A 143,589-nucleotide genomic window follows, 5' to 3' on the forward strand; every position below is an offset into this window, starting at 1 on the left:
TATTGATAGTCATGTTTAAACCAAAATTCTTATCTAACTAATTGTGGCATTTAATATCATTATTAATTTCTATAGGTCCGCGCGTTCATATTCGAAGAACCGGGTATATCGAAACAAAAAAAAAAAAAACAGGAATCTGATATGTGCCTCTTGGCTATTTTTCTTTCATCTTCTGAAAAAAAAAATAGATGTTCATCATTGTTTTTTCGCACTTGCAATTTGTGGTCACAACCTATAATTTTCAAATGCAAGGCTAGAATCCAACGGCAAAACTTAAAATCAGCAGCACTACGTCTTGAATGATGCTATCAATTAAGCACCATGAATTTTTATTTTAGAGAACACGGTGTCCCCAATCCACAATCCACTCAGAGATTAATTTCTTTTTGTTACTGCCATTAAATCAAAGGAATTTTACACACACAAAATATTTCTCCACTAAATAGACCTTTATTTCACATGCAAACATAATGAATATTAAATTATTACGTCAATCTAATTGGGTTATAAAAATCTGAATATTTTTTATCCATATATAGGAATTAAAAAACATCTATACCAAGAATTTACACTAACTTAAAAACTCTACTCAAGTAAGTTAAACCCTAATACATCAATTTAAATGTTTGAGGATATGCAAATCCTTAATTAATTTATAATTTTGATCACATCTCCTCTTCTACATTTTAACTACAATAAATTTAAGGTTGCATTTTGGGTTATGGAAAATAACTGGCTGTTAATTGACTTTATATAAATGTGCATGATCAAGAACATTGGAAATTTTATATGACTTCAAGAAGATTAATTTTGATTCTCGTTCTTGTTTCTGGGCTTCGGTCTAGCTAGACTGCCGACCAATTAAACACATGAAATTAATAGTAAATCTGAACACGTGAAGAGATTTCTTTAAACACATGAAAGAAGTAACACATTATCTGAAATTACCAAAGATAAAAAAACAAGTAACAATTGTCTGAATACGTGAAGAGAAGAGACTTCTTTAAACCAATAAATTTCCTAAAACATATGCAACCTAAGCTTGCTAATACTTGAGATATTGATTCACTATTATAACTAGCTACTCTCAATATTGCATGTTGTCATTTTCTAATTGGCCAGCAATACGGCTAGCGATAGTGGCTCTTTAATTTGATCATGGTATGTACTCCCAGATTTCTAGTGGTGCAATCAACTCCTGAAGCCTTTGATATACCCTCGTTGGCTCAACACCAACTCTTGATATTTTAACCTGATATAGAAAAGATGTTATCAAAATGAGAATATATAAATTATGTGGTTGTTCATCAACCTACTGGACCTAAAAAATAGCTGAAAACAACTTAAGACTCACCCAAATCCACATACATTAGGAGTCATTTATTGATTAGTACAAAGTAGATATCAGTCTTTTGATTTTGAGAATCATAGATATAGAAATGTCATTGTACCTGAGCATGAACCGTGTAAAAAATCTTATCAGCAACTGTAGAGAAGTTGGCAGTGACAACTTCAGCACCCTCTTCCTCGAGGACACTAATTACTTCATAGAGCATGAAGTTCTTATTTAACCCACTTATCAACATCACTTCAATGCCCGAACCCAAGTCCTTTATCTCAAGTAGAGGCAACTGTGAGCCAATATTGAAAATGCTATTGTTGTTTTGGTTTGAGCTCATCATCATGTTCATGATTTTCTCCTTCTCCCCCTTCAGTTTCTCTATTCTTTCCTTCAGACGCTTTATGTACGTGGTTGCTAGATCAAGCTGATCCTGCTGGGAAAGCATGTCCTGAAATAATATTCATTCATGTAATTTAATTAATTCTAGCTCATTTATATATATTTGTCATGAACTTGGCAATGTGATAATGGATCAATGAACTACGTACCTTGGTGGGTTTGAGGTCATTGGAAGGAATAGTGGAAACAAGCTTGAAGCAGAGAGATTTCATGTGAATCCTGCGGTTCCTTTCGATAGTTTTGCGATCAAGTTTTGGTGAACCACTAGTACTAGTGTTTGGTTTTTTCATCTTTTCAATTTCACAAAGGCAAGTATATGCTATAGAGTGCTTGAGCCACTATGGTTTGGTTGAGGGTGGTGATATATATGGAGTGAGATGAAGATGATTGAAAAACTAAGAGAGACACGTTTATATAGAGACAAGGGAACGGGCCAGGGTGTAGTGTGTATGAGAGTGTGAGCAATACAAATCATTGATAGTGTCGCTGAAAAACGTTGAGTTGCACTGTGCGCCCCACACTATAAAATGACAATAAAGCCCATGATAATTATTGATGGCTACACGGAAACTGGACCCCAAAAGTCGGACAAATAGGGGCACAAACAGTCACGCTGGTCCCAATAATCGCCCTACTTTGGATTTTTTATTCTACATTAAAATTTTAAGATATTTTTATAAGTTTGAGTCATTTAGATAAATTATAAGATTAATTCTTAATGTCAACTTAATTATATTTATTTCTCTCTAATCTTATAGTTTGTGGCAATCAAATTAGGTATCTTTCTTTGAATTTCACATGTGTTATCAATTATATTAAATTGAATAATTTTTACAGACAAAACATCAATTTTACGAAGCCACTAAATTAATTCTGTTGGTAGAGTTCGGATAGATGCATCATACAAAATAATAATAAAAAACCACCAACAAAAAATTATGCACAAAATAAAATTGTTAGTTTACCATTTTTTAATATACAGTAGATTTTGGCTAACATTTTTTAATTTTAAAATAAATAATTTTTTGTTGTTAACAAAAATTAATAATTAAATTTCAACGTTTCATTTAACCATAAGTGTAAAATTCATTTAAACTTATAATATTCAATAATTAATGAAAAATCCTTATTTTAAAAAGTAAAGAAACACGCATAACAATAAGAAACTAAAGTTTAGAAATTAAATTAAAACATTTTGTTTTTATATATATAAGAAATCATATTTTAAGAGTATTGAAAACATTAGGGTTTTAATGTATATTAAGTAGAAGGCTTGATTATTAGTATTTTATAAATATTTTGGGCGTTGCTTTTATATCTATAGATAAGAGATCAAAGTATATCAATATAAATTATATCAACTATTACACATCAATAACTTTATTCTTAATGACAAATTTTATTTTTATTTTTCTATTTTTTGGCATGTTTTATCTCAAACAAATTAGTTTAACTCATTTTATCTCTAACTTTTTTAAAAATTGCAAATTTTACTTTTTGTTGTTGAGCTGACCTGACATGCTAAAATGATTATATTTTTATTTCCAAATTTTAATAAATTTTATTCTCAACTTTTTTTATTTTTATACAAATCTTATCTCCAACTTTTATGCTTATGTCTGCATGTTATATTAGTTCAACACTGAAGGTAAAATTTATAAGGTTTTTTTTTAAAAGTTAGAAATAATATACACAAAATTAATTTATCCAAAGTAAAATTTGCCAAAAACTAAAAAGTTAGATGTAAAAAACAAAATTAAGCTTTAATATTATATATAAAATTATTTTCACTATTACAAATTTAATTTTTTACGATACTTATTCTATAACGGTTTTTTGGAAATCGCTTTAGAAAGTCAGATGGTGATATTTTTGTAATTATTATAATGAAAAATACATTTTACGATACACATTCTAAAACAATTATTAAAAATCACCTTTAAATGTTATATTTAATAAAATTTGCAAACGGCCTTTCCGTCCTCTTTTTGCAGCCGTAAATATGCTGCACACTGAGTAGTTTATATAATCATATAAACTAATTTAAACCTAAAACTACTATTTTTCATCACACTACAATAAATTTATTGTAGTGTTAGACAAAAACTTAAAATCATTGGTTACATTAAAATAATTTTATCAATTAATCTACACCCTAAATGATAAATCAACGAGCCTTTACATATATATCTTCATGTATATTTTTTACCTAGCTAGTATAACACTAATGTTTTGTTTAGTATATAAGAAATTGGGAAAGAGCTCTTTTCTAAAAAAAATCATGCGGAGACAAAAATTAGTTAGTTGTCTGGTAAAGAAGATTTACAAAAAAATAACATTAAAATTTGTGAAATAAATTATAATATTTTTTAATTTATTTTCACTCATTTATCAATCTCTTCATCAAATATCTTTCATTTCTATTTTATTTTTCATTCATCTATGTTATTTTGTTATATCTATATATAATAGTAAATAATACTAATACTAATAATAATTAAAATTAGTTTGTGATTTTAAAGAAAATACAATTTAAATGAATTAGGAATTAGTTTGATCAACCTGCCATGCATTTAAATGAATTAGATCAAGTTAACCTGAAATTTCAGCACTGTTTAGTCAAAGGAAATATTGTTGCACACCAAAACTTTATTTTTACAAATTCTTGCTTGCGATAATATTGGATAACATCATGCTTTATATTCCCTTGCAACAATGTTTCCACCCCTTAGGCTTCATTCTTTTCTAGAGAAGGACCTATATTCCCCATGTCAACCATGAAGCTTACAAATTGTATTGTAAAATATGATGATATATATATATATATATATATATATATATATATATATATATATATATTTTTTTTTTTTTTTCATACTTGACATTTGTCTCATTTATTATGTAAATTGTTATAATATGTAATTAAACGATTTTATAATTGTTGAAAATGATGATTAGATTTTTTTATTAGATTTTTTATTTTCATCAATGTATAATTTGTTGCTTAAAGCTACCAAACAACAAGGAAAAAAAAAGATCACAAAAAATACAATAAAACAACAGTCATAAAAAAAAATTCAAATTTAAGACAGTTATTCTATATTCACCTTAGAATGATAGACAAATTAAGTCGGTTATTAAATGACTGTCTTAATTTGTCAATCATTCTAAGATGATCATTTTTAATAACCATCTTAGATTTACAACTATGAACTGGATAATCTAAGACGGTTATTATTTAACCATCTTAGTATTTTTATCATTCTAAATTGGTTAAAGAGAAAATGATCTTAGAGAGTAGAGTATACTAAGACAGGTTAGGTGCAAAGACCGCTTTCGTAGATCTACCATTCTAAGACAGTGATTCAATGATCGTCTTAGAATAATCATCTTTCTAAGACGGTTCAATAATCGTCGTAGTATATGTGATGTCATTTTAGATATATTTTTTAAAACGATTAAAAATCGACTTAAAAAAGTTCAATCGACCAACTTAGAAAATGTTAATTCTAGTAGTATTTACATCATCAATGTATTATTATAAAATTCTTTTATTGAATTATAAATATATATTATCATAATTATTTGTTTAAAAAGTTAATAGCTTTAAATATATAATCAAATATTTTTTATTCTTATATTTTTTAAAGTATATGTTATGTTAATTTTAATATATACATATATATATATATATATATATTAATGGAGTGTTAAATAATTTTAAATAAATATAATATTTTGTACATATGATGCACATGACAATTTTATATTCAACCATAAATTCTGAGATAATATTATAAAGTATATGTAGTATTTTATTTATTTATCAATGAACCGTTGTATTTGTTGACATTCAATTAAAAAACAGTACTTAAAGGTACTTACAAAACAAGGTTTGTTTTGTCTTAAAAAACAATTGGTAATTGGTACAGCGGTGTTGATCCCTAGCAGTCATTGGTACAGCCGTGTTGATCCTTAGCAGTCATTGGTACAGCCGTGTTGTAACTACCATCAAGGTAAGGGTAATGTCGTAATTAATGATCAGTTGTATGATAGTATCTCAAGGGACAAGGATCGCACGAGTCGTAATAATTGACCCATGACCTCGTCATTTCCTCGAAACTTCAAGAATTAAAACCGTCGCTGTTTCCTATTTTCGATTTCAAACGTAAAAAAACAATACCTTTTTTTTTATCTTAAATATTAATTTTTTTAATTAATTTTATCTCATTTAACATTACTATATCTAAAACACCATTCATTTAGTTGAGATTTTAATTTGAATAACTCATTCTATTTCTAATAACAAGTTCCAATAAAATGTAAGTTAGAATAAAATAGTAATTTTTAATTAAAACTGTTATAGTTAAATATAGTTAATTAACTCTTTAAGTGTTAATCAAATTTTCCCCTTATATTTAATACCAGTATTTGCTAAGAAGCGAGAAAAATATTCTGTCCAAGTCAGTAGGGTCTTAGGGTGGCAAGCGTTGCGTGCCGGGTTGTCATCAGAATAAGAAAGGATAAAAAAATGGAGTACAACACATTTCTTATATTTCATTTGGAATGATTTTTAATTTCAAGTTTTTGAATTTTTAAAAATAAAACTATTTAGAGTTTGTTTTAGTTTTAAGTTTTTCATTTTTAAAACACTATAACTAGTTTTCAGATTTTATTTGTAGTTTCAGATTTAGTTTTTCAGTTTTATAAACTTGTTGTCATGTCTGATAATTTATTTATTTTTAAAATATAAACTAAAGATTTGAGATTGTGATGACTGATGAGAGTGAAAATTTAGTACAAAAATATTTCATTTAAATATGCATGAAATGGTTCATAATTGGTATACAAACAAAATAACTAAAAGCTACGGCAGAGAGTGTAGGAATATTCCTTTTAAACATGACAGGAGTTGGAATTAGAGATGGGAACACACAAGTATCCTTACAAGAGTCTTTACTTTTTTTTCAACATACTAAAATGCTTTTCCTCTGCCCATGGTGTTTGTTTTTTTTTTTTGTTAATTCTTTTTTCATTTATCGATCTGTTGTGCATATTTTTCTACAATTTCGCGGTGTAGCTTTGGAGCAAGTACTAGTAGTTGCCAACATTGACCCCGCAACTCCGATAACTGGGAAAGTTATCGATGTCGATGCCCAATTTGACGTCGCATGCATGCGCAGGTTTTAAAAACTTTCTGCATATCACTATTGATTAGAAGTTTCTAGAACTTGAAGGAGTCAATATTATTATAAGGATGAGAAGAAGGGCAACATATATACCATTGATTAATTTCTTGTAATTAGATTGTGCCAAGATAAGAGACTTAGTCTAAGTGCTTTCAAGTATAAGTATAATCTATTTCATAGATCAAGCATTAGTGTTTATATACAAATACATTGTAATTGATCGATCTAACATCATCGCATAAGTATATTGTATGTGATCCTATCTGTTGCTCCGAAATCTTCGAGCATATATCTCAAACAGTTAAGATTGTTTAATAACTAAGAATTAGGCAACACATGTATATTGAGATGCCTAAGGAGTAAAAAGGGACAATCAACTAGGTCCTTTAAAAACAAAGGCTCATCAAGAAAATACACAGTCTCACAATTTTAAGTACATAAGCATGAATAGACTAATCATAAACTAATCATAGGAAGTAATAATTCAAAGAACCATCAAGAAAGAGGAAATCAAGAAAATACATAATATTCCGTCTCAAGTACATAAACACAAAAAAACTAAATGTTGGAAGTAGTCATCCAAGAAATGAACTAGAGAGACTAGACCAAGAGGGTACAATCGAAGGAGATTGAATTTTATTTAAGTTACCCTCACGAATCAAAGCCTCTTTTTGCTTTCATAGCAAAGCTAATGTTTTAATATTCATATTGATCATAATCTTAATGCCTGATTAGTTATTTCTGAAACTAATTGTAGAGAACAAAAACAATTAAAATAATGATAATAATTACATTCATTTAGATAAATTTTGCTTTAGAGAAAGTTAACTCTGTTAAAATAAAAAATTGCAGTGGATATAGAAGTTTATTTTACATATATCTTATTTATGTTTCAAGCACATTTTCTTTACGCTTCTCGACTTATTTTTTAAAATTTTATATTCAAATGCAAATTAACTTTATGAAAATATTTCTTTAAAGTTAATTTTACCCAATTAATTTTATCAAAATTTAAAATCAACGATATATTTGTGGCTATTTTCATTGGTAGTTCTACATTATTAATGAGTTATAGTTTAAAATTCGAATTCTTCCATTTTACCAAAGCCCTATAGATTTACTCGTACGTAGATATAGGTACTAGACCAACAATAATAATTAAGCTTGTATCAGGGTTTTAAATATCTTGACTGTGCTTGCATTATTGAAATTTCGGGAGCAGCGGTTTAATTTATTAGTGATCAATCTATTTATTTCTACACCGATAATGATTGATGAAAACTAATGCAATAATTGAATTCAGGTCAATTCCCAATTCTTCAAGCAACTAAATAATATACATATATAGTTGAAATTTATGTTATAAGAATGTCACACAAGTGTGGAACACGATCACGCGCTTGTTCGTTGAATTTTATTTTTGCGGCAACCGGAATTAATTATTCTGCATTTCTGCTGTTCCTACTTCCTAGGAGCAGTAGTGATGTTTGTTATGAAAATATTTAGTACTAACCACTTATGTTCGAGGAAACCAAAGCCTTCTTTCATTTATTTAGAGCTTGGAAATGAACATTAATGATATTTTTTTTTTATAAATATTCATAGATCATTGTAGTATTTTCAATAAATATTTAAAGATCTTTCTCATGAAGACTTGATTGTATTAAGTTTTTGTGCAAAGCCAAGTTCTAGGCAGAGGGTTGTTTGATTTATAAGTTGATAGTGCAGAAACTTAAAACTAAGCTATAAAATAAACCAATAAAAACAGAACAACTTCTTTCAGATAATTTACCAAACAGTTTGAAGGTAAAGGAGATATTAATGCAAAATTTGGATAAATGTTGGGTATTTGGGTTTACTAAAAGAGCTCCGAAAGTAATGTTAAGTGTTTTTTTTTACTATTTAATGCTAATCCAAGTTAACATACTCTAACTATAATTTTTTATGAGAAAAAAATCTAAATTACTTGATTCATCTCCTAATTCCTTGGAGAGCTAAATCAAATGATTTGAACAAAAATAAAGGTTAACAAGAAGACTTTAACATCATTATATCTCTAAATATGAGTTAGTTAAAAGTGTCTTTTAATTCTTAATATAAAAATATTTTTCAATCACATTCACACTATAATAGTCATGTACATGGATGATCCATCAAGAAACAAGAAAATTAGAATAAAAGGAGAATAATAACACTGAAATAACATTAAATAAGTAATAAGAATAATTATATCAAATAATTTTAGCATATCAAGTCTTCCACAATGGATAAACTGATTCTCATTATCATGAGAGATATCACAAATGAAAATTACAAGGGAAAATGAGAGGAGAAATGAAGAAAATAGAGAACTAGGATAACAATAATGAAGATAACAACCATCATATAAAACCTTGAGACGATACTCCTCTAATCCCAAGAGAATATTCTTTATATATGAGCCCATAATTTCCATTTTGTTCCTTCTCCATAAAACATTGCTAGTTGGACTAGGCCTACTCGTTCGGCGAGTTCGTAAGAATTTCCAAAAATCTTCAAAGTCAAAGGAATTTGCTCATTGGGCGAGTCAAGTGATTTGACATGGCTTCCCGCTTTCATTCCTTAGCTGCCCAAAGAGAGATCAAATAAGGACAACTTCAATCCCTCTTCTCTATGAACTAAAATTCTACAATAACACACAAAAACTAATGAATTTTTGAAAACTTATTTGCAAGGACTAAAATCTACGAAAGTATTAAATCCTAGTTAAATGAGATCAAAATAAGTAATAAATAAGAAAAAATAATATAATTATTGTGTAAATTAAGTGAAAAAGTTAAGCATACACAACAATTATCAGTAACTAATTTTGTCGTGTATAAATAGCATTATAGAAATCTTATTTTGATTATTTACGTGCATAGCCAATAAAAATTATAGAAACAAATTTATTTGTTGTAGATTCCCAATTTTGTCCCAAAAAACTAAAAAATATAGAAAAAAATAAAGAAAATACATAAAAAAAATATGACAAAAAATGAAGTGTCAAAATTAGGAAAATACAAAAAAAAAACAGAAAAATAGTAAAAAGTTTAAAAATAAAAAAAATAAAAAAGCTTTAAAAAGTCTAGTTGGTATCCGTTGAAATCTGTTTTATTTTGCAAGATGTTGGAAATCAAGACATTTGCATCTTTCCAACTACTGATGGCCAAAACTTCAACATCTTTTTCATGAGAAAAATGATCCTTTTTCCTTTGATTTTTTTTTCCTTTAATGTTTTATGCGAATCATTCTTTACCAGGGGTTTTATTTTCTTTTGATGAGGCAAATGATCCTCTATGAATGATATTGTGTTTCTTTTTTGTTATTATTTTTTTTTAATTTGGGTTTGTCTCATTTGTTTTTGCAAGTGATGTGTTTGATCAAATGCCTGAATGAACTTTGTAAAAGTTCAACATCTTTCTCGTGAGGTAAATGATCCTCTTTCCTTTGATTTTTTTCCTTTAATGTTTTATGCGAATCATTTTTTACTAGTGGTTTTATTTTCTTTTGATGAGGTAAATGATCCTCTATGAATGATATTGTTTTTTTTTTATTTATTTGGGTTGGTCTCATTTGTGGTTTGCAAGTGATGTGTTTGATCAAATGGTTTTATTTCACATTTAGGTTGTTATATTTTTGTCCACATTATGTGTTCATTCATTTAACTAAAGCTACATGGTTTTCTTAGTGTTCATTTCCAGATTTAAAGCAATCAACAAAACTCAAAGGGAAATGAAATTTATGTCTTTTTTTATTTTTTTTATTTTGCAAGTTATGTGCTTGATCAAATGCCTAAAAGAGTGTGTGAGATATTGTATTTGAGTTTAAAGAACCCCCATTACAGAAATTTTAAAGTTGCTCAAATAAGTAGCTTTACCTTAATTTTTTATTATACTGTTTTCTAAAGGATAAGGATCTTATTTGATCAATCTGAACCATAATAAAACCCAGTCAAACACTGTTTTCTAAAGGATAAGGATCTGTATAAGTTTGAGATCTCTCATATTTTGTATTTGCATAACTGATTACATAGAGTGATTTTTATCTCCTAATAGACTTGATGTTCTTTAGGTTACTTTGTTAGTTTGATAGAGATTTTTGGCTTAACTGATTTTTGGTGACACAGTCATTTTGAGGAGGCCAATCAACTAAGAAAGAGATATTAGAACTTTTGTTAATCATCATTTCGTACTGTCAATTTTTTTATAGCATCATATCATATTATAATTCTGGTCATTGTGTTTAATTTCATAGACATTATGGTGTTGCTTATTGCTGTTGAATGCGTCAAACCTCATTTTTTTTTTCATTTGGTTAATGAGTGTAGTGTTGGAACTAAACTGAAACTTATGTTACTATGCACGTTTTGTGATATCTGTCTATTTTTGTTTCATTTCTTCCTTGCCAAAGTAAATGGAGAACAACCTTCTCATCCTGGAGCAGAAAAAAAAAAAACAATCTTCCTCACGGTTCATGTTGTAGACCAGGTAAACAACTATTTTTAAAACAATTTTTTTATAAATCGTTAAATAATTATTTAACATTTGTGGGTTTTTTTAAATATTGTTTTCTTATGGCTGATGAGATTGTACACCCAAACGGAGCATCGTGTGAAAGCAACAAATGCCAAGGATCTAATATTTTTCTGTCTCCTTTTTCTATGTTTTTTTGTTGAATTCTAATGGATTTTGAAAATGTGATTTGTCTCATCGAAGGGCCCTCAACAAAGAGGAGGGGAGAAATTTGCAAAGGAAAGTGGACTTTTGCTCTTGGAAGCTTTTGCTAGGACAACTCTCATTATTTTGTTTGGTTTGTTATGCTAAACATCTTATTTGATAATGGTAGGATTGATGAAGAATTTATGATTGATTAAAACTGGTATTATATTTTCTGCATGTTATATATTCTTTAATAGAAATTTGTATAACAGTTTTCTTAAGAAACCTTATTCTTAAAATGTAGGAAATGCTTTGATATAAATTTGTGTCAGATGAAATGTAAATATTAATTTTTAGCTTGATTGGTTTTATATATAAATGTGTGGGAGGTATACCAATGGAGTTATACCATTGTTGTTGAGAATGAGTTAAATAAATTAAAGAAGGGTCCAAATGGGAGGTATACCAATGTGTGGTAGGTTATGAGTGACTTGGATATTCTAATTGGAGCATATGAAAATGTTGTTTCATGACCAGAGTATGCAGAACTCTGACTAGAAGGGACGAAACAACTAGATATTTAGTTTTTCAAGGACATACCAGCACCTATGAAATATCCAAATTACTAGTTCTCACCGGAGTTAAAAATGAAACCAAAGAGTAAACTAGTTCAAGAAAGAAAAATATGGCAGAAGGTAGAGTCCAAAAGGAGAAAAATATGAAAGAGATAACATTGAAACAGAAGTTAGGCCTATGATGTTATTCTATCTTTAATTACTCTTTATACGGTACAGCACATGCTACGTAATCATTGAGAATCAAATTATAATTTGATTGATTGTTATTTTTTCATAAAAAAATGAGCCAATTATTAATACAAGGTTATATACATTATGCATGACCTTAAAATGAAGAACTTAAACTTAGTTTTTCGTTTGAAAACAGAATATTGATATCGGAGTAAAGAATGAAAATGTTTTATGCTTATCGGTGGTTTCAGTTTGACTGAGATATCAATATAAAAGAAAAGCATGACTTATATAATTGGAATGATTAATAATTAGGAATTTTAAAAATAGTAAAAGTTATGAAAGGATTGAAAATGTAACTTTCATATTTATAATAAAAGTTGCATTATCATCATTTGATATTACCTTACCTATAAGATATGAAAGGATTGAAAAACAAACCAAATTTAAGTTACGTAATAAAGTTTTGTAAATTTATTATTAAAAACTCTTTTAATATGTGATTTTCAAAGTCCTGTTTTTTTAAAAGAAAAAATAGATCTATCTGTCATGGTTATTGGTCAAGTAATAGAGTAATCTTCTAAGTGGTGAGAATGTACATGTCTTACAAAAAAATCAAATTTATTTTACATTTCTGTAATTTGTCCTATTTGTTTTATTCTTCACATTACACTTTTTATGATTCATTTTTTTCTCTTCATTTCTTTCTTTCATGATACTCATTTTAACTCATACTTTTTTTCTTCTATTTCTAGATTTCTTATTATTCTTTTATTATTTATTATTTTCTTAACCAAATGTTTCAATAATAAATTACTATTTTTACCTAGGTAATTTTAAATTTTATCTTTAATTTTTTTAAGTAAATATAAATTTATTGATATAAAATATAACATACGGACATGGACATTTTTTTCATGAAATCAGGAAAATATACACTCAATTTGCAGGATTGAACAATTTACCTGAAAGTATATTAACATTTTAATTATTATTATGAAATTATTTTCAATTTATTATTATTATTATTATTATTATTGGAATGACAGATTCAAGGAATAGGTGGCATGGATGAAGTAATAGGTGGAACTAACAATGAAGATGAAGAAGTGGATGAAAAAGAATTGTAAGGCTTAACAAGAAAATGACTTGATTGCTACTCTTGATTATTTCAAGAGAGTCAAGAGAGAAGCCTAATATTTGTGAAGTTGAATGAGAGTCAGATAGTATTTACACTGTAGGTGCAAGAGAAAATAAATCACTAGAGCAATAAAAGTGACAATCGTAGAATGTTGAAATTTTCTACATTGGAAGTATAATTTCCAGTAACCTTTTGATGTGCGGAAGAAGTTTGTAAATACAAGATCTTCAATAGCATTAGTTGCAGAAAGCAACAACTATGTAAATAACTCTATAAGACATTCCGGTGTGATTGACATTGGCTGAAATTCCTGTCACTTCTGTTATCACATAACAGTTGCTTCTCATTTATCATGGTAACAACAACCATTCATATTTCCACAATATTTGTTGGACTAACAAACCCTGATTTACAACATTAGAACATAATTTTGGTTGAATTTCAGATTAAAAATAACATTATTATTATATCATGTAACTTATTTTTAGTTAATTAGTTTGTTGCGAATTTTAAATTAGTGGTTTTTTTATGTTATTATAATATCATGAAACACATAGAATAACTTTGGGCATATAAAAGTACCTTATCATTGTAAGTCATTTTGTGAAGATTTTCTTTTAAAATTTATGTGAGTTGACTCAACACAATTGAAATTAACTATTTGATGCAACTTCCAACTATTACGCATTTTTTTTCAAGAATATGGAATTTTAATTTAAAAGAATTTAGTAAGTGTTGACTTTTTAAGATTTATATTTACAGTAGATTTGGAATCATTAAATAATGAATTTGTATAAATTTAAATATTATTCACTAAATGATTTTTATATATAATAAATTCAAATATTTCATTTGAAAATTAAGCTTTAATACAAAATTATAAATAAACTTATTTTCTGTTACAGACAAAAATGGTTGTCGAAGATGACCACAATCCTCTCAAGAAGCACCGCAACTGATACTGTCGAAGCTGCCTACGGAAACTACAAGCCTCGCAGCAACCACTGCTTCTCCCATCCAAAAGCCCATCACCTTTGACTCCGAAGATCTCTTTTTTTCATCTATCATTTTTATTTCATCTTTCTTCGGTGCATTTTCCCTTTGTGAAATTGATGTTCATAATGTTCATTTTTTTTAAGAGATACGATCTATGAAGAACATGCAGATTGCAAAGACTTATGAAGATGAAGTTTTTCTTTTCTCTTTTTCTCCGTATAAATTTAAGTATAAAATAGAAAGATTATTTTTTTAAGTCAAGTAACAAAATCTATATTCAAGTTGTGGGAAGAGGTTTTTTCCTAAAGATAGAAATAACATTTACAATATAAAATATAATTTTTTTAAAGCAAGTAATAAAACTTATATTTAATTTTATGGGGAAACGTTTTTACTAAAGATAGAAATTATATATTAAAATATAAAACATAAAGATAATTTTTTTTAAGATAAATAAGAAAATCTATACTTAATTTATGTAGAGGAATTTTTTAATTAAAGATAAAAATTATATATTAAAATATAGAATATAAAGATGATTTTTCAAGAAGACAAGTAAGAAAATATTTACTTAATTTACAAAGAGATTTTTTTATTAAAAATATGAATTAAATTTAAAATATAAAATATGAAGGTGATTTTTTAAAAGCAAATAAGAAAATGTAAACTTAATTTACATGGAGAAACTTTTTTACTAAAAGATAGGAATTATATGTAAAATATAAAATATGAAGATGACTTTTTTAAAGCAAGTAAAAAAATATATACCTAATTTATGGGGAGTAACTTTTTTACTAGATATAAAAATTAAATATAAGATACCAAGTTGATATTTTTTTACTTAATCCTTTCATTCATCATGAGAAAGAGATCACAACTAATCCAGAGTTTGATCACGAGGTAAATAACCTCTGATCAAAAATTATTTTTGTTAAATATCAAACTCGGATATTATCAAAAAGATGATTTCTTTAAAGTAAGTAACAAAATTTATATTTAATTTAAGGGGAGTAACTTTTTTACTAGAAATAAAAATTAAATATAAAATATAAAAATAATTTTTTAAAAGCAAGTAAACAAATTTATACAGGGAGGAAGTTTTTAATAAAGATAAAAGTTATATTTAACATATGAAAAATGTTTTTTTAAAGCAAATAAGAATATCAATACTTAATATATGAAAAGAAACTCTTTTTTACAAAAGATAAAAATTATATATAAAATATAAAATATGAAAATATTTTTTTATAAAAAGTAAGAAATTTTATACTTTGTGGAGAGAAACTTTTTTCATAAAAATAGTAATTAAATATAAAATATGAAAATGATTTTTTTAAAGGAGGTAAAAAATTTTACTTAATTTATGGAGAGAAACTTTTTTAGAATCACATTAATAATTATAATGCATATATATAATTAGACATTTCTTTTCATACTCCTTTCTTATATGCTTTTAGTTAGACATTTCTTTTTCAGTTTAACAAATAGGTTATGTCAAATTTGTATTTTTAATCTCTTGAATATATTTTATTGTATTTTTTTATAAATAAAAATGCATAGGTTAAGAATATGTGCATTATGCATGAACCAAGGGCAAGCAACATACACGTTCAGCTTCACCCACTACCACAGAGTCTGCCATGGAAGACCCGCACCAGAGGTCCCAACACATTCTCACAGTCACGTTGCTTCCTTGTTGCGTACGTGTAGTTTTGTTGCAGTTGTCATTTTCTGTGCAAAATGGAGGTTCTCTCCACCTTGTTCATGGTAACATGCTAGCCTCTAGCTGCAAGACTTCTCGTATCTGATTTCCTTCTTAGTTTCCTGTGGTTAAGTTGTTTATTTTGTTTTATTGTGTTATTTCTTGTTCACGTAAATTTAATATACTGTAACCACTTTGTTCTATCTTTTTCTTTAATCTCACTAATTTGAATCTGTCACTATCTACTTTTGTCACTTACGCCTTACATTTACGAAAATTTGTTTGACATAAAAAATCAAATTCCATAATGTTATAGAATCATGCATGTGTGCTAGTATTTTCTGTCTCAAAATGTTTTTGGAATTAATTAAAAAGAATAAAAAGTAATTAATATATAAAAAATCATAACTTAATAAAGCTTAAGTCGTGATTACTTTGGATGCATTTCTAATTTAATTAGTTACTACAAAAGCTATAAAGGTCTAGTGATAGTTACTTTTGAATGTACTTATAATTTGATTTTGAAAATCATAAAAAAGGATTTAACAGTAATCATCTCGGATATATGATTATCACAAAAGCCCTTTTAAAATTTAAAAGATGAAAAATATAATAAAGATTTTGCAATAGCCACTTTGAATATACTTCTGACTTGATTTATTGCAAAAGTTATTTAAGGTTAATTATAATCACTTTAGACGTACTTTAGACTTAATTATCATGCAAACTTTTAAACTGAAAAATAAAAAAAATAAAAATGATAAAAAATATCAATGCACAAATGTTTTCTACAAAAAAAAATTATGTAATTTTATTTTTTTATTGCACTTGAAAATAAGTACAAGTAGGGGGTCACTCCTATTGAACTGAAAAAAAAATATAAATTGAAAAGATAAGAAATACAAACTAATCCTCTTTTTCATAATAATAAATTTCTCTTGTTAAAAATAACAATAAATAAAACATCCAAAATTTCTCTTTTATATTTTGTTTTGAGGGGTAAAAAATTTGATAAGTTATTCAAATATATACATTTAACTAGAGATAATTGTTGTGTATTCTAATTGTTAGGAGTTTGGCAAGTGTACCAAATGTCTAAGTAAGAAAGTCTCGGAAGTCCGAGTGTCAAATTCTACAGGAATTTTGTATGATATTTATCTTGGATAATTTTTCATACTTTTCAATTTTCAATTTATAAGAGGAAGAAATAATAAAAGAGAGGGGTAGAAGAAAGAGTAGGAAAGAAATAATAATGAATTATAAAAAGCAAAAAAATTAAAAGTAGAATAATTCAAGAGAAAATTCAATGGAATGCAAGTGTTAGGACCTAACATGCCTTATTTGCCTAGGATGTATGATTTTATGATTTTTCTTTATCAATTTAGTTGATTTTATTCTACCCACATCTGTTCATTTACTTGTCCCTAATTCTTCAGTATGACAAGCTTATTTTACTTATTTATCTCCCAAATTCCTTTGAAAAGATTCAACAAATAAAATGCATGAAGTCTAAATTCTAGATGTTTGCATAAATGCATGGACATAAAATTATCATTCTATGTCTAAAAATGACTTTCTTATGAAATCTTCTTTTTGTTTTATTAGGAGTTACTCTCTTTCGAGTATCTAACCCCTAAAACTAATGCATGCATATTTTCTTTAAATCTTATTTAGGAGTTATCTTTTCCAAGAGTTTAACCCCCAAAAGATTATAAAGATGAATAATATAAGATAAAAATAGAAAAGATAATATAATAGAAAAACCTGGAAAAGAATCCTGTTGCATTGATAGATATGAAGTACATCATACATCGCTTTGTCTTTTTAGGCCTGTCAGACCCTAACTAGGGGTCTGGTCACTCATGGCCATGAGGACTGCACAATAAGACGGATGAAAGAAATAAAGGGATAACATGATAAAAGAAAGGAGAAGAAGAGTTCTCAGGCTTTAGATAGTAGTGAGAGTGCTCTTAGGCTAGGTGTGTCGTTTCCCCTTGGCCTGATCTCTATTTATAGTTGCTGAAGTGGGCTTTGGACTTTCGTAGGCTTGCTTAGCGCGACCTTCCTCGCTCAGCGCGTGTAGATCGTGCGCTTAGCGGACACCTCTCGCTTAGCGCGTTCTGTCTCTGTTCCACGCGTGTTGCGCGCTGAGCGCGAGTACCAACTCTCGTGCTTAACGCCTCGTCTAGTGCTTGTGTCTCATGTCTTGCTTAGCGCGAGTTGTGCGCTTAGCGAGACACGGGGCTGTGCCTTGTTGCTGATTCTTCATTTTTTCATTATTTTTTTTTCCAATTTTTGCTTTTAACACCTTCAATTTTTATATCTGCAGTCAAGATTTAACGAAATATCAATTCTTTAACACTTAAGCGCAAATAACTGTTAAATAATTGTTTTTAAAGACAATTTTACTTTATTTTCTATCATAAAAGTACAACTATTTAGCCGTTATCACTAATATCTCCTGAATACGTAATCGACACCTAGACTTAAAATCTGATTTTGAGACTATTTTCTTTTAAAGGTTTTTTCCTAATTTTCCTTGATAAACTATGGTGATCACTTCTTTAATTTTTAATGTATTTTTTATTGTCTTGCCGTGATCGGGTTGTGACATTTATGATGAGAGATATTAAATAAATTTTAATTTGAGAAAAGAATAAAAATATGCCTCAATAACATTAGGAATAATTTAAAAAAATATAATTTTAGACAAATTTAATAATACTAAATAAATAAATAATTATTTTTTATTCACAATGAATTAATTAATTGGGTATTATAAAAAGACAGGAGGAATATATTACTACCATGACTTTTTGTGTGTGTTTATTTTATGTATATAATAATTAATATTTTTATTTATTTATCTGTGGGTTAACTTATGAGTTATATTTTTAACTGTTTTTATAAAAAAATTTGGCATATTAATTAACTAAGGATGATTTGAGTTGAAATCTTCGATCCAATAATAAAATAGGTTCATCTCAATTCAGTCATTTTTTAGTAAGTTGAAAACAGGTTGTTGATCTAGTTTGACATTCTTATTACTAATTTAGATATCAAAGTTTGAGCATGTATTTATCATCTTCAAATGAGTCTGGATTCTCTCCTGTACTTGGGGTCTGGAGAGGAGTTAAATCCGTACTCAACCACAACAAGTAGAGGATAATTTACTAGAGAAATCCCTGAATTAAAATGTGAATATAATATTTTTTTATCAGGTAAACATTAATTATTATTTGTTAGTTTCTTTAACAGAAGAGATTGAATCTCTAATCCTTCCCTACTTTCCTCCTTGGATATAATATTTTTTTGAGGTAGTATCAAACAAAAAAATAATATTTTAAAAACACACGTTAATTAATTATATGCACATCTTGCTTATTAAAAAAAAACTTAATTAATTGTAGCTGGATTGAATATGGGTGCTTGGCTTTTACCCTTGACGTACACATCCTCAGCAACGTGTAAGATCTGATCACATAAAGGTAAGTGTTCCTAATTTTTTTTTTAATGAAAGTTCCTAATTCCTATACTAGCAGTTAAGAGTATTTGAGAATTCAATTCGTACGTAGCAAATATTTCCTTTAAAAAATAATTCATTTGCAAAATTATGAACATAAACTATTAAAGTTTAAATAAATTATATTTATTAATATAATGTGTCAAAATATAAAGCTAAATTCAAATTCAAAATTGTAAACAGATTTAAAACTTAATATATTTTTTTTAAAATATATCTTTAATATAATATGTTAAGATTTAAAATTTGAAGATAAATGGTCTAAATATCTTTTTCTCCACTAAAACGATATTTGGTGTGTCGTAGTTGCAGGATGCAGCTGCAGCCAATAATGTTGCTACTGATAAGGTTGTAAAGCTCTGCCATTGCTGCGAAGAAAATGTTGGCACCAAAAACTCACACGTGCGAGGCTCTTTCTCTTTCTCTGCCACAACCGTCATCTCCTCCTCCGGAGCCCGTGAACATCCTCTTCCGCCGCCGCCAACTCCTCAGCGCCACCGCATCCACCATTTCCTTCAATTTCACTGTCCCTTTCACAACCTCTCTGTCCATGTCAGAGCCGGTAGCCAGTGCCGGCGGCCTCTTCCAAATGCCCCCACCACGCCTCATCAACCGGTAATCCCGTAAAACAAGACATACAGTGATAACAAGCTAACAAGGAATAAAAAAAAAGCATGGGTTGTTAATTATCTTGTTGTTTGCGTGAGAAGGTATTTTCTGGTGAGAGCGGGTGAGTCGGAGTTCGAGAGCATGGGAGTTATCAACACAAACCCAGTGGAGAAGACTTCTGTGGATAGCGGCTTATCTGAAAGAGGGAAGAAACAGTCTATAAAATCAGCTTTTGATTTGAAAGAAATGGGAGCGTGTGACAAGGGCTGTTGGATCTGGTCTGCTATTACTCAGAGAGCTTACCAGACTGCTGAGATTATTGCTTCTGTTAATGGAGTTACCCGTAGGTTTGTTTGTTTGTTTGTTTTGTTTTTTTCCCTATTTAATTTGCCACCATATATAATTGCTATGCACCCCAATTTCCAAAACCTGACCATACTTGTAAATTTCTTTCATTTCAGTTATATAGTCCCAGAATACAGCTTTCTGGATGCCCGTGGATTAGGTGCCTTTGAAGGAAAAAAGTTGGAATATGTTTCAGAAGTAGGATTTCTTTCCCAACTATTTTCTTCAAATAGTACTCCTATAAAATGCTTTTAAGAAATTTTTTTGATGTTTTTTTATAAGATTATTTTTTACTTTTTAGATACATTAATTATTTTTTTCCTATATATCTTTTCTTAATTATTTTCTCTTCAAACATTAATGATGAATTATTTAATGGATAGAGAGATAAGAAAAACATAATTTTAGAACCATAGTATAAATAATTGCCATATTTAATGTGATTAATTACTTTTCTTAAGAGATATGAAATAGTTGAAAGTGTTTTACAATTAGAAATGGAGTACATTGATTTTTTTGTTTAATTTTCATGTGCTTTAAGTTTGTAAAAATCAACATGAGACCATCATGTGTATGTGTTTACGTCTTGATCAGTTTCTATACAACATGTCATATGAAGATTAAGTAAGACATGATTGTCTCGAATCATCTAGTAATTTCTCCAGGTATTATCAAATTATAGTGTATAAAAGGATAAAATTAAAATGAGTCTTATCCTTGATTCCTTTTTTACAAATTTCCTACATGCTTGTTTTGATGAGCTAAAGTGGGATTTGTGCATTGATGTTAAGAACGTATCTGAGTGTGGGGAATTTTCAAATGCTCCAGGTGTATGCATCAGATGGTATATCTCCGAACATCAAGCCTCCTCCCATTAATGACGGAACTCCGAATGAGAGTGTTGCAGATGTTTTTGTTCGTGTGACACAGCTCATGTCAATTCTTGAAACTCAGTATTCGGGTGACACCGTTATTATTGTGTCGCCAGATTCTGACAACTTGACAATCCTTCAGGCAGGTTTGATAGGACTAGACCTTCGAAGGTATGGTTTTAATCAAAAGCTTCAATTAAGGTTTTAATTTTGGTTACTAGTTCAGTAGTTCTGCATCACTTTTTTTGTTGCTTTTTCTTGAATTTCAGGCACAGGGAACTGTCTTTTGCACCTGGTGAAGTTCGCTTTGTTGATCCCAATGACATTCCCGTATATAAGCAGCCTGCATCTGCTATATATAAATGTTCCAAGAACCCACCAAATTGTAACTAACTGTTTTCTTTTGGTTCAAGGTATAACAGGAATATGGATATCGATTAATAATAGTTCAAGTTGTACTGATGTTTAATTATAAATTAAAAAAACTTACTATCTTAATACAAACTAAAGATGATTAGATGGATGTGAGTTCATATATGTAAGTGAAAACCTAAAGATTAATTTGAGTTTTGTAAGAGATGATTTGGGCCTTGGGGTATCCCTGTCCTGTATAATGGATATAGTTATCCCTGACTCTCTTTGTACTTCAATTTTTCCAAGTTGAAGCATACAAAGATGGAAATTTAACCATCAAATCTTGGGGCAAATTAATTAGTTTATCTTGTAGTTAATATGTTTGGGTAAATATTACTTATTCAGCAAACAAATTAAAAACGTTCAAAATACCAAACCCTACATACGTTATAGTGCATGTTTGATTCTCTGTGCAAATTGTTGTCATATGAATTTCGAGACAGATTCAACAGTCTAATGCAAAATGAACGCTGATCTATTGATACATTTACGTTTGGCCTCACCAAAGTCAAGTCAAAAGAAAGGGTTCTTATGTTTGTGAAACAAAAAATGTTGATCAATCTGTACAATGGATGGAGAATATATATGCAGGGAAGATCATTAGTTTGCTCCTGCATGGTGATTAAATGCATAATGGAGAAAGGAGAATTATGCAACTGATAGACTCGGTTCAAAATAAAATTTATGCAACTGATGGATTCAGTTCCAGAGAACGTGACATAGAGGTGGAGAACTCCAAACGAACCTTAATTACTAGCTCAAAAATCCATCCAAAACCAGCACGATAAAGAGCTACTCATCAGTAAAGTCTTATCAGCAGAAAATCCAACGTTACTGCACGAAGAAAGAAACATAACTTCAGAAGAAATCCAGAGAAAAAGTTGAATAGGGAAAGCATGAAGATGGCTGAGCTGTTTCTAAATTGTTGCTGGATTGACCAGAGACAATAAGACTGACTTTTAATTCCCAGAATGACAATATCATCGAGCTAGTAATAACATTAACATATAATTCATTACTTAAATCAAAATAATCAAGATAAAAAATTTCCTCTAAAAACTTTTTTAAAAGACAAATTCCACAAGTAAATCCAGTAGTACAGTCTAATGTGAGGTACAGTTTCAGAAAGGAACAAATGGAAATATATTTCTACACGGCTATTTGAATATTAGAAAGTTGTGAGAAACAAATGTTTTGTTACTTTAATTCAGTGATTTCCTTTAATGCAAGGTCAGTGATTTTATGCGACTATGTGCCTGATTGTGAAGAATAAACACCAAAATGCCAAAGATTGTGAAGAAGAATTAATGCATTGATTGATGGATACATTTATTTTTTTAGACTACTTTAGTTTAAATGAGTCATAATCTTATATACTTTTCTTCTTTAGTCTATGCAAGTTATCTATATATTAATTCGAATGTGGTTTGATATAATTTTGACTAACATTTTATAAACACTTCTATGGGCATATGCAATATATTGACACAAATGCAGGGTTGAACTTTGTACTTCTATATTCGACAATTAAATTTATCTTTGTAATACATAGTTTAAATCATTGGACATTCTTTGTTACGCTTATCATGGTCTTATTCGATTTAAATAAAATTCTCCTTCATTAAAGTATGTGGTCAAGACAAAAAAAAATCATTAGACATTTTTATGTCTTTGTTTATGCATTTATTATATATAGTATTAATTAGTTACATGCTAATCATATATTTGTTCTTATTATGTAACTCTTTGAACACCATTTCTTATATTTTATCCATTAATTTTTAACTAATGGTTATAATTATATCAAGTATTTAATAAAATGTTAATTATTAAGATTGTGATAAATATTAATTTTTTAATTAACAATTATAATTACATTTAGTTTCTAAATGCATCTCTTTTTTTGTTTTTTTCCTAAATATATCTCTTAACCCTATAGTTATCCAAAAACATAATAAAATTTATTAATTATATTAAATAAAAAAGTACCATATACGCTGAAAATAGAAACAACTATTTATGGCAAGAGTTAAGCAATTATTTAAATTACTAATCCAATTTCATTTGTTGTAAGCTTTATTAATAGCAATATTTATTAGAATATCATATACAGTAAATAAATTAAATATTAATCAGTGCTTACCATTTTTGTCAACATGTAACAAAAAAAATCATTTATATCAACTAGTTTATCTCTAAATATAAGTAAAATTACATTAATACTATATCACATTATAACACTAATTATTTTCTTTAAATAGTGTCGATATTAGATACAGCTTACTAAATAACCAGCATATTTTTTTAGCTATATTTGATCTAAATGCGGTGCTTCATGCATTAAAAGGTATTGATCCAAAATGGGTTTTCTACCGCATATGCACTTATGCAGCAAAATTAAAAAGAAAAAAAAATAGAGAATGTGTAAATGAAAAAAAAAATAGGATAGAAAAATGAAGAAAGATTGCAGAAAAATAGGGCAGTTTCAGAAAATCCGTCAAAAAAGTTAGGGTCTGTTTGGAAGTTTGTTTGAAGTTTTCTAAATAGAAATTTCCACTTTTCAAAATAGCAAATATAAAAGGAAGAGAGGAAGAGAGATAGATTGATGACAAGTTTAACTCAACGGGATTCCAAAGTCTGTGTGTTTCGAAAGCAGGTGAATCTAATGCCTAATGAGTTTTCAGATGAAAATTATAACAGAGAATATGTTTGGGTGGCTATAATTCAAGTTGCTGCAGCAGCGTGTGTTCCAAAGCACTCCCAACGCATAAGTAAGGGGAGAGTTTCTTTTGCAGACGTGATTTGAAATTTTTGCATTAGAATACATAATTTTTCTGTTCAAGGTGGTTTTAACGCTAATCTAGATACATTTTTTTTGGAACATATGGTAGGAGAGAAACTTTTTTATATTCGAAAATTACAATTCCTAGTTTTTGATAATTATGAATGTTGAGAATGAATAAAATTTATTTAATTAATTATTTTAATTATTTATCATATTATATATTAAAATTTTTACCTCTCCCTTATAAAATAATTTTCATGAAAAATTGTTTAAAAAATATTTTTCGAACGGAGTATTATGTTTTAAAAATGTATACCAAATGAAAAAGTAAGAAAAAAGAAATATGAATATGAGTCACGGTTAAACTGAAAGAATTCCCTGGTATCTGATAATGCAATGGAGTGGGTGGTCTCATAACCAGAATTAACATAATTGAAATCTAATATAATCGAATCCAAAGGGAAAAAAGTAAAAAATGAAGTGGACAGTGACAGTTTTTAACATTAGAGATGGTGAACGTGAAGTAAATGCGAAGAAGTGCAGTGTGCAACACGCGCACACTCAAACAAACAAATCAGCACAAGTCAATGTGCCGTTGGCGGTGCGGTGATCACATTTTTTACTGTGTCTTCTTCTCTTCACTCACCTCTTTTTTCCCCTTTTCCCCATCTTCATCTTCTTCTTCTTCTGCATTTCTCTCCCATTCCCGCTGCTTAAGGACGATCCTCCTATACGACACCGCTTCTTCTTCCTAGGGTTTCTCTGAATCAATTCCCATGGCCATCAGAGGCGTCGATTTCAAGTGGTTAGTTAGTGCTCTCTCCCTCCCTCTATTGTATGAGCTTGATTTCAAGATCGCCCTGTATTTTTATTTTGTTTTATTCCTCTTTTGATTTAATTTAACTCATTCCTTGCAGGTACGATGGGTTTTTCTTGTCCATGCTCGCCACCAGTGTGTATCCTTTCTCAATCCAGCTTCTGGATTTTCCTAGTTTTGCTTTCATTCTACATTTTCACTTGCCTCGTCATTCCTTCCTTCTTTAGCCACTTTCTAGTTTAATCAGAATCAGTTTTGCGATAAACATTGAAAATAATACAAAAAAGAAATAAGAAATGTGTATGCATGTATTCTTTAACCTCTCTACTTGTAGAGTTATAGTGGCAATTAATTGGAAGCGGTATCATTCTTGTACGTATCCGTTGCATATATGGATTGTGGTGGGGTTTCCTTTCCTTATTTTAATTATTCCTTTTAATATCACTATTTATTTCTATTTTTTCGTATATGATAAGGTTGCCTCGTAAATGATCCCTTTCCTTTTTCTTTCATTTGTGCTCAGGTCGACTACACTACTGTGTTTGTTTTCCGGCTCTTGATGTTTGTTGATAACGGGCTTGCTGCAGGAATGGGATTGTAAGGCCTTTCATCCATATTTTAATATAAATATGACAAATGTTAATCGGTGTCCTTAGGACATTAGTATTAGTTAAGGAATTAAAAAACGAGACTTTTATTGGGATGCGCAAAATTACATTACCCATGACTTTTTTTTTTTTTACGTTCTCATGTGATTTTCACAGTAAATACTTTCTCTTTTTAATCAGTGACCTATAATATTTTGGCTTTCTTCAATTTACATTGGTTGTATGCACTAATTTAATTGAAATTAGAGTACGATGGATAAGGTTTGGTGTTTCACCATTCTTATACGTTTCTTTTAAGTATGTCAAATTGAAGATTAGCCATATCTATGAAGCACGGATACTACTCCTGTTTGAAATGCCACTGTGTCCGTCATGTTTCGGTGCTTCATAGGCCATATCTGAATGTGCAATGAAATGCATTCTGTAACTAAGAAGAATTGCTAGTATTACACTCTATCAAATACACTATTATTGGCTAGAATTTATTAAAACTCATGAAATAATGTTGGTTCACTCCCTAATTAATGAGTGTCCCCCAAAATTTTATGATTTTCAATAAATTTTAGTTAATAATAAAGAATTTGTTGGAAAGTGTATTGTTAGTGCCTCATCTAAAATACTTGTACAAATGTTGATCGTCAACTTAGCGTGTGGATGTCGTTGATGCAATCTCTATAATTCTAGTTCTAGATGCAACTAATGTGCTCATAGCAGTAGCACCGACACTGCTTGTTGGAGGTGTATTCAAGTTTTTGACATGTGTCAGATACCGAGACACCAACACTTGATTGCGTGTGTTGAACATTCCAATCTGGTGTTTTAGTAGAAAATAAATTCAGCTTTGACATGTGGAGGACATGGCTGGTTACAAACTCTAACACCTAGCTGACACTTCCATTTGGCTGGACATGAAAATGGATACGACCTGTTTCAAAATTTTCATTTTTTAAAAAATCGAAAACAAAAGAACAAACATCTTGATTTTGGTAGTAGATGGATGGATGGATTGAAGTTGAAAGATAGTTCAATAGTTCATCATGTTTTATATTCTTTTGTAAAGAAACAAAGTGCTCAAATTGTATAATTATGTCTCTTAGTATTGTTTGCAAGACTCTTTATAGCAGGGAAAATGTAATACTTAACAATTTTATCCTCAATTTAGATTTTTTATGCTCATTTAAGTTTATGTGTGTGTGTATATCATGATTCTTAATTTAGATCTTCTATAAATGATGCCCATATTTACTTTCATATAATTATATATATTTGTGCTGGTGTCTTATATTTTGGATATTGCCAATGTTTACATGTCCATGTTTACATCTGTGCTCCATAGGTTCATGTCGCCATTATTGTATGGATAGCTCTAATTTTAACATGAGAGAAATTTGTTGATCCGACTAATAATTTTGCGGAATCACACAGTGCCTTGAATGGATGGCATGGCTTAAGTTTAGAAGTTAAAATAGCACCATGGAACCTGAGGATAAACAAGTTTATGGAAAGTATTAATGGCCTGTGGTTTATGAAAGGATATTTTCAAGTGTTCTGGAAAATGAAGTTTCCTGGGTTTGTTTTTCCACTTAATTTGTCTTTGGGGGTGGGGGTGAGGGTGGGCATGTATAATATTGCATTCCCAAAGAATTACATTCTCAAGAATACTATGACCAGGAATGTTTTTTCTGAGTACATTTAAAAATACATTGTATTAAATTTTAGTATTCTAAGGAATGTTTTTTAAAATTAAAAAATGATTAAAAGAATGAGTACAAATGTAAGTGATAATTGACTTAGCAAATAACTTCCCATATTCCCATGGGGAATATAACTTCTCCACACCTCACCCTGGGAGTAAAAATGAAGTATAAGAATGTATTGTTACTTTCCCAGGGCATGAACAATTACTGGTAATAAATTTTTAAAACTCATAACAATCATGGAATATTACATTCCCAAGTTCACATTCCAGGAATAAAATTTTAAACGTTGAAACAAACACACCCTTGGCTGTTGAGCATTCAAGTGCAAAATAATTTATGATCATTTGCTTGATGACTGATTTTTTTATTTCATAATATTATGAAACTCATCTAAAATGGTTCTGAATTTTTGTGTTGTATCTAACAAATAAAGTCAAATGATGTTTTAATTCATCAAATCCCTGTACTAATTCAATTGCGCTTTTATGCCCCCTCCCCCTTTGTATGCTTCTAGAGATTTTGGGTGGCAGCAGAGATATGCTCGTTTCTGTGGAAGAGTAGTTGTCTTTTCAATCCTTGTGTTGCTTCTCTATCCATTTCTTTGGGCTTGGACTGTAATTGGTACCCTGTGGTTCAGCAGTGCCAAGAACTGTGTATGTTTTATTCTTGTTTTACCTTCAGTGTACTCTTGTTAACAAGCTTTTGATGCATAATGCAATCAATTACTTGCAGTTGCCTGAAGTGGGTACAAAATGGGGCTTTCTCATCTGGTTACTTTTTAGCTACTGTGGACTCCTTTGCATTGCTTGCATGTCGCTGGGGAAGGTTAGTAGTGCTCTATTGCTACCTGTTATATGTTTTTGAACTATCCTTTCTTCCAATTGAAAAGGTACTAACGAGACTTACTTAGCTATGGTTTGTTTCTGTGTGCAAAATCTTTTTGTTTGGCTTGTCATGTTTTTCTTGTTTCTGAACAACCCATCAACAGGAAATTTCTACAGAATACTATTCTCCTTCGTTGTTTCATATCTAGGTTGGCATTGCTCTCACCGTGGTTTGTTTAACTCTTTGCAGTGGTTGACTCGAAGACAAGCACATTTATTGCGTGCCCAACAGGGTATCCCTGTATCTGAATACGGGGTAAGCTTTACCTTTACTCAACATATGCTACTGTGTTAGTTATGTGTGTTGTGGATACTGCTGTTTGGCATCAAATGAGTGTTTCTAAACAATATTCTGAATCACCTGGAAAAAAATTCGTTGTTTCCCCCTCCTCCACAAGGAAAGGGAGCAAGGGACTGTGTTAAACTTTTCTCATCAATTTGTAGTTGGTACAGTCAGTTATGTGTTAAGTTTGGAATAACGTGTAATCTGACATACTGTTGAAGCTAGCTCATCGTCTGGTGCAATCTTTTCTAATAACTACACTGAGACTGAGAGTATGAGTCCATATTGCTTTGTTCTAATTTTACTCGTCTTGATTTTGTGAACCATGTCATAATTTTCATTTTATGAAGTTACGCTAATCTAGCACTTACAAATTGGAGACTGCCTAGTAAAATGGTAGATTGTTTTGTTTTGTGCTTATTTTCCAGATTATATATTGAATTGTGCTCCCTTTCACTGTATAGCTTTATGGTTGGTTGTTCTGTTAGGGCATGTTTGGATTTCTGTTGGGATGGTTTCAAAAGTATGCTTGAGAGTAAAATCAGCTTGGGTACCCCCTAAAAGCATGTTTGAGAGTAATATTTTACCTGGAAATCGAGTTTTGGAGAAGACTTGGGGATACTTTTGCAAACTCAGTTTACAAACTTAAGTTAAACTCATATTGACTAAAATTTCTCTATTATTTCAAAGATTTGTAAATGCTGGGTTGATTGAAGTCTGATCTGTAATCATATTCTTAGCAATCTAAATGTATATTCATTTATGTTTGATCATCCATACTTTACAATTATTAGATGTTAACAATTGCTCTTTTCTTTTTGTTAGGTTCTGGTTGACATGATCCGAGTTCCCGATTGGGCATTTGAAGCTGCAGGTCAAGAAACAAGGGGCATGGGCCAAGATGCTGCTGCATATCATCCAGGACTTTACCTAACTCCAGCTCAGGTAGTTTTGACCAATGTTTCTAGTCTTGTTGATTTCATATTAGAATTTCTATAAAGTAGCAGATCATGTTATTCTTTGTTATGCAGAGTGAACTTTATTGTCAGTTTGTCACATAGTTAATGGAATATATGGCTTGAATTTGATGAATTAGTCATACCCTCTGTTTTATGTTTTTGACAAGGTGTTGGTTATTATTTTGGCACAGAGAGAAGCAGTTGAAGCTTTAATTCAGGAACTCCCAAAGTTCAGGTTAAAGGCTGTTCCTACTGATTGCAGTGAATGCCCCATCTGCTTAGAAGAGTTCTATGTAGGAAATGAGGTATGCTTTTTCCTAATTAAGGATCTCAAGCAGGTCATGCCATGTGCTACTTACTATCTATTACTGAAAAATGTGCTCCTCATCTGACCTCATGAATTATTGGATCCCTACATTTTTAAGAAAGGTGAGATGCAATGTGTATTGTAAAGGACAACTGAAAAATTAGTTTCACACTTACACTAACGCAGGTCCGTGGCCTGCCTTGTGCTCACAATTTTCATGTCGAATGCATTGATGAGTGGCTTAGGTTGAATGTGAAATGTCCTCGGTGCCGTTGCTCAGTTTTCCCAAACCTTGATCTTAGTGCACTGTCCAATCTCCGTGCTGAGCCTGAAGAATCTTCTGCCAGTGTTGTGACAACAACCAGATATGTGAGAGGCCAACCATCTAGTCAAAGTTACCGGCTAAGATTGCAGGGTCTTCTGCGTCCAGTCGGTGCTGAAATTGCAGGACCAGTTGGTGACATAGATAATGTGTTGGAAAATGCCGAGAATGGCAGCGTATCAATTGTGACTCAAAATGCATCATCTGGAGACCATGCCTCTTCTGTCGAATGTATGCCTGTTACTGTCAGTCATTCCTCTGCACAAAGTTAGGTTACATTGTTTCTGAAGTTCTATTATATTTCTAACCCATTCTAGAGAAGGTGAAGAATGCCTATCCATATCTGGCCCTTGTAAAAACGGTCCACATTCATGTTTGATCCACATAAAGAATTGGGTCAGTTTCTTGTCGGGAGCTTGGAGTTGTCGGACTTGGAAAATGAAAGTATACTATTTTGCTTAACTAACATAGATTAGAGCTGCAAATGTGTAGTTGTCTTTACGTTTAATAGCTTGTAAAGAGAGTTTGAAATTCCAATTATATATTGAATTCTGATTTTGCATTTTTCCGTCCTACTAGGGATAAGATATTTTCACGTTTTTTGACAGCGGGGTGTAGGATTATGGACATCATCAGGGAGAATATACACACAGACAGTGTTGTAGGTACTTTGTAAAAGTTAACAAACTGATTTGTGATTGAATTGAATAAAATTATTTTTATCCTATTAATGTATAATCTATTTTGTTTTATTTTTATTTATTCAATGTGCAATATAATATTGTCTCTTCTATAAGAATTGACATTTTATGATAACTTTATTTTATCAATACATGTAAACATAGACTTACTTATCACCAGTTTCATTTATCTATTAATTATTAATGTATATGATGTGTATAGTTAAATAGTTAGGGGGTGTTTGGTTTGGTTGTTTTCTGTTTTCATTTTCACTGAAAACAGAAAACGATGATGAAAATGTGTTTGGTTGGATTTCTAAAAATATTTTCAGTGAAAATGAAAACAGGAAACAATCAGAAAATGAAAATAATAAATTCTCGTTTAAAATGAAAATAATAAATTCTCGTTTTCAGTGTTTTCAGTTGAGAATCTCATTTCAAGTAAAATGAAATTGTGGTGACAATGAATGTAACTTTAAGCAAATCTAAAAATACAAAAAGACAAGAAGTCAATATATCATAAATTTTCAGTATTTTTATTTCATGAAAACAGAAAATAAGAAGTCAAACCAAACATTTTTTTAGAATTCTAGTCTTTTGAAAATGAAAACAGGTTTCAGAAAATGAAAACAAAAAATAAAAATGCAAACCAAACACACCCTAAGTCAAACACTAGAGAAAGCTCTTGTAAAATTTAAACTTATTTGCAAACTTGATTCTGAAACTTTATAAACAAAGCATAAAGAATTTTTTTTTGGATAAATCATTAATTATATAAAATAAGGTTTTATTATGTAATGTGGTTCTTTGTTATAATAATAATCTGTAATAAAATATATTAAAAATAATAAAAAATCTCAAATTTATAATAATCCGAATATAGTTCATGTATAATGGATGAAGCCAAATGAATGCGTCTTTACCTTAAAACAAAATATTATCCTCAAATATGAATATCTAAGCTCAACAAGCACTAAAATATAAGGCAAGTAATTGCATCCGATATCTTATTATAAAATACTAATCAAGTTAAAATAAATGTAACATAAGAAAATTATGTCGTTAAGTCTCCCCTAACTTCTTTCTTGTGCTTTAAAAACAACATTTATAATGAGATGATAATTCCAGTTAATAAAACAAGTTCTAAAAAGGAGTTCACAAATAATGTTGTTCTTCATCAACACATTAATTCGGAAAATCAATTATGGTATCCATAGTGAATTTGAAATAAGATATGTTTCGATAAAAGTCAATTTAAAACAATCACAATTTATTCCTGTAACATTCTCAATAAATAAAATAAACACCTCAATACAATTAAATAAACATTACAAACACAATTTAGTGATTCTAGAATCACTAGATCAACTCTTTGGTTCGATGTGAATATCAAATTCTTCAAAGTTGTTATGAACTCATATCCATACAATAGCATCTCATTACCTTCTACATCATAGATGAAGGTGTTCAAAATCTCTTTCTCATCCCAGATAAAAATATTTATAATAAATCTCATCTTCATATTCATCCTTGATGGAGGTATCTATCATATAATTCAAAATTATCAATTTATCATATGAACAATGTATCATTCATTGATTCATTTGTTTTCTCAATACCTATATCAAAAAAGCACGAATATAGCTATATCAAAATTGCAAAAAATCTCCTTCACAAATTATATCATGGAAGTTTAGAAAAAAAAATGTTTTACTTATTTCTTGAAGTAATTTACGTTCTTCCCTATTTTCTTTTTCCTCTATGTTGCTTCTACAAATTTTTCCATTCTTTCTTCATTCTCCTCAATTTTTGAGTAGTCCACTAATGCTAAAAGAAACACCCTTATGTGTATGATTCTAAGAAAAGAGTCTGTCTATTCTTATATAAGTGTCATACATAATTAAAAAAAAATTATTTAATCAATTTTTCCTTATCTTTTATCTTTTTATCTTTACTTATTATTATTTAAAATGTAACTGACCACTGCTTCTCTTTCTTTTTATTTTTGTTCTAACTAAACTAATAATTTACATGAAACAATTCACGTTCAGTGGCTTTAAATTGGCTAAAGCCAATTTCTCTTTTTTTTATATTATTATTATTATTATTATCTTTAAACCAATTATCTAATAAATATTATATTAATATCACTAATATTTTCTTTTACTAAAAATATTATAACAACCTAGTATTTTCTTTTGTTGAAAGATATATTTAAACAATCTTTTTAAATAATTATTGGATGATTTTGGGATGTTACATATTGCATAATGTTATGTGTCAACTCCTACTTAACTTTTTTCTTGCTTAATGTATCAATTTTCTATTTTTTAATTTATTAGTTTATATAAATTGTAGAATTACATTGTAAGGCGAATCTTTTAACCAATCAGTATCATAGTTTATGAATATTAAGACAATTGAAAAAAAAAAAAAAAGACAAGAAACTAGTTTAGCAGAGTTTACTAAATTCAGTACCAATGTGGTTTTTTTTTTATATATATAAAAAAAGTACCGTTGACGTTGATTGATTTCTCGCAAAATATTTGTCAGGTTTAATTAAGGCAAAACCTTGTTTTTTATATAATCATCGTTTAGTAAACAACTTAATTAAACATTTCTTCTTCTAAAAAAACAAATTGAACATTTCTTGAACAAGTATTTATCATGTAAGTAATTATTATAATTTAATACAATTTGCTTTACTGATTTGACGATTTATGCTTATTGTCTTACTATATTAAGTCGTTACAGTGTTTGTAGGTATATATAAATCGAGTTGAATTTTATTATCTTACTAAATATTTGGTAAGTAGCATCAATCACAATATTTGATGTATTAATTTATTTGGCTTAAATATTTATAAACTACATTAATAAGTCTATCTAATATCGTGTATAATAAACAATCTAGGAAATCAATTAGTAGCACGTGTTACTTAACTAGCTAACTCTTCAGAATAATAGTTTCTTGTCTTTTTTTATTTATCATACTAATTGATTAATGGCATCTTATATGTTAACACTTTATTTGAAATGAGTAACCCTTCGTCCATACGTACTAAAAGCCCATGGGATACTCTGAGGTAGACAATGAATATTCAGTTGAGAGGTAGGAAAATGAGGAAAAGGTTGAGAGAAATTATGAGATACTCCAAGATTGAATTCCAAGATGGCTTTAGAAATGTAATAAATTTTCTTAAAGATTTTTCCAAGATTGAAAATGAAAATTATGAACATTAATGTTGAAGAGGAAGGGGGATAAGATAATGATTCTATTAAGCAATTAATGCAGGAAGATAGTAATAAAAAGAAGCACCAGTTGAAATCCTAAAGAGTAAATTAATAATCTGGATGAACATGACGAGGTCACTCTAGAAGTACTTAAGGTGTCTCAGATCTTATGGCTTCTTTAGTTGCCCAGGAATTTTGGGATTCTGACTAAGTTTCTTCCAAGGTGAGTTGAGATAAGACAATTTACTCATCATTAAAAATATAATTTTGTATTTAACTATTTATACTGTTTTTTTTTTGTCAGCACTGTGTTTTGTTAAGTCATATACCTAGAACATAGTAAGAATTAGTATGTGCTATATATCTGTTATGGTGATTTTATTAGTGATCAAATCATGTTTACTGAAGTTTCTTGAGTGAATTATACTAACCTCAACTTATACAAACTCCCTGTTTAGTTTCTGAAATTGCTTTCTGCCATACTAAAAATTCATCTTCATACCCCATGCGAAGTCATGTACTATGTAAGTCTTTATCTAATATGAAACCAGAGGAATGCTATGTGGGTTTCCTGAATCATAGGGGAGTTGAGTTTAATTTACTCTTCTAATTTTTTTTATCTCATTTACTTTAGAAAGATTTAAATTTTCAAGAGAATGTGTAAGTTTTATTTATTTTTAGTTATTTTTACCCCTGTATAGTTATGTACTCAACTTTTTATGTCTCAGAATTGTCCAATTTTAATGTCTTTGGTTACCATTGTCTACTACATGTGTACAAAATGATTTTTGTTCCTCCAAAATGAAGGGGCTGGTGCCTGGTAGTATAATCTTGGAGTATGGTCCCAAACACATTCATCTACAAAATTACTCCAAAAATATGAGATAACCGTGCAATCCCCTTGTGCGCGAATTAGCAGTCCAGGTACATTATCTGAGTATTCATCTTTCAGTTGGATTAGCAGTTCAAGAAGGCATTTAGATCCTTGTAATGTTCTTTAGAATAATTTGATCGATGAACTGCTAGAAGAATGAAAACTTATTATCGTTGAAATATAGGACTTTATGTTGGTGCATTTGGCCCTTTTAACATTAAGTAGTTCAGTTAAAGCTAAAATTTGGACATTGGAATGATGTGGACAGTGTCACATTGATGTTTTCGAATTTGTATCAGTGAAGTTAATTGGGGAGCTTATTGTTCCTATTGGCAAAGTGTATTATGAATACCACCTACTTATATTACGTTCATGTATATAAAGAAAGCTCGAGTTTGTTTATTTACTTATCTATTTATTCAAGTAACAATCCATGTGTAACCTGAGTGCATGCTTATTTGCTAATCTTACTCCAAGTCATCATGGAAGAGTTGTTGCCAATCATTCAGTAATGGTAAAACCTCTTATCTGTTGTCCCTTTCTCCCTCTTGATTTTGCACACTTGATATGTCTCAATTAATATCTGTCTCCACATTTAAAAGCACCACATCGGCCACAAAATCAATAAACCTGGTCTTTTATAAGCCTTCTGACAAGCTTGTTGCTGGCTTCAGAGCAGCAAACACCTCCCTCTCCCAACAGTGGAAGGATAACATGCTACTGCAATCACTGACCTCAATGGCCTGATGAGCCTAGTTGTTTGGATCAGCACTTCTTTTGTTCAACTTTTAGATTATTTTTTTTTATCATTCAGAAAGAGAAATCATTTAAATTTGTTTCTAATAGGTTTTGCTATGTGATTGAAAATTTTAATTATAAACTCTCGTTGAGATTTGAATAAATATGTCTCCAGCAGCAATCCACTTATACAACTAAAGGGTTATGGATTTGGTGAAATTGCTTAGGTTGATTTCCTTAATGCCTCTTAAGTCTTATCACATCAGATTTGAAGTTTTTGGATTTGCAACATCCATTAGTAAAAAACGGTTGCAGTTTCTAGTTAAGCATATATTTCCCTTTCATTCACTCAATATCTCCCTTTCTCTTATGATTCATTAAATATGAGACTTTTTAATTACACTTACACAAACACTCTTTTATTTATAGAGGTGATTCTTTTCTATGCAAAGACAGAAAATAATAGTAAAAGTTATATTTTTCTTATGCTCTCTTCTAAGAGGAAAGAATATGATTATGGTATCTTTAGCTAGCAACGTACCTCAAGATAATTTTTGGGAGAAGATGCTTTTTACTTTTCAGGGCCATTGTAGGAAGATTCCTGTATAAACCTATACGTGCTTTTGGTAGAGGGCAAAGAGATAAAAGGTGTTTAGTGAGAAGTAAGACGAGCTTAATTAATCTTATACTGTAGGAGTTTACGTTCCACAGTGGTTTTGTTTAAATGAATGTCATTAAAGGGAGGAACATTGCCAATTGGTTGAAGTGTCTGAAGGAATTTGTGCATTTTCCACACTTGAGATAGCCCACTCATGAAAGAAATGCGATGTTTTATCTCTATTGTAAAAGCTTATAGGTATATTAACGGGACCCACTTGGATTTCCTTCAATTATTTTACTTTTTTAATTAGTATCTTGTTTGGTCTTAGGCTCTTGGCTAACAAAAAATCGTGGTGAGAGAGGGTGAACTGCTTGGTATGCAAATATAAAGCAGTCATAATCATTTCCCCATTATTATCAAGAATTGTTAAACCTCGTTATCGAAAAGTAAATTGAAGGAATACTGAAAAAGAAAGGTGTTATTGAGGTAATGAAACTTTTTTTAACTGAGAAGCACTAATGTCATAATTATTGTGGGGAGAGACTTTATTTTCTCGAAAAATCATTGTCGTATACTCGCATTGTCTCATTAATATAAAAGAGGAGAGAGCGAAAAGAAGAAATAAAGAGAGATGAAACTATTGCCAAAAAGTATAAGTTTAATTTTCCTATATTACCAGAATAAAAAAATTATATTGTCAACAAATAAATTTTTTTATAAATATGTTTATAATCTAGCACCAGACCACAATCATATCATTTTTTAATGTCGATTGTTTGATCGAATGGGAATAGAGTGAAAATAATCAAAATATGGTGGAACTCACTAACTTTTTGCCATTTTAATTCTCATTTTATTATCATTAATCTCTTTATCTTTTCCTATTTTTTACGCTAATCTCTCTTCAAGTTTTATAGAATTATTACATAAATTTTTTCATGCTTTTTCAATATTTACAATAACTCAATAGCCTATTTATAAAAGAATATGATGTAATATTTTGCAAACAAATAAAAAAGGTAATGTCCCCGAAAAGTCTAAAAGTTAGTGTAATTTTGTTAATGGTGAAAATTGTTAATGATTGTGTATCAATTTCCCAAAAATTGATAGTCAATAATTTTATTTATAAATTTCTAAAATTAACGGTGAAATTACATGATTTCGATAAGTGTATAACAATATTTTTAAATATATTCATGTAATGTTATTTGATGTCTTCGAGTAACTCTTTCTCTGTAATCACTTTAACCTATATTTTGATTTTCAAAATCATCTTGTATTTTCCAATCTCACATTTTTTAATGAAGTCATACAAATTCTTAATTTTGATTGAAATTAACTTTTTTGATCATGTGTTAACTTTTCGAATTTTATTTCATACTTTAATCATTTTTTAATGAACTCTTTTGTTTTTCTTGAAATGAGTTTATTAAAATTTAATGTAAGTTTCGTAATTTAAACAACTTTTACATAAAGGTGATAACAAATTTATAAGAAAATATCACTATATTTTAAAACAATAAAAGATGTTAGTATCATAGTAAAAAAAACAAAAATCTTATAATTTCACAATTCACATAACCTCAATAATTAATATAATTTACTCTTCTTATTACTAACAAGTCAATTTCTTTAAATGAAAAAATTACTCTTTTGTTATTTTTATCTACTATATTTGTCTTCTCAATATGGAACGCGGCCTTACTTCCTTACCGAAATAGACAAATGTATCTGAAAAAGGGAAAGAATGATGTTTCATCAGTTAAGTTAAGTAAGCAGCAAGTGCTAAGGTGTACCAATCAAACCTCAAACAATAAATAGTTTCAATTTCAAATTTCCAATAGAGTGGACCGTGTGTGGAGGCTGGTATCTCATACAGAACCCACACTTTATCCTCTCTGCACTCCAAGAATCAAAAACAGTACGATTGTTCCACGTGGCTCGATCACGCCAAACGCCAACCATATTTCTTCGAATCTCACCCACGTGGAACGGTCCCACAGAGAAAACCCGGAAGCCAAAAATCCCTAGTCCCCCATGTTTTCTTTTTCACTTTCTTCCCACTTTCTCACCACCCAAACACTCCTCTTCTTTATTCCCTCTTTCTCCCCCCCCCCCCCCCCCTTTAAATTCCCCCACCACCACCATTTCCAACAACATCGTCGTGCCCTCCATGAACACCTCCGACTCACCCACAAACTTCGACTCGCCCCACTCACCTCTCCGTTCCTCCCCGCTCTCCGATAACGGCGACCCCTTCCACTCGCCGGAAAACTCGCCGCAAAATGACCTCCGCGACAACTCCCGCGCCATCGTCATCGTCGAGACAACATCAACTCAGTTCGCCCAGGCCGCGCCCCCCGCGCCGGAATCCGAGCACCGGAACCCGCCGCCGGAGACCTTCATCACCCGTCCCGTGAGGCCGGATACGAGGTCTCCGGGCGTTGTTGGTCGGACGCGACCGAGGGCGGTGGCGCCGCCCAGGCCGATGGTGCCAAAAAGAGAGGTGATGGCGAAAAAGGTGGCGTTTTGTTTCCGGTTAAGCGAAGTAGTGCTGTGTCTGATTTCGTTTTCGGTTATGGCCGCGGATAAGACCCGTGGTTGGAGCGGTGATTCTTTTGACCGCTACAAGGAATACAGGTTTAAGGTTTTCTCTTCTTTTTCTTTTATAATTGTTTTTATTCCTTAATTGTCTGAAGTTGTTTTCTTTTTTAATACTATTATTTTGTTTTATAACTATGACTAACCTTCATTGGAAAAACATACTGATTACTTTTGGTGAGATTTTCCTTTTTTAACCAGGTTTTTTCCATCGAACTTGTTGGTGTACTATTGTTATTTGAGTCAACGCGTAATCAATTGTCGTTTAATTTCGTTGAAAGCTTATTTTGAATCTAGCGTTTATTTACTTTATTGAAATTGGGAAAATGAGTATATAAGTTGTTGTGTTAAACAATAATGGTAAAGGTCGTTGAAATTGCAGGTATTGTTTATCAGTGAATGTTATTGCATTTGTATACGCAGCGTTTCAAGCGGGTGATCTGGCGTATCAAGTAGTAACGGGGAGACGCATAATCAATCACCACCTGCGTTACCACTTTGATTTCTTCATGGATCAGGCAAGTCACAAAGGACTCGATTTGTTTGAAAAAAAAATTTAATTAAATTTTGGTGACATTAAAATTTGTTGTGGTGAATTGTGATGGGACAGGTTTTGGCGTATCTTTTGATATCGGCTGCATCATCTGCTGCCACAAGGGTTGATGACTGGCAATCGAATTGGGGAAAAGATGAGTTCACAGAGATGGCTAGTGCTTCAATTGCGTTGGCCTTTCTTGCTTTTGTTGCCTTTGCTATTAGCTCCTTATTCTCTGGCTACAACCTCTGCACTCTGTTCTCATAGCAACATTTTAACCTCGTATAAGCTCTTGGTCGGTTGATACATCTACACACTTTTTTCTTACTGCTGTGGAGTAATGCATTCGTGAGTGTTGGTGCCAGTGAATTTTTTTTTTTTACTGTACAGATATAGACATGTATACATACACAATGTCACAATTGCGGGATACTGTTCCCCTTAAATCGGAAGGATGGAGTAGGATTTTTTTTTTTTTGTTCTCCTTAAAATACAATTAAACGATTGTATTTTAATGTTCTTGCGTAAAATTCGTTTATGTTATTCCATAAATGAGGTCGAGATTTAAGGACTCGCCTATTGGTATGTTGTTATCGTTTATGTTATTCCATGAATGAGGTCAAGATTTAAGGACTCGCTAATTGGTAGTATGTTTTTAATTTTTAGGGTTTCAATTTTTATCGGAAAAAGAACTCCAGGTGTTTTCAGATTTTCGAATTTTTGTCTTCCTTTTTGTATAACGATTTTTTGGCGGATGTTTGTTTCTTGTGTGGTTTTTAGTGTTGGGGTGGGCCTTTCCCACCTTCCATTCATTTTTTTTTTTAAAAAGAACTTTATGTGTTCTGTTTGGTTTTGAATTTGGATGGAGAATTTCGGGGATTGAGGGAATTTCAGAGCAAAGGAATTCGTTCGCAACATTCCTTGTTTGGAATAGTATTTATTCTCCTTCCATAATTCTGTTCATTGTTCTCACTCAGTGCTCCCAGTGTAAAAGGTTTTCATAAACATTACCTTAGCAATGGTTGCATCATTCAATTTTATTCCAACTTCAAATTCTGCCCAAACAACACTAATGCCTCTATATTCTATAGAACAATCATCCCCAGGAAACTCATGAATCATGGATATCCCAGAAATCACATTTTCATTACCATTCTCTCAAGTAGAACGCGTGCAGTACTCAAATCCCCTGTGCTTTGAATACAAACTGAGCATTGCTGGGACATACTCGAGTGAAGTAGAAACCCAACACGTGAATAATCGGTAGAGCTGTTTTAATGATGCGTCAATTTCGGACACTCCATTCAAATAAATTGTTAAATTATGTAACTAACTAACTAAATTCACATCTAATCGATGGTATTGTGAGATAGTACATGTGTCATAGTCATGCTCAATTAGTCCTCTTTGTTACAGTCATTAGTTCTCTTTGTTAGTGTCATAAATGAGAGTGTGTTATTCCAGCTTCGGAGATTGGTTTTAGAAATGGTGATGGATCAAATTACTGATGAGGTTGGCTAATTGATCCGCGGCAAAATGAGTGGTTTTTTATAATAATGAGAAAAAAAGTGATGCTGAAAGTGTAAAAAGTCTTACATAGTATGACAATCCATAATGTATGATAGGTTTATTAACTTTTAAATATTTTATACTGAAATATATAGACATTAAACTCTATAATAATATCATCACAATTATATTATAAATCAATTTATAGTATCTAATCTCATTTAATAAAAAATAAAAATCAAATAATATTTAAAAGGTCTTTGAAATAAATTAATACAAAAAATATTGTAGAAACAAGTTAGTAGTAAAATTTAATATAAATTTTTTTATCTAGAATAAAAGTTACCTAAAATTATTTCTATTCAAAATCAAATTTTGACCTAGAATTAATTTATCAATATGAAATCATACATATAAAGATTTACCTAAAATCACAATTTGTATTTCAATGTAATGCAAGTATTTACTTAAGCATAAACACTCCTTTGATTCAGATGCTTCCAAAAAGATTGGAAGGTCCAGCTGGTGCATACAAGACGTAAAGGAGATTGAATTGCTCCCCATATTTTATATAATCAGGCTTTGGGCCCCCAGTTAAAAAGAAAAAACAAGATAAGTTGGATCCTAGTTAAACGAGGGCAAAAAAGAAGAACAATTTTGTATTTTTGGTAAAGTAAAAATTACGTTTGATAAACATTAATATTACTCTTGCTCTGTCATTACTTCCTGTACCTTCATTGTTGATTCTTGCACTTTTTTAGGCTTTCAGAACATTTATTCTGGAATGTAAAATTACAGTCTAGAATAACTTTTCCCAAATGTGAAAAGCAATTTCATTCCGAATGGGCTATTCCAAAATGTAATTTTAAAGCAATTAGGGAGGTACATGAAGTAATTTCCCTCTTGTTCCGAACCAACAACTGCACGTTGTGCTTTCTTTGCCATTACATCTTTTGTCAGAACCGTGGGGGATTTTGCCCTCCGTGAGACTGATCAATCCACATGCCACGAATCGATAAAAAGTATCAAAGAAAATTGAAAAATAAAAGGACAAATGCACTTTAAATATATGAGAAAAAGGGTATGCATCAGTATAAAATCATCATATCGCAAATTATGATAGTTTATTAATTTATATAAAATTATTTTAATAATTACATTGATAATTATTTAGATTGAATAATAGTATTTTACACTATCACACTAACCGTACATCATCCTTAAAACTCTAAATGCATTGCTATAACTAATTAGATATCATTCACTACCCCCTCCCCCTCCCCCCAAAAAAGAAAAAAAGCTATTCTTATTTGATCGCATCATTTCACAAATTTATTTAAAACAATGCGTTTTGGAATTCTTTTCCTTTTATTGTGAATTTGAGATTTTATACTTGTGGATTTTGTCATGTAAGGTGACGACAAAAAAAGTTTGGAATTTATGCTGATACAATTGGTAATTCAGCAATGGAATTTAAATAATAAAAAAAATACACTTTAATATTTGAAATTCAATGTATGTTCTCAGCTTGTACTTAAATAATTCATTAATGTTTAAAATATAATGAGTAAGATTACAACAATAGAAATTATTTTCACACTGATTTAAATAAGTATTGTTGCTTGCCTGCCAAAAAAAAGAAAATTATTGTTGCTCTGAGTAGCCTCTCATGTGCTACATTCTTTTCACTTGGCTTTATTTTCGCCTGTGTATCTAATAAGTATGCATGTATTTTATTTACAAATCAATTTAAATGAGATTTAGGAATGATAAAGTGAGTTGAATCTCTCGGGTCAATCTTAAGTTGTAAAAAATGACCGTAGGAATTAGATGATTCACCCTACCAAACCCGTCAACTCAATGGGTTAAAGGCAAGGTTAGACGAGTTTTTGAAAGCATACATTAATAAACTTACATTTTTATATAATTATGAAAGAATATATATATATATATATATATATATATATATATAATTTCTAAACTAATTAAGAAAACAATATATTGATTAGTGATACAATCGTGGAGTGTAGATGAAATACAAGGCTGAAGTCACTGAACTATAAATGAAACATCATGTCAAAAGCTTAAATTATTACTCTTTTACCCAGTTTGTAAGAGAGGGTTGTATGAATTTAGGAGTTGGAATAGAAGTTGTTATATTAACCTATTGCATAATATTCCTAACGTAGGCAATGCAAATGGACAAACTGATATGATATTCACACAAAAGCTTGGCCATCCGATTCGGATCGATGAATGAAATCCTCTCATGCAAGTACAATATTGGAGCTAAATCTTCCTCGGAATGATTAGTCGTTTATGAATTATAAGATGAGAAAATAAAATTATCAAATGTAAAAAGTTTTACGTAATTATTCAATTGTAAGATTTTATATATATTAAATTTATTAATTTTTAAAATAATTATCTTAAAATAATTTAAATAATAATTTATAATTAAATAATAATATAAAATTATTTTATTCTGTTATAATAATTACACTTAGGGCATCTTGACATATGCTTCAAACTTTCAACTCCTAATTTAATTTTGCTTGAACTTTAACTGCCAGCCATACACGATTCTTAGTACGGCTAAGGGATATATTCTGTACCGCCAAAAGCCCAAACCCCCCTTGAATTATTGATTATTTATTTGCGCCAATTTTGTTTGGACTTTTATGCAAGATTACTGGTTGAGCCGATGATTTATACAACCTTTTTTTACCATACATTTTATCGATACTTTAATTATTTTTATTTTATTTTTTTAGATTTAATGTCATTTTTGATTCATTTTATTTCATAGTTATTTCCCTTTGATACATTAATTTTTAAAAGTTTCATTATAATTCTTTGTATTTTCAAAATATATCATTTTAGTTTTTTTTATATTTTTTCTTTAAAAATGTTAGTATTCTATTAACTTTTAAATTTTAAAATGATTTAGTATCATTTTTAGTTTATTATAATTCACCGTTGTTTTACTTTGTTATGTTATGTTTTAAAAGTTTCATTCTAATACTTTATATTTTTCAAAATGTAATTGTTTTGATCCTATTTTTAATTTTTCGATAGAAACATTAGGGTCGGTCAATGTTTTAAATTTTAAAATGGTTAAGTTAACATAGTGTGGCTAAAAATCATTGTCCCTCCCACGCTTTTGTCTTCATCCTAATCTCTCTACGTGGTCAGAATTGTCGCCTCACCTAACGACAACAATTGTCTCATCATCATTGTCGACAACAACATGTTGACGAAGATGAAGAAGAAGAGCAACAATGTCTAGTTGTGGATGAGATTTGACCTGTCAGACCAGTTTGAATCATCTTTCAATGAAACTCATTGTTTGACTCCTCTTTGATTGTAGTTGTCATGTGGAAAATTTTCTAAACTCATCTTCACTTGGCCCGATTGTAGTTGTCATGTGGAAAATTTTCTACTTGTCAAGCCCAATTGTGCGAACAATGAAGATCTTGCTTGCAGACCTCATAAAGAGTTATATTGTGAATTTCTCATTCAAATCTAAATTAATTTGTCAATTAGAGTCAATTTTTGTCTTTTGCCAAAGACAACTCTTGTTCTGGTTTCCCCTACTTTTGTTTCTAGTAACATAGTTGTATGAAATGTTTTGATTTTTCGGTGAAGAGTATAAGAATTTTCGATGATTTTAGCAAAATTATGTATTGGCAAAGTTCGATTTGTGAGGTGCTACATTTTTTATTTTTCAAATCTAGAAGATATTGGAGGAGATGATGATTTTTTTAGTTGTTTATTTTCTTAAAATATAATAACGATGGTGAATATTTTTAGCCATCATTATCTAAAGTTAATTATTTTAAAACATTTAATGTCAATTTTGTCCATTATGCTTTACATTTATTTTGTTTTGGTACATTAAATTTTAAAAATTTCATTTTAATCCTTTATATTTTTGAAATTTATCATTTTAATTCTTTTGTAAAAATTTAAAATTTAATAGAATACTAATATTTTTAACGAAAAATAAAAAAAAAAACAAAAATAATACATTTCAAAAACATAAAACATCCTAACGAAATCTTTAAAATTTAATGTATTAAAGTAAAATAACTGGAAAATATAAAAAAATAACATTTTGCGTTTATATACCATCATATAACTTTTATATATATATATATATATATACTTTTTTTTAATCTCTCTAGTGTTTACTAGAGTTTGGTGTCCTGTGTCGACTAACAATTTCCTTCCTATTTACTATACTACCTACCTCGCCATGTGATGTCATCTGAATTTGGATAATCTTTATTTGAGTAGAATTTGGTTCTGAAATGATAGAGAAGAAAGAACAAAATCGATGACATCCATTGCTAGATGTCCCCGAGTATCATTCATCTGAAGAAATCAAAATAGACCCCGATAAAGAGTTGTCACCAACAACCCTTTATTGTAAATTTGTAATAATTGTCTTCCTTCAGTCGTGACGGAGAAAAAAATTGTCCTAACCACTAGATTTAGCTTCCATTGGATAATTCAAAGTACAATATCGATATCATTACAGGCTACAAAATTACTACTACTAATTATCATCATGAGCACGTTGGCTTCCATTAGTTAATCCAAATCTTAAGTCAAACTCATCTTAATTAATTTAAAATCCCAAACCAATCACTTAAATGAAATTTCTTGTGAAGAACTGAATATTATTGTCCTCTAAGTAATTTGAGTAGCTCGCACTTCCCGTCCTCCAACCCCCACGTTGAGTCCCAATATTTCTTCAATCAAACCAAATCAGTTACGAAAATTAAAAAAAAAAAATCATATTTGAAATTTGATTACTCATTAACTAGAACTAGAATGATAATATGATATGTTGATAGTAATACAAAATGAAAACAAAGAAAGAAACAAATGGGGCAATATATATGTGCATAATAAAAGGGAATAAAAAAATATATATAGTTGATATAGATATGGATGATTACATTAGATGATATATATAAAGGCAACCCACGAGATAGATGCGAATCCAGCGAAGCCGTGTGAACTGCTATGGTTGCCGGTTCCAAAGGATGCATAAACTATCAAGCTGTAGCCTTCACCAGCCATGCACACATGGACATGGTGGCACCTGTATCACATGATTCGTCAACGTAGGGTCACTTTTGCCCTTCAATTCACCCATTGTTGTTTTAACTTAGAATATTGTGGATAATGCATGAGATACCATTGGAGTGTATTTTTGGATTTATTTCTTTCTTTTTCTCTTCTTTTTTTAAAATCAAATAACTTAACTCATACCACCCATCATATTGTGTTTGTCATGTACATATTAGCTCTTTGCGTCTATATTGTGCATGTTAGCATTTTTTTGGGTAAATTTTGTTGTATAGAACAAAAATGGATTTTATTTATTTAATTTAGATTATGAATGATTTTTTTTTAAAAATTTTTTTAGTCAAAAAGTCCTTTTATTTTTTAAATAATCCAATTTCATCCTTTTATTGATTTTTATTTTGTTAAAACCTTTGAATCTTATTTTTTCTACAAATGAAATTATTTTGAATATTCTTTTTTTGAAACTAACAAAAACTAATAAATTAATTACTAATATTTTTCCATCAAAATTTTCTTCTTCAAATCTGGTAACATCGTTTTTTACAATTTTTCTAAATTTATAAAATTTCTTATTTATAGTTTTTAAAATAGTTTCATCTGAAGTTCATTATAAACCCTTAAATATTTTGTTAAAAAATAAAAATAAAAATTAGGGTTTTTTAATATAAACAAATTGACAGAACACCACGTTTTAATTTTAAAAATAGACACAACTTGAACATAATTAGATAAACCCTGAGGACATTTTAAAGTGTTTGTCCCTTGAGCACTTAAATTAAAGAAGACGATTAGACAACATCTCTTAGTTGTTGCTTTTTCCTCTTAAAACTTAATAGATTTTGGATGAAATTTAATTGCCGAGTAATATAAAATCATTTTAGAAAATAATTTCTAAAATAAAAAAGTGAGAAGAGAATCAAACAGATCTTTGATTAATAAAAAAATGTAAGAAACTAAAATTAGGTACGTAATTCAAATAAAAAAAAACAGAGAGCAATTAAGGCAACAAAATATATTGTTAGGACTATCTATGCAAGGATTCTTCCGAAATCCGAAGCCAATATTTTCAGACAAGGAAAAACTGTTAGTCAAATTTAAGTTTGACAATCCATTGGCAGTGGGTACCCAGTGATCAGCTTCTTAAAAACTAAATGTTGACTATTGAAATGTAGCTGTAGCATACCATTCAGAGTTGCAGCATGAAAAGAGGAGTCTCCCTCAATGTTTCTTGAATGCAAACTAGTTTCTCTCATTGTTTTCTTAAGTAATCTATATGAATTTTTTAGGGCAAGAGAATATTCAACCAGATTATTTTACTATAAATCAATAATAGCTAGTACTATACGTGCTTGTAAGACAAATTAAAATTTTCACATTTTATCTTAAAATTATATATATATACACTGTCAGTCTAAAATATTTTAATAAAGCCATTCAATAAGAATTTTTTTTATTGTCATATTATATTAATAAATGTGGAAATATTCGATAGTGTATTAAAATTATTGGATATTTATGTAAAAATATTTTATAGTCATAGTATATATAAAATTAAAGTCTTGGTCATTACCGTTTCCAATATTTTCAATACTAAATAAAAGTAACTAGTTTTTTTTTTTTTAGAAGAAGAAACTTATCTCATCTCATTCAAAACAAAATCAGAAATACAAGATGAAATATGATGAAAGATGTGAGAGCTATTATACAAAGTTAACGCTCTTGCTAACGAATGAACGATAAAATTAATTTGTCTCTTTCAAAACTCATCATTGAGTTTGAAAAAAATAAACTAAATAACTGATTACATTTATTAAGCAGAACATGAAAGTAAGAATGATACCTTGCCGGGAGTTGAAGACCATCCACAAGAGTTTTGCAATCAACTTCGAAGTCTATGTGATGGTAGCTTGAATGTCCTAAAAAGTAGCTAGTTAAGAACTAGAAAAATGTTAAATGATACTGGTACGTGTTTGAAATGATAGTCTTAATAACATTTGAATACAGCCTTTAAATTTCGTTTGGTTTAATACAAAGAAATGTAACGAAGTGGAATAAAATGATATTACTAAATCCCGTTATCTAAATTAATATATTACTTTATTTCTATTTTAGTTGTTTAACACTCAAAAACTCAAATGTAATCTATATTCTGACAAAATTTGTTCAAGTTAGGTCACATGACAAGATCTCCATTAATTATTTCTGGCCCAGTTGATTCTTGTATGATTTCCCTATAAAAAGAAAGCCAATAACTTAAATGCATTTGTTCTTAATCTTCTGCAGTACTGTTCCGTGGTACTGTACGAGATTGCATTCGACTTTTTGTTTTATACCGCTCAAATAATTTCTTATTCAAAATATTTGGTTAAATTCTATTTTTCACAATAAATAAATTTAACTTTCTCAACGGAGATTCAAACAAGAACAATTAGTCAACCAGTGAATTAAAATAAAGTAAGAGACAAAAATAAATAGGAAAGAAAGAAATTAACAAAACCATAAGATATATGCGAAAATAAAAAGATAGTTAGTCTAAAATAAATTGGGATTGGTGTGTGGAAGAGAGAGTAAAATAGAAAGTATACGGAAGAGGACCATAACTATATACGGCTTGTCCGACAGAGAGAAGGTTGGAATTGACGAAAATGCCCCTAGGTACCTGGTGGCTACGAATTATTAGTGTTTTGTGTCGGGCAAGGGCAAGATCGTGAAGCAACGTTGGGTTGGAAGTACCCTGTCAAGGGCACACTAGATGATGGTCAAAGAGAAGACAACTCAGACAGGCTTACTGGTTCAGAGTTTTTCTCTCCTCTCGATTGGGACTTTGAGCCAACGCTGCCAAAAACCCACTCTTCCACTATCACCACATAACAAAACAGGATAAAATGCAAATAATCACTATTCCTCCCTTGCTCAAGGCTTCAAATGAAAATTCTATGTTATCTAAACAAATATTCCATGATTGTTGATATAGAAATTTTAATATTCAACATATTAAATCAAAATTTTAATATATTTTAAAAATTATTTCTAGAGTTCGTGAAAATATTCATTAAATAAGATTATATAGATTTATTGTAAATTATGTGATTAAGGTCAATTCAGTAAGGTTGATTCATAGATATACACTTAAGCAATTATGCTTAAAGGCTCACTGCTTGGGAGATTATAAATAGTTTAGATCAATCATTAATCATTAATAGTGAACTCATTATATATTTAGTCCTTCCAACTTTGACCCAATCACATTTAATAAATAAGGACAATCTCCTTTTGTCATTCTAAGTTCACACACTCTCTAGGATTTTATGGAGGGCTTTATAACCTTTGGTTTTGGGACTTACAAGATCTAGACGTGAAGAGTTTCTAAAAAAAATTGTATTTTTTATCCTTATTTTTTTCTATGTCAACCAATAATGTAACAACTACTTTAATACTAGTGACTTATCACATTATTAAAAAATTTAATGAGGTGCAATTTTTTTCTTTTGCAAATTGTATTTTAAATTTACCATTAACTAATTTAACATCATCAACTAGTTTAAAATACACTTTAACTAGAAAAATTATACATGATTGCATTAAACTTTTTAAACAAGTCAGTAATATGTAAATGTGATTGTTACATTATTAATTAATATTATTATTTAACGATAATGACTAAAATTATTTATGAACTAAAATTAAAATTTACAAAAAGTTTAGAAATCAAAAAATAAATAACCTTACTTTCTGTAAAAAAAACTTTTTAAAAATTGAAATATCAAATACCATATCAAAAGGAATTGGTATTTTCTTTCTTATTAATAATTGGGTAATTTAAGTATATGAGCATAAAGTTTGTATTATATTATCATAACACACATGTTATTATGAATATATAAAAAGTCAACTACATGAGATGTCAATTTTTTTAAGTTATGTCAAATTCATTTTCAATAATATAACATTGCATAAATAAATAAATAAAGAAGCTGTAGATTAAAAATGAAGCATGCTTAATGATCAAAAACCATAATTAGAACACAAGCCGTCGTCATCCAACCAGGTCCCATTTTTTATTAAAAAATAACTCTTAACAATATAATATGAATCTAGTTTCTCTGTTGTCTCTTTTCAAACTGTAGCTGCCCATTTAAAACAATATCGTATAACAGTTATATTAATATTTAATTGTGAATTCATTCCATAAAAATTATGAAAAAGATATCGTTTCGAAGTAACAACAAGAAAACAACTTAAAAATGAATAATAAAGAAGCCAAATCCTAATAATACTCTTACTCGAGATTAGAATTTATACATATACCTATCGTATCACACTGAACAATGTACTGAGCAAGTTTATCAAGTTATTTTATTGCGTGTATTGCCAAAAGTATTGACTAGCTTTTAGAAAATAGTATTTGCTACCCAAGGAACACCTAAGAAACTTTAGATTAGTCTTTGAAAGCATACATTTCAAGTGCTATTTTAGTACGAAAATATTTTATTACGAAAAATTGACGAACTTGATTGGTTGATTAGCAAGTTAAAAAATCAATAATTCAGGACAGACTTTGATTAAACATTAAAAAATTACAGCCGCATTCATTAAACACTAGAAAATCTTGCCTTGGTTATAATTACTTTAGTACGACAAATTTGGCCGTTTGCCATGAGAAAAATCCCAACTATAAGGAGAAATTTTCTAGTGTGGTCAAGCTGTTGCTCAATGGGTTTACAGATATAAATAAAACAAGTAATTAGACTTTTAACACGATACATAAATTGCACTTATTAAAATCTTTAATGAAAGAAAAGAAAAAAATACTTTAATTATGATCAACTTGTCTATCAAATCAAAGAGGAGTAATCTTGACTTCGAGTTTCTTAAGTAAAATTTAAAGTTTAAATTTTATGAATAAAAGATATAATTGAGAGAAAAATATTTACTAAAGATAGTTAATTAGGTTCCTCAATAAAAATTAATTATCTAAAGATCGGTGATATTTGGTACCCATATTATTATGATGAAAAAAAAAAATAAAGAGTAGTTGGGTGTGAAGAGGATTGGAATACTTGAAAGCATTGAACAAAAATAAATCAGCAAGGGTAAAAATAAAGAAGAAGTACTTGGGAACGTGTGGGTAATGTTGCAAATGCAAGCCCCTGCCACATAGCACATGCTGGGGGCTCGAGAAAAACAAACAAAGCAATAAATGGAAGGGGAAGGAAGTGTGACAAATAAATTGAAGGTTAGCGAAGGAATGGCAGTGATGATAATGCGGTGGGAAACATAGGTTGAAAGTGGAAAGAAAAAAAAAAAGAATTGGAAAGGGAGTGAGGTAGGGGTCATCATCAACCTGACCCCGTTTGTCTCCTCACAAGTATATCTTCGCACGTTAGGAACGTAGATGCTAATTTCAGTCCGTGTATTTGGAAAAAGAGGTTGCAAAGAGCAAGAAACACCCTCTCTTCTTTTTTGCATTTCCACTTCTTTCACTACACCATCCAAGTTCCAACATCAACTAAACTCCTTCTATGTTCTAACTCTCTCTCACCCTCCATATTCCTCAACTTCAAATTCTTTCTTTTCTATACCATTTTCTCTCACCAAAGTCAGCTTTACCTGATTCCTTTGTTTAGTTTGATTTATTGTGATTTCATTGGTTCCTTTCTTACTTTAAGGAACAAGTGTGGCTATAATATAACTCTGGTGTACATAATCACATAGATGAGGTGGTGTGGAGTTGGTTTATTTTCATTTGTTCTCCTTTTTTCTAACTTCATAAATGGTGATAATGATTCAAAATGTAAGTAGCTTAGGGAAATAAAAGTTTGTGGAAACTGGGTATTCAGCACTATTTTTAAAAAATAAAACTTTAGTCTAATTTTTGGAATCTGCATTGGTTTCCATAAGGATTAAGTGGGAAGCATGAAGAACTTATACTGGTTCAAAGAGATTTCTAACAACGTGAGATCAGGGAGAAGGCTTTCACTAGGGGAATACAAGAGAGCAGTGTCATGGTCAAAGTATTTGGTCTCTTCTGGGGCGGCCATAAAGGGAGAAGGAGAAGAAGAATGGAGTGCTGATCTGTCTCAGTTGTTCATAGGGTCAAAATTTGCCTCTGGCAGGCATAGCAGGATCTACAGAGGCATCTACAAGCACATGGATGTTGCAATTAAGCTGGTGAGTCAACCTGAGGAGGATGAGGACTTGGCTGTTTTGCTTGAGAAGCAATTCACTTCTGAGGTTGCTTTGCTCTTTCGATTGCGCCATCCAAATATCATTACTGTAAGTCCTGTTTTTCCAACCAAATATCTTTATTTCTGCACGGAACATACTAACTTTCATCTTCACCCTTTGTCATGTATTCCCTTTAACTGTTTTTACTATCAAAGATTAAAAGAATAGCATTTCCCTCCCACGCCCACCTTTTCAACCTTTGTATGGTTCAAAGGTGTAAGTATTGAGGGATATAGTTATAGAAACATAAAACCGTGTCTATGGTCTACACCTAACGACTTCTATGATATGGTGGTACTCCTTCTCTTTGCCTCTAATCGAAAAATGACACGTCATTAACATTCTCTAAGGTTGTTAGTGTTTCTTTTTTTGTTGTCGTTGTTGAAGTGTTGGTTTTTAATTGGAGGGAAATAAAAACAGGTGATTTGCATACAAAGGGGTGTATTCATCTAAAGTCTCTAAAGCCGTAATATGAAATTTGTATCAGCAAAAAAAGTTGTAACATGAAATTTTTTGGAAGAAGTGTTCAAAATGAATCAATTATTATTAACATTAACATGATGGATTTACTACATATGCTAAGAAAAAAGTGTTATTAGCTGTGATGCATTGTGATCTGTGATCTATTACACAATCAATTATTATTAACAATAACTTGATGGACTTACTCGGTTCTAAGATTAGAGTTGCTTTTTATATATATATATATATAGACAAAACAAGACTTTTTATGTGTAAACTGTAAAGTTTGCAACTGCTTAATAATAAAGAAATTGAACAATTTCCCCCAGATATTGACATTATATTTATTGGTGCTGCATGCAGTTTGTTGCAGCTTGCAAGAAACCTCCTGTGTTCTGCATAATTACTGAATATTTGGCTGGGGGTTCCTTGAGAAAATACTTGGTTCAGCAAGGGCCACATTCAGTTACTCACAAAGTTGTTCTGAAATTAGCTTTAGACATAGCACGGGGAATGCAATATCTTCATTCTCAGGGTATACTTCACAGGGATCTCAAATCAGAAAACCTGCTGTTGGGGGAAGATTTGTGCGTAAAAGTAGCAGATTTTGGGATCTCTTGCTTGGAATCTCAGACAGGCAGTGCAAAAGGATTCACTGGAACATACCGTTGGATGGCACCTGAAATGATCAAAGAAAAGCGTCACACCAAGAAAGTAGATGTCTATAGTTTCGCCATAGTTCTATGGGAACTATTAACAGGATTGACGCCATTTGACAACATGACACCAGAGCAAGCAGCATATGCTGTGACTCACAAGGTATTGTATTAATTGCCTTCAAGTCATTAGAGTTTAATTGTTGTGTATTTTTAATGTAAAAAAATTTACACTATTGGTAATTGGAAATCATTAAAAAAATTTCAAACTTACCATGATAATTTATGATTAAATGTAAATGTAAATTACTTGATTTTTCATTCTATTATTTTCTTGTTTTCATTTTTGAATATTTGGATAAGGAGTAAAAATAATTAAGATATTAATGGCATGTTTGGATGTTGAGTTCCATTACCTACAGTAATTTGAGTAGGGACTTTTCATGACTAATATGTGCCGTATATCCTTCTGGATATGATGGGCAACTATCATTTTATGATATGAACTTTTCAGAGCATGTGGCTGTGTTTATCATATAGTCTTACTTATGAGAGCAAGACACCTCATCAACAATATTAGATTACCCTAAGGTAGAGGCTTCTCTATTTTGCTTGACATCCATACGATTCTTAAGCTTTTACTACATTCAAAGATTCGGTATCTGCCATCCAAATTTATCACAGTCAATCATTGCTACCACCTCTAACTTTTCTCCCACATGCACAGAACACCAAAACGGTGTGCCAAAATCAAGTTATAGATTTGATAACATATAAATTTGGACCAACATAAAAAACATTTTCACATTCACTGTTTTTGCACATGTTACGATATCCTAGGGATATCCCTTAGGTGAGGTGGCTGTATAAAATAAAATAGTACTAAATAAATGAAGATGGATTGTGCTGCTATTTTCCTATAGGACTTGTGAATCACAAAACAATTATACTATATGTTTTTGGAAATGCTTCATATATTACACTATTTTGTCCGTTTCTACTAACTCAATTTGGTGGGTTTTGTGCAGAATGAAAGGCCTCCGTTGCCATGTGACTGTCCAAAGGCATTTAGCCATCTCATCAACAGATGCTGGTCAAGCAACCCTGATAAAAGGCCACATTTTAATGAGATAGTCACAATTTTGGAGAGCTACATTGAAGCACTTGAGCAGGATCCAGAATTTTTCTCTACTTACAAACCACGTCCTAATAATATAATTCTCAGATGCTTATCAAAATGTAGTAATATATTTGCTTCTTGCAAAGCTTAGCATTCTCTTTCCGATAATGTAACATGAATTGTATTAAATCAATCCCAAGAACCAAAAATATGTTTAATTAATAACTATATTAATCCTCTTCCATATTATTCCACGATGTCATTTAGCTTTGCCAGTTCGTGTATTTGCTTTCCATTTATTCCACGATGTCACCCTTTTTATTTATTTTTCAATCGCAAGATGTGATTGGAACCTAAAAAAACTGTCTAGCAATAAGTAAATAAAATATGTATCTTGACAGTCCTAACATTAATGTTAGTTATACTATGAAAGCAGCGAGGAAATTTGTAAAGACGTGACGAACGGAAAATTTTCATTTCTTGTATGTATAAAGGAGATAATTTCTTTTTGCTTAAAAAAAAGGAGACAATTTCTTTAGGGTAATTATATTCGAACTTGATCATTCTTTCTTTTTTACTATAATTAAAGCATTATAGTTAAATAAATAAATAAAAAGTACATTACTATTCTCTAATTTCTTTGAGAAATTCTATTACTTATTTTATATAACAGATGCAAGACTTATTTTATATAAATGTGTTTATTGAGTTAATAATTGAAATGTAATTATTTAAAATACAAATATATGTATTATATTGAAATTTAGATAATTATTTAATGTAAAATAATATTAATTATTTAGTTTACACAACTTATAAAAATTAATTTTATAAAAAGTCTGCTTATAATAATGTGTTGAAATTAAACACAATTTTTTTGCATATAAAATATGTAACCCAACGCTTTGACGACCTCCAAAATATTATAAACTTTTGCATTTGTTTTAGAAACTGAGAAGTACGGTAACATGGAAAACAAAGAGTTGCTTAAAGAAAAAGGAAAACAAAGAGTACATCGGGAAAAAATGTTGTTGTGTTTATAATATTTGTTTTCCAAAAAAGTTATATACAATAGTTTGTTAATTGTATAAAGTGATGGCATAGTTTCATGTTTATTTTACTTTACCTAAAATATTTAAATTTGATAAACTGGTCTAAGACATCATAGGACGACAGTTTGGCCGAGTGGTCTAAGGCGCCAGATTTAGGCTCTGGTCCGAAAGGGCGTGGGTTCAAATCCCACAGCTGTCATTTTGCGATATAGTATCATTTTTGTTGTTTGCTTTTTAGGTTTTACTAAAACAGATTGTGTTTTCTTAAATCTTAACTCCCCTCACCAGGTCAACAAGCAAATAAATAGTAATATATTTATCAAACCCCACATATTTCGATTAATCTTGGAAAAGTATTTATTAGCTTTTATCTTTTTTTCTTTAAAGTAAATTATCTTATCTAAACATCAGAATCTCCGGATAGACTTATGTATTTGAGGTGTTTAGTTTGCTAAAATCCCATTATTAAAAAAGGATCAAACTATTAAGTTCAACATTCTTTTTTTTTTTTAATTTTATTTACAAAATACATTTTATGTTTTATATACTTTATTTTATTACTTAAATGGTTGCTACACCCACGTTGAATCTTAATCCATTTTATACGAAATAGAAAAGAGTTGCAGAGTAGCCATCAAGAGGCTCATAAGGCTGCCCCAGTAATTATAAGGCGAGAAAATATCTTCAAAATTTTATTCAGTATCATATTTGACTCTACATTTTTGTTTGGAGGAAGATTTTCCAACAACGCGTCATGATCATTGAGGGGGAAAAAATCTCATGAATCCGGCAAATAATAAAGGAATGAGTGAAGAAATTTGGATGTTTGTGAAACAGCACTCACATTTTCAAGGCACCGACGAACAATGGACAATATAACGCGAGAGGAGACACTATATATAGAAAAAAGGTTGAGTGGGGACTGTGCTGATTAAATAGTAATAATTAGACGTTCTTCATCTGTCACTAACACACACAAGTGTGGCACTGTTTCTTGGACGTGTGTTTTTCTGATCAGAAATCTACTACAAAGATTGTCAAGAGGAACTGAGTACTGAGTACTAATTTGTTTTATGCTGATCATTGCAAAATATGAGAGGATTCTTGTTCTGCATACTGACTTAATCTCTAGAAACTGTTTCAATTATCCTCCATTAGTGTAAAGTTTTGAACTCAATCACTCATCTTTGTAATATGATGCTCAGATGTATTCAAATGTAATTCAGACTATGATTGAGCAGTTACATCAGTTATGTGGCGCCACACATTCCCAACCCATAAAAGAGTATGGACAGCACAACTAACTACAAATTTAGGTTAGATAATTAGTCTCTCAACATGTGAGGTGATAGCCATTTTATATTGTTGCAATGAATCTTCTATATCTGTTTCATTAGAAACAACTAGAAAACATATATATATATATATATATATATCTGCCGTTTGTACAAAATATCAATCTATATTAATTACATCTTTTTTGACAAGATTTTCTAGATTGTTTCTACTAATGATCTAGAAAATACTTCCTAAATTGGTAATTCACTTAACTAATCAATCTAAAACGTTGACACATTTTTCAATTTTTTGAAAAGACTTTCTAGATGAGTTATACTAAAAATCAATATACAAATTGCCTTCTTAGTAAAATTGATCTAGAAAATCAATTATAAAATTTCTAACAATTTTAATAATTTTTATGTTTTTATTACTCTAAATTTCAAATCTTAATTAACAACCAACTATTTTGATAGTTCAACCTCGCATTCTCCCTCTCCCCTCTCCAATTCTCGAAGGTTTTAAGGTTGAAACTATCCTATTGGAGAGAATAAAAGGATTTGGAGGGTGATGATTTTTTCTTTTTCCTTTTTCCGGTGGCGAAACCAGAAATTTTTTTAAGGGGAACGAAAGTTCATCACTAAATAAGTATTGACAAACTTTAAAAATTTGTTTGTTATATAAAATTTAAAAAACAGACACAACAACTATGGGTAGTTTGTTCCATGTGGTGCGGGCTTTGTCATACACACTTAAGGCCAATATTAGTTTAGGAGGAAATATATTTTCTTTTAGTATAGATGCAAAGTAACTTAGTTAGTCCATGGGGTGGTTGCCCCTATATAGGTATATGTAGTTTTGCCCCTGACTAGAGATTATGATACCTGATACGTTTAAATATCTAATAACGAGTTAAGCGTAATGACAAAATAATGCAATAAAATAAAATAAATTGTCATATTATTGTAGAAATGAGTATCAATTCTATTTTGTTATTTGTGAAGTTAATAAAATAGTAAGTGTTAGATCCATTTCAAAATCACGAATTGTATTTTGTTTCATTTCATTATATCTCAAACAATTTAAATATTAATAACTAATGTTATTATATTTCTTTTTATTTTATTCTTTTCTATCAATTCAACTATAGCTCAGGAGGAAGTTTCCAATCATGCTAGTAATTTGATGATGATAACCAACATTGGCTTATAATTATATTTCAACTACCACAATATAAAAAATTGCATTTAGTTTATATTTCTCTCTAAATAATTGTTTGGTAGCATTTTTATTTTTCAAATGATAATGCCTATGATTTTATAAGAAACATGAGCATTTATTTTATTTGAAAATTGCTCCTTTTCTTTTTCTGGTAAATGCGCGGGAAGCGCTGCTCCATCCCCGGTTACCAAAATTGGTATTGCATAAGTTTTCGAGGGGCACAATTGTCCTTATGCCGGATTGAAATGCGAGGTCACCACGTGGCATTCTAAGGTTGGTTTAAGGAAGAGAAAAGACAAAGAAAAGGAGCAACGACGACCGTTACCAGTTGCTCGCGGTTGGTTTGGGAAGAAGTGTCGTGACATTTCATTCCAACTCCGCAAAAACCAAAACTTTTTTTTTATTTTTTTGTTTCTTCAATCCTTGTTATTCCAAAATCCAAACCCATTTTCTTCTCTTCAATTTTGTCCTTGCGTTCCATCCTCATCAAAAGAATTGGAATTTTTCCAATTCTGAGGGTATATATACCGTCACATCTCTGCCTTGTTTTGGTTCTCATTGTTAAGGTATAGCTTCCATGTTTGAATACCAAGCTAAGAAAATGACAAAGTGGAACATATATATTCGCTTTGTATTGTTTTTCTTACCTTTTTCTTTTTAATTTGATTTTGTTACATCCTTGGTTATGGAATTTGTGTTTTCATAATTAATCGTGTATAGCTTGGTTATGTATTGTCAAGAACAAGAATTATTGAGTTGTGAAATGGGAATCTGGTCATTTTTCCCAACAACAAGGAAATGGTTGGGCTAAAACTGTTGCATTAGTTTCATGCATGTGCTTTGAGCTCATCTTGCGTATCTAACCAATAAATAACCATTCTATTTCCATCAATTGAATAGTATAACACACCAACATACTGTGCCATCTCTCTAAATATTGTTGATAGGATTTCCTTTCCCTTTGATTGGGTTTTTTTATAATTAATATTGTTTTCTGTTTCATATTGGTTGTCCCAGAGATTGTGGTTCTTAGGGAATCAAATATGCCAGAGATCGTTACAAATGGAGTTAATGATGAAAGAAGAGTAAATGAAATGAATGAGATTGGGAACATTTCACCCTTGAGGGAAACCCCAAGTCCAATCAAGAACCTGAGGAGTTCCTTGAGTCCACAAAGAAGACAAAGTGTTGGTCCAAATTTTCCTGTTAATAGGGTGATTGACACTTCCTCAATTGATAGGCTTCATGGAAATGTTTGTGACAAGCAAAGTTCTAGTCAATCACCCTCAAGACAAAGTTTTGGATCCGATGGCAATGAGTCAAAAACCGATTCAGAATTGCACAATCTAGTGAAAGAGGGAGTAAAGAAAAAGACAAAAGGGGATTCTAGAAGTGAAGCATCTTCCAAAATGGGCAGTTTGTCAAATGATAAGAAGTTGGATAGGATTCGGCCAGCAACTGCAAGTGGTGTTGTTTCACAAAAACTAAAGAAAGCATCACAATCACAGTTGGCCCTTGAATTTCCATCAAGATCAAGACCAAAGGGAAAAAGCCCTCCTCCAAAACCTCCTGTTGATAGGAAGAATGATAATAACCCTTTGGGGAAACAAAATACAAGAGTTATCCGCGTGAAAAAAACTGTTGGTGGAAGATCACTGTCACAAAGTCACATTGAGAATTTCACTGGATCAGCATTGGATAGGCCTGATCTGGGACTAGCTTTACTAAACCAAGCAAGGAACATGATTTCATCGGGAGATAATCCGATGAAAGCTCTTGAATTATCTCTTCAAGCAATGAAATTGTTTGAGAGAGCTGCTGCTTATGGGAAACCAAGTTTGGATTTGGCCATGTGTTTACATGTTACTGCAGCAATATATTGCAGTTTGGGACATTTCAGTGAAGCGATTCCAATTATAGAGCGCTCAATTGAGATTCCCACTATTGAGGAAGACCACCAACACGCCATTGCTAAATTTGCCGGTCACATGCATCTAGGAGACATATATGCCATGTTAGGCCATCTTGAGAAATCAATTAAGTGCTACACTGAAGGGTTGAAAGTACAAAGGAAGGCTTTGGGAGAAACAGATCCAAAAGTTGGTGAAACTTGCCGGTATGTGGCTGAGGCTAACTTTCAAGCATTGCAATTTGATGAAGCAGAGAGGCTGTGCCAAATTGCCCTTGACATTCATAGAGCAAATGGTTCACCCTCATCTCTTGAAGAGGCAGCTGATAGGAGGCTAATGGGACTTATATGTGAAGCAAATGGAAAACATGAAGCAGCCTTGGAGCATCTTGTTTTGGCCAGCATGGCAATGGTAGCAAATGGCCAACATGTGGAAGTAGCATCTGTTGATTGCAACATTGGAGACACATACTTATCCTTGGCTAGATATGATGAGGCCATCTTTGCATATCAGAGAGCATTGGCAGTTTACAGGACTCACAAAGGTGAGAATCATCCTTCTGTGGGATCAGTCTTTGTACGCCTTGCTGACTTGTATTGCAGGACATGGAAGATAAGGGAATCAAAATCATATTGTGAGAGTGCACTTAAAATCTATGAGAATCCCATGCCTGGGGTCCCTCCAGAGGAGGTTGCTAGTGGTTTTATGAATGTCTCAGCCATTTATGAGTCAATGAATGAGCTAGAACAGGCACTTAAGTTACTTCACAAGGCACTAGAGATACTTAATGAAGCCTCTGGTCAGCAAAACACAATAGCTGGTATTGAAGCTCAGATGGGAGTCATGTACTACGTGTTGGAGAACTACACTGAATCTTACAATACTTTCAAGAATGCTGTGTCGAAGCTTCGTGCTACTGGGGAGAAGAAATCTGCATTCTTTGGTACTGTTCTTAATCAAATGGGACTTGCTTGTGTGCAGCTTCATGCCTTAGATGAGGCTGTCGAATTATTTGAAGAAGCGAGGGTCATTCTGGAACAAGAGAATGGACCTTATCACCCTGAAACACTTGGAGTATATGGCAATCTTGCTGGCACGTATGATGCAATTGGAAGGTATCCAACCACTGTCCCTTTTCTTTTATTGGTTATACTCTTCAATTTTAAAATCTTTTTTCACTACTAAAGAATTTGGAGCCCTTTCTAGTTACTATGGCATTATGCGAAGCAGGCTAGTATGTTGTTTGTGATGTTGTATATTACTAGGTATCATAATCAAGTTGTGCAATATTTAGTGTTTTAAATTGCGGTTCTAATCATGACTATACTTTTCTCACGATTCTTAACATTGCGAGCAAATGCAACTAATACAGTCACAAAAACCTTGACATTGCAGATGAAATTATGACCACAAACCGTTTTTTCAAACCATGATAATATTGATAATGAGTATAATGCCTATTATTTGATTTTGAAGTCAAGAATTAGTCTGCTAGGTTTAAGATTGCCTGCTTTTTCTTGGCATTTGTAAGGGAGTAATTTGGTAACTTGAACAAAAACAAATTAAGGTCAAGTCAAATTCACCTTTTGAAAACCTTTGTTATAGTTGGACATATGAGTAGCTTGTGCCTTTCTTTATTATAAGTTTATAACAAAAACACTATCCTATTCTTAAGAAATTAAGAGAACCCATATTAATAAAATAGTAATAGATTAATTACTATGACTGTGGAGTGAAATTTATTGACTTGATATGGAATCAATTGCTGCATTAGTTTTGAGAGTTTTATATTAGATTAGGTTACCTAAGAAATGGTTATGTGAAAGTTATTTTCATCATGCACTTTTGTATTTTATTTCAGGTTGGATGAAGCAATTGAAATTCTTGAAAACATTGTGGTAATGAGGGAGGAAAAGCTTGGGACAGCAAATCCTGATGTTGTTGATGAGAAGAGAAGGTTGGACGAGTTGTTGAAGGAAACAGGCAGAGTTCGGAACAGAAAAACCAAGTCACTCGAGATCCTTTTTGACGCCAATCCTCGTACTATAAAAAACCTTGTCGTTGAGGCCTGATCATGATGATATTGCTAGCTAGCTAGGACTGATGAAAAGCTCTTATGTTTTTACGGGAATTCTAGAAATGGAACAATGAGCATATATAGAACAAGTCGTGACGGTGGTAGTTTATGTCGGTAAAATCTAATGGAATGAATGAAGAGTTCGATATTTTATGCTAAATTATTGCCCAAAGCTATATTCTTTGTAGATACAATGTAATTATTCACCGTTTTTGGATATGCACTTGTCTTGGGTATACAACATAAATTTCATTGTTTGATTGGTGAGAACAATTAAACTAAACGAAATCGAATCAATTGGCACTACGTAAGCGTTTACCCTATGCAATGGGGCTGAGTCGTGAGATGGTAACATGACTATTTAGTATGAAATAGTTAATACGAATTGTTACGAATTTAAAATTCAATGAAATGTTTTCTAAATTCAGTGTTGAGTGTATAGGAAAATTCATAGGATTATAACATTTCTTTCTGTTCACATGTAAAATGATAATTTATTTAAAGAGAAAATTTATGTTTAATTATTTATATATAAAATTCTCTTCAGTCAACAATAATCACGACAAAACATATGCATGCCTAAAACTAAAGTTAGTAGGGTTCACAGAAAAACAACTTACAATGAAATCTAGATCGTAATCTTTTTTTTTTCTTGAATCGAACTTTAGGCTGTTTAACATAGTTGCTTACAAAAATAACTGCATCGCTACGTCATTTCAACTTTTTTGAGAATTGTGCACAACAATGACCTGATTCCAAACATCTCTCAACTTTGTTCCTTTGCAATCAGTTACAAGGACTCGAACAAAAGTGGTAGCTAGCTAGGTGCTTCTACTTGACAACAATGGAAGGTTATGGTTATGGGCATGAATCTAAGAAGGGGTTCTGGAGTGCGGAGGAAGACAGTGTTCTAAAAGATTACCTAAAGAAACATGGAACGAGGAGTGGAATCGGATTCCTAAAGTGACAGGTACATACATATACATACATTTATACATACTGTTCCTGTAATTAGATGGTGTCTGACAAAGGAGACCTAGTCCAACAACATTCAAATGCCTATATAGGACTGTATGATAACTGGCCGATCTAATATCCTCCCAGAGCATATCGCAACAGTCTATCTGTTGACCTGAAAGCATTAGGCATGTATTGCGAATGGTTAAAGTCGCTTGACAACTAAATGGCACAAAAAACGGGACATTAATCTGGCAACCACAAATCCCCAGTAGGCAACTGAGAATAAATAAACAAGCAAAACCGACCGGGTTGAATAATGGTGACTGACCAAGGAACTCGAGGGATACATACCCCTACAGTCTCGAATGCGTGAGCACAAAATGACTAAGTGTGAAAGTGGTTGTCCATGAAATGACTGAGGAACTAAAGGGGTACGCATACATAATTTCATCATGACTAACTGGATCGACTTAATTTGCAGAACATGACACTTATATTTTTGTCATCCTCTTGTTTTCTACTCATTATGATTCTAGGGTTGAAGAGAAGTGGCAAAAATTGCATATTGAGGTGGATGAATTATCTGAGTCCTAATGTTAAGCGTGGAGATTTCTCAGAGGAAGAACAAGACTTTGTTGTTCGGCTCCACAACATCCTTGGTAATAGGTTCTTTCTTAGACCAATTCTTATATCAATAAATACTATATACACTATATTAGTATATTATATTTATAATACACTTCATCATCTCTCAAAAAAAAAAAATAGTAGTACACTCCATCAGTGTTTTAAAAGCTATGTCAAAAATATTTTTGATTGACAGTATTTTAAACTGATAGTGTATATCTATTAAAATGTTATAACTGTATTAGTATTGTCATCATGACACTTTATATTGGTGAATTTTTCTTATGGCACTTGTGATCAATTAAAAAAGAGTAGTAGACAATATTTTTCTGTTTAGGTAGTCTTTGATCGCGAGAAGGATTCCGGGGAGGACAGACAACCAAGTGAAGAACTTTTGGAACACTCATTTAATCAAGAAGTTTAGCGTTAATAAGAAGAAAAAGAGCAAAGTTTGTGCCCCTCCAAAATATATTCCTATGGTTGAACTTGAACAAGAGGGTAATTAATTGCAATAGCGCATCAAAGGGTAGTACGGGGGATTCATTAGAGTTCATTGGTGAAGGTGAAAAGCTTGTCCATGAAAGCTCGAGTGGTGATCTTATCGACTTCGCAAGCATGTATGAACGGATTGTTACAGATGATTTTGGGTGTACCTTTTCTTTTGCTAATAGTGTGTTTGATCTATTCAGGAGTGTCTTTTTGGCCTTTGATCGGGTTGTCTGCAAAACATTTTGACAATCACTAATTTCTGCTCCATCTATTATTTCTCAGTGGTATGTACACTCCTTTTAACTAGAAATTGTCTGATAGTATAAGGGGATTTAACTAGTGGAGCAACATATGGGTGAATAGTTGAATATTTTCTGGTATTAAAGTCCAATTTCTCCCTTTAAATAAACAGAAAAATTATCATATAGTATAAGATCATTGCCCCTGTTTATAATGTTGACTAATCTCTATATGACATTTAATTAAGTTGTTAAGTTTGCAATTTTTTTTTAATAATATTTAATTATGTGTTATGTGAAAACTAATAGGAACCATGTGATGAAAATTTGGATTACCTAATACTTTTTCATTTTAACATATTTTCTATCGATTAAATTTTATTTTGAAACTATAAACTCATCAGTTAAATTCATTAAATAAGAATGATTTACAAATTTTTATAATTTTCAATCAATTTGATTTAACAATAAAAAAAAAGTTTATTTAAAATAGAGTGTTAGAGAATTCTTTTTTATGTGCAATAAAGACAATACAGTTTCAGCTTAAACTTTGGACACCCTATCCAAATTCTCTACTAAATTGAACTAGTGCATGTGTTTGTTTTATGATGAGTTTGGTTATATGGAATGGAAAGAAAGAATAGTGAATTAAAAAAAATATTTGAATTAAAATAATATATTAAAGATGTAAAATCCACACAAAATTTTGTAATTTTTTGTTTCAATTTGAACTCAACTAAATCAAGGATTAGGGAATGTTTTGATTTTCTCCAAAATTAATAACATATCGTGTACACGTTTGCGTCTATGATTGTGTCAACTACACGTTTCACGTGACATTATAGACATGAAGCACGACCGTTGATTTAATTAGCCTGAATAATTTGAAGAATTGTCCTAAGGGGTACCTTAAAAAGTACCGGTTCAAATTGAATGTTTTGAGTAGAACTGAAATTACAGTAAGAATCTATGAATAACAATAATTATCATACTTTCCATAAATAAATAAAAAATCCTTAATTGAAACAACTACGTTTTTTTGACTGGTGGATGATGAAGTACTGAAAATAACTTTCCATGTATACACAGAAGCCATTTACAAACTGGTATCAATTTTAAGCTGTACCTTCCCATTGGCTGAATGTGTTCAAAATCACTTGGAATATATATTTTCTGTTGCAAAGTTGCACTCACGCACGATTAGTGCAAGAGGGATTAATATTTAACATTAAATATAATTTTGGTTTCTTTAATTTTATTTATTCAAAATAATTTCATTTCAGTATAAAGTTTTTGAAATTTTCAAAACTTTTCTATTAAATTTTATTTAATTTTGTTATTTTTGTATTTATAATATTATTTTTTATTTTCCTTTTTTCTATTTCCTTTCACGCTCACTTCCTCTTGTAAACTTTTTGGTACATATATATTTTATTCCTACCTATAAAAAAGATATAATATTAATGTGAAATCCAATATATTTTGTCTTTATTCTCCTATTTTATTGCATATTAAACTAAGGAAACATTTTGGATAAATGTATTTCCTTTTTTTTGTTGTTAAATATCTAAAATTAAAAATATTCATTTTTGTTCATGTAATTTTTTTAATGTTTTTAGTTCTCATCAATATAACTTAACTCCAAATCAAACAATAATATATTTTAATTTTACATAAACTAAAAATATATTAAAAACAAAAAAAAATTATATATTTACAATTCTAGACAGATATCCAATAACAATCTATTATATATATTAAATTTATTAATTTTTAAAATAATTAAAATAATAATTTATGAATGAATAATATTATAAAATTACCTTATATTTTCAATATATATATATATATATATATATATATATATATATATATATATATATTAAATTCTTTAAAAAAATTATAAAAACTAAAAATATTTAAAAAAAATTAGGGACAAATATTTCTTAGTTTATAGAATCTAAAAACATGATTATTTATTGTTCACTACTTTTTACTCCTTGGAAAGGGTTAAGGTCTCCTTTTGATGAAAATCGCGTCCCAAAAGAACTTTTCTAGAGTGGAATGAAAAATGCTTATTATGTTGGTGGGTCAATTGGCGTGTTGCGTAGCTGAAGAGGATATGCTTGGAGAAGGAGAAGAGCAAATAAAACGATTCTGTTATTTTTTTTTTTTCTTTCTTTCGCTAATCCACTCATTCACTTGGTCCTCATCTATACAACTATAGTCTCATCCCCTGTTTTTCCCTTTGGCTTAGGAATTGCAACTCAGCAGTGAGTTGCGAACATGGCCACCCAATCTCCGCCTCCTCCCACTCCCACCGCCACCGACCAAAACCAAGGTTTCCATTTCTTTCTATTTTTTTTATATATTCATTCCGCATTTCTTATCATTGAAAGCTGCAGCACCCGTAACGTAATTGCCTCTATACTCCAATCTGAGCATTTTGTTGATTCTACTTTTCGCTTTCTTCTCTTCCGGTCTTTACTCACCCGTGCACTATTACTATTACTATTACAAATAAGAATGAAAATTGAGGCTCTTCCACTTTCTGGTACCACGCCACTCCACACCGTGACAACCACACTGTGTTTTGGAGTCATTAACAAAATGGAATTATAACTTTCTGAAGGACAGGTTTAATTTTTAAATCTAATCAATTCCCAAAATTTGTGGTTCCAAACAGACTAACATTTGCACCAGAGTCTTTGGGACTTCTAAAAATATTATGTTATTTATGAAACTAGTGATTATTGTTTTCTTAATTCCCTCGACTTGCATGATCTTTCTGCTTAATTTTTTAATAGGTTAACCCTATGTTAATCTTCACTGGGTGCTACGAAACAGATTCCATAGTTTCTTTGATGATTACTTCCCATTCCATGTCGTCTATTTGATTGGAATTGCACATTTGCTCTTTCTTACATAGTTGGTCCCAAGCTGGGAAAAAAATAGGAGGATTGTGTCAGGCAATTAATAGCCTACGTAAAAGTTAAAACTTGGTTGAACCTTCATGACTGGATGATGATTGGATAGTGTTATTGCTAAGTTGTTGCTTCCTTTAAGCAAGATGCTGTATCCTGTATGGCTTGAGGTGGGTTTTGAGCTTTGGTACACCAACAAAGCAAAATATAGAAAACGGTGTAGGCATAATTGTAGATAAGTTTTGGAATGTTAAAAGGTTACAGAATTGGATCATAGCCCTAAAGTTTATAGTGGAATGGGACATTTTCAAAGATCAAATGGTGGCAAATGAAGAGTGAAAAGCATAAGAGCTTTTAGAGAGGGGTTTTGGAGGCACATGGCAGTGCTAACAATAGGCAGAATGAGATGAATAAATGGATTAGAATGGTAACAAAAGAGTCACTTGGTGAATCTAAAGGCTTTGGACCATAGGATGAAGATTCTTAGTGGTAGGATGCATGCATGCATCATAAAGTTAAAAGGGAATTTATTAAGTGTGGTCCTTGTGCAAAAATGCTAAAAATTATGAAAAGATATATATAAGGTAGATAAGAAAGATACTAAGAAGGGTTAAACGAAGTGAGAGCTAGAGCATTTGACTGGTCATATCAATCCTTAGGAAGGAAGGAAGTATCTACAAAGCTGCTAAAGGTAGAGAAAGAAAACAAAAGGGACTTGAACCTAGTGAAATGCATTAGGGATTGTTGAGATTCCTCATCAACTATAGATATGGCTACAGCAGAGCTTAACAGCTTATAAAGGTTTGGAAATCCTCACCTCATGAATTAGCTTTCGAGGTTGAGTTAGGCCTAGCCTAAATTTGAGAAGGATGAAGAGGATAAAGTTTTAATCACAAGACAAGATATCAAGGATCGCTGGAAGACTTACTTTCAGAAGCTATTTAATGAAGGATGCTTGATTTTATTACACTTTGATAGGCTAAATGCTGTAGAAAATTATACCTTCTATTGTAGACTTCAGGAATTTGAGGGCGAGCCCTGGTGCAGCGGTAAAGTTGTGCCTTGGTGACTTGTTGGTCATGGGTTCGAATCCGGAAACAGCCTCTTTGCATATGCAAGGGTAAGGCTGGATACAATATCCCTCCCCCATACCTTCGCATAGCGAAGAGCCTCCGGGCAATGGGGTACGCTAGTTTATTGTAGACTTCAGGAATTTGAGGTAAAAGAAATATTGAATAGGATAATACTGGCAAAGTAGTTGGATTGATAGTAAACCTATAACCTATTCAGTTATTGAAAAATCTAGCAGAAAATGGTATAAGATGGCTCATAAAGTTGTTTAATGTGTTTGTAAGGTTTAAGATCATGCTGGATGAATGAAAAAGTGCTTCGATCCCTATCTATACGAACAAAGGTGATATACAAAATTGCACAAATTTCAGGGGTGTTAAACTCATGAGCCATACCTTGAAGCTATGGGATAGGGTTATTGTATCTGGTTATATGCCTAAACTATAACAAGACAAGACACCCTTTACTTTGGGTATGTTACTTGTAATTACTAACGTAACCAAGAAGACTCATAACAATAAATTAGATTTCTTGACAGATTCTGTCAAGAACCAACAATACCCAAAACTTTTGTTAGGTGAAGACACACAAATGATTTTTTATATTACATCTCTGTCAGATTCCTTGTTTTTCTTATATCAAAGATTTAGTTGCCTTCATCATTTGCTTGTACTGTTTGCTATTGAATATTTCCATGCTTGACTGCATTTGCTAGCTGAAAGTTTCAGTCTTTCAGATACATTATATTGTTTTAACTTTTGAGTATGATAAATTGATTTGGTGAGTCTCTTTTTTGAGGTGTAGGTTCTGAAGTTGTGCAAGCAACAAATGTGGATCAGCAAAATGCCAGAGAAGAGCCAGCTAAACAGAGTTCAACTACATCAGTCTTTGTGAACTCACAACCAATGCGGGAAGAACAAATTCAGAATGCTGTGAAATTTCTATCACACCCAAAAGTTAGAGGTTCACCTGTCATGTATAGGCGATCATTTCTAGAGAAGAAGGGCCTTACGAAGGAGGAGATTGATGAAGCCTTTCAGCGTGTTCCAGTAAGCTAGTTTTTTTTTTAAAATTATTTTATCAGTCACTCAAAATTTTCTAGACTACTCTTTCACAGGCAACCAATTGATTATCAGTTTATCAATTCCTGTATGTTATCCTTGCCTTTGGTTCAAATCACAGGATTCAGCTCCAACTGTGCAGACAGGTGGTGTAAATCAAGGTGAAGCACCTAATATTGAAGTTTCCCTTTGTACCTTTCGGTTAAGACGTTGAGTTAAACTGCATTTGAAATCTCTGTTTAACTAATTTTTCAATAAAGCTGGATTGTGCATAAGACTTAAGTTACACTTTGAACTTGGCTTATTGTAATTCTAACAGATGGGCAATTGAAATCATCATCAAACATTCAGCAACAAGCCCAACAACAAACTTTGCAGCCGGGTTTACCTGCTTCTACTGGTGTTAATACTTCATCGGGAACCTTATCACGCTCCAGATTTCACTGGTCCCATGCCCTTATTGCAGTTGGATTACTGGCTGCTTCAGGTGCTGGAACAGCTATAATAATTAAGGTATTACCATTACCACCTCCTGTCATGCATAATGCCTTCTAAATTAGTACTTAATGGATTAGTGCATATTGCTGTACTATGTTCACTTTGTTATTGACTTTTTATATCCTGTCTTGTACTTGATATATTGCTATGTGCACAACTTTTATCACATTGCTGTTTGACCCACACTGAACTTTGGAAGCTTGCTCCGTGCTTTAGAATTCTGTTCTCCCTCGGTTAAAATCTTGGATACGTAAGGTTGTCTTAGACAGTGATGATGAACAATTAAAGAAAACTGACAACAAACCAACACCGATGGAAGAAGCTGTGCAAGCTGCAAAATCAGCTGCAGCTGCAGCTGCAGATGTGGCAAAAGCGAGCCAAGAAATGCTGGCTTCAAAAGGCGAAGGTGGGTTTGTTGAACTTTAATTTTCATGCTGTAAAATGTCTATGAATTGTTTTAACACTCCTACTCTCCTTGGTGTATTTATGAGAAATGACTGTAGTTATTGCTGCATCTGGTTTCATACTTTGCAGAGAGGAGATACTTTGTGGAAGTTGTGAGCCTTTTAGATAAGCAAGTACAAGAAATGAAGTCAATGACCAATGCCATAAGAAGGTTGGAAGGTAATTGAGCGTTGTCATTTAATCTATTGGATTGAGATAAGAAGGTTGGAAGTCAATGACAAATGCCATAAGAAGTTTCAAATGCTTTGAGCAATTTATTCAGGGTTTGATTTATGATTTATGATTTGCAAATAGCACTTGCAAATTTGTAAAAGAATGCATGTGGTTGTGCAATCAAGGAACTTGTATATATTTATAGCCTCTTAAGAACCAACAAGGTGGCTCATGGTGACCAAGAGCTTTGACAAATATTATGCACATTTTAACTATTCTAACTGGATTTCTAGCATTATGATCCAATTGTTTGAGGCTTATTGATAAATTTTGATGGCTTATCATGTCCAAAATTATAGCAGCTTTATGCTGGAGTTTTAACAGCTACTCAGAAATTTTTTATTTTTAAAGTTCTTGCTGAATATTTGTTTCTGACAAATTGTGGACAAAATATACCTTCTAATGGAGTTTCTGTCTCAGGGCAAGAAGATCTTCGAATCAGTCAAACAAGTTCAAAGGTCAGATATAAATAGACATATATGGGGACTGTCTCAGTATTTTTAATGAAATTTTGGCACTGCTGAATGCTGATCCTTATATAAGTTGTATAAAATAAAATTTAACTTCTGTCTGCTGTAATTTTTTTAAACATATGCAGCAACTGATTGTGAATGGAAAAGCAGACTACGACATGAGTTCAGGTTGTCATGTTGGTAATTAAGTCTCAATTAAATTAGTCTTATTTTCCGTATTGTTACCTACAATTAGAATATCATGTGCAGTGAGATCTTCATCCCCACCTACATCTGTTGAACCATCAAGTGGTCTTCATCCAAAGGCATATGCGGAGGTAGTAATTATATTGCTTATTTAATTATTTCTTTTGTGTCCCCTGCCTTGCCTTTTATGTATGGATCATATAGAAATGCATATCAATTATTATTTTCGGTTGTGTCTTGAAGGTCACTTTTATAGTAATCAAAATATAACGTTTAGGCATTAAATACTTTGGGATTTGACTATAACTTTTCTATTGTGGCCACCAAAAGTACCCAAGTCATCACAGCTAATTGAGTGTGCACAATTAAGATTTTTAACCAGGATGATGAAATTGTGATTTAAGTCTATTGTGCAGATTTTTTTGGTTGGTACTGGTTACTACATTCTTGTGTGTCAGTTGCATAGTTGTGCGGTTGTGCCTAATTTACTCTATTTACTTTGCATGCTAGTTGATTAAAGTATTTAAGAGTATTTGCTTCCAATGAGATTCTCCATTTTGTTTATTTTAATTAAGGTATAGTTTCAGTTGAACAGTCCTTCATGTGAATTGCTTCCTTCAATTCATTATTTTCATGTATACTGAACCTTTTGGTTCTCTGATTTTATTTTGTTATATAGGATATCTTATTTTCTACTAGTTGTATCTTCTCTTTTCTGTCTCTAAATAAACATCTCTAAACCACTAACCAAAATCAAATTGTACTCCATAGTTTTTACTAAAACAGACAATTGAAGGAACAAAAGCCCATTAGAATATTTAGATGCGTTCTGTGGGAACTCCTATCCATCATATTCAAAAATGTTGTTCAGAACTTCAGATTTGCTATTGTTGATTAGTAGTAATTAATGAATAGTATGTAGTGTCTTTATATTTGAGGGAATGGATGCGGAGGGCTATTTATTTATCTTTTAAGATTTTGTTTTAATCTGGTACCAGGGTACGTTAGTTTTTTTTTTTTTGAAGTGTACAATTTTTTCTTGCAGATAATGGCCATGGTCCAAAGAGGAGAGAAGTCTTCTAATATTAAGGTAAACCTTTACGCTTGTTGATCTAGATAAATTTAGTTGCATGATATAAATCATGCAATTTGTGCACCATCAATATAAAATTATGAATTTTTTGTATTGACTTGAAAGTAATTAGAGTTTTATGTGTGAGGAGAGGTGTTACTGTCGATAAGATTATGGTGTCCAAATAAGATTACTCTTCCAAGTACATGATAAGTAATGTTTAAGTTGTGTTTATTTCTCGAGTTCCATTTAATGTCTATCATTAGAGAGGTAGACACAATTTAAACTTGCAAAAACGTCAAATTACTGGATAGATCTAAATTGATCCTTATTTTCTATAGAAATGAAGTGTGTTGAACTAAATGATTTTTATACTTGGCCACTACATCTGATTGAAGTTTATTTAGGCTGAGGTAGGAAAAGTGAATAATTTGTATGTTGCATTCATCAGATGCTTCAGTCTCAAGTGGTATTATTTCAGTTTATTTAGGCTGAGGTAGGAAAAGTGATTAGAAAAAAGTGGAAAAATGAATAATTTGTATGCTGCATTCATCAGATGCTTCAGTCTCAAGTGGTATTATTTCATATGAATCTAATTTTTGCTTCAACTTCTCCTGGGTATAGCATCGGGAGGTTAGTCAGGTGCAAAGCACATCTACCCAGATGCTTCAGTCTCAAGTAAATGGTGAAGACTTGAATACCAAGGCCCTGGATGCCCCTCTATTAAATGGGGATGACCCATTACCCTGGTGGCAGAGGAAAAATGTCAGAATTAGAGAGATTGATAATGAAAATGAGTCTAATGGAGTACCCAATGGTGCTGCATCCAGTCAGCAGCCAATCCAACAGCCAGTTCAACGCGTATGGGTTCCTCCTCAACCTCCCCCCATAGCTATGCCGGAGGCTGCAGAAGCAATCAGGCGGCCAAAGCCAGCGGCCCAAAAGGAACAGATGTCTGATAATCAGTCAGTAGCTCATTCTTTAGACGGTTCCGATGATGTACATATGGACCCAAAACTATTGGAATCTGAAGGTGCAGTTGAGGGAAGCAGTGTCAGCTCGGTTCCCACTTCTAGTGAGATACAAGAGGAGCATGAAGTCAAATATGATGAGAAATGAAGGTGAATCATGCATGATCTATCATGAAAAACATGATTTGGAATAAGCTTGTCACACAATCTGTTTCATAATCATATTAGTTGTACTTTGAACTGGACATCAATACAATATGCAAACGCACGTATCTTTCTATGCAATAAATTTGTTTACTAATGTAAAAAGGTTTAATTACTCTGCCGTCCCTGAACTTTTACTAAATTCTGTGATGATGTGCATTTTAATATATTTTTTATTCAGGCTAGGCTTGATTGGACTTAAGACCGGTTTCAATGTTGATCTATTATTATGTAAAACCAATTTTAAGATTGCCAGTATTTAAACTAACAAGCATAATTTATTAAAATTATTTTAATCGATTTGAAAATTATCTTTTGGAGTTACAAAATTACTTATTAAATTGCTATAGTTTCATTTTATATTTCATTTTTTAAGATTAAATTAATTTGTAAGTCTTGAACTGTTTGATGATTTTAATTATTTCTCTGGATTATTTAATTAGGTCTTTGAATTTGTATTTATTTTTAATTGAATATTTTTATTTAATTACCATTATGAAAAATTTAATAACAGGAGCCTAATTAAAAAAATAAATACAAGTTTAAGGACTTAATTTTAAAAAAATTCCAGTACCTATAAAGAAGATGGGGAAGTGTCTTGATGAAGATCAGCTGGAACTTATGCTTCCCACAGTACAACTCATCATAATTAAGTTTAATTCTTTCTTTGATAATAAAATTCGGTAATTTTTGACCATTTGTAAGCAAGTGGTACCGCCAGAAAGAATTTGGTCCATTCTATGATTATAGACAACAACAATGAAATCATAGAAATAAATAAATTAATAAATAAGAGATCCACCTCAACAAATGCCAAACTAGGACCTTCAAGCATCTCGTTGGTTCTTAATTGAATTTATTCCATTGTTAACATCTAACTCCAGAGTTTGACCTTTATAGTATATAATAATTGTAAAGATAAGATTTTGCTGAAGTTAATATGCCTTTAAAGTGAGTAAATAAGGGTTTTTATTATTTATTTTATTAAAGTGTTTTATGATTTTAACCTACTAGTATAACTTAAAGCCGATACATTTCTAAATCCTAATCTTAAGATAAACTTACTTTAAAATATTCTTCTAATTTTAATTGTATATATATTTATAAAATATGTGAAACAACTTGCTACTTGTTGACTGCTGAGTGCTGGAGAGTAAATTTTTTTTTTTCATTTTCTTTTTAAGAAAACTTCACATTGATTTTATTTTTTTAAAATCCAGGCTATCAGCACGGGCCACACCTAGTTACGTTGTAGATCAAAATCAGTAAATCACTGTGGGAAGATATAATGCCTTTGAAAAGGAAAGGTGCATGGCTTATTTGGTTTAGAAAAAAGCAGTGCATACAATATCCCAAATCAAGGTCAAATATTTGTATTATTTGAATATATTTATTATATTATATTTAAGTTTGAATTCGAGCTCAGTCTGGCGTACAATTTTGTAAATTTTATTTTGTAGAATAACATTTAACTAAAATTAATATATTTGAAAATTTGAAGTTAGAACGTTTTACACGACGCTTTCGTTATGCGGTTGCTGGTTTTATTCAATATTTATCCTGTTTTCAGCAATATAATATAATAAAAATGAGCAGTTTATTGTTTCTAAATTAATAGTTGATGGTATTATATTTTCCCCTTATCACTTTTTTAAAAAAAATTATATTATTATATGAATTGAAGAGGGAAGTATAATATTAAAAAGAAAAAAAAATATTTAGTAAATTTTTGTATTCTTCAGTATGATTCTAATGAATTCGATCTCTTTAAAATGAGTACATAATTTTAAAACATAAAATAACTCCCTCAATAGAATATCAAGTATTATTACATATTTTACTATTAGTATTTTATATGATCTAAATCTGATTAAATTTGCTAGTAATAAAATGAGTGGCTGCTACTTTGATGCAGTCTCGTGAAGCAAAGCACGTGTTTTTGTCAGCATTGCTGTGTAGACTTGAGTGAGTCAGTGCTTAAATTAAATTATATTATCTGCAGCTAGCTAGTAGATTTGTATCTTTAACAATAATAAAAACCCCTACAACATTTTAACAATAAGTCAATAATAACAACCTGTTTCGGCTGCTCTAGCCTCTAAGAAAACACAACTTTTTTAATTTTCTTTTACAAGATTTATACTTTTTAAAATATTATTATTTTGCTCCCGGTAGATTTAAGATTAACCACTGTTTCGACTGCTGTAAGAAAACAGTAACTTTTTAAGATTTGGCATCTAGATTTAAGATTTTATAGGTACTTGTCCTCCCTTATTTTAAAAATACGAGGAATATTATTTTTTATGAAAAGTGTTACCTTCATTTTTCAGCATCATTTTAGTTATATTCGAACACCTTTTTAAACTTTATTTGTATTTATTTTTAATAATGATTATTTTTTTTGAAGAGTGTAATATGTAAATTAAAATGGAATTTAAAGTAAAAATTGAAAATTTATCTACCATTGCTTTTAATCAGAAATATTTTGTAAATATAATTTCACTTTCTCACTTTATATATTTCTTAGTTTAAAGGAACTAACCACTTATTCAGTCCAGTTAGGATGGAAATATTGGATTTTCATAATTTATTTGAGAAGAAAAATGGAAATGAGAGAAGTTATTTTCTTAGAATTTACTAAAAACATTCTTCCCTTCAAATTGAAACAAAATGGGAGCAGAATGATCTCTCTTTTTGTTTTATTTTTTAAAATAAAATTGTCTATAATCAATATTTTAAAAAATAATGAATAATTATGTTAATAAAAATAATAGATAATTTTTTATTTATCATAAAAAAAATTTATATATTTATTTGTCTTCAATTTCTTTTTCGCTCTTTCAAACAAGAGATAAATTTCTTTATATTTTTCGTATTTAAATGTATCCAAATAAAAAAATCTTTTATTTCTCACTTTTATATTTTTATATTCTTATATCATTAACTATTAACCCATAAATAATATCTGTGAGTTATTATAATATTTATGATATACAACTTTAATTTTTATAAATAAAAAAAATATATTTATCTATTATATTTACACGGAACATATTTATTAATGTAATATAAAAAACAATATTTTAATGATAATTTTTTTTCTATAAGAATTGAGGTAGACTTTTTATTAAACATCTATATAAAACTATTTTACAATAATACTAGTACATACATATAAATTATACTACTAGAAAATAAAACACTGCATACATATAAATCTACTAGAGGTAATGGGTACTCTATCCAGTGTCCACCCAGTGAGTGAGTGCATATATATATTGAGTGGACGGCAAGTGGTGATTCCACACACCTTGCACACTTCTTTCTCCAAACTCTATTTCGTCCTCTTTCTCTTTAATTCCTAGTTACCCACCTTCTTTCCATTTTTCTGTTTTTCCCGGGAATTGTTTGGTTGAAGAGAGGAAATTATGTTAAAGAAGAATTTTTCAGAAAATAGCATAGGTTCTACTTTTTTTATTTTAATTTTAATTTTTTTTTTCAATTCTCTTTTGTTTTTTTATCTTCCATACAACCAAATAATCTCATACTTTCACATTTATTATAATATAATAGTAATAGTAACAATTGAAAACAAAAAACTGCATCTCTCTCTGAGAAGTCAGAAACCACATCCCCTGTTGTCTTCTACTTATTATATATATAGAAAAAAACTAAGCCATTTCAGGCACCACACAACACAACTTCCTTGTGCAGCCACCATTATTGTTGTTATTGGAGATTTCAATTCTTTGTCTTTCAAACTCCTCAAGTTGGGTTTATGTGATGATGGCTCTCAACATCTCTTCTCCAGCTGAAGTCAAGTCCATTTTTTTCGCTGATTCCTTCAAGTCTAACTGCCTCACAGCAAAATTCTCAGGTCTTTTCTTCATCTCTTCATTCTCGCTATTCTTCCTTCATTGTGTGTTCTGGGAAAAGTCAAAAGCCAACGACTTTATAGAGAAACCCCCCTCCCCATTTGAATTATTGTTATTTTTTGTCCCTGAAATTATGCCATTTTTTGGTTCTACCATGTTATGAGCTGCTTTGTTGATGATGTTACGGTGTTGTGTGCTATGATGTTTTGTTCTGTGGAAAGGCAATATTTGTTGTGTTGTGTTTTGATGTCAATTATTACATGGAGCATACAAGGTTTGACTTTGATGGTGCTTTGATTCTCAGGTGGGTTTGCTTTTAAGAGAAAAGAGCGTAGAGCAGCATCTGGAGGACGGGTTTATTGCTCAGTGCAGGCAACACCACCACCACCAGCCTGGCCGGGACGAGCGGTTCCGGAACAAGGTCGCAAGACTTGGGATGGACCAAAACCCATTTCAATTGTGGGGAGTACTGGTTCAATTGGAACTCAGGTATTGTGGAAATGGAATCTCCCTATAACATCATAATCGTAGATTCTAGTGTTGTAATATATTGGAATTAATGGCAAATAATAGTCTATTAGAAACAGCTGGCCCAGAAGCTAGCTTAATTAAGGAGAAGTAGTGTCAGTGTCTTATAAGGAGTATTCGGGTTATATTCCTAACCAATGCAGGACATCTTAACACACCCCCACGCCCAAGATTGAAAATCTTGATTGTGAAGTTTGCATGATTGAACATATGTGGGTAGGCAGTGCAACTTCAAGATTGGATAGGTTCTGATACCAACTTGAAAAGGGAGATTTAGAACTGAATATTATTTTTTGATAATCTGAAGCTGATGTTGGCTGGACTTGCAAGATGTTGTTTGATTGCAAACATTTGTTGGAAATAATTTGCCTTTTTAGTATTTTTGTACTAGTACTCTTATAAAATATAAAGGTTTCAAATGAATATGAGTTTTTTTGGGGGTCATAGATGAATGTATGACTAGAAATTGTTGATTGTTTACCCCTTGTAGATGGCTTGGCTTGCCTTTGTCTCTTATCCTTTGATGTAGTGCATCTTTTCCCCTGTATGCTTTTGTAGACACTAGATATTGTGGCAGAGAATCCAGATAAGTTTAAAGTTGTGGCACTTGCAGCTGGTTCAAATGTTACTCTTCTTGCAGACCAGGTAACCACTTCACTCCAAGCATGTAATGGAATTATGTATTGATTTGTCTCTCAATCTATGACCAGATTTAAATCTGAAATTTCTCAATATCGATTGATTTACTTGATACTCACATGGCTAATTTACTATTGCAATTGTCATCACATGAGTTGCAATGAAAAGGATCTTCCTGGTTATGTTTTCAAAGAATTCAGGTGTAGTAATCACTTTTAATATTTATGTTTGCACAGGTAAAAAGATTTAAGCCTCAACTTGTTGCTGTTAGAAATGAGTCCCTAATTGCTGAACTTGAAGAGGCCTTGCATGATGTTGAAGAAAAACCTGAGATCATCCCTGGAGAGCAGGGAATCATTGAGGTGGACATTGGGTTTATTCATATGTGGTAATTTTGTTTAGAGAGCCAATTTTTGTTTTTCATAAGCTATAGCATATATATTCTCAGGTTGCTCGTCACCCAGATGCAGTTAGTGTAGTCACAGGAATAGTAGGCTGTGCAGGACTGAAGGTAAACCTCTTTTTCCTATTTTGGCCCTTCTTGGTAACCAATCTCTTTGCTGTGCCATGTAATGAGGTCTTTAGTGTGCAATATCTGCATATCTTTTAATATTAAACTTCGTCAAAAAATTTGGAGGGGTTTTATTGTCCTGGGGATAGAACAAATAGAAGGATATCATCTAGTTCAGAATGAGACATCAACAATAACAATCAAACCTTATTCAACTAGCTGGAAAATAGTGGAGCATGCTTATTAATTTCATATTAGGGCATTGATTGTTTGAATGGAGAATGATTCATAAATGTTAAAGCATATCATACTATATATAATGAAGATAGAATAGAAGTATAAGAAAACAGAAAATCCACTAACTAAATATGGTATTGGTTGTCAGTTATCAGACAACAGATATTAGAAAGCTGAAATCCTCTCATTATTTTGTTAGCCAACAGTTGCAGCGATAGAAGCAGGGAAAGACATAGCTTTGGCCAACAAAGAGACATTGATTGCTGGAGGTCCTTTTGTTCTTCCTCTTGCTCAGAAGCATAATGTAAAAATACTTCCAGCTGATTCAGAACATTCTGCCATCTTTCAGGTAAGAATGCACAAATAGTAAAAAATTGTGTGCAACAAGATGAATAGACATGCTCATGTTATTTATTATCTATATATTCTCTGGCCTCTGCATCTTTCTTATTGCATGCAAGCAATTATTTTATCATCCGCTCCACTTGGTAATGGAAAAGCTTAAAGGATTCTTGTTGGCTTCAGTGTATCCAGGGGTTGCCAGAGGGTGCACTTAGGAGAGTTATTTTAACTGCATCTGGAGGTGCTTTCAGGTGTGTATATGACTTCATTTGGCTATTTTGCACGCTCAATGGCTCCATGTTTTCTTCTTCTGTTGGAAACATTTATTTTTTTGGGAATGGAAGGAAACTGAAAGGGAATATGTAGTACTCAAAACTTTCCTATGTATATCTCAATGTCTGATTGCTATTGTCTGTTGAGTCAATATTCTTTGATCATGGAAAACCTGGCATTGTTGCTCTCTTAGTTCTGCTTCCAGGCTCTACATAATTGATTTGACTATAAGTATCATTCCCTTGGTGATTGACAGGGATTGGCCAGTTGATAAACTGAAAGATGTTAAAGTTGCTGATGCATTAAAACATCCTAACTGGAATATGGGGAAAAAGATAACTGTGGACTCTGCTACCCTTTTTAATAAGGTTTGCTTCTTTTTTTATGTCATATTGAATGAAAAGAGCCATTTTATAAATCTGTTTAATTATGTGGTATGAATTTCCTAGCTATAAGGTAAATTTCTTCTGCTTCTTCACAGGGTCTAGAAGTAATTGAAGCACATTACTTGTTTGGAGCTGACTACGATCATATTGAGATTGTCATTCATCCACAATCAATCATACATTCAATGATTGAAACACAGGTCTAAATCTAATTCTATGTTATGTTGGTTACCGCATTTTAATATCCATATATTTGGATGCAAATGGATGAGGAACCATAGTACCTACAAGCTACAAGTTCCAACCATTGGCAAAATTAGCAAATGGGTGGGGGTAAACTTGTGTATAATATAGAAAGGGTATCAAAGAAAGGAGAAAAATATCATTAAACATTGTTAATCATATTATCTAATACTAAATCATTTCTTGATTCCAGGATTCATCTGTTCTTGCACAATTGGGGTGGCCTGATATGCGTTTGCCAATCCTCTATACATTATCATGGCCTGACAGGATTTATTGTTCTGAAGTCACTTGGCCACGCCTTGATCTTTGCAAGTACTGTAATCTTTCCCTGCAGCTTACTAATTTCAACTCTATCAAATTCTATTTTCAGTCCATTCTAAAGAAAATAGACAGATCCAGTTGATATAGAGTTTTCAAATTTGGAAGCATTTATGTTAAATGAAAATTTTATTCAACCCAATTTGAATTATTGATGGTTCTTATTTGAAATGTGGTTATGCAGGCTTGGTTCACTTACATTTAAAACTCCAGATAATGTAAAGTATCCATCCATGAATCTTGCATTTTCTGCTGGCCGTGCTGGAGGCACAATGACAGGAGTTCTTAGTGCAGCAAATGAAAAAGCTGTAGAGATGTTTATTGATGAAAAGTAAGTTTTTGTGTTATTTTTTCCTCAATACAAATTAGAAAGCTGTAGATTGTGTCATGTCATTCTAAGTTCCAACACTGCCTGATGCATATGCACTGCTCTTCATAGGGTACATGTGTCTTATTGGCAATGTAAATTCTCCACTTATTGGCTATTTTGCTTGTTCCAGGATTAGCTATTTGGATATATTCAAAGTTGTGGAGCTAACATGTGAGAAGCATCAAAATGAATTGGTATCCTCTCCTTCCCTTGAGGAAATTATTCACTATGACCTGTGGGCGCGAAAATATGCTGCTAGTCTGCAAGACTCTTCCAGCTTCACTCCTATTCTTGCATGAGGATGATTAAACTAGGGATGTGGCTGATGCTTCCCAATTGCCTGCTTTCACCATAATTTCTTCGGGCATTGAACAATGTAGAATGGTGCATTCCACAGATGTTGAAAATTAAATAGGTTTTTTGTTTATGGAATGTTGGTGTTTTAACACCTTTCAATTGATCTTATAGTTTTGTCGTAATTTCATGGAAAACGATGTCTTTTTAATAGTCAATAGGAGCCTAGGAGGTTGGTTGGTTGCCTATGAATGTGTCAAAGTCAAGAAGGGGAATGGATTTTCTCATATTCAAAATTTACATGATGTGGTCAACTAGAAGTTTTGTATTTCTCTTTTTCTAATAGAATTAAATAGGTGGAGTCTTACAAAAATTAACAGAGATAGACACAAAAGTTGACCAATCACCAATCACTTTCATAAAAGGATTCCTTTTCTTTTTCCTCAGCACACATTCGTTGGCTGATATTATTATATGAAATTGGTATTATTTGGATATCATAGCTATTACCCTTGGAGAAAAGAATTATTGACTCTGCTTGACGGTTTTGCTTTTCTCATCTTCTTTTATATATTTTTTTATTTTATTTTATTCTTGGCCTGTGTAGCATGCGTTACGTTGAACGAAATAATTGATGGTGCGAAATTCCTAACCTTCAAATATCTACTGTAATATCTTGAGTGTTTACGTTTAATTGTGGCATTCCTCACACTTGGAGATAGAAACTATAAAGTACTTAATTAACGCATGTTAGACTATTGTGGTTCTTTTGTTGTCCCAGGAATTTGTTACCACATCCTCCTTTTATAGAATATAGGTACACTTGTTTTGCTTCCCTTACCGGTCTCAACTGAGTTTTTTTTTTTTTATCGTATTATTGGTATAAAATATATATTAGTTTTGTTTAATCACTAATTTTAGTTGAAAAATTCAGTTAGTCACTTTTAATAGATTTTTTTTTCAATCATGTTTTCCATCTAACTTTTATCATAATCAATTTTGTATATCTCTTGCTCATTCGATGATAAAGATTACAAATTTTGTTAGTTTTAAGTATCATTATATTAGATTTAGTTTTAGAAACATATTCTCGTCAAAGTAACATTTATGAAAATTGGGAACATTCTCTATAATATATGCAATTAAAAAGGAATGATATTTTTGCTTAATTGATCAAGTATGTTAGTACTTTGTTTGCAGTCAAAAAGAAAAGAAAAACTTGTTAGTTTGTTTAAAATTTTTCACTTATAAGATTTCTTTTAAAACTTTCATTCTAAGAATATTAAGAACATGTACAACATTTAAGAAACATAGCAAGTAATTTATGTTTACAATTATAATTATTTCAATGACATTGATTTACTCTAAGATGTATAATATTAAATAAAAAAATATGTATTTAAAATTTAATTAATAGAAAATAATAACTTAACTAATAAGATAAATAAAGGGATTACTAATTAAGATAAACAGGATCAAGATAATAAGGGAATTATTTTTAAAAATGATTAGAATACATTGACATGATAAAGATTTTTATAGTATCATCTAATTAAATTTAGTAGTATTTTCTCAATTCATATATAAACAAAAATAATTAATTTCACACTGATTAAGAAAATTAGTTAATATCATTAAGTTTTTCTAATCTCAAGTAAAAAATAATAATGTTATTTCAAAAATGTCATACATTAAAATTTACTATCATGGATAAAAAAAATCATTGAAAATAATTAAATAAAATAAAGAGTGTTTTACGAATAATAACATTAAATAAAATAAAATTAGTTAAATTTTTTTATATTTAAGATCAACATATAATATTAATTTTTTATTTATATATAAGTCCAGACAGAATATTATTTATGATAAGATTGTTAATTTTTATAAAAATTATTTTTTTATAAAATTATAAAAACTATTTTAAAAGTTATCGATCTATAACTGTATATAAAGGAACATAATATTTTAGTATACATATTAATTAATATCCGTCTTATTCTTATAATTAGATTCACAAGTTATTATTTTATCCTTATAATTACCTTTACATAAACCATCCCACTAACTTCCATTATATATTTTTTTATTTAAAAAAACATGAAAAGGCACGGAATAATAATGTAAAAATGTTTACAGTAATAGTACATGGAAAAGAGTCTGGAATAAGTTTGCACCATTGAATATTGAATATTGATGATCAACCTCAACCACCCCTCCTTCAGTTATCCAAATTTCTACAAGAATTAGGATCTCAAATTCAGTGGCGGAATGGCCATATATATGTAAACATTACTTAAAGAAGTAATGAAATTAAAAGAATTATATATTTTATCCTTCTATAATGACAATGTGCATTTTTTGTTCTCTAATTATTTTTTCTCGAATTTAATTCTCTAACTTTTTAATTAATACACCCGTTAGTTTATTTATGTTCTTATTTTCTATTTAAATAATTGAAAGCTTAGAATATACTTGATATAGGAAATAATTTAAAAAGTTTCAAAGTTAGAAGAAATTAAATGTTAAGGTTTCAAGGAAGGCCAACATTTAGATTTTTTTCTGAAGTAACATTTAGAATTTCTTAATTTTAGGTGAAATGTACTGTTTAATTAATAAGTGAATTTTTAGCAGTTTAATTCGTGAAGATTTGAGAGAAGGGGAGTGGGGATAGAATTTAAGAACTAAAAAAAAAACAATAGAAGACTTTATTTGTAACAGTTGAAAAGTTACGGAACTAACTAAATTCAAACAAAAAATCATTTATTAAGCAAACCACACATTAATTATAACTAAATTTAATAAATTAATTATTAATTAATAAAAATTTATTCTAAATAGTATAATTTTTAAAATAATTATTATAAAAGTCAACCATTTATTATACGTACATGACAACCTATAATTTAAAAGATAGCGTAAAAAAATTTACTCTCACTAAGTTCTAATTAATCACACTCTTTGATTTTCAATGATACCTGTGAAAAAGGTAACTTTTGTGCAGATAGGATGGGAAACTTGATGTGGAAACTGGAATCGATCAACCCGCGGTTTAATTTAGATTTGCAAAGGCTAGTGGATTTGAACATATACCATCCTCTTTGTAGCTGTTCATTAATTATGATATTATTGTGACACTTTTTTTTCCTTTTCTTCTTTAGCCTGGATCCCTCCAATCCAATGCACTAAAAATAAAGTATTTTCCAACGCATATATATAACAATTTCATGTTCAGCAGAAGCTAAATTAGTGCATGTTTGGAAGTACCTCTATGGTCCAAAAAATTCACGTCCAATAGTTCTTTTACGTAGAAGCTAGAACTAGCTGCTTCTTCAGCTTTGACGTGGAAAACCACGTCCCAAATCCCAAATCAAACACTTTATCTCACTCGATGTCAACATTAAATTGACTTGACGCTCTAATTAGTCCATCAGTCCACAATTCGAATGTAAATATGCAATGTATGTATATCAGATCCATCCAGAAAGACTTGCTCACTCTCTTCTTCTTCTTCTACTACTACTACTACTTTTGCAATTACTTTAACTTTGTCATATTATATACATCACTTTCACCGATTACCCAAGTCTATGCCGTGTGAGACACACATACACGATTTCTTTCCATGAAATCGCGGTAACATACCCTGCCAACTTAACTGTTGCTGCGTTACCAGTTACCACACCATGCAATTGCAACCTCTTCCGTATTCTTAGGCTACTTTTTCCAACGAAAAAACATACTACTAGTTATTTAATGAATAAGTTTTTCAATTAATACTATAAAAGTATTGTCAGAAGTTATATAATTTTAACTTTATTAAGAAAGAAAGTCATCCATACACTTATCTCTAAGTCCACCAATAAACATCATTCAACAAAAAAAAAAAAAAGCCTCCACCTATAAACATATATCCAATATCCAATCCCAACTAAACTCATTATCTCAATAATCAACTTTGTTAATGATTAAATTAAGGATTACTAATTACCAAAAGAAAACAAGTTATTCACTTTAATTTGTTCTAGCTAACTTGAAAATGGTTGCAAATTCCGAGCAAGTCCATTGGCGTTAGTGAAAAACCCAACCAATTTGGCGATGGCGCCACCGTTGACGGCGGCGGAGGAATGCTTAGGCGCGACCTTGCTATGTCTCCGAGGCAGCAGAAGATCTCGAATCTTCCAGCGCTTGGTGGACGAGGCGGTTGTCTTCTTGCATGGTGGGGTCCACACGCAGTAGGTTCCCTCAGCCACGCCGTGGAGCTCGTTGCTGCTGTCGATGTTTACCGTCTCTCGCTCCTCCTCCTCGAACATCAGCGTCCTGAGAGGTAAACGACGACGGCGAGCCCCGAGCGGTGCCGTTTGGGTGGTAACGGAAGCGTCAGCGACGAAGGCGTCGTTTTGGTGGAAGGGAGGGTAGATAGGTATGATCTGGCCGTTGAAGAAAATGTCGTCGGCGGAGACAGGAGAGGAGTCGGTGTGTCTGGAAACGGAGGAGAACTCGAAGTCATCGCTAACGTCAACGTCGTCGTTTTGTTCGTTTACGCGGCGATGTGAGGGAATAAGGACGGGGAAGGAAGAGTGGGCGCTGAAACTTGGAGAAGATGGCTCTGTCTGCATCATTATGCAATGAAAGAAGAAAAGAAAACAATAAGAGAATTTGGTTGAAGCCAAAGAAAGCGTGTAGAGAGGCTATGGGGATGGCATATATAGACACGAGACTGCTTCACTCACTAGTCCTCATCACATTTTTTTACTCTCCCACTTTTGCCTTTATTATCGTCAACATATCTTTATTTTTCTATATATATACCAATTTAACCTTATTATTTTTTAAAAATAAAAATAGACGTTTTAGTGGAAATTTTAAGTAATTTGAAAATGTAAACTTGTGTATGATGGTCCCCCAAAGGTACTTAATTTCTTTTTGCTTTGCGGCAGTTGCGCCACCCTAAAATAATCAATTCTTATAGGCGTTTTGATTATTTTACGGCATGTTCGTTTATTGGAAGAATTACAAAGTTTCGCTTAAATTTAGGTTATCAAAATAAAATTATTTCTAGTTGAGAAAATTCAAGCTGAAGTTCAAGTAACTGGGTGTTGGTTTTATTTTATCTCAAACAATTTTTAATTTTAAATTGTTATGTTTTTCTCTAATTTTTACTCTCTTGATATTACTTACATAAAATGTATTTGCTAGTGTATTTCTTGTCTATTGTTTGTTACATTTTATATTACTCATTGAAATAACTTGGGTCTCTTAACTAGGAGGTTGCTTTATTCCTAGCAGAAATAATATCATTATCTGATTATTAGAAGGTTTATTTATTACTCACTGAAATGATATGTATCGTTTGACTAAGACAATGTTTTATTACTCGCTGAAATGAAATGACATACATCGCTTATATTATTCCCCAAAATGTCACGTACTACTTGAATAGAAGATTGCTTTATTACTTATCAAAATGGTATGTCTCAAAATGGCATGTCTCACTTGACTATAGTGACATTATGTGATTTTCGTGTTTATGTATACTTTAGTTTTCTTCTATTCTAGTTTTTCCTTTCAAAACTATCTGATTTATGTAAATGATACAAATATCTCATGGGAATAATAAAGAATGATAAGTTTTTCTTTTCAAACTTAAATATATTCAAATTTCTGGAAATATGGTTTCTTGTCTTTTTTTTCAATCTTTATTTTTTACAAAAACATTACATTTTAACTTCCTCCTAAAAATTAAAAGTACATGTTTAATAATTTTAATGATTTAAAAATAAATAAAATTTAAATTGGAACTAATTTGGAAAATATGTTAAGAACTAAATACATTTAAACATTTTAATATTATTTTGAAATTCATTTTTTTTACTTATAATTAAATTTAATAGTTAAGAAAGAGAAAACAATTTAGGTGTATTTGATTTCTAGCTAGTTTTTAAAATTATTTTGTTAAAGAAAATAAAGAAAGCAGGCCCTTACACTAAAGTCCATGTGTCTTTGCGACAACAAAAAAAGAAGTTCATGTGTCTCATTACATATTTTGTGTGTCTACCATAGCGACAACAAAATTAGAGTCGTACTACTCAAACTTTCTCACTACTAGAATAACCCTAATGAGTTTTGTTTTACTACATATAGCACCATTCAAAATGATCCGCACATTAATTTGAGCCAATACTACATTTGAAGGAAAACTGTTCGTGATGATTTTTCATTTATAGGTAATTCTGTTTATAGGGCTGTTTTTATGTATGATGGGTCGTTTGAAAAAGGAAACTTATTGGAAGGTCTAAGTTATGTAGGGAATGAGGATCATATGGGAGCTGTTCTTTCCTCCTGTAACTTGGTCTCTTTATAGACCGGTTGTGATTGCTATGGTACCATTGGCACCTTCTATATTATATAAATATATATATTTTTTGGCTGACAGAAAAAAAAGTGAAAAATATCTCTTAACTATTTCATTATTTTGTTGACTATCTCTCTTGTAATCAAGTACTTCTTTAATATATTCATTTTGCGCGCCTTTTGAAAAAACTATTTCCTTATTTTGGCTTTTAAAATTCCTATTTTAAAAATAAAGTTTAAAACTTGATAGATTTTAAATAAAAAAATTAATTATTGACTAAAACAAAAATATGTTATAAAAATTTGTTGTGTTTTATTAGTTACACATGGAAAATCAAATGGGTGTCACAATGTGGAATCAAAATCTTCTATTTCAATTCCCTGCCTCATTTTTTGTCCCCCAATAATTAGAAACTGCCACATCAATGAATGAATATAGATCACCTTTCCATTATAGCTTGGAGGGAGGACTAATCTTTTTTTTTATATATATGTTAGTTGTTAGAATATTAATTGTATTAACTGAGAAAATTAATCATGTGATTTTTTTTATCTTTAATCATATAACCTATTTTATATCTCTATGGAGGAGGAGGACTAATATTATAAAAAGTCAGGATGAACCCTGCGAGAGATCATTTATATTGAAGATGTATTGTAGTTGATGACATTCCAATCAAGACTTTCCTTCACCAGCAACAAGCAACAACTCCAAATGAGTTAGTTCTCCACATCTTCCTTGGTCAACCTTGCACGTAGCATAATCAACTACAACACTTTCACGTGCCACACTATCGCCTCTTTGTCTTCCTTCACCTTATGCTTTTGCTTCCGCTCCTTTTCCACCACCATATCTCGTTTTCTCTTCCTCGCTCCACTCTCCCTCTCTCAACCTCCACACCACCTTTTTCCAAACACCCACCCATCTCCTCCTTCACATCTCAACACCACCGCCGCCCGCCGTGCACATCGTCAAAATTTTGTTTGTGCCATCGCAAAAACTGAGCTACTTTCTATGCTTTGCACCACCCTAAAGTAATCAATTCTAAATAGGCATTCTTATTGTTTTAGGGCATGCTTGGTTTATGGCAGAATTTCGGTCAACTACATTGATTTTAGTTAGATTAAGATTGACTTGAATTTAGGGTGTTTAATTATTGAAATAAAATTATTTTTAGTTGAGAAAAATCAAGTTGAAATCAAAGTAATAGGGTATGTGTTGCTGTTACTTTATTTAATTTGGGAACTTTTAACTGTTATATTTTCTCTTGATACTACTTATCAAAATATGCTTTGTTTGTACACTGCTTGCCAATTGTCTGCAGTTACATTCTATATTATTCATTGAAATGATATTCACTGCTTGAGTAAGACGATAAGAGGTTTTATTACTCACTGAAATTTACTGCACCACTTGGCTAAGAGATTGTCTTATTACTCACTAAATAATATGCACTGCTGACTAGGAGATTGTTTTATTACTCACCAAAATAACATGCACCGCTTGTTTATGAGGCTATTTTATGACTCATCAAACTGGCACATATATAGCGCCTGATTAGAAGGTTGTTTTATTATTCACCACAATGGCATGCACCGCATATCTAAATGTTTATTTTATCACTCACTCACATGGCATGCACCGCTTGACTAGAAGGTTACTTTATTTCTCACCAAAATGACTTGCACCACCACTTGACTAGGAAACTGTTGTTTTGTTACTAATCAAGATAACGTGTGTGTTGTTTGTCGATCTAGAAGGTTACTTTGTTACTCACCGAAATAACGTGCATGCTTTCTCTAAGAGATTGTTTTGTTACTTATCCACATGACATCGCTTGACTAGAAAGTTATTTTATTTCTCATAAAAATAACTAGCTTGCACCACATAATTATGAAGTTGTTTTGTTAATGACCGAAATAGCATGCACCTCTTAGCTCTTGAAAAGGAAATTACTTTGTTATAGTCACCAAATATATATGAAATATGACTTAGATACACTTTCATGGATATATCCAACCGTGTCTAATTAAACTCAGTAAGCTTTGTCGGAAGTTAAGTAATTTAACTTTATTTTACAAAGAATGTCATCTATACACTTAGGTCTGAGTCCACCGATAAAGATATGTCCAATCCGAACTAGACTCAATAATAAACACTTTCAATAACCTAAATTAAGAAAAAATTAGCAAAAGAAACCATGTCATCCACTTTAACTTGGTCTTGCTTGAAAATGGTTGCAAATTCCGAGCAAGTCCATTGGCGTTAGTGAAAAACCCAACCAAATTTTTGGCGGTGGCGCCACCGTTGACGGCGGAGGTACGCTTAGGCGCCACCTTGCTGGTCCTCTTACCATCGCTGTGACTCTCCGAGGCAGAAGATCTCGAATCTTCCAGCGCTTGGACATGGGGCTTGCCTCTTGCATGGTGGGGTCCACACGCAGTAGGTTCCCTCAGCCACGCCTTCTAGCTCGTGGCTGTCGTTTGCCGTCTCTCGCGCCTCTTCGAACATCAGCGTCCTCATGGTTAAACGTGGACGACGAGCCGTTTCGACGGGAACGGACGTAACGGAAGCGTGAACGACGGGGTAAATGGTCTGATCTGGCCGTTGTAGAAAATGTCGCCGGCGGACACAGGGGAGGAGGAGTCGGGCGAAGGCATCGCCAACGTCGACCTCGTCGTTTTGTTGGTGGATGACTCTGGCGGCGATATAAGGACTCGGAAGAGTGGTAGCTGAAACTTCTTGGAGAAGATGGTGCTGAATGGAGACTGCCAACAATTTCAGCTTCAGCCAGAAGAAAAACACAAGAAAATGTGTAGAGAAGCTCTGGTATGGTATGGCATATATAGTTTTGTTTGGTTATGTTTGTTTAGAATTAATTTTATGATAATTAATTTGTTTTGATCAATACAACAAAAAATCAGTTTTTACGAAACGAAATATGAAAACAACTGTTAAAAAACAATTATAAGCTATTGTTTTATTACTCACCCACATGACATGATATACATGGCTTGACTTGGAAGTTCTTTTATTTCTCATTAAAATGACTTGCAATGCCTTGATTTATTACTCACCAAAATAACTTATGTCTGTTTGATTAGGATGTTGTTTTATTCTCATTGAAATAACATGCATTACTTGCTTAGAGATTATTTTTTATTTTTTACTCACTTAACTGCCATGCACAGCTTAATTTAAAGGATATTTATTATTCATTGACATGACATGCATCGCTTGTCTAAAAAATTATATTATTACTCACCTAGATGACATGCACTACTTGATTATGAGATTGTTTGTTTTATTTCTCATCGAATAACTTGTGTCACTCAATGAAGAGATTGATTTGTTACTCATGATCGACATATGCACCACTTAATTAGAAAGTTGCTTTGCTTCTTACTGAAATAACATGTTAACGACCCCTTCTACAGCTAGCAATTGCCACATCAACTAATGAGTCTATCACAATTCCAGGAGCTTTAAGGGAGGATTAATACTGTGAAAAGTCCACAATGAAAGATTAATATCTGTGTTCTGTGCAGGTCATGAGCAGCTAAAGGCATGATTGATGATATCTTATAATGTTTTGGAAAACTAATGCTCAATGATCAAGACCTGCATAAGTAACATGATATAATGTTCCAAACTGTTTGGGGATGCAACAGTCTTTTTATGGATGAATTATTTCATTGATTAATTACCTTTTCATATTCTATAAAACTATTTTTTATTGCATTTTTCAAAAGAGGAAGAAAGAGAAAAAAAAAGTTAAAATAAAACACGACAATGAGAAATTAATTATGTTATATTTACTTAATTATAAACAAAGATAAAAAAAAAAAACTTCCAATAAAAAGTATACATCAAAATGAGATATCTTCACATAAACTTAACTAGCCCCTTTAAATTTTTATCTCCAGCTCCGACACATACAACTAATACCATTGTCGTTTTCTTAGGTGAAGAAACCCTTCCTTAATGAGAGAAAAAAGTGTCTGAAAGCTGAGTTTCCATCTCTGCCGTGCTCACTTGATGCTCAACACTAGAGTTCATCAATATAAATTGAAGCAATATATTTAATTAGCTCAAACAGTCGGGTAAGATTTGGTCAAACCTAATAAAAATCGTCACCATCACTGGGACTTTACTGTCCTTACTAGGTTTTGTCCTTCTTGTTCAAGTAACTAAGCTACACATTTTGACTTTTTGAGATAACACCTTTCAGTAAGCCCTTCTAAACTTTAGGACATCCTTTTGGTTATTCCTTCTCGATACCAAGTACCTAAGGCTCCCTAAATTTTCCCCACTTTCTTGTTTTGTTTTTTCTTCTTTTTTTTATCGGCAAATGTTTCTTGTGCCTTAACACCTAGCTTCATCCTCTAAGCCTAACCAGCGCTAGTGCCACTGAGGAATGCAACTTGCAATGCTGATGGCACCAATGCTGCGACCTGTGACATTGATGACTACTATCCACTAGGATAAGTTATTGTACTGTATCAACATATGGAGTGGAGAAGAAGAAGGAAGAGAGTAAATTTATAAATATAACTACTCCAATGTTATAAACTGACAACCTTGACAATTAAACGAGGACAGATGAAATTACTTACCAAACTAAATTAATTCTATTTCATCGGTTCAATTCCCCCCCACCCCCCAAAACATGAATCATTTCTTCCTTGCACAAACTTATTATCCCAGGTCACCGCAGGTGTATTCGTTTCAATTGTCTAGTAAGTAAAATAAAATTAAGAAATAATGAAAGTCCAAATTAATTGACTTACTAAAAGGACGTCGTTTTGTGCATGCAAGTAAAAAGACTCGAATTTGAGATAGTTAATTCAAGTAAGAGGTCATTATGTTCTAAATCATGAAACAAATGTGCGAAACAATTCGGATTAGCAAACTCAACTTGATTTTGATTTTCTTTTTTCAGAGTTTACCAAACTAACCAATGAACACCCATGTCCCCTATCCCATGTGCAAAGAAAATATAGGACACTTTGAAGTCGGCAAATTGGAGTAACTATGATAAACGTCCGAACCGAAGTATATTTATTTCAACCAGTAACTGTAACCAACCAGAAAGAGAAAGTGATTTCTTTTGCTACACTATCGTCCGTCAACATCAAAACAAATCACCTATATCAGTATATCACCCTAAAAACAATTTAAAAGGTCTCAAATGACGCTCTACTTCTTAAGCAGTGGTTGCACTTGCACCCTCAATGTAAGTTTTGGTTAGTATGAGCATTGTGTTTCTTCAAGTATTCTATTCACTTCCTGTAATAGCTAATAGAACTCCCATATGAACAATCATTCCGTTCAAGCTGCTGGCTGTCCGCTTGCCATTCTTTCGCCTTGTCATCTTTAAAGTTTGCAGGTATTTTCTGAAAGACAAATTCACCAAGGTAGGTTAGAAAACCTATACATGCCGAAATGAAAGGAGCAGAGAAGACATGAAAAATATATCTCATACTTTCAAAAGGCACTATAATTATAAACTACACCGTTTCCTACCCAACTTAGATTTTTTTCTTTCTTTCTGGAATACAGTTTCCTACTAAAGACAGTAGATAATATCTTACTCTTGCACTTTAGCCAACACCTATGACACAGGCTAGCTCTTGTTCTTAAGAGTAACAATTCAGACAATTGTTCATACACATAAAGGAGACAGCAGAATTAACAGGACTAATTTGTTAATCAGCTTCATCTTTCTTTCCAAAGGAGGGGGTTTCAGTATTAAAACTCATTCAATGCCACTGACAAGTGACTACTGCCAAATAAATTCAATTTATACATTCCACAATATAAGCAGTCAGATCATATTCTTATTCCCAACTCATCATTTAACAATTATGTTAAACTAAACTCCAGCATGAACTCTATTTCACTTGGAAGCTAAACTCACTTCCAGGGTTTCCATAATAATCCAGAAGTAGGAAACACATTCACATCCAGCGTAAGTGTTATCAATTGCGGATAGTGGAAAATGGTGGAAATCCAATACTCTGCTATATCATAATATAGCAGATAGTGACTTGGACAAATGGCAGAAGTTGCATAGCAAGTGAAATATATGATATATATCAATTATATAAGCTAGAAGATTAAGTTGTATGCAAATAAAGTAAAATGCATAAAAATTGGCATAATATTAAAACAAAAGTTCAATTGGCCAGAGACTTGCTACAGATGACAAGAGGATGCAAGACACATGCTGCAAACACGACACTCATAGCGTCCACAAATAGCTGATGGAGTTGCAATCGCAATTTGCAAATCCAAGGAACTCCGCAATGCAATAGTGCTATAAGCAGCTATTTAACAATGCCGGCTTATATCTAGGAAAGATTTCATATTTCTGTGAATATGGATTTAATTTTCTGGTTTTCAAAAATACAATGGAAGATAAAACTGATTGACCCCAAATGCTTCCACGACAACCAGCAAAAATATGAACATTAATAAAGGCAATAGCGAGAAAGCAATGTGGACTAGGGTCATTACACATTTCCATTATTTAGACAATTTTGCCAGTCCAGTTATTCAAGACCTCTATTTTTACTTGAAGAAAACTGCAATCGTACTTTATAATATCTGCTCCTCAACTTACACACCCTTAGTTTAAAAAGAAATCATAGGTACTTAGTGAATGCTCAGCAATTTCAAAGCATTCAGAAAGCATAATGCTGCAAGACACCTTGTCTTGGATGTGATTCACACCATAAGCAATACCATAAATCTACTTTCAATATAAGAATCCTTTAGGCTAGCTTTTTTTTAATCTAAAACAGGACTAGTATGTCTGATGTTTGTAACTTCCTAGACAAACAAATGTGCCACAGCAAACGCATCTCTAAACTGAACTTAGAGCAATATTCCGAGAAAGAGATTAGAATAGATGTACCTTGGCTCTGAAAGATTTGATGACGGAAAGTAGCAATTTGTCGCCTGCTATTACTCTCACTTTCTGTATCAGCTCATGTCGAGAAATCCTCTTTTCCTGTAACCCAGATGAAAGCTCACTCAATACATAACCATTTCAGCTAAAGGAAAAAAACTAGCCACCGTCTCAAACTCTAAAAGCACTTACTCTATAATCCTTGTGAAACTTGGCAATGGAGGCAACCTCGGACGGAGGCAAAATCTTCGAAAGCATCGAAATCAAAGCTGGGAATGCCATCCACGGCGAAGAAGGCCTCAAAGGTTCCCCAATCTTCACAATCCCTACAAAATCAAACACACAGCATTTCGAAACAACATCAGGAATTAATCACAAAGCTAGCAAATACCAAAAAAACACAAACACAAACACCAAACACCAAACCTTTCAATGGTGAAGGAAGTCTGAAACTCAAAACATATTCGGGCAAAACATGAGTGTTGATCTGGTTACACCAAATAACATACTCCTTGGGATTGGAAAGATCATCCACCCCAGAATCAAACTCTTGAGAACTCGAACGGCATTGGTAGGAGCCACGTGGAACCACCTCCGTCTTCCCCAAGATAACGCGGCACAGCAACAAGTGCCTCAAACCGTCTTCGTCCACAACGGAACTCTTCACACTGCATTCCACACACGCAACATTCATAAACTCATAAATTCACAAATCAACATTGAAAAATAATCAAACAATAATTAACATTAAAATAATGAAATTGCGCGTGCCTTTCAAGTGGAGAATCTTGTGGAGAGAGACGCAGGCCGTTACTGTGAGCGTGACCGAAACCGTGCTGAATGATGTCATTTATCTCTTCCTTACTGGACGCACCGTACCAGGCGAACTTCACGTTGGCATTGCCGCCGCGCAATTCGGCCACGGCACGCGCGAAGACGTGAAAGGAATGTTGACGCGCCAGGGCCATGACGGAGGAACACACGTTTCTGCGAACTGCCAGAACCTCGGGTTTGAAGCAGTGCGCGACGAGGCCACGAACGAATCTGGTCCGGACGAGGTCGGCGTTTTCGACGAACGGCGGCGGCGTGTCTCCAGCGGAAACCCCGCTCTCGCAATCGGAAATTAGGGAATCGTCCTCGGCAGCAGGGCGTTTCCCCAATGGATCCATAACCTAAGGGAGGAAAGAGGAAATTGAAATTTGGAAGGGAGAGAGGGGGTTATGAGGAAAAGAGAAAACTTGGGTCTTGGGGGAAGAGGCAAGTTATGTTATGATAACGGAAACCGGCATAGAAAGAAAAAGAGAGGCGGTGGAAGGAAGACGTGCATCCTTGGGCGTTAAGGCAAAGGTCAAATTTTTCAACCTATTAAATTACTTGTATCGCACTGTTTCCTCTTCTTATAATAATATTCATATAATAACATGTCATTTTTATGCCATGCCTATTTTATATATATCTCTCGCTTTCTCATGCCCACAAATGTGAATCTGTATGTATATATAAAAAATGTTTGATTTTATGAGATGACGTAATATGATAATTTTATATTTTTTTAAAAATATATTAAATGATATTATTTAATTTAATTATTAATTCAAATTAATATTATTTTATTATGTAAATAGATTTTATTTCATTATTTCTTTTATTAGATTTATATTTAATTATTATTCTATTAAATACAAACAATTCTATTTTTGGAATTTTATTCTTAATAATTAATTTTTATTCTTAATCAATTATTTTATTCTTCTTTTAGTATTTTTACAAATGATTCTAACATGTTTAATAATGTACTATGAAAAATTATCAACCAATTTATTTTATTCTTTTTTAATATTTATTACTATCTCTATTTATTTATGGTAGATTGCTAGTATTATAATAAGTATTCTTATGGAAGGGAATTTCTTTTTTTCTTCACTGCTTTCATTAAAATTGAAACTCTTTTGTTTTTGGATGATAAAATTGAAACTCTTTTGTTTTTGGATTTTCTATATCACTTTTTTCTTCCATCCTTTTCTTTATCTTTTTTTAATAAGAGAAGAAAAATTATACATAATATAATGAGTTTTACATAATTATCTAATCAAAATTCATCATATATGATAATTTTATTGACTTTTAAAAAATAATTAGTAATTTAAATGATAATTTATGATTGAATAATAACATAAAATTAAGTACATAGACATTAAATTCTTTTAATAAAACATGCATTCTATATTTTTTTATAAAATAAAATAAATGAAGAAAAAGTAGAAGTTAAAAAGTAAAAAGGAAGAAGTGTAAGAAAGTGGTGGATATTTTTAATTGGTAGTTTAAAATAATTTTGACAAAATGTTAAGACTAATGGGGTTTATTCCTTTTATATATGATTTATCCTTTTTACTGTTATAATTTTTTTAAGGAAGCACGGCTGGAAAAAAGATATAGTTAATTCTTCAAGTTTTTTATTTGATTAGTTTCAGGGATTATGGGAACTACTTTTTTTTCTTTAAAATGTCTCTAATTTGGAAATTAGATGAGTATGTTCTCATTTTGGCACAATTGATGTGTTTGTGGCCTGTAGTCTATCTTGGACGTTATTTTACTTTTGCAGCCTGTTGCTTGTCTTCAAGATGCAAAATAGCCAATAGGTAAGACCTTTTAGTTTTACACGTATGCTAAATTTACCCTCACTCATACTCAATGACTATAACATACTCTGTCTGTTTTAATAACCTTTAAAATTATGGTAAATTACGATGAGAAGAGTAAACTTTGATTTTTACTACATTTTACATGTTTTGATTATTTTTAAAATTATGGTAGAATTAATTATGCTGTAAAAAAAAGTCATGGTAGGGTTGAAGTAAGTAAGTGTGTATTTGGTTTAATAGGGGAATTTATTTTGAGTTTATAATTAATTTTGGATATATTTTTGTTGGAACACACACTGTTCCTCACTCAATTGCAAGAGATGCAATTCACTCCCTCACATATTCACTCTTGTATCACTCACTGTTTTCTAAGCACAGAATTGCACACCTACTAGGAATAGCACTAGAGACTGAAAATGATAGAATGAAAAACAACCACTTTATTAAGATGTATGATTGCCCTTTTATACAAGCAAAACAAAGTAACAACCCTTCACTCTTAAGCTAGCACTTATAACAGAATTTTAAAATTCTGTTACTCTCTCTTATATACAAAGCCAAAACAGAATTAAACTCTCACACCCTCCCTTAATTCTGATCTCCTAAGTCCATCAAGCCAATTCTATCCCTTAACATTTTAAACCTCTCCCCTTTGAGGGGTTTGGTTAAAATATCAGCAAATTGATCAAATGTGCAGCAGTACTCCACTTTCAATTTCTCTTTGTTCACTTGATCCCTAAGATAGTGAAACCTTGTTTCTATGTGTTTGCTTCTACCATGAGAGGTTGGATTCTTTGATAGGCTTATAGCTGACTTATTATCCACAAAAAGCTTCACTCCATCACTCTCCTTGATTTTTAATTCCTGTAGTAATGTGTCCAACCAGACAGCTTGACAAGCACTCATTGCAGCTGCAACATTCTCAGCTTCACATGTTGATAGAGCCACTATGGATTGCTTCTTAGAACACCACGATATTGGTGCTGCACCATACATGAATATGTAACCTGTAGTACTCTTTCTGTCATCTCTGTCTCCTCCCCAATCTGCATCAGTATATCCCATCAATTCCTCTGAGTTGCTATTGTCTTTATTTGGAAATAAAATTCCAGCATTGATGGTCCCTTTTATGAACCTTAGAATCCTCTTGGCAGCTAAGAGATGAGGAATTCTGGGTCCTTTCATATATCTACTTACCAGTCCAACAGCAAATTCCAAATCAGGTCTTGAATGACACAAGTACCTGAGAGAACCAATAATCTGTTTAAACTCAGTTGCATCGACTTTGTCTTCCTTGCCCTCCTTTTCAAGTACAAGACCTGCCTTTGTTGGTGTTGCTGCTGAATTACATTCAACCATGTTGAATCTCTTCAATATTTCTGTTGCATACTTGCTCTGGTGCATCAAAATACCTCTCTCAGTCTTCTTGAATTCAAATCCAAGGAAATAGGATAGAACCCCCATATCAGTTATTTCAAACTCACTCATCAATTCCCTTTTCAGTTCTGCTATCTCACTTTCATTACCACCAGTGATCAACAAATCATCCACATAGAGGCATATAATAATGATATTACCTACTGATTTGGATCTTACATAGACTCCAAACACACAGCTACACTTATCAAAGCCAATTTTCATCATAAAACAGTCAATTTTCTTGTTCCAAGCTCTTGGGGCTTGCTTAAGTCCATAAAGAGCTTTTCTCAACCTGAGAACCTTTGACTCTTGGCCAGCTATAGAGAATCCAGGTGGCTGAGTCACATAGACCTCCTCATCAAGAGGACCATTTAAGAAAGCACACTTCACATCTAGTTGGTGCATTGTCCAATTCTTTAGGCTAGCAATTGCCACTACTGTTCTAATAGTCTCAATTCTAGCAACTGGTGCAAACACCTCTCTGTAGTCAATCCCAGCTTTCTGTAAAAATCCTCTAGCCACAAGTCTAGCTTTATACTTGACCACCTTGCCTTCTGGATTTGTCTTAATCTTATAGATCCACTTCACATCAATGGGCTTCTTCGATTTTGGTTGAGATACCAGCTCCCACACTTGATTTTTCTCAATAGATTTAAGCTCTTCTGTCATAGCTTCAACCCACCTCTGATCAGTCATAGCATCTTCAAAGTTTATTGGTTCTGCTTCAGAAAACAGAGCAAAATGTACAAGATTCCCATCTGCACTTACATCAGCATCAGACAACATCTCAAAACCTTGAAATCTAGCTGGTTTGGGTGCATTTCTATGGGGTCTCACTTCTCTTTGAGTGGTATTACCATTCCCTTCACTTGTTTCTTCCTCTTCTGACCTTATCATTATTTTAGGTCCCTTCATTTCAGTATTCTGCTTCCAGTTCCAGCTTCTAGATTCATCAAATACCACATCCCTACTGATTATTATCTGCTTACTCTTCGGATCAAACAGCTTATAGCCTCCAGTTGAGTGATATCCGAGTAAGATCATTTGTTCACCTTTATCATCTAGCTTCCTTCTTAACTGATCTGGGATATGCCTAAAACAAAGTGATCCAAAAATTCTGAAATGGCTCACATTTGGTTTAGCACCACTCCAAGCTTCTTCAGGTGTTATTCCTTCCAATCTCTTTGAAGGGCTCCTATTCAAGATGAAGACAGCTGTAGACACTGCCTCTCCCCACAAGTACTCGGGCAAACTCTTGCCTTTCAACATGCTTCTTACCATATTCATTATGGTTCTGTTTTTTCTTTCTGCAGCTCCATTATGTTGAGGTGTGTAGGGAGGAGTCACTTCATGAATTATGCCTTCTTGATCACAAAATTCTTGAAATTCTGTAGAAACATATTCACCACCACCATCTGTTCTCAATATCTTGATCAATGAGCCACTTTGCTTTTCTACCATATTTTTGAACTTCTCAAAGACTTCAAAGACATCACTCTTCCTTCTTATTAGGTAAACCCATACTTTCCTAGTCAATTCATCAATAAAGGATATGAAGTATCTGTTTCCACCCAGAGATTCAGTTTGCATAGGGCCACACACATCAGAGTAAATCACCTCAAGTTTCTCTTTTGCCCTGATTGGTACATTTTGTTTGAAAGTGCTTCTTGATTGCTTACATTGTAAACAACCATCACATACTTCACTAGGAGGCTTGATCTGAGGCAAACCCAGCACCATTTCTCTTGAGTTTAGCTTAATCAGATCTCTAAAATTTAAATGGCCAAATCTGTAATGCCATAACCACTCTTCACTGTTTACTGTAGTAGTAAAGCACTTTTGTTCTATCACATCAATCTCAATTTTAAATGTTCTATTTTTTGAAAGAGGGGACTTCAAAATGAGCTTGTGATTTCTGTCAAACACTCTCAACATCTTGTTTTCAAGCTTAGTCATAAAGCCCTTTTCTAATAATTGACCTAAGCTGAGTAGATTACTTTTCATACCTGGTACAAAGAGTACATCAGTGATGCAAGACTGACCTCCATCCTTTGTTTTGATAAGGACCTTCCCAATTCCTTCAGCAGTCAAGATTCTATCATCTGCAAATTTGACTTGGCTCTTCACAGATTGATCAAGGTTGAGAAACCATTCTCTTCTTCCTGTCATATGAGTGGAGCAACCTGTGTCTAGGTACCAAAAATTATCACTTGCCCCTTCAATTTGAGTAGTTACCATAAGCAGTACCTGTTCAGTGTCATCATCTTCTTCCTGAGCCAATTTTGCATCATCACCTTTAGGTTCTCTTTTGTTATTGGGTTTGCTGTAACACTCATCAGCAAAATGCCCAAACTTTTGACAGTTAAAGCATTGAATACTTCTTTTGTCAAACTTCTTTCTATTTGAAGAGTTTTGGGAATTGGATCCCCCTCCTTTCTTGTGGTCTTTATCACTGTTCTGATTTCCCCTCCATTTATTGCTCTTCCCTTCAGTTTTCTCTTTCTTCCATCTATCACCATGCTTCTTTGGATTAGACCGTGCTTGCAAGGCTTGTTCACTTTTCTTCTCATTTATCCTTTCATTCATTCTCTGTTCATGAGATTCCAAAGATCCCTGCAATTCCTCTAGGCTAAGCTCTTCAAGATTTTTGGATTCCTCGATGGCTACCACAATATGGTCAAACTTGGGTGGCATGGTTCTAAGCACCTTCTCTACAACTGATTGCACAGTTATCTTTTCTCCATAGCCCTTCATTGAATTCACCACTGTCTGCACTTTTGTGATGTACTCAGCAACTGATTCATTCTTTTCCATTTGTAGTAGTTCATATTGTCTCCTCAGAGTTTGCAGCTTGATCTTCTTGGTTTTTGTGGCTCCATCATGAGATTTCTGCAGAATGTCTCATGCTTCTTTGGAGGTTTGAGCCATTGCTATCTTTTCAAAGTTAGCAGCATCTACACTTTGGTGCAAAATGAAAAGTGCCTTGCAATCTTTCTTTTCTTTTTCTCTATCAGCAGCCTTTTGTTCCTCTGTTGCTCTCTCTCCCACAGGTATATAACCTTCTTCTACGAACTCCCAAACCCCTTGGAATCGCATCACCACCCTGATCTGAATCTTCCAATTTTCATAGTTCATTCCTGTGAGAACTGGTAGATTTGCAGGAATTGAGCCAGATACTGCAGCCATCAAAGAACTCCTTCAAGAACACCTCCAAGAACCTTTCTTTAACGATTCTTGCCCCTTCTATCGAAACCAATGCTCTAGATACCAATTGTTGGAACACACACTGTTCCTCACTCAATTGCAAGAGATGCAATTCACTCCCTCACACATTCACTCTTGTATCACTCACTGTTTTCTAAGCACAGAATTGCACAGAATTGCACACCTACTAGGAATAGCACTAGAGACTGAAAATGATAGAATGAAAAACAACCACTTTATTAAGATGTATGATTGCCCTTTTATACAAGCAAAACAAAGTAACAACCCTTCACTCTTAAGCTAGCACTTATAACAAAATTTTAAAATTTTGTTACTCTCTCTTATATACAAAGCCAAAACAGAATTAAACTCTCACAATTTTTACATATTTAATTTCATGTTAGAAAAGAATTCACAGTTAATTCTGTGTTCAAAATTGATTTTGAAATGAAGCAATTTTTAGTAGCTTCAGGTTGGATCTAAATTTTTGTATTGAATTTTACTTTTAATTCAATTTTATATTAAATTTTATTCCTAACTTATTTTATAATAAATTAATTTTAACCAAAATCAATTCTACACTAATCAATTTCAATGTGTTTAGATGGGGGTTAACAAAATTGATTTTGAATGGAATTGATTCCGATTAAAATTAATTTTAAACTGATGTGATTTATGTTTAAATGTTTTATTATAAAATTAAGTTATGAGTAAAATTTATTATATAATTTTGGATCCAACTTAAAAGTTATTCAAAGTTACTTCAATTCGTAATCAATGCTGAATTCTATTCCAACATTAAACTCAACGTGTAAAAATTTATCTAAAATCAATTTAAAAAGAAGCTCCACCGTTGATCATTGACTTGAAGTGAGTTTTGTAAAAAAAAAATTATTTAAAAATTTCTTTTATAAAAAGACTGTCGTCATAAAAGTATATAAAACAAAGTGACTGGGTACACTTTTAGAAAAATGTCTACAGTTTAATAAATATACCATCTCAAAATATTACAAACAGAGGCTAATTTTTTAGGGAATTTGAGTGACTTTTCTTCACACAATGAACTAGCTTTGGGCTTCATTTGGAAGAGACGAAAGAAATTTTGCAAAACAGGAAACACGCTTAATTTACTTTTTTGAAGTAATGGAACAATGAAAAAAGAAAAAGGGGATTGTAGGGTCCGAACTTATTTCTATATTGAATAAAGTGGAAGAGGAGAGAACTTTATTGCAATGATAAAAATATCAAATTTTTAATTTTATTATATTATAAGAGTTTAAATATTATTCAACACAATCTTTAATTTTTTTTTTATACAACCTAACAAGCACTTAATGCATTAATTGGGAGACACAAACGTTATCTTGATAGAGCTGAACATTGATGTATTATTTGAATGGTTATAAAAAGGCAAAGGACAAGTGTGGTGTAGAAGTGAAAATGTAGATAAAATTGAGGACCAAGATAGTGTTATTGAATACATGGGTGAAAACTCTCCTGTCTAATGCATGCAACATGAACTTCAAAAGAAACTCTTCCCACCAGTCAAGGTCCTATAAATATACTTCAAATTCTATTTTAGAAATCTCTTTTCCTATTAAACCTTTGGACACTATTAGAAATTACCTATGAGTTAAATATGACGTCTAGAAATATTCTTTAACCTTTTTATATTTGTAACTCTGTAAATAGCCTTAGAAAATAAGTGCAGAATCCGAGTACTAGTCTAGTAAAGAAGTTTTTATGTTTACCTTGCTCCCTCAACAATCAAATATATATGGATGGCTCCTTCTTCCATTTCAAAGCTTGCTTTCTAATTTATACTTGAGACAATTTTTACTTGTATAGGGGTGAAACTTCCTTTTAATACTTTCAAAGTTGATTTACTCAACTTTATAAACATTTCTCCCAGTCAATTACACCCAAACAGTTGGAGTTTTCCATAAGCATATTGCAAGTGTTATGTAAGCATCTAAATTAAATATGATTATTACAATTGATTTTTTTTCCTTTTTTTTTCTTCTTTGAAGTGAAACACAATTAGTCTTTGAGCAAATTACTCTTGTCTCCCTTGAATTTAGATTAATTACATTCGTTGCATCCCCTAATATTATCACTTTTTATATCTATGATTATTATGGTTATCTCTAGAAGGTTGACTTACTTTGATTATTTAGGTCGGTCATTTTGGTTGATGTTCTTCAAATTGGCTTAAGAAGTTATGATAGGAAAAGTCATAGATTAAAGTTCTTAACAAAAAACTTCCCTTGGAGCAAAATCAAGGCATCATGTAATCTTATGGAGTTGACTTGTATCATTCACAAGCTTTGATCTCAATCTTTTTATGGAATACTACTTTCAGATCTATTAAGTAACACTGTCGGACATAGAGCATCGATACAACAAATAGCCTTGACGCAAGGGAAAAACATTATGTTAATCAATTTATCTGGGTTATAGCCTTTCTTTCCTTTTAGTTTTTATGAGAAATGAGAATGTTATCATTATCGTGTCCGCTATATATTATTGTACTTGTTTCCCTCTTCTTTATAATAAAAATTCTCTTTTATTACAATAAAAGAGGCTTTGCCTATTCTGTTGAATTAGGTACAGGCTAGCATGTCTCGGCGTGTAGCTTATTCTGCTAGGTTTGTTACGGGTTATACATTTATACCGAATAAGGAATCTATTCTAATGTCTTTAAGGAGAACCCTATTGTTTGCTCCTTTCTAGCCTTTCGTTTTCTAAACTACGTATTTTGGTTATTAGTTGCTTAATGTGATCCAAGATTATTATATATGCCTTTTTGCCATCTAAAAACTACAACATATGGCATCTTATTCGCCTAACATATTTCCCCTAAAGCCTAAAGGGATTATAACTACAAAAAAAAGAAAAAAAAGTAAAGCCAGAAAAGGATTCTGGGTTGTCATATTATCCCAAGTGAATGTAGAGTATACATCACGTGATGGTTCATCATTAAGAAACGTACGAGTAGGCTGAAGCTCAAGCTCCTTGCTAGCCAAATTATAGGGTGAATTTCAACAACTTAAGCATTAATTTACTTGGTTGAAGTCCACTTCTCTAATCCCTTTTCAAGATTCAAATTCAAACAACATAAACTTTCAAGAGAAGACCTATATATGATATATATCTAAACCTTTCGTCTCTCTTAATTACCTTATTCTTATGTTGAATTATTAGGATTTGAACGTAACCTAGGGTATGAGCTCAAGTTTTCTATTCGTGAAACTTCCTTTTCTTTACATTATTTACTCGTTTAAGGAATTTCCATCTTCACCCAAAGATTGAGGAATAACAAGAACGGGCGCAGATAATTCCAATTCTGGATGTCCACAATCTTATGCAAACCGAACATATTAACCAGTTTGAGTGTTAATTTGGGTTTTTTGTACTCAGCACAATGATATCTCAATACTAGACTCAAAACTCGAAGGTCTTTTTTATATGTTGAGTCAGCCATAGGAAAAACTTTGACCAAAAATAGATCAACCCATTTAGTTGAAGGCAATTTGTTTTCTTACTCTTTCTTGGGCTGGACGCTTGGACCAATAACAAAATCGGCCCAGACTGACTAGTCCTTCGTAAAATGTGCTTTTTTTTTCCTTAATTAGGACATTTAAACCTATTTACACTTTTTTTACATTGGTTATAAGCCCATAAAAAATCATCATCTCAAGTTCTGCAAATTCGGTAGATTTTTATATTTATCATCTCAAATTTTAACCCAAAAAAACCATATATATTTGTATCAGCATTTTTATCTGTTAATTTGGATAAATTTATTTACGAACATTTTTCTTTAATCTCTTCTCTCTCGAAGTAAAATAGTGGTACTTTTTAAACATTAAGTACGTATTAAGAAGACAAAAAAGTCAATAAACAACAGTCATATATATTAATTATTTGTACAAATCTTTATACGTGTCACCTAATAATACATACGTCTCTACTTTTAATTAATTTTTTATTCATGTAAAATATATTTACACAAGTATTTAAAAAAACATTTTATTTTATTTTTTAATTTTAAATTTATATTGTCTTTTAATCTATTTATATGTGAATTTTAAGCTTGCATTTTTGTTATTTTAAACGCATTGTCGTGCTTTGGATTTGTACTTTTAACATTTTAAATTAAATTAAATTAAAGAACTATTAATGCACAGAATACTCATTAGTATACACTAATTCATTTTATGAAATCAATTAATATATGTATCATTAATTTATTTTAGATTTTAATACATGGTATGGTATTATTGGATATAGTAAAATCAAAATATTGGATAACATCTACAACTCTACAATTGGGTTGTCTTGTAGGTTTTTCCATAATAACAAAATGAATCTTGTACTAGTATGTTATCTTGATCAATCTTTCTACATGAGAGCTAGGTTTATGTAGCAATACGGCACACTATTTTTTGGACCAATTAACAGAGCAATTACTAAGAAAATGATTAAGTATTTAAGTTACAGCCAAATTAAACAAATCAAACCTAAAGTACACATTGTTTCATTTAAATAAATAAAGCGGACTTGGATATCATATTTTTTTTATAGATGAAACTTAAACTTGGGATGAAAAAAAAAAAGCTTTTCTTAATGATTAGAGTTGATGTCGTGTGACAATGAACTCACAAATTTGAATCGTGCAATAAACCTCATCTGACTAGGAGTTTTATAACACCTAATCATCCCTTCTTTTGAATTTAAACTTCAAATATTTTGTTATGTATACTACTTTCCTGTTTAAAAAGAGAGAGATTTAATTAATGTAATTCAGGTGGTAATACATTAAATTTATAAAAAAAAATATCCGAATTTGATTCTTGTAAAATATACTATTAGAGAAGAGCAAGAAACTTTAATTGTAACTAAAATTGGATCAAATATTAATTATACAATCGATCTAAAAAAATCAAAACGGGTGATCTTGTAAGAATATTTTGAAGTATCACTTAGAAGTTTAAGACCCTAATTTTAGTTGTACCAAATAAAAGAGAGAGAAAAATAAAGAAAATACAAATAAGAAAACAACAATGTACTAAAACCTTAACTTGCAAGGCCATCACATGACAGCTGAAGATGATGCGAATGAAACGCGGGAAAATCTTTATTGTACATATATACGGTCGGAGAGTTGGGAAAAAAGTGGGTCCTTAAAGAGTTCAATGCTGGCAGAAAAATAACAGAAACACTAATCATTATTCATGTCATGGCTAGCTAGGTAGATTACAAATGAGATCAGGGGACAAACACACAACACATAAGGCTAAAATTAAATATAGCGTTGTACTAGATAAAGATTCTGTCACTGCCTCTATAGATTCGTCCATCTATATAAAACAAAATCTTACTTCGAACTCTGAAGACGTTATCATTATTCTCCCTTTAGTTTACTCATTTCACTGCGCCGCAGTCACCGTTGGCACTTGCCTGTGTCGCGCATGCGTATATCATATGAAGAAAAATAACGTACACCAAATTTATTTGCCTATGCATAAACAAAAAGAGGCAGATACGTAATCTCTTTAATTACATGCATAACAGGATTAGATAATTTGATTATATAAAGATATTGATGATTTTTGCACTAGCAGTTTAATTGTTCGCTCATTTAATAATTTAATTACTTTGGATTTCATAAAAATGTATCACATCGATCGCTAATAATAAGTGGGTGTGGGATCGGGAGCTAGCTATATACTATAGTCTATACATGGTGCTAGCTATAAAGGGTGCTGGGGAATTTTAAATTGGGTATTGTTTGCATTGCTATTCATGTTCTGTTCTGAAGGAAAACTTTAGTGAAGGGTTGAAAAGAACTTTCATGGTGGGGGCTGATCCTTTGAATTAATTTGACGCAAAGAATTCCAAATTGACTGCACTCATTACGAGGGATAAGTATTCGAATTTTTGACCAAAAATCATACCGCGGACCACACATATCGCATGTAGCTAGCTTGTTAACCAATTATTGGAAGGATAATCATCATGATAGAAAATCAAACATGCCACTTATACCTACAAACTGCTTGTAAAGTTTTAAGGTAAACTTATCAAAGTACTTGTATCAAAATCATGAGAAAATTATGGGGATGAATTTTGTTTAAATATCATTGGTCTATGTTTAAAACATAAAAAAAAAGGAGAAGAAATCATTACTCTACTATCATATATTGCTGGCAAGGCCGTGATATGGAGGGCAGAACCCGCAAATATCTTACGAGCTTTGCTAAATAACAGACCGTCGATTTTAAGAATATTAGATAAAGCAATTAAATAATTAAAATATATGTAAAATGCTTTCAATTATTTAAAAGAAATAAATATCAAATATTTGTGTGTTTTTAATACAATAGAAAAATTGATAGAAAAGTTTCTATATATATATATATATATATATATATATTTCTTTAACCACTTTTTTAAGGCATTATTACCATTTATAAATACCTTTTTAGGGGATGAACGGGTTCAGTTACTACTTTCTATTGATCTGAACATGCCTTCTTTCCATGCACAAAACAGTGACTCACAAGACATTTTGAAATTTAGACGATAAATGAAAAAGGTTAAAAAAAAGTGAGTGGTATGTTCTACATACTTTAATAACTAATACCCTATTATTAACAAAAAAGAAACGGGGTAAAATATAAGAAAATGGAGAGGAGAGGGGTATCTAATAGGGCAAAAAAGATTAAAAAAACTTGGATGCAAAAATATGACCCTAAAAAAATTTGCGCTTTAAATATTTTTTAGAAAAACAGCAGCTTTTAAATTTGAGTAGAGATCGAGTTGGCCTTTCTGAAATGTAATTTATTTTTTTATGAAAAGAAGGAAGGGAAAGAAAGATAAAATAAAGCAAAATACGCAATTGCAGCATAAAGATATAGGTAGCTTGAGATTGAAGGCTCTTGGAAGTTTTGAAGTTTTCCCATATCTCAAAAGGAGATATACTCATGTTAATTTACTGGTCTACTAATGTACTAACTACAAAGGCATAACATAGATCGATGTGCATATATGATATACATATGGTAGAAAAACCAAAGAACACTAAAGCATATTTGAATTTTTGATTAAATCATATACGTACAGGTACCTTTAGCTGAGGGCATGTCATGATCAACTGAAAATCATTTTTATGACAAAAGAGGAATTTTTTCTTGTAACTCCAATAAATACTTATACAACTAATTTGTCTCTTTTAGTGCTATAACAGTTGTAAGAATATGATATTACTGGCTGTCGACTTAACTGCGCCGAATCTTGAGGTTTGCTTGGATCCGAGTCTTCCATGCCCTGATCGTGCTCATATTGATGAGGTTTTCTTCGCGTTTGTACGTTATTTAAATCATTCTAGCCTTTCGCTTGCTTATCTTATTATGTTTCTAGTTTAGTTCTTGTTGTTAGTGACTTATTTTTTAACATATTATTTAATTATGATTAAAATTTACTAAAAATATAAAATTAGAAAAGATATTCATTAAATTAGTAATTAGAACCTACAAAAATTTGTAATTTTTAAAAAATTTCAATTAACAGTAAAGAATATGTTTAAAATAGTATGTTAAAAAATGTATTATGGTATTATATATCTTTTTCTTTACGTTTTTTAGATAAAAAAAAATACATGTTCTAACGCATTTTGTTTATTTTTTAAAAATATAATGTAAACATGCAAATATTGTAAATTTTACATTTAAGAGTCCAGACTTGTATGTATGTAAAATAAATGGAGGAAGTGAGTATCACTTCACCAACAGCCCTAATGATCATTGCACACCGAAGTAGTTTAAAACCATGAAGTGTATATATTTGGATAACGATTACAAACATACGTTAGAACCAAACGGAAGTTTGTAAAAATATTTTCACCATTTGAGCTTTTGCATTCCGTTTGTGTTGAGCCATTAAATGTAATGTAATTCTAGAATTCGTGCACAATAACTACAACCTAAACATGTTCAAAGTATTTGGACACTCCACAACACAAAAAGCAAATATATAAAGAAACAGGACCTAGAATACACTGATCAAGGAGCAATGATATGATATCATGCTGATGATTGAAACAGTAGTAATACATTCATCCATCTTTGTGCTAAAAAAGCAGATAAAGAATAAACGACTACCCAAAGAAAATTGAGAAAGACATATATCCACGACACGACACGACACACACTCATCTACAACTACAAGAAGAACGTAGTCAGGTGTACGAGGGTAACGTGGGCACACTCTCACTTTATTCACCCAACATAGCGTGTACTTCGGGTTTGGGTTCTGTAGATTAATTGGGTTGTGTTCCTCACACACCATAAGTGGATAAAGCTAATACTACCTTCCTCGTTGTTCTTTCAGGTGTCACCCTTCTGATAGAAGCTTGTCAGCTTATTCCCAAAATCCTGCCTAGTCGAAGAATATCGCTTTCAATTGAATGACATTACTCTCTTAATCAATTCATTGGTGTATCAGTTCACTCACTTGTATTAACGGCTCTTTGTTTCTATTTCAACTACTATTTTAGTACGTGAATTGCACCCATCAAATCTAGTATATAAATTCTATTATTAAAACTAATTATTATAAAAAAAATCTTATAAGCATTAATTAAAGTAAATAAATATTATCAAATGACCTAGCTAGATAAAGTTTAAATAAATATAACAATTATCAATATAATCGGACAACATAATTAAAATTTGAAAATGATTATCAGTCTTAATATATTTCGAGGCTTAATCAATGCAGTCAAGATTCCAAAATATATAAAACTAAAATAAAATACAATATTTAGCTACAGTTATTATTATCTTTAAATTTCCTTAATTAAGAGACTAAATAGTAATTGTATTTTAGAATTTCTTATTATTTTCATACACCAAATCATAAATAGGCTTATTAAATATCAGGAAATTATTTAGCATTTTTTTTTTTACAAACCACATGTTTTTCTCAATAGATAATCAAGTTTAATCCAAGTAAAACTATAATAGATGATAAAACTCATCCTTTGAGTTTTAACGTAATTATATACTCAATATTTGAATTTGAGATAGTTGATTAAATTAGAATAGTCTCACATGCCAATTGATTTATATGTTCAACGGTAATTAATATGCATTTAAAAAATATGGATATTATCAAATAAATAATTACTTTTATTTATTTTAAAACAAAAGAAAATATATTTCCCTAAAGACACCAGTGTGATGATAATTGCCCAAATTAATTAACCGGACCATTGGAGGTGGTGTAATGCAACAAGCAAAATATTTCTTGAACAATCTTAAATTATCTATAACTTGAGAGAGAAAAGAGATTACTTATTGATTTGATTGATGATTTAGTGAGTATTTGCTTGCATGTTACATCCATGCGTTTCTCCATTTTTCCAATGTCCATTTTCAAATTTACACAGAAGCTACTATTTGTTGTGTTAGGCTAAACATGAATCTAGATTGACATAACTTTAAACCAATCATGTTAGTAGTGTGATAAAAGAGAGGTAGAGAAAAAAGAGAGTTATTCATTGGGTGTTTAAATATAATTCCCCATGCAACAATGACATTGGGAGGGGGAGAAGAAAAAAAGGAAGAAAAAAAAGAGTAATTAGAGAAGAGCTAGGAAAGAGAGGTGCAAATGGAGGGAGAGTGAGGGCGCGTGTAGAAGGGAATATATCCCTTGCTTGTGGGAGGAGAGAGAGTGGGTCCAGAGCTTTTGGGGGTCCACAAGTAGTGTGCTCTTTCGGTATGTGTTCTTTATCGAGGACCCAAATATTCCCAGCTTCTGTCACTTCACTTCATTCGGACAGAACTGTAGTGGGAAGTGTGTTTGTGTGCATATCTTGCTCTTGTCATTTCTAACTGACACTCAAAATTCTCTAACCTCATCAACTCTACTAATCTAATCTTCCAAATCCCCATGCCATCAACGGCTATGCTTATCTCACTCATTCCCATATACCAACCACTGGCACTAACTGTGGTAGTGAATATTTATTTGTCTATCTGGTCAAGCTGAGCTAAGCAGTGGGGTCACCATATTTAGGGCTGGGCCCACTATTTTGTCACCGACGACGGGCTCTCTAACATATGAGTACTACAACAACATGTCTGCTCACCTCACCTTTTTCTTCCTTCTTATTCACTGTCACTTCCCAAGTAACACTCACATTGTCGCACAACACAACGTACACTGTGCCCCCCCTCTCTTCACCTACACTTCCACTTCCACCTCCTAGTTAGTTAACCCTCTAATTCTTTCTCTGTTCCATGCTGATTATGCATTACTACTGCTAGGGGCACCGAGATTGTTCATCACAAGAGAAGAAGTGATAAGTTCCCAGTTGCTGAAATTTTCTTCTAAATGGGTTTTTCCTCTCTCCACGTCTGCATGGACTCATCAGATCACTGGATGCAGGTTTACCACATGCATATATCAAAATAAAATCTTTTTGCTCTACTTTTCAAACTCTTCTTAACCATATTGATATGCTTATGTGCAAATTTAATTTTAGTGGGGAATAATTAATATTTTGGATATATATCCTATCAGTGTAACACTCACCATTTCTTTCTATATTTTTCTCTTTTTATCATATCATTTTATTTATTATATCTACGCTTTCCCTTTTATCTCTGTTATATTTTTCTCCTTTTGTCTTATATTTTTTATATATTCTATATATACTTTTATCTCTTCTATCTCTGTTCTCTTGATGTCTACTAGTATAGAATAATGAATTCCCTTCAGTTCTCACACTTAACAACACAGCAGTGAATTACAACGGTTTGACGAGAGTTTTAGCTTATCAAAGTTTGTAATTAGAATTATAAAGTAAGCTGCTAGCTAAGCTATATATATAGTGTCACAATTATTTGTTTCTTATTCTTTTAAATTAGAATGTTTTCTTTTTCTACACGAAAGGGGGGAAAGTGGAAAAAATACAAGGGGGAGAGAGAAGGAGTAGAAGAATTAGCAGAAGAATAAAAAGAAAAGGGAAATAGTCCAAAATGAGATAAACATGAGGACACTATGGCAGTACGTAATAACGTAACACAATTTTTTCATATTCATTAATCATTTGTTTGTTTATACAAAATGTCAGGGCACAATTCACGAGGAGTGTGGGGTGGATAATTCTTCTTCACCATCTGGCGAAATGCTTCCATGCTCGAGGCCAATGACAGAGAGTAGGCTAAGACCCCCCCAAGAGCAAGCCCTCAAGTGCCCTAGGTGTGAATCAACACACACCAAGTTCTGCTACTACAACAACTACAGTCTCTCCCAGCCCAGGTACTTCTGCAAGACATGTAGAAGGTACTGGACCCAAGGGGGCACTCTTAGGAACATTCCTGTTGGTGGTGGTTGCAGAAAAAACAAGAAAGTTTCTACCAAGAAACACAATGACCAACACCAACCAGCTGTTAATCAAAACCAACCTCACCCTGGACCCTCTTATCTTCATAATCACAAAGATCTTCAACTTCCCTATCTTGATGTGCAATTTCCCCACCTCAACAATTTACTTGGGACTAATGCTGGGGCACTGCAGGGAAACCCTAGTTTTATGGAGAGTAAGTATAACATGGGCATGCTTGAGAACCCTAGGCCTATTGACTTCATGGAAAGCAGGTTGGATGGTATGAGTATGATTAGGGGTTCCACTAGGAGTTTTGAGCTTCTTGAAAACAGTGATATGAGTGTGGGTGGTGGTGTTGGGTTTGGTGATGTGAGTGGCTACAATGGATTGCCATTGAATTATCAAGGTCTTTCGTCTTCAGCATTTGGAGGCATGTCTCTAGATGGAAGCATTAACAATGTTGGAACTTATATAATGGACTCTTGCCAGCGACTTATGTTGCCCTATGATGGAGGTGACAACACCCTCAATGGTTCAATTGATGTGAAGCCAAACCCTAAGCTGTTGTCCCTTGAATGGCAAGATCAGGGTTGCTCTGATGCTGAAAAATTGTCACTGGGATATCTTAATGGTTCAGGATCATGGACCGCCTATGGATCTTCCACAGCAAACCCTTTGGTCTAGAGCTAATTCATAATTAATCTCACTTATTATCTTATCATGAATTAATCATGCAGATATATGATCAAAGGTGGTGATAATTATGCTCTCTTCAGGCTTGGGTAATATGTTAAATGAGCTAATAATAAAGCCTTTTGATGGAAGGGTTCTTTGTATTTATCTTTGATAGTGTTTCTTTCTGCCAAGTTGGTCTTCGTTTGGTATTGACTTAACAAAAAGAGTGTGAATGGGGAAGCTCCAGTGTCCAAAATGGACTGCTTTGGTGCATTACCTTTAGATTCTTCTTGTCTTTGTGTGCGCAGCAGCTCTCTGAAAGCTTTAGGATTTGTTGTAACTTCGAGGATGATATGGTAGTTCTTTTCATCTTGAAGAAAATGCGCAGCATAGTGCTATATTATATTTATTTTCTATGTTTGTTTTGTAGGGTTCAGTATGCGTCCTTAATTATTCATGTGCTAACTCCTTGTAACTATTAATGGGCGGGACTTCTTTTTGAATTGCATTATGAATATTTAATGAATTTGAATTATTAAGAAATTTTAATTAGGGAACGTATACTATTAAAGTGTCATTGTACGAGTAAAATTAAATTCAAATCATTTAAATAACGTCTTCTATTTGGACTTTTGAGCTTTCAAAAAATGCAGTGAAAATGAAATTTAACTAAAGATGATTAGCTTAACTAACTAAGTTTTTTTTAAAAAAAAAATAGTAAATATTTCATACTAGTGATGGAAAAATCGACAAATATATGTTAATTAAAAAATCATAACTTAAAAAAAGTATAATCATAATTAAAACATTACCTAAACAAAGCCAATTTTTCCTCTTACATATCATCCCTTCTTGTAAGAAGATCTCCATTTTAAAAACTTTCGGGACTTAATTGGTTGTTGTATCTCAGTGCAACTTGAATCTTTGTTGTTGATCATGTCCTGATACATGAGTAATTGCTCTCACTTCATCAAGAAACTCCAAATCCTATCTAATTGATTTTTCCCCATCCAAGGATTAATTAGGTTGTGGTCTGATGACATATGCCCATGTCGCATGATCCATATGTACTAAGTAAATAAATAATATTTTTTTTTACATCATAATATTTTTTTGGTTACGTACTAAATAAAATAGTATGATATTATATATAACTAAATAAATAATAATGTATACTTGTTAATATTATATATTTTAATGATAATTTTGCTAGCTTAATTTGTTCAAAATTAATAATTAATAAATATTCTTTTATAAAAATTTTATTTTTTATTTGTTACTTTAATAACTGAAATGAGATATTATTATCAGTGTAATAATTTTTCATTTCACTAAAAGTCTTGTTAAATTTACTTATACTTCTATGAATAATTTTCTACAATAACCTTTTTAATTTTAGTATCATATAATTTAGAATATAAATATACTTCTATATTATTTACAATTTATTTAAGCCTCAAAAATTCAATTTTATATTGCATTTTCTTTCTTTTATCATATTCATGTTCATTAATGTTATATGGAATATATTTTATTATCTATATTCAAAGGAGGTTATGTGGATTAATGACTCTCATGAGTCATGATTGTCCAAAATATGCCCTAACCTTGAGGTCTTCACTTCAATCCCAAGATATTCATTTTATGAAATTTAGTTTGAATGTTTATTTTTTATTTTCATTTTATGAAAACAGTTTTCATTTTCACAAAATCAAATAGATTCACTCATAACCCAGGATTTTATCAAATAAAATTTCTTTCTTATGCTATTAATCATACACATTTCCTTCTTCTCCTTGGGTTGTAATACAAATTATATCATTCTTTAACAATGAAAAAAAAAGGTATTTGGCAACAAGCATGTAGAGGGAGGAGTTTTTCTATGTGTGCAACTAGGTGAGCGTGAGTAAATCATACGAATCAAGTTGATCCGTATGTTGATATTACATATACGGATCAAGTTGATCTGTAAGACTTATACGAATCACCTAGCATCACCCGAAAATGTTTGATTTGGTGTAGTGCGATGAATCTATGCACACTTGCAACTCTAATGGACTTGTGTGCACTTGCACTCTGACAGATTTCTGCAACACTTGCGGTGGAGGTTTGTGTATGGTCTCAAAAGTTGAAGGACATAATTGGTACAATTGAAAATAGAGGAACCCATATGCATTGCATATAAGAATGTTTATCAGATAAAATTGATTTTTAATCCTTTAAAATATTTCAAAATGTTGGTTTTAATTTCTTAAAAAAAATTAAATGTTTTTAGTTCCCACATTTACTAAAAGTGTGGTTTTAGGAACTAAAAACTTATACATTTTTAAAGGAAATAAAACCAATTCTGAAATATTTTAAGAGACTAAAAATATATTTTACACATGTTTGTTAATGTACACACATTAATTTTTTTTCAAATATAAATGTATAAACAAACTATACAATTAGTGTATTTAAGACAATCATTAGTTATTATTTGCTAACACATATATGCAAAAAATCAAGCGTGTACTTTGATAAATCTCACAAATATTCACTAGTATACATATACATACTTGTTTTTGTTTTGTAGTGTGAAGTGTTAACAAGTTATATTGATATATTTTAAGATAATCTCTAATTATAATTTGATACACATTCATACTAAAAAAATAAGTATGTGTATGTTAGCAAACCCCATTAAATAAATAAGTTTGTTTCATTTAGAAAAAACGTTCATTCAATAAGTAAACATTTGTATAAAATCAGGAAATAGAAATAAGCAAATATATTTTCTGTAATCCTAAAGTTAACTACAAAATTTGCTACCTAAATGTGAGAGATAAACAGACGATTAAAACGTTAGGTCCTTCTATCGAGCAACCTAATGTAATTAGGTATTTTTTTTCTCTATTTAAGATTGTTTCTGTGTTCTATGCTGAGGGCAACTACCCCAAGCCACAATTCCTCGCATGAATGGACTAATTCTAATTAAACCTTGTTCTCGGATCTCTTGTCGAACTTAGCCTAAACAAATTCCATTAAGATTACAACATATTGGAAACTAAATCCCTGTCCTCCGTGTCCAGATATACAGTTCTCTAGCCTGCTCTATTAAGTTCTAAGGATTTAAAACACTTTTCAATGCTAAAAATCTTAACTTTACACACACATGGGTGATCAGTCCACAAGCATATAGGAATTAAATGCAGATAGAAACAATGAACACATAAAAATAACTTTTAATAGGTAGTAAAGAGTTTTACATCAAGGCTAGCAGAAATTCCCAACTAGAGCTTTAGCCTTCCATGACAAGTTATCACCTTTCAACTACAATAGGGGGTTTTAGAAGCAAAATTCAGATTACATGGTGGTTAGGATGTTTCCTCCACCTCTAGGAACCTAGAAATCATTCTAAAACCTAGAATCCTCTTGAAAGCTGAGATCTTTAGTGCTTTCTTGCCCTGTTTTTCCTTTGATGCGTCTCTCATGTATTCCTCTTTCTTCCAAAAGCTCTCTCCTTTTTTCGCCAACTTCAGCTTTTAAGGGTTTTCTGTCCTCAAAGGCTCGTTTAGTGCTAAGCGTGAGTTAGTGAATTTTGGCTTAGCGAACAGGGTGCGCTGAGCGCCAGAAGAGACAGATGACTCGCTGGGCGAATTGATGATGCGCGGAGTGCATGAATGCTTTGCAGATTCTCTTCCAGATTCTCCCAACCCATTAAGCGAGCTGAGTGCCTCGCTTAGCGGATGTTACTCACTAAGCGCATATGCCTCACTTAGCGAGACACCAACTGATTCAACCTTCTTATTTTTCATCTTTTCACCTGAAACTGAAGTTGAACCACATTAATTCACAATATAGGGAATATCTACTAAGCAAAAATTAAGCTAAACATAAAAATATGTACAAACCTACAAAATGAACTATAAATTGGGAAAAAGATAAATTTTTAAAGTTTTTCAATACAAAAGTCAGTCGTAAATGACGACTAACAGCTATCTACGCAGAAGAGATAAGAATAACATAATTGGTCAGGTATACAATGGAAGAACAAATAGTGGAATAGAATATGAAAACTACATATTACAGATGGAAGATAATCCTAATAATGCGAGAAAGCAAGATCTAGAACTAGTGTCATGGATCATCTTCATTATTAGAGATGTGTTTCCATTCGTGTCTTTTCTCATTGTAAGTGGATCAAAATAACTTTTTTCTGGAAAATATTTGAAAATCAGTAGACTATCATTTAAATTTTAGCCAAATATAATAAAAGGCTTACAATTTCTGAAGAAAACTTATTTAAATTTTTAACATAAAATGAGTGGCTATTTTACAACAAAAATTAAATGTTTAAGTACTTTTATGAAGAAAACCTATAAATGATTCATTCTTTCATTCAGTACGTGTATATTTTTTAAATTTAACAATATTCAATCAAGTAAACACAGAGAACTGAATATTATTTACACATCTAATTTATCCAAAAAGCTGAATGAAACAGTAAAACCATTAACCCAAATGTATCATAAACTGCATACACTTTTCCAGCTTGAATTTATCGCTGTAAGAAAGATATAATTACAATTGTCAGCTCACCTGGGCAATATTGTATGAAATCATTCGGAGAAGAGAGAGTGATATATCTTCAGGTCTGTAATCATCAAGTCCCTTTTTTTCTGAGGTAACCTTACCAAAACTTGAAGCAATGGTAGAAGCCGATAGGCCAGTCTATGGTTATTTAATACCGGTAAATACTAAGTCGTGATTGATAGAAAAAAAAATCAAATGACTCATCAATTTGATCCAAAAATTAAGTAAATTTAGAGCATTTTTTTTATATCGGATAAATATCATACAGAATGAGCAACTGCAAAATTTACCTTAGAATAGTCCATGCCACCATAAATGTCCCCAACAAGCATGTCAGTATTACTATTATCTCCTTTCTGACTCAGCTCAAGTAATTCATCAAAGTTGGAACTCATTTTAAGAAACCCTTTGGCAATAGTTTAAATATAGCAGTAGATAAAGAGGAAAAAAATGGAGAATTATCAGAAAACTTACCTCTCACACTTTGTTAACAGCCTTCCCAATCCCCAATAAGTACCACCACCAACATTAGTCCCATTGACCCTCTCATATTTTCCATCCCCATCAACCTGTGTTAACCCAGATTAAAATAATGGATTACCGACAGTTTGTCTTTATAAAACATAAACCAAAGATATCAGCAAGTTAGATAAAAAGAGGAAACTAAACAAATATACCTTGATCATACTAACACCAGATCCAATATTAACTAGAAGATAAGGAAACAAATCATTAGTGTCAATTTGAACAAACTCTTTCTGACCCTCCATGTGTGTAAAAGCTTCACGACGAATTGCCTACTAAGAAGTGGTACAACATCTAATTAGCAATTAGCAATGATCAATATAAGTCAGCAAGAATGAATTAATGGCATAGTCACATGCTCCAAAGTATAGATCTTGTTTATTTTAACAGAGAAGAGCTAAAATAGATCTCAGTCAGATCTTGGTTAACATTAAGAAACATATAATGCAATAATGCAAGAAGGAAACGGAAAAAAAAATAGAGCTGTCAGCTATGACTATATAAAAATTATGTGGAAAATTAAACTTTAGTCATATTTTCCTTCAACAATTCACCAATAAAACAATGCATCAATGAGTATGAATAAACTATATATAATGGTTTTCCCACACTCTAGTGGATTAGTGGAAGTAATAGCATTCCAGTCTTGGCAATTGATTGGCTCTTTTCCTTCTTAAACAAGGGGGAGCACTATAATTTGTCCAAAGAAGAAAAGTAAAAAAAAACATCTTTTTTCTTCAATTATTTATTAGAATAGTGAGTAAGTTGCAATTGGTCATATCTCTATGATATTTTGTAATGAAAGGAAGTAGTACATGAGATAAAGAATTGCACAAATATTTCAACTCGCAAGATGGTCTTTTAACTATCAAGATAATTCTTAAACAAAATACAAGAGAAAACAGATAATTCCAAGAGTTGGATCCACCTTCAGCAAGAAATTTGCTCCTGCTACAAGGCAGTTCATTTCATCTTCTTTGTCAAGACTAAGTCCGAGTCTTTCTTTGAAAAGGTCAGCAAATTTGTGTGCTCCACCACCAGTAGCCTTGTCACAAAATGAAAATCCATTAACAGAGTAGTTCAATGGAATAAACACTGAACAAGAAGTGATGAATTACACAATTATCTATAATAATCGCAACTCTTAAAATTGTGTTATAAACAATATCAGTGAGATATAGAATAAATGGGAGCATTGTTGATGTTGTTATTATACAAAAGGGAAAAGGGACTCAGCTTATTATCATTTTCACAATAACTACTTCCAAATTTGATAGCTAGACATAGATTATGGTGCTTGTGCATGCAAGCATCAAGCTAAAATAAAACAACTAGCATTTTGGATATTTGATATATCCCTTCAACAAAAGAAAAAAAGAACTCAAGCTTCTGAAAATGTAAAAATAGTCAGAGAAAGTTACCTTAATTATGGCATTTGAATCAGTCGTGGCATCAGAATAACGTGATTCCCCTTCTGTAAACAACAAAAAGTCCATAGTCTAGAATTAACAAAGAAACAGAAAAATCACAAAATGATATTCAAAATCAAAACATGCAGTACTGTTTTAGCAATCCAATGTGGTAGTGAAAAGACAGATAAAGCATAAAAGAAGTAAATCGAACAAGACAGTAAATACCACCACAGTGAAGCTGCTTTGAGTTAATGAAGTCTAGGCACTCGTTAATCTTGCTAGTTTCGAACTTCACAAAATGAAGCCTTCCACCAAGAATAGGATAGCTTCTCCTGTTACCATTGGGCGGAAATCCCAGTCGATTATTCACATTTATCATCCTTTTATCATAGGTTGATTGGTCTCGGTGTCTTGAAAAGTACACCAACTTTATAAGAGATCCTGCCCATATATTTTCAATCATAAGTTCCAACCATATTTCAAATACTACCAACCTTTTCCTCTGAAATTAACATGCAAATTAAGAGTCACACGTCATTGAGGGGAAAACCTGCCATTGCTACTATTCAATCCTATTTTCTATATTTGTTTCCCCCTATAATATAACAAAGAAAGTTTTGGGGGGATTATCAAATCCTCCACACAGGATGGGAGATAATCCTGCTCGGAGCAAAGTCGAACTTGGTTCACCAAGTTGTGGAAGACTAGCCCCTTCCGTTAGACCCAACTCCCATTGGTTAACATTATTATTCTTTATATATATTAATTTCAGCATCCAAAAGTTTATATAAAAAAATGGTCATCATCAAGGCCATAAAACATAGTAAGCCTTTGACAAAAAAAAGAAAGGTTGAAGCCAGTGTCATGCTTCCACCACCATAGGAATAATTAATAAAGAAAAAAGGAGCGAGAAAGACGAATTAAGAATCTGAAATTGTTGTTATACCTCCAATGTCAAGAGCGAGGTGAGATATATCATGAGACTGATTGGGTAACAAAATGGTTGGATACTTCTCTTCGAAGTTTCCTTGAATTTCTGCTTTGCTGAGATCCAGCTGAGGCCGTGAACTGGACCGGTGCATTGAACTGTGTTGCCTGTGTGCGCCATCTCTCTCTCTCTCTCTGAGTCTCAAAGTTTCAAGTTTCAACGTCAAATCCAATAATGGAATTCACCAAACCCTCCATTTTGTAGAAAATTCATTCATCTTGACCAAGCTAATCAAACATCGCAAGCTTACGTGCTCAATGCTCCACTGCATCAACAAAGGCGATGCAGATTTCACCCCTCCCAAACCTAATTTAATTTCTGGTAAAAATTAAATAGTAGTTATTTTTAGTTACTAATTAGTAATAACAAATTATACAAGTGAAGTCTTTTGCAGTAACGGATAGTAAATTTGTCTGACTGAATAATGCATGAAACGTGAATATAAAATATAGATTGTTGAGTAATTTGACCCAAATACATGACAGACCAAAATCCACATAAATTATTTCATGTCAGCATGGATGGGGTGGGAGATGGATTTTAGAAAACGAAAAGGAGGACTGGAGGACAACTTTATCTTTTAAATAAAAAGTAATAATTTATTATTTTAATAGTTAAATTTAAATGTACTATTTTTGTTACTTACTTTTTATGACTTATATAATTTATTTAATGTTTATTTTACCTAACATATAAAATATGATTAAAATTAATTTGGGCAAATGCTATTTCATTTCTCATTTGTTATCTTTTTAATTATATAAATTATAGAAAATTTTCTCTTATAAGTGTAAATTTAAATTTTATATACATTCATATTAAATATAAATAAGCTAGTATTGAAATTATAAATAAAATGAAAATAATGAGAATGAGCACATATTCTTTTATGAAATCAAGTAAGGAATTTTTTTTGTGAGTGTTCCATTTCTTGAAATCACGTTAACATTTAAATCGTTAAGGTTATATTAAATAGAGTTGATGGAATGAAAAAAATTTATAAGATAAATTTGGTGAATTTTGCATTTAACACACAATAATGAATAATTTATCTGAAATTACATTAATATTTAAATTATTAGGATTAAATTTATTGTTATAATTTCTTATGACTTAAAGATTTTATTAAATGTTTTATTTTATGTAAAGTATGAGTAAAATGTGTGTCTAAAATTTATTTTTAGACTAATATTTTTTTTCTTATTTATTATCTTCTAATTTATGTACATTATGAAGATTTTCTCTTACATGTATAAATTTAAAATTTCTTTTATATATTGATATCTATATGTCAATTTATTAATATATAAAATTCTATATAAAATAAAAGTTATGGAAATGAACATGAGTTTATGAAATCAGGTAAGAAAATTTTCAATTAATTAATTCACAGGAACGAACAATTGATCAGAAATCACATTAACAACTAAATTATTTTGGTAAAGTTATTTTTAAAATTCATTGTTATAATATTAAAAATAATTTTAATATATATGTATTTATTTATATAAATTTATATAGAAAAAATTATGTTTATCAACATTTTTTTACACAAATTATATTCATTTCTTATTTAAATTGTTGAATATTTTTCTTACGTAAATTTTAAATTTCTTTTATACACTAATACCTATATATGTAAAGTTATTAATATAGAAAGTATTTATAAAATGAAAAATCATGCAAATAGATAACTGCTTAAACAACATGAATCTCGATGTTGCATATCCAAGCAAAGCAAGAAAGCTTTTTTAATCTCATCACTTTTCTAGCGCTGGATTTTGTTTTCCATAGGGGGTCTTTTTCTTTGTTTCGGTGATAAGCATAATAGCTTTTGTCTATTCCTTGTCTGTGTAAATCGTAATGGCCATATGTTCTTACCTTAGTTTCAGTACTTCTTGTACTAAAACTAAGTTTATTAATATATTTTATCTTTGGCCTTTAAAATAAATTGATTTCAGTCATTTCACGATTAAAAATCAAGATTAGGGTTTAACTTATGCACAACCAGCATCATTCGCAACAACTTCAAAGATGCTTATTTGTAGATTTTTGGATAAAGAGTTGATGGATGATGAGAATGTCTAGATAAATTCAACTAATACATTATTAATAGGCTTGGTTTAAAGTGTTTATTAGAACAAACATTATGTAGAAAAATTTACTGATATGGTTGCTGAATTTTTAGTTTGTTGTTTTACTTCACTTAAATTTAACTTTTAATTGATGTCTGCTCATGTTTTTGTATGCTACAAAAATTATAGGCTAAAATATAATTTTTATTTCTCTATTTTTTAAAATACGTTTATTTTTATTTTAATTTTTAATTAAGACATTTTGTTATTCATTTTAAAAAAAATTATATTTTAATCTTTAAGAGGAATTCAAACGATAAATATATACTTTTTATTTTTTTTTTGGCAAATTAAACTTATCAATAATTAAATAATTAAAAAAATTGTCACGTGATTAATAAAAAGAATGTGTCAGTCAGTTAGTGTTAACAAATTACACAATCAACCTTTGAATTGAAGTTGGTTATAGGAATTAAAATAAAGATTTTTTTAAAGTGGAGGGTCATATGTTTCATTTAAAAAATAGAGGGACTAAAATTATATATTTAAAAAAATAGGAAAATAAAAATTGTATTCTAACCAAAATTAAAAATTATTCCCATTGTTATAATTTAGTATCAAAGAATATAATTTTAATTATATTTTCATACAACTAATTAACAAAATGCCAATAATTTGTTTAAATAAGTTATTTATGTCCCCTGCGAATAAGTTATTTATAAGGAGACCTTATTTCTAAAATACAGGTATATATAAACAAAATTTGATATTATAATATCCAAAAGATGTTACAATTTTATATGCTACTGTGTTAAAGCATATAGAAGTAATTATTGTTTGCAGTAGATAGAGGTTCACGATCAACATATTTGAATCAAACATGGAGCACATTGGGAGGAAATTGTCCTTAAAAAGCATATATAAGGAAACACTATCAAGTGACTATCCTAATATATATACTGAATTCGCTTATTGGGTGGAAATTGTTGTTGGCAGTAGGTTCACGATCAACATATTGAATTATGATGGTTGTTTTTCTGCAACCGAAATATGTCGTGAAAATGAAATCTTGAAGATGTTTTATCTTGCTAAATACGTATCTTTATGTGATGAGGTTAAATATGTTGTATTATATAATGTTACATAATTTATATTATCATTTTAGTTAAATAAATGAAAATTTAATATACTTTTTTTAGGAAAAAGCAAAAATTACTGCGGAATATTCTGCCAAATAAGATGCAGCCATGCTGTTTCAACAACTTAGAAGTATAATTTCATTGATTTCTATGATTAAAAATCAATTTCAGCAATCAACTTCTGCACAACTAACATCTTCAACAAATTTAAAGATGCTTATTTCTAGAGACTTGGAATTGAATGAAGAATTGATAGACGATGACAACATCAATTCACATAAAGATCTCTAGAGAAATTCCACTGTTAATTTATTAATAACCATACTTTCAGGTCTTTATTATAAACAGACAATATATCTTTTTTTAATGTGTTATTGACATGCTTGCAGAATTATTATTTTATTGCTTTAGTTTAGTGTCATCTAACTTATATCATACTCTAATAATATTATTTTTTACTAGATCGTAAGAAAATACATTACTTTATTTTTTTATTCACTTTAACAATTATTTCAAGTGTCACTACTTAGTATCAATAAATATATTTTCAATCATATGTGCATAAAACTAATTACAAATAATACAATAAAGTTTTTTAAAACCTATACATGTTTCGTGTGACGTAGGAGTCCAAATACTTATTTCATGTTAGTGTAGGAGTTGGATTATTTTTCATGTCACCATGTGTGGGAGATGGATTTTAGAAAATAAAAAGGATGACAACTTTGTCATTTTAAATATTTTTTTAATTAAATCATTTATATATATACCCCATTTAACTTTGAATATTTTATTTATTTTAAGGAATATTATATAATTTTTGTTCTGTAATATTTTTGAACATGATGGATGTAAAGGGAATTTTAACATGTGGCAACCACCTCCAATAAAGAATAAAAGTTGCATTCACTTGATCAAAATCAAATAAGGTAAAAGATGTGAACTTAGATTAGACTTGTACTTATAAGCATGAAATGTCTTCTATTCTATAAGAGAGTTAGTAAATGAAAGTAATTAGACATGACAACGGGGCGGGTGGAGATCGGATTTTGCTTATCCCGTTTCTGTCCACAACTCCCCATTTTTCCATCGTTGCCCCCAAAATCCAACGAAGATATAAATTTATCCCATCTTTGTCCTCGATAGGGTCGGATTTTCCTTGCCCCGCACTGCCCTTGATATACTTATAAAATTCTATAAAAAATAATTTTTTATAAAATGAAAAATACAATTTTAAATAGCAACCATAACATATTTTTATATTGTACATGATAACATAAAATTCAATCTAATAGTTTTATGTTTTAGTGTATTACATATATGTAATGATATTTTTGTAAATTAACTATTAGCGAAGCGGGTTTGGATAAGGTATTAACAATCTCATCCCTAACCCCAAACCCGACTTTGGCTATAAAGACAAATCTAAACCTGATTCCAATCTTGATCAACTTGAGTTTTTTTCTATCAAAATTGGGCAGAGTGCATGAATTCAGACCCTATTGTCATTCCTAAAAGTAATTATGTAATTGTTGTGGATCATTAGTCACATGGCAAATTCCAAGATGGTCCATAACAATTTTAAAACAAGTAGATAGGCTGATAAAAAAGTATATATATATAGAGAGAGAGAGACAAACAAATAGGTAAATGCAAATAATAGTACAACTTCATGTTTTAGTTTCAATTATTTTTTCAATTGAAATATCAAATATGTCATTTTAAGCATTTCTAAAAATATTGACATAACTTATTCTAAATCACTACAACCTACAATTTATTGGTTGATCCATAAACTCAATCGAGTGAAATTAGGTTACACCACATTGAAAACATGGAGAATCCAATTAGAAGCAAGAATGATTGTACCACTGATTCTCAGTCCAATTGACTAGTCCGAATTGATTTTTATATAGAAAAAAGTGACTTTACATGAGAAAAAAGAAGGTAACTTTAATAAGTAATAACAATCACAAGATATGCCTTATCTTTTAGCATTCTTTCTAAATTTACGTTCTTACTTTTTTTGTATTATTTACATTTTTTAGCACTTCTTTTAGCAAATGATGATTATTTGCAACAATACTAAGAAATAGTTATAGTATTTTTACTATAAAAAAGTTTATCCATATAAAATTAAATCATTTAAATCATTTGCTACTTTTTTTAAGAAACAAATGGTAATAATAAAATATAAATTAATCTGTATAACTTATCACAGATTGGAGATGCTGTTAATATTCATCCTAAAAAAAATTAATTAATTAGCACAAATATGATATTGATTATAATATTCAAAGCAATTGCATGCATGCTACTATATAGCAAGAAATGTTGTACATGGGTTTAAGACAAAATTGTGAAAAGGAAAAATATACACCATTAAGAATTTTGTGATGTCAAAGCATAAGGAAAAAAATCGTATTTAATCGAAAAATATAAAATCATTTTTTAAACATAAAAGATTCTTAAAAATTAATGTCAAAATTAGGAAGAATAACGTTTTCTTGTTGTAATTGACGATAAAATCATTAAACTTTTATGACAATAAAATTAAGTTATAAACACATTATTGGTGCACGATAAATGCTTTTTCTTTTACTAAGACAATAAATGTTTTAGCAGCTTAGTTTTCTTCTTAAACTACTGATGTTTTACAAATTCATTCAATAATGTCACAAACAAGATTTATCTATGATTCCGGGGAAAGAAAATGTAGGAAACCAAAAAACACTGAATAATAATTAAATTTTATAAATCTCTTCAAGATTTTTAAATTTTAAGAAAGAGATTTAAAAAAATAAATAAATCGAAAAAAAATCCTCGTTTTCGTAAAAAAACTGAAAGCAAAACAAAACCCTGCTCCTTAAACCATAAACCCTAAGCAACTGTCTTCAAATCACAGGAGCGGCAGTTTCCCAATGGAACCCCTCCGACTGAAGACCAACTACCGCTGCGTCCCCGCTCTGCAGCAGTTCTACACCGGCGGCCCCTTCGTCGTCTCATCGGACTCCTCCTTCATCGCCTGCGCCTGCGGCGAGTCCATCAAGATCGTCGATTCCGCCACCGCCGCCATCCGCTCCACCCTCGGCGCCGACTCCGAATCCTTCACCGCCTTGGCTCTCAGCCCCGACGACCGCCTCCTCTTCTCCTCCGGCCACTCCCGCCAAATCAAAGTCTGGGACCTGTCCACGCTCAAGTGCGTCCGCTCCTGGAAGGTACCGCACCGTATTATTCCCTTTCACTTCAATGAATAATGTGTTGTGTTTGCTAATGTGCGCGTTTGGTGTAGGGTCACGAGGGTCCGGTTATGTGCATGACGTGTCACCCTTCTGGAGGGTTGCTTGCTACTGGTGGAGCTGATAGAAAGGTTCTTGTGTGGGATGTGGATGGTGGTTACTGCACGCATTACTTTAAAGGTCACGGTGGTGTCGTTTCTTGTGTTATGTTCCATCCCGATCCTGAGAAACAGCTTGTGAGTACTCTGCTTAATGCTTTTATTTAATTGTGTTGTGCTATTGAGCCATTTTACTGTCTGAACCGATTTATATGTTTGTACAAGAGTGAAGTAATGAAGTATTAGTCCCTGTTTGTATAAAATTCACAACAAATACTTAATAAGATAAGAAAATAAGAATATAAAATGAATTAAACTTCTCTCACAAGTTAAAATTAGCTTATGCACTTCAACTTTTATAGAAATGCTCTCATCTAACTTTCTTCAAGAGTTGAGGTGCATAAGTTTATTTTAACACGTGGAAGAAGTTTTTGATTCATTTTATCTTTATTTTCTTCTCTCGTAAGTTTTCATCAAGAAATTTATCTCTTAGATCATAATTTTGGACCACTGTTATATCATTTGTTAAAATCTGAGCTTAATTGAATGATGGCTGGACTTCTTCTCCTGTTTTTCCAATGGAGAAGTCAAATACTTTTTTATGGTGTAAAATGACACAATCCAATGGTGTGAATGTCAAATAAGTGCACTGAACAGAGTGATTGATGATGGCAGGGAAGGGGGGTTAATAACACCCACATAATGGAGTTGATACAATTGTTTGCTTTCAGTCCTTTTAATGCAAATGTGATTTTGTTTATTATCCCTACCCTATTCCTTGTTTTTAACTATTCCCAAGTGTTGATTTCACCTTTCTTCATTGGTGCACTCAGCTTTTTTCTGGCAGCGATGATGGTGGTGATCATGCAACTGTAAGGGTTTGGGATATTTCCAAGACCAAGAAAAAGAACTGCATTGCAACACTAGATAATCATAGCTCAGCAGTGACTTCTTTGGCATTATCTGAAGACGGATGGACACTGCTTAGTGCTGGAAGAGATAAGGCAGGCTCTATAAGTCTCCATCTTATTATTTGTTTTACTTTACCTTTTTAAATGAATATAGTCCACTAAATTGACAAAATGTTGTGCGGATTATTTGCAGGTTGTAACGTTGTGGGACCTTCATGATTATAGCAGCAAGAAGACTGTCATTACAAATGAGGCAGTTGAAGCTGTTTGTGTACTTGGTTCTGGGAGTCCTTTTGCTTCATCTCTGGATTCATATCAGCAAAATTTAAAAAAACGTGATGGTTCCCAAATATTCTATTTCATTACAGTTGGTGAACGAGGCATTGTACGCATATGGAATTCCAAAGGGTAATATATGAAGACTTCTCAATCACCATTATAAATATTTCTAGTTCTATGACATTTTGCATTATTGGTTCGCTTAAGCTTTAATAAAGTGGTTTTAAGATAGTGTAAAAAAGTGATTTATTTTTTAAAGATTTTATGTAAAGCAGAAGTTATTTTTTGTTTGATGACAATTATAAACAATATTTTTATTTATTTTGAAAGATGATATTATTTAAATTCTGATATTTTTCAAAAACTTAAACTTACTAAAAATATTTAAAATGTTTTTTTTTTTCAAAGAAAAGTTATTTTTTTAATGAAAAAACAAACAAGCTCTTAGTTGATTATGAAATAATTTTTGGAAGTTATGCAATGATTTAGGTTAAAAACTTGGAAATTGAATATGTGTTTGCCGCTGGATATTTATTCTTACGGGGGCAGTTGTAAACATTATAACACACTTAAGTTTCTGACTTGTGATGTAAATACTTTATACTGAAAAAAATGAACGGCCTCAATTTCATACCTGCATCAATCAAGATGCAATTTATGCACTACCTCATTAGTTTTTTTTTTTTTTTTTTCCTATTGACAGTGCAGGTTGCATCTTTGAGCAAAAAACTTCAGATGTTACAGCCAACATAGATGAGGATGGCTCACGTAGGGGTTTCACTTCTGCTGTTATGCTTGCCTCAGATCAAGGATTGCTTTGTGTGACTGCAGATCAGCAGTTTCTGTTTTACTCTCTGGAATGCACTGAAGAGTTGTTGCAATTAAATCTAACCAAAAGACTTGTGGGATATAATGAAGAGATTGTTGATATGAAGTTTATTGGGGATGATGAAAAATTCCTTGCTCTGGCTACAAATCTTGAACAGGTATGGCTGTATGGGGATGTGCATTTTTATCTGGAATTAGTAAACTGTTGTGATTCAAGTAGAGTTTGGCTTTTTTAGTAACCTGGTCAATATGAACATATCAATACGAAAAAAAGGCAAGTTTTCTTTACTGTAGGATATTGTTTTTGTTTAGTGCACAATTTTGTAGTGTTTGTTCCTGTCACTTCCCTCAATTTGATTTGTTGTCTTCTTGAAGTAAATGTAACTACTAACAGGTGCTGAATATGATAATTGTTCATGATCCATGTCTCTGTTTATATGGATGGAAAATAGTGATCATGTGGTATGGATTCAAGACTGAGAATATAAGCATTTTTAGATATTTTTTTATAAATATAAAATTTGTGGATGAAATTCCATTTATAGAGATTAAGATTCCATTTATAGAGTTTTTAGAATTTGAGCTGTGATGTGATGACATATGAAAAGCTCATTAGTTTTTTAGTTTGTTTTGTCTTTTGGACAAATGCCATGTTTAGAACTAGAAGGATTAAAATATTTTGTTGGGTGTCCATTTCCGATTTTGTTATTGTCATTAGAGCATTTTGCGATATCTCACAATCTTACATTTAGATAAAACAATAAAACGTATTTTATCCTTTTCCAAATATTATCTAATTGTATCTGAGTGAATCTAATCCAAGTGATTTGACACATAACTGTAAAAGGTAAGAAAAGAACAGGAAAAAAGAACAAAAATGAAATCTTTGTCTTGTCAGCAGTATGTTGCAAAGACTTGCATGATCACGGGAGCAAACAATATGTCTTAATTTTTTGAAACAATGATTATTGAAAAAAAGAAAAATGAAACATTGAATCCTGTTAAGTTGATGAATATAAAATGTTCAGCATTTGATTCTTTAACCTTCAATTTGTTGTGCTTTCCATTCTATAGTCTAGCAAGAGTGATATTTAAAATTTTGGTATTTAATGTGCAAACCTACTGGAGCCTTGCAGGTTCGAGTTTATGACCTTGCATCTATGTCATGTTCGTATGTCTTATCTGGTCACACTGAAATTATTCTATGCCTTGACACCTGTGTATCAAGTTCTGGGAAAACACTGATTGTAACTGGAAGTAAAGACAACAGTGTAAGTTTTCTCCCCTTTGATCTTAAGATTGTTCTAAAGGCTTTAAATTTTCTTTTATGGGAAAAAGTGCTTGAGGTGCTTCAGTTCAATGCTACATAGTTAACAACAGGTGCTCTATTGAGTTCATAATATGTGTGTAGTGCACTATGTTCAAGCATAGGAATTAGTATTTACAAAACAAATGTCTGCTTGCCAAATAGGTTAGGTTATGGGAATCAGAAAGTGCAAACTGCATTGGAGTTGGTATTGGTCACATGGGAGCTGTTGGAGCCATTGCCTTTTCAAAAAGAAAGCAAGATTTCTTTGTTAGTGGCAGTAGGTGAGTCTTGATGTATTTATTTCTCTGTTTATTATTAATTGAAAGAACTTATCTATTTTTTTACTCTCCACAAGTTCCTGTATTTTTTATTCCCTTTATCTGGGTTTTTCTAATGTTCAACCTTTTAGTTGCTAAAATATTTACTATTAATTAAAGTTGTAACAACAAGTGTTATGTCAAGGGTTTTGTATCTATTCTCAAATATCAAATGATAATGTTACAAGGAAGGAAGACAATTAGTAACCTTATCTGTCTTTCAAACTTTTTCTTCTTGTGTTCTCATAATAGCATTTGATTTAACACCAATAAGAAATTTGACTTTTTTTTTATCAGCAAAATTAATATTATATTATAATTAATTCAGTACAAGGGGTACTGATGAATGTACCGATCTTGAGCCAGAAAACAGAAATATGGTATCCTAATACAAGCTATATATCTCAAGAATTAGGAGACCCTATATCTGACAGAATCCTTAGCTCAAAACTACCCAGTGTCCATATACTTATCCCTCCCTGGTTACAAAAACCATCCCTAATATTACTGAACCAGTGGTGAAAAGGTATGTCAAAACCTTTTTCCAGATTTTTTAGCCACGACCAGCACAAGAAAATAGCACCCTCCATCAAATTACTAACATTGAAACTTTCATTTAAAAAGACAATCTTGTTTCTATGCTGCCAAATACTCCAAGTTAATGAAATCCACCAAATATACCAATGTGCATCCTGATACCAGCAGACCTCCCAAAAGCATGTTGGAGGAAGTGTTGTCTCGGATTTTGCGGAAATGCACCCCTGATATTTATCCAGGATATCGATTCCCACCAAAGTGGCAGAATTTTACTGCAACTGAAAAATAGGTGTGCTGCGTCCTCTTCCTTGTTTCTGCAGAATGGGCACGTAGAATCAATACTTTCGATATTTCTCCTGCGTAAGTTCATCTTTGTTGACAATCTGTCCCGAATTAATCTCCAAGCGAAGAAGGAAGCTTTGCTTGGGATCTTTAATTTCCACAGTTCATTAAGTGCTCCATCTTGATTCTCATCTGTGTATCTCTCATAAGCAACATGAACTCAGCCGTAGGGCTTCCATTAACCAATATTGAGATGGAAGCGAATTTGAGGCAGCCTTCAATCCAAGTGATCCATTTAGAGCAAAAACCCATCCTCCTCAGCATGTACAACAAGAATTCCCAACTAACTGAGTCATATGCCTTTTCATAGTCAACTTTGAACACCAGGCATGACTTGTTACACCTGCTTCCTCAACCGCTTCATTAGCAATAAGAACGCTGTGTAACATATGCCTGCCCTCAATGAAGGCAGTTTGTCTTTCATCTATGATTATAAGAAATTTGGCTTAAACTAGTTAGAAAGCAGCATTCAAATCTTTTGGTGTTTTAATTTCTGTCTTCCACTCTTCCTGTTCTGCAACAGTGGTAATTTGATTTTACAGGTTAAAAATGTCATGATTGACCTTTTGTGTGCTGTCGTCTCTTTTAAAGATAGTGGAAGTGGAAACACCAGCAAACTTCCTATGGTTACTAGTATAATTGAATTCACCTCAACTTGTTTCAGCATTGGAATCAATATAAGAAAATTTGTGCTGAATTTAATCTCATGTTGCTTCCCTTTTGTGTTCATTGAATCCTGCAAGGCAGCTGCATTTATGCTTTATTTTATATATTCTGCTAGCCATGGGTCATTTAATTTAACCCAAGCATTACAATTTGGCCTTCCTGTTCATTCTACTCTATGAACTGAATATTGTAATGTTACTGAGTTTATTGTTGAAACTTAAACGCATTGATTTTAAACATGCAGACTTTTAGATAGTATTGTTCAAATTTATTTCTCATCAATCTTTGTCAATGTTTTTTCAGTGATCATACTCTTAAGGTGTGGAGTATGGATGGCCTCTCAGACAATATGACAATGCCAATTAATTTAAAAGCAAAAGCTGTTGTTGCAGCTCATGATAAAGATATAAATTCCGTAGCTGTTGCTCCAAATGATAGTTTAGTATGTAGTGGTTCTCAGGTTGGTAACTATATCTGACTTGCAGCTTTCTTTGGGCTTTTGAATCAAGTAATCTAATTATTTGTAGAAAAAAGGACTGCCACCTTAGTTGTATGTTTCTTGTTTTCATCTGACTTCCGAGTGAAGAAAGAAAAGTCACTAGATACTTCACTGGCCTTCTTTCCTTTGCTTTTCGTTTTATTTTTGGAAAATTAGTGCTTTCACTGTACTTTATCATTATTATTATGTTTTACTTGTATCCCATCAGGATCGTACAGCTTGTGTTTGGAGACTTCCAGATCTAGTATCAGTAGTTGTATTTAAAGGGCATAAAAGAGGAATTTGGTCAGTAGAATTTTCTCCTGTTGATCAATGTGTAGTAACAGCATCTGGTGATAAGACAATAAGGATATGGGCTATATCTGATGGCTCCTGTTTGAAGACATTTGAAGGACACACGTCAAGTGTGTTAAGAGCATTGTTTGTTACTCGTGGAACACAAATTGTTTCTTGTGGTATGAGGCTATCTGTAGCTGATTTTGTTCTTTATAACATTTTGGTTGCATGTTTGATCAACTTAATGTTTCAGGTGCTGATGGTTTAGTAAAGCTGTGGACTGTAAAAACTAATGAATGTGTTGCTACTTATGATCATCATGAAGACAAGGTGCCTGTTGATCCTTTGATATATTTCTTATTTTCCGATGATTTTTCTTTCTACTTAATATCATACTTCTTTTCTACTTTCTAGATGTATATATATGGAAAAACATGGTTTAAATTTGTTGCTTGCTTAATGTTCTCCAAAGGAGTTCTTTTATTATTAATAAGAAGCTTACGTTTTGACCTAATTAGCTTTCAGTCAGTGAATTATATCAGCGCTGCCAACTTCTATGCAGTACTGAACATTCAAATTATGCTTTCCTTGGTCACACTATTTCCGAACTTTAGAGAAAATGCGATTTTTTAAAATTAATTCTTTAAGAGTGTGTACTGTCACTACTGTGTAGATTATATTTTGGCAATGGCACATCTTTGGTTTTCTTCTTGCTCTCTAAGATAAGATCGTTTATATAATATATAGCTGGCCATCATATATAAGTACATTATTAACCATTAATGTAAACATTTTAGCTGGTTTGGATCTTAAAAGTTAGTTTGAGACTGAGTAAGTAGCCAAATAGACTCTGTTCTGTTATATACCAAGATGCTTTGTTTTATTCATGACTTTTCCCAAATGCACTTGCAACTATAAGGTTTGTACGAGGTACTTGTTTCCACTTTTCCCACAAAAAGAGATCATTTGTTTAAGCTTAGAAAAAAGTCATCCTATGATACAACTGTTTTTGGTATTTTTCCCCCAGTAGATACTATTTTCAGCTACTGAGAAAAGCACTAAAACAGTTTTTTCTTTTAAAAAATTACATAATTCTAATAAATTGTTGCAAGCATCTTTTAATTGAACAGACACTTTCTTTGAAAAAAACAAAGCCTAAAAACATTTGTTGAATTTTCCCAGACACAAATAATTCATGTTTCTCCACCCTTTTCTTTTGCTGACAAAATTTGGCCTGCAGGTTTGGGCCTTGGCTGTAGGCAGGAAAACGGAAAAGCTTGCAACTGGTGGCGGAGACGCTGTTGTCAATTTATGGTTTGATTCCACTGCAGCAGACAAAGAAGAAGCTTTTCGAAAAGAGGTGAGTTAAACCAATTGTTCAATATTGGTGACCTCATAATAGCATGAAAATTAAATCAAAGCCCAAAAAGGTCATGTTTCATGGTTGTTCATGATATAATGATTGCTAAGATCTACAATTATTCCTTATCACCAATTTTTCTGTTGCTGTTTCTATGAATTTAAGACAAACAATGAAGGAAGGACCAAGATCAGTCACAATCTTGGAAGCCATCTGAATGAAACATCTATCACTAAAGATCATTACAATCGTTGTTTAATTGTCAGGGATTTGTCCATCTTGCTCATTTTTGCTAATGCCAACCGTCTTGAAAAACATAACATTAAGAGTTTAGGATTTTTTTAATTGTAAATCAGCAATACCTTAATGATATCTTAAATTAGATTATCAGGGTGGTTTGTACTTTGTACATTTATGTTGCGCAAGATTGAAATCATAGTTTACTCTTGTAGCACAGTGGTAAAGGGTGGTGTAGGGGTTGGGTCATAAATCTCCCTAGTCTTTCCAATCATTTAATGACACGTTTTCTACTATGGGTTTGCCTTTTCTTAATATAGTGGTGTTAAGTTGGTTATTAATTTTCACAATAGTCTCTTGCTGAGTTAGGTTGTTTTACAGAGTCTATTATATAGTTTCACAAGTGATATAATCTTGGCATTAAGTGTATGTTTGGTATAATAGTTATTTTTTGGGACTTTTTTTTTTCAAAAGCTCTCAAAAAGCTGGAAAAAAACAATTGTTTCTTCAAAATAAGCCAAACCAAACGCATAATGGACAATTCATTCAGGAATTTTTTTATAACATTTACCTTTATCTTAGTGACATGGAGTATTTCAAGCAAAAGCATTACCTGTTCCATATGTGTAATTTTAGGATTTTCTTATATACTCTTATCTTCCAAATCACAAGTGCCCTTTGTGTTAAAAATGTTGTAATGTCTAATGTTGATACAGGAAGAGGGAGTTGTGAAAGGTCAAGAGCTAGAGAATGCTGTCTCAGATGCTGACTATACTAAAGCAATCCAAATCGCATTTGAACTGCGCAGGCCTCATAGGCTTTTTGAGCTATTTGCAGAACTTTGCAGGTTAGTGATAATTTATTTTGTTGCCTGCATCTTTTTGGCATACACTTAAACTAATATTTCTGCAGGAAGAGAGAGGCTGAAGATCATATGGACAGAGCACTTAAGGGCTTGGGTAGTGAAGAGCTTCGTATATTATTTAACTATATTCGAGAATGGAATACAAAACCAAAGCTTTGTTATGTTTCTCAGTTCGTGCTTTTCAGAGTTTTCAGCATCTTTCCTCCAACAGATATTGTCCAGGTGCTTTTTTTACCCTTTTAAGTTGAGAGGTTTGGTGCTTCTAATCATGCATTTATTGCATATTATGATGGTTTTTAACTTCTTATGTTTACTGGTTTTGGCATTCTGCTGTCTGTTTTATGGCTGCATATGCTGCCTCAGGTATTTTAGTTAGACTTTGATATTGATTCTGTTATTTGGCCAGATGGTAAGTATTGTTCACTTTAATGCATATAAAAAAATCTTTTAGAAATATATGATAGTTGGCACTAGTCAAATTGTATTGATGTTCTACAAGCTGATATTAAATTGAATTCTGGCGCTAAGATTTTGGCCATGCATTTACTTTTTATTTTTATATTTTTGCAAGGATTTTGGCCTGTGTGTGTGTTAATTAAATTTCATGGGATGGTTTTTGAGGAAAGGAAAACCCCCCATGTTTAACTGACATTTTTTATGGGTCATTTCAGATTAAAGGGATTGGCGAATTTCTTGAAGGTCTTATCCCATATAGTCAGAGGCATTTTGGCAGGATAGACAGACTTGTTAGAAGCACATTTTTGTTAGACTACATTCTATCGGGAATGTCAGTTATTGAACCACAAGTTCAACCGACAGAATCAAAGGCTGAGTTACTGTTGCAGTCTGAAATTGACATTCCAGACAAAGAAAATGGCATCGAGAAGAAAGATCATACTCATGAAATTACCGCTTCAAAGAAAAGGAAATCAAACAAATCAAAACATGGTTCCCATAAGAAAGTTAAGAATGTAGCTTACAACAAGGTCGAATCTATACAATTACAGGCATAGGATTGGTGCTTTCATTATCTCATGTATACATATGTTGATTGATCGATGGAAGAGCTGTATTGATTCATCCAAATTTTGAAATCTTGCTGTCATTTGATAAAATGTAAGCCAAAGTAAGTTTTTTCGGTCCTGCTCATCACGTGATGTAGAAATGATTCTTCAGCTGTCTTAACAAAAGAAAGTTATTGTGATTGAGAGACTGCTGAGGGGCTGCAAGATAGCATGAGAACAACAAACAGTTCTGTAAACTAAGTTGTGGCAATCGTAGCAATTTTGACCCACATAATTGTCAATTCCTTGTTCTTTTAACTTCCTTTTGGTTTGTCTTAAATTTCAAATATAAGCAAAAGCTGTATATTACAAAAGAGATAATATTCATTTCCTTTCTTTTCTGAATGTGTCGTGCGTGTTCTGGACAATATCGTGTTATCAGCTTCATTTGTTGTTTCGCTGTTACTAACTTGGGTAAAAACTTGTGTCGAGCAGTAACGTGGTTCCAGTGCCAGCTAGGCGAAGATTGTAATGGTCACGGTTCGTGTCCTGTTTCATCAACATACACTGGTATAGATGGATGGTATGAGGGAAACTCTATTGGTAAACTTTGTATGCAGATAACAGTTACCATTAGTTGAAATCTTTTAGTAGTTGAAACCTTATGATATTAAAAAATTAAATACAATTCTAGTAATTGAAAACTTGTAATACTAAAATTTTAATATTTTCATTTTTTATGTAATATATTTTCATCTTTGATATGTAAACCTGCAAGCAACTCTTAATATTTGAATTATAAGAGTTTAATTTTAGGATTAATCAAGTTTTTAGTTGTCCAATTTTTTTATATTATAATTTCTTATTCTCAATATTTTTAGTTTTTCATTAATTCTTTATCTCATTTTTTGCTGTTTTAAATTTTTTATTTATTTTTATTACTTAAAAATAAATATAAATATAAAATAAACAAAAGACTAAAAATTGATCAAACAAAGTCAAAAGTCGAAAGCTTCATTCAACCCTCGTAGAAATCGACCCCACCACACCCTTACAACAACAAGGCCCTTTCCACTGCATCATCTACAAACTCCACACCCCACACTGGAAAAACCAACTCCAACAATTCTCAACTAAATACCCAACCACCGTAATCATCGACCCACTTGCAAATTTCCCTCGAAAACGCCACTGTTGGGGTTCCCAAGCAAGTGGTCGTGAACGAACCCAAACCCTTCGATTTTCACAAATTCCAAGAACTGGGCTTGCGGTTCCCGGTAATTGCGAAACCGTTGGCGGCTGACGGCGGCGCCGGCTCTCACGAGCTGCGCTTGGTCTTTGACGACGAGGGGCTCCACACGTTGAGCGTTCCGACGGTGCTGCAAGTTTTTGTGAACCACGGCGGGGTCGTATTCAAGATTTACGTTGCTGGGCAGCGCGTGAATTGCGTAAAGCGCAAGTCTTTGGGTGACATAACCGAAGAGAAGCTGAGAACGTTGAAGGGGTCGCTGCCATTTTCTCGTATGTCGAACTTGGGCGTTGAAGATCAGGATGGCGCCGTTGAGAACGCTGAAATGCCTCCGCAGGGTTTGGTGGTTGAGGGAGGCATTGGGACTTAACCTTTTCAACGTTGATGTGATTAGAGGATGCATTGGTGGATAAGGATCAATGGACAGGATGCACATGAGAAACAAATAATTGGGAGAAGAAGATTTTCAATCATTTCATCACTAGACCTAATGTTTTGATTGATATGCAACATGGGTTAATTATTAATTTGTGTATCACTCTTCATTAAAAAAAACTTATGGTAAGAGAATATAAAATCTTAAAATTATAATAATTTGAAAATACTTTTTTATAATAAATAAAATAAAATAAATAAGTCTTTATATAAATAAAAATATTATTATCAAAATATAAGCATTTAAACTAAATAAATACTAAAAATATATATGAAATTATATGTATAATAATAATTATATATATAATAACTAAGACATATAATATTTGTAATATTTAAAACATAACATATTGTATGTACACATTAGTCTTGATCCTAAAGGTTAAAGTATATATTCATTAATACAATAATAAAACCCTTTAGTAATATATATATATATATATATATATATATATATATATATATATATATATATATATATATATATATATATATATAATCTTCAAGAATTCATATCATTAAGATTTAGAAAAAATTATTTTACTTATCTTTTGAAATAAGAAATTTATGTTCTTTGTTATTCTTTTTTTTCTTTACCAATTATATTAAAAGAATTTTATCATTTTCTTTCTTTTTCTTAATCATAATTCTAAAAAAAAAATTGTCTATAAGTAATCTAAAATTTATTTAATCGATCTTTCTTTATTTATTATTTTTAATTATAATTATATTTAACCAATTTAATATATTATTATACTAATATTTTTTCAAAATAAAAATAACAATATAATATTTTAAAATAATTTAATCTCTCTTTTATCTTACTAAAAGATATATTTTATTTTCATCAACCTCATAATCCTCCTATGCAGAAACCTCATTTTTATTTTTAAGAACCATATATGCCAGTCTTAATAATCCTTAGGCATCGGTTTTCTTAGGGTCCAGTTTTTGCCTCTCAAGGTTTGTTTGGTGGACAAAGAGAAAAAAAGGAAAAAGAAATCATTAGTTATATTTCTCCCACTAATAAAAATAATAAATTAACAACTAACGTTAGCTTAAAAAAAAAAGCGATGTGTCCACTATCAAAACATTCATGAACAAATTTTGGGATTTATGAATGAACCAACTATAAATTATGAAGAATTAAAAATTGTTGAATATGGATGGTGCGCTCGTCTTCTAGGCGGTGTCTTTCTTGATATAGTACCATCAACTCGGACTTGCTTCAGAATCTGGTTCTGAGCTTTGGTACTACTTTTATGTATAAGCTTTATTCTACTACAAGATTAACAATTACCATGAATTTTCATTCGTCTATGATAAAAAAAAAAGAAAATAATATTTTTGTCATGTCTGCACTTAATTGAACAATTCCACATCCCCCAGGTGGCGGCTATCGTTACTCATTACGGATCTTTAATTTTCTCCGGTCTTCCGGCCACGCTGTAGGCAAGAATATGTTCCATCACGCATTAATACATTAAAAAAAGGCTAACCATATTTTTTTTATTAAATGATTTAACAATTTTTTTTACTGTTAGTGGATAAACAACTATATTTTACTCCACCAAATAATCACCACTTGTCTCTAGTTAAATTCTAGGTTTTTTTTTTTTTTTTTTTTTAATTTGGAAATAAAACATTTGCTCGCATATGTTAACACAAGGGTTTTTTTGGTTGATCACCAAAATGGATTCTTCTATGTAGGCACATTGTAAAGTAAAATCTGTAGTATTTGAGACTAATTTGGACACATCTTGATTGATTAGTTTAAAATTAATTTTATCAAAATCAATTCTACTCAATTTTAAAACAAAAAATATAGAATACCCTTACACTTGAGCTTCATATCTTGATACTTACCCCTACAAAGTCAAGGACGCGTCATATTTTCATTTTAAGATAATAAAGTCCAATTGCAAATTCACCAAAAGAAAAGGAAAAATAAACAAATACATTGCAAACATAGGACTGCAGAAACAAAATTTGTGAAAAATATCATGCTATTCACTTAATTGTTATGGAGAACTTTCTAACATTCCAATCTGCTTTATTATATGCGTATACAGTCAATGATGGACTACTACTAAATACAAACCCAGTAGCAGATAACAAACCATAGCCGGCATTTCAAATATTTACTTCGCATGATGTGAATACTCTCTAGCTATAACTAAGTCCAACCCAAAGTCTAGTGAAGGTGTTCTTCAATGAGCAACTGATTAACAGAATAACAGACAAACAAACAAAGGGTTGTTTTCATCATTCTTTTTATACATGAAAGAAATCATGCAATGGCAGGCTTCTCTCCTGTTGCTGCCTCTCCGCTAGCAGTTGCCTTAGCACGCTTAGCTTCATAGTCTTTAACGGCTGCTTTGATGGCATCTTCAGCAAGCATGCTGCAGTGGAGCTTAACTGGTGGAAGTGAAAGATGCTTTGCAATTTCACTGCACGACATCGATTATTCGCCACATCAAGATCTCATAACAACAGACCAGAACCATCCATCATGAAAACATAACCAAAACTAGAACTATTTGCTATGATGCCTAAAGACGATATGTATATCTGATACAATGCGTCTGATATGATTATTCTAAAACTTTATAGGGTACCATATGTGTAAGATACATATATAAATATGTATAAAAATTCATAAAACATAATAAATACCACTATATAATTGCAATTCTAAAATACAAATAAAAAACATACTTCTTGGATATTACTAAATAAAATAAAAAATTGTATATCATTGTCTTGATAAATCACTTCCTATCGCCTACAAATAGGAATAATATCAATCTCATTCCTTTCTTGAAATTATCCTTAAAGAGGACAATTTCCTTTGTTGATTCATAAAGGGACAGTTTCCTATGTTTCTAATCATAGATGCTTCTATGTCTTGTATGTAGTATTGAATTTTCACAACATTGAAGGCTTGGATACTTCACAGTTTACATATAGGTATCGGTGAAGTATCCAAGAGTATTGGTATCAAATACATATTGGATGCAGATATATGAAGCAAATTAAAGTATTAGTGCTTGATAGACTATCTGGCAGTACTAAACCCCTAAAGCCAGTACATAGGAAAGGACCAAAAAACAAAACAAAAGGTGTAAATAATTCTGAAATAATCTACAGGCAGAGACAAAAGTGACCAACACATTTAAAAACACAACATCTTCAATCATTAACCCATCACTCCACAAAGGTTTTTCTTTTATACAAAACATAAGCTGTGTGTTCTGTTGCCTTACCCAGAAAATTAGCATAACATAAAACAAACATGGATGAATATAATATGAGTTTAATGTCTATGTACTGGTGTTCTCACGGTGTCATCCAATCACATATGACTGTTTGAATTACTTTAAAATAATTATTTTAAAAGTTAACAAACTTGTCATACATGACGGCTTGTGATTGGATGGTTATCTAAAACTTTTTAGGGAATATTAGTGTATAACCCTTCTTCCTCATAGTGAGTATATAAGAGTTACTTTAAAAAAATATAAAACTTTACCCTATCCAGTGTTATATTGGTATCCAATGCATCATCAAATATCATATTATGCGACATTGTATCTTAGAGAAACGCTGCATAAGTGCATAATGTTATGCATACTTACGTATTTTTTATAGTCAGAACTTCCTCCATTTGCTTTCCCTTCACCCACTCAGTAGCTGAATCATCAGAAACACGCTCAATGAGGATAAAATAGAACAAATTGAAAATCAGAAAACAGAGAGCAATGTTTTCATTAGTGATTACCGACGGAGGAAGAAGCAATGGCGGAGCCACAACCGAAAGTCTTGAATCGAGCATCGACGATTTT

At 31.5% G+C, this 143,589-nt stretch overlaps 14 protein-coding genes, 1 non-coding gene and 1 pseudogene across 16 annotated transcripts in view; 11 read left to right on the forward strand and 5 right to left on the reverse strand.

Annotated features, from left to right (window-relative positions):
- Window positions 1-882: 882 nt before the first annotated feature.
- On the reverse strand, window positions 883-2,114 carry LOC114411952 (transcription factor bHLH162-like). Its single transcript, XM_028375703.1, has 3 exons — window positions 1,891-2,114; window positions 1,452-1,790; window positions 883-1,252 (listed from the first exon to the last, which is right to left on the reverse strand). Exons 1-3 carry the CDS (start codon window positions 2,029-2,031, stop codon window positions 1,157-1,159), a joined length of 576 nt encoding a protein of 191 aa, XP_028231504.1. The 5' UTR covers window positions 2,032-2,114; the 3' UTR covers window positions 883-1,156.
- A 17,898-nt stretch (window positions 2,115-20,012) lies between these two features.
- On the forward strand, window positions 20,013-22,121 carry LOC114411953. Its single transcript, XM_028375704.1, has 5 exons — window positions 20,013-20,335; window positions 20,431-20,676; window positions 20,791-20,872; window positions 21,503-21,717; window positions 21,816-22,121. Exons 1-5 carry the CDS (start codon window positions 20,100-20,102, stop codon window positions 21,937-21,939), a joined length of 903 nt encoding a protein of 300 aa, XP_028231505.1. The 5' UTR covers window positions 20,013-20,099; the 3' UTR covers window positions 21,940-22,121.
- A 3,160-nt stretch (window positions 22,122-25,281) lies between these two features.
- Window positions 25,282-31,356, forward strand: LOC114411954 (E3 ubiquitin-protein ligase SIS3-like). The gene is made up of 10 exons (XM_028375705.1): window positions 25,282-25,550; window positions 25,663-25,701; window positions 25,897-25,963; window positions 26,086-26,159; window positions 28,385-28,523; window positions 28,603-28,695; window positions 28,945-29,010; window positions 29,863-29,982; window positions 30,188-30,301; window positions 30,490-31,356. The coding sequence occupies exons 1-10, from the start codon at window positions 25,522-25,524 to the stop codon at window positions 30,895-30,897; spliced, it is 1,149 nt and encodes a 382-aa protein (XP_028231506.1). The 5' UTR covers window positions 25,282-25,521; the 3' UTR covers window positions 30,898-31,356.
- A 7,510-nt stretch (window positions 31,357-38,866) lies between these two features.
- On the forward strand, window positions 38,867-40,529 carry LOC114411955 (CASP-like protein 4A3). Its single transcript, XM_028375706.1, has 3 exons — window positions 38,867-39,392; window positions 39,736-39,871; window positions 39,964-40,529. Exons 1-3 carry the CDS (start codon window positions 38,926-38,928, stop codon window positions 40,153-40,155), a joined length of 795 nt encoding a protein of 264 aa, XP_028231507.1. The 5' UTR covers window positions 38,867-38,925; the 3' UTR covers window positions 40,156-40,529.
- An 11,240-nt stretch (window positions 40,530-51,769) lies between these two features.
- Window positions 51,770-55,212, forward strand: LOC114411956 (serine/threonine/tyrosine-protein kinase HT1-like). 2 transcript variants are annotated; one of them, XM_028375708.1, is made up of 4 exons: window positions 51,770-52,291; window positions 52,399-52,773; window positions 53,551-54,006; window positions 54,872-55,212. In XM_028375708.1, the coding sequence occupies exons 2-4, from the start codon at window positions 52,414-52,416 to the stop codon at window positions 55,112-55,114; spliced, it is 1,059 nt and encodes a 352-aa protein (XP_028231509.1). In that variant the 5' UTR covers window positions 51,770-52,291; window positions 52,399-52,413; the 3' UTR covers window positions 55,115-55,212. The 2 variants fall into 2 exon arrangements, with proteins under 2 accessions (XP_028231509.1, XP_028231508.1); XM_028375707.1 differs by having other exon boundaries at window positions 51,771-52,773.
- A 922-nt stretch (window positions 55,213-56,134) lies between these two features.
- Window positions 56,135-56,214, forward strand: TRNAL-UAG. Its single transcript has one exon. It is a non-coding gene; the product is annotated as a tRNA-Leu (tRNA).
- Window positions 56,215-59,538: 3,324 nt separating this feature from the next.
- Window positions 59,539-62,722, forward strand: LOC114411958 (protein KINESIN LIGHT CHAIN-RELATED 3-like). Its single transcript, XM_028375709.1, has 2 exons — window positions 59,539-61,539; window positions 62,286-62,722. Exons 1-2 carry the CDS (start codon window positions 59,558-59,560, stop codon window positions 62,494-62,496), a joined length of 2,193 nt encoding a protein of 730 aa, XP_028231510.1. The 5' UTR covers window positions 59,539-59,557; the 3' UTR covers window positions 62,497-62,722.
- A 4,144-nt stretch (window positions 62,723-66,866) lies between these two features.
- On the forward strand, window positions 66,867-74,079 carry LOC114411959 (peroxisomal membrane protein PEX14-like). Its single transcript, XM_028375710.1, has 12 exons — window positions 66,867-66,975; window positions 67,074-67,157; window positions 69,616-69,860; window positions 69,994-70,033; window positions 70,192-70,385; window positions 70,587-70,776; window positions 70,905-70,994; window positions 71,469-71,506; window positions 71,647-71,689; window positions 71,771-71,838; window positions 72,753-72,797; window positions 73,404-74,079. The coding sequence occupies exons 2-12, from the start codon at window positions 67,103-67,105 to the stop codon at window positions 73,896-73,898; spliced, it is 1,503 nt and encodes a 500-aa protein (XP_028231511.1). The 5' UTR covers window positions 66,867-66,975; window positions 67,074-67,102; the 3' UTR covers window positions 73,899-74,079.
- A 3,201-nt stretch (window positions 74,080-77,280) lies between these two features.
- Window positions 77,281-82,470, forward strand: LOC114411960 (1-deoxy-D-xylulose 5-phosphate reductoisomerase, chloroplastic). The gene is made up of 12 exons (XM_028375711.1): window positions 77,281-77,831; window positions 78,134-78,318; window positions 78,916-79,002; window positions 79,233-79,358; window positions 79,445-79,507; window positions 79,944-80,093; window positions 80,270-80,337; window positions 80,616-80,727; window positions 80,841-80,945; window positions 81,182-81,303; window positions 81,494-81,640; window positions 81,810-82,470. The coding sequence occupies exons 1-12, from the start codon at window positions 77,738-77,740 to the stop codon at window positions 81,976-81,978; spliced, it is 1,428 nt and encodes a 475-aa protein (XP_028231512.1). The 5' UTR covers window positions 77,281-77,737; the 3' UTR covers window positions 81,979-82,470.
- Window positions 82,471-86,001: 3,531 nt separating this feature from the next.
- LOC114413795 lies at window positions 86,002-86,595 on the reverse strand. Its single transcript, XM_028378331.1, has one exon. The coding sequence runs from the start codon at window positions 86,593-86,595 to the stop codon at window positions 86,002-86,004; it is 594 nt and encodes a 197-aa protein (XP_028234132.1).
- Window positions 86,596-93,351: 6,756 nt separating this feature from the next.
- On the reverse strand, window positions 93,352-96,610 carry LOC114411961 (probable inactive poly [ADP-ribose] polymerase SRO5). The gene is made up of 5 exons (XM_028375713.1): window positions 96,013-96,610; window positions 95,668-95,909; window positions 95,434-95,567; window positions 95,248-95,343; window positions 93,352-93,724 (listed from the first exon to the last, which is right to left on the reverse strand). The coding sequence occupies exons 1-5, from the start codon at window positions 96,408-96,410 to the stop codon at window positions 93,611-93,613; spliced, it is 984 nt and encodes a 327-aa protein (XP_028231514.1). The 5' UTR covers window positions 96,411-96,610; the 3' UTR covers window positions 93,352-93,610.
- A 15,916-nt stretch (window positions 96,611-112,526) lies between these two features.
- Window positions 112,527-115,082, forward strand: LOC114411962 (dof zinc finger protein DOF5.6-like). The gene is made up of 2 exons (XM_028375714.1): window positions 112,527-112,961; window positions 113,650-115,082. Exons 1-2 carry the CDS (start codon window positions 112,908-112,910, stop codon window positions 114,586-114,588), a joined length of 993 nt encoding a protein of 330 aa, XP_028231515.1. The 5' UTR covers window positions 112,527-112,907; the 3' UTR covers window positions 114,589-115,082.
- Window positions 115,083-117,785: 2,703 nt separating this feature from the next.
- LOC114411963 (pantothenate kinase 2-like) lies at window positions 117,786-121,506 on the reverse strand. The gene is made up of 8 exons (XM_028375715.1): window positions 121,317-121,506; window positions 121,101-121,153; window positions 120,608-120,724; window positions 119,832-119,951; window positions 119,629-119,723; window positions 119,445-119,538; window positions 119,161-119,292; window positions 117,786-118,390 (listed from the first exon to the last, which is right to left on the reverse strand). The coding sequence occupies exons 1-8, from the start codon at window positions 121,468-121,470 to the stop codon at window positions 118,373-118,375; spliced, it is 783 nt and encodes a 260-aa protein (XP_028231516.1). The 5' UTR covers window positions 121,471-121,506; the 3' UTR covers window positions 117,786-118,372.
- Window positions 121,507-128,149: 6,643 nt separating this feature from the next.
- LOC114411964 (transducin beta-like protein 3) lies at window positions 128,150-138,465 on the forward strand. The gene is made up of 14 exons (XM_028375716.1): window positions 128,150-128,511; window positions 128,586-128,768; window positions 129,464-129,634; window positions 129,735-129,949; window positions 130,524-130,806; window positions 131,785-131,919; window positions 132,120-132,238; window positions 134,123-134,279; window positions 134,527-134,773; window positions 134,848-134,924; window positions 135,835-135,954; window positions 136,908-137,038; window positions 137,104-137,278; window positions 137,728-138,465. The coding sequence occupies exons 1-14, from the start codon at window positions 128,215-128,217 to the stop codon at window positions 138,067-138,069; spliced, it is 2,652 nt and encodes an 883-aa protein (XP_028231517.1). The 5' UTR covers window positions 128,150-128,214; the 3' UTR covers window positions 138,070-138,465.
- On the forward strand, window positions 138,465-139,836 carry LOC114413796 (annotated as a pseudogene).
- A 1,883-nt stretch (window positions 139,837-141,719) lies between these two features.
- Window positions 141,720-143,589, reverse strand: part of LOC114411965 (iron-sulfur cluster assembly protein 1-like) — a 2,167-nt gene continuing 297 nt past the window's right edge. Inside the window, exons 1-3 of the mRNA XM_028375717.1 lie at window positions 143,526-143,589; window positions 143,383-143,437; window positions 141,720-142,194 (exon numbers count right to left, since the gene is read on the reverse strand). The exon at window positions 143,526-143,589 is cut by the window's right edge and continues 297 nt beyond it. Coding sequence (XP_028231518.1) covers window positions 142,035-142,194; window positions 143,383-143,437; window positions 143,526-143,589 — 279 coding nt within the window. The 3' untranslated portion in view covers window positions 141,720-142,034. The remainder of the gene's footprint in view (window positions 142,195-143,382; window positions 143,438-143,525) is intronic.

Source organism: Glycine soja, chromosome 5, assembly GCF_004193775.1.
Source record: "Glycine soja cultivar W05 chromosome 5, ASM419377v2, whole genome shotgun sequence".
Lineage (NCBI taxonomy): Eukaryota > Viridiplantae > Streptophyta > Magnoliopsida > Fabales > Fabaceae > Glycine > Glycine soja.

What these genes read in the sequence shown, in the direction of transcription:
- LOC114411952 (XM_028375703.1), bottom strand. Translation starts at nt 2,031, where the DNA reads ATGAAAAAACCAAACACTAGTACTAGTGGTTCACCAAAACTTGATCGC. An exon ending in ATGACCTCAAACCCACCAAG is followed by an intron (nt 1,791 to 1,890) that starts GTACGTAGTTCA and finishes ATATTATTTCAG; the next exon opens with GACATGCTTTCCCAGCAGGA. An exon ending in TTTACACGGTTCATGCTCAG is followed by an intron (nt 1,253 to 1,451) that starts GTACAATGACAT and finishes TTTCTATATCAG; the next exon opens with GTTAAAATATCAAGAGTTGG.
- LOC114411960 (XM_028375711.1), top strand. Translation starts at nt 77,738, where the DNA reads ATGATGGCTCTCAACATCTCTTCTCCAGCTGAAGTCAAGTCCATTTTT. An exon ending in TTACTCTTCTTGCAGACCAG is followed by an intron (nt 79,003 to 79,232) that starts GTAACCACTTCA and finishes ATGTTTGCACAG; the next exon opens with GTAAAAAGATTTAAGCCTCA. An exon ending in GAGATGTTTATTGATGAAAA is followed by an intron (nt 81,641 to 81,809) that starts GTAAGTTTTTGT and finishes TGCTTGTTCCAG; the next exon opens with GATTAGCTATTTGGATATAT.
- LOC114411953 (XM_028375704.1), top strand. Translation starts at nt 20,100, where the DNA reads ATGTTGGCACCAAAAACTCACACGTGCGAGGCTCTTTCTCTTTCTCTG. An exon ending in CCACCACGCCTCATCAACCG is followed by an intron (nt 20,336 to 20,430) that starts GTAATCCCGTAA and finishes TTGCGTGAGAAG; the next exon opens with GTATTTTCTGGTGAGAGCGG. An exon ending in AGTTGGAATATGTTTCAGAA is followed by an intron (nt 20,873 to 21,502) that starts GTAGGATTTCTT and finishes CAAATGCTCCAG; the next exon opens with GTGTATGCATCAGATGGTAT.
- LOC114411955 (XM_028375706.1), top strand. Translation starts at nt 38,926, where the DNA reads ATGAACACCTCCGACTCACCCACAAACTTCGACTCGCCCCACTCACCT. An exon ending in GACCGCTACAAGGAATACAG is followed by an intron (nt 39,393 to 39,735) that starts GTTTAAGGTTTT and finishes TTGAAATTGCAG; the next exon opens with GTATTGTTTATCAGTGAATG. An exon ending in TTGATTTCTTCATGGATCAG is followed by an intron (nt 39,872 to 39,963) that starts GCAAGTCACAAA and finishes GTGATGGGACAG; the next exon opens with GTTTTGGCGTATCTTTTGAT.
- LOC114413795 (XM_028378331.1), bottom strand. Translation starts at nt 86,595, where the DNA reads ATGATGCAGACAGAGCCATCTTCTCCAAGTTTCAGCGCCCACTCTTCC.
- LOC114411964 (XM_028375716.1), top strand. Translation starts at nt 128,215, where the DNA reads ATGGAACCCCTCCGACTGAAGACCAACTACCGCTGCGTCCCCGCTCTG. An exon ending in AGTGCGTCCGCTCCTGGAAG is followed by an intron (nt 128,512 to 128,585) that starts GTACCGCACCGT and finishes CGTTTGGTGTAG; the next exon opens with GGTCACGAGGGTCCGGTTAT. An exon ending in TAGTATGTAGTGGTTCTCAG is followed by an intron (nt 134,280 to 134,526) that starts GTTGGTAACTAT and finishes GTATCCCATCAG; the next exon opens with GATCGTACAGCTTGTGTTTG.
- LOC114411959 (XM_028375710.1), top strand. Translation starts at nt 67,103, where the DNA reads ATGGCCACCCAATCTCCGCCTCCTCCCACTCCCACCGCCACCGACCAA. An exon ending in CGCCACCGACCAAAACCAAG is followed by an intron (nt 67,158 to 69,615) that starts GTTTCCATTTCT and finishes TTTGAGGTGTAG; the next exon opens with GTTCTGAAGTTGTGCAAGCA. An exon ending in GAACAGCTATAATAATTAAG is followed by an intron (nt 70,386 to 70,586) that starts GTATTACCATTA and finishes TCCGTGCTTTAG; the next exon opens with AATTCTGTTCTCCCTCGGTT.
- LOC114411956 (XM_028375708.1), top strand. Translation starts at nt 52,414, where the DNA reads ATGAAGAACTTATACTGGTTCAAAGAGATTTCTAACAACGTGAGATCA. An exon ending in GCCATCCAAATATCATTACT is followed by an intron (nt 52,774 to 53,550) that starts GTAAGTCCTGTT and finishes TGCTGCATGCAG; the next exon opens with TTTGTTGCAGCTTGCAAGAA. An exon ending in CATATGCTGTGACTCACAAG is followed by an intron (nt 54,007 to 54,871) that starts GTATTGTATTAA and finishes GGTTTTGTGCAG; the next exon opens with AATGAAAGGCCTCCGTTGCC.
- LOC114411963 (XM_028375715.1), bottom strand. Translation starts at nt 121,470, where the DNA reads ATGATAAATGTGAATAATCGACTGGGATTTCCGCCCAATGGTAACAGG. An exon ending in CTGGTGTTAGTATGATCAAG is followed by an intron (nt 119,724 to 119,831) that starts GTATATTTGTTT and finishes GGGTTAACACAG; the next exon opens with GTTGATGGGGATGGAAAATA. An exon ending in CTGTTAACAAAGTGTGAGAG is followed by an intron (nt 119,539 to 119,628) that starts GTAAGTTTTCTG and finishes AATGAGTTCCAA; the next exon opens with CTTTGATGAATTACTTGAGC.
- LOC114411954 (XM_028375705.1), top strand. Translation starts at nt 25,522, where the DNA reads ATGGCCATCAGAGGCGTCGATTTCAAGTG. An exon ending in TCCCTGTATCTGAATACGGG is followed by an intron (nt 29,011 to 29,862) that starts GTAAGCTTTACC and finishes TCTTTTTGTTAG; the next exon opens with GTTCTGGTTGACATGATCCG. An exon ending in TTTACCTAACTCCAGCTCAG is followed by an intron (nt 29,983 to 30,187) that starts GTAGTTTTGACC and finishes ATTTTGGCACAG; the next exon opens with AGAGAAGCAGTTGAAGCTTT.
- LOC114411961 (XM_028375713.1), bottom strand. Translation starts at nt 96,410, where the DNA reads ATGGATCCATTGGGGAAACGCCCTGCTGCCGAGGACGATTCCCTAATT. An exon ending in AGTTTCACAAGGATTATAGA is followed by an intron (nt 95,344 to 95,433) that starts GTAAGTGCTTTT and finishes TCTGGGTTACAG; the next exon opens with GAAAAGAGGATTTCTCGACA. An exon ending in TCAAATCTTTCAGAGCCAAG is followed by an intron (nt 93,725 to 95,247) that starts GTACATCTATTC and finishes TTTGTCTTTCAG; the next exon opens with AAAATACCTGCAAACTTTAA.
- LOC114411958 (XM_028375709.1), top strand. Translation starts at nt 59,558, where the DNA reads ATGCCAGAGATCGTTACAAATGGAGTTAATGATGAAAGAAGAGTAAAT. An exon ending in ACGTATGATGCAATTGGAAG is followed by an intron (nt 61,540 to 62,285) that starts GTATCCAACCAC and finishes ATTTTATTTCAG; the next exon opens with GTTGGATGAAGCAATTGAAA.
- LOC114411962 (XM_028375714.1), top strand. Translation starts at nt 112,908, where the DNA reads ATGGGTTTTTCCTCTCTCCACGTCTGCATGGACTCATCAGATCACTGG. An exon ending in CATCAGATCACTGGATGCAG is followed by an intron (nt 112,962 to 113,649) that starts GTTTACCACATG and finishes ACAAAATGTCAG; the next exon opens with GGCACAATTCACGAGGAGTG.